Raw genomic sequence first — 144,179 nt, 5'->3', positions numbered from 1 at the left:
CTTCAGACCAATGAGAGACCCAGGGGGGGGGGGACAGATAAATAAGAAGATGAAGAATGCCTGAGGAACTTTGCTAGAAGCTAACACTATAATAACGTTGTTAGAGCTTTTGTTAGCTAATTTTACCAACTTCTGCCGTGACACCTGACTGAATACTGGCTACACCGAATAGTCATGCCCTTGAAAGTGACGACAGTTGTGAAGGGAACATTCCTATGGATGGTTTATTTTTCTCTGGCAGTTTCATGTTTCTTTGTTTTTTTTTTTTTAATTTAAAGAGGACAATTTTATTGGGGTTTAATAGAAAAACTCCGGGGTAGACAAGGTGTAGATCTCAGCTGGTGCCCAGAGAAGGAGAATAGAGAAGAAAACAAAAGAAAGAAAAGAAAAGAAAACAAAGCAAAACACGCCTTTTGAGTTAAGGAGGTCAGCCAAAGGGCAGACGAACAGCCACGTGGGCCAGGGACTTTGGAGGAAGAGCGGGCAAACTCAAAGTACCAGAAAAAGCATCCTTAGGCACTGGCCAGCATCTGAAAGGAAAAGACAGAAAACAGAAGGAATAAAGACTGTGCTTTTCACACGGAGTGGTGGGAAGACTCAGCCAGACCTCCTGAAAGCTCGTCGTGACTGCGAGGGGTGGGAACTCGGGGGGGGGGGGGGCAAAAGTACAGTAGCTCATTAAAGGGTTAATCATCCTACCTATCCCTTCAGCGTGGCTTCAGATGAACCTGCCTTCCTGAGGGGTGGCCATGGGCCAGATGGCTGACCGGTCCCACTGGCTTAACTCTTGTGTGTCCGGGGCAGCTTGAAGTGGTTCACCATACTTTATATTCTTTCTGCCATCCGGATCCAAGATTAACTGTAGGCATGACTGCACATGATAATAATGTCTTATTTCTCATAAAATCTTGAGTCAAGAGAGTTGCCTTTCTAAAAAGATTTATTATTTTTATTTTATGTGTCTGAGTGTTTTGCCTGTGTTGTGCCCTTGGAGCCCAGAAGAGAGAATCAGATTCCATTGCAGTGGGGTTGCAAATGGCTATGAATCACAGTATAGGTGCGGGGAACTGAACCTGGGTCCTCTGCAAGAACAGCCAGTGCTCTTGACCACTGAACCATCTCTTCTCCCCAGAGGAAAGCTAAAATTCTTTTTCTTAAAAGAATTGTAACCCCACTGAGATGAAACCATTCAAACTTACTAATAGTTATTTTATTTTGAGCCAGTGCTCAAAATTGTTCCACAAAGATCCAATCTATCTGTCTATCTTTCTCTCTCTATATATATGTATATATTTATATTTTAATTGCCTCAATTATTCTGCCTCATATTACCATAATAATTTTTATAACCATCTCTTGGTTATAAAAAGACATCATATTCTTCTGTCAAGCTAATGCATGCTTTTAATGTTCATATAAACAGTAAACTGACTTCTCTATTTAGAAGTTTAAATTTTTATTGTACATAAGAACAATTAAAATGCTTTTTGTACATTATGCTAACAGCTTTTACAATGATCAGTAATTATTGCAATATTATATCTTACAATGAATCAGTGTACATAGACTTCAAATAAATAATAGAATTCCTACATATAAAACACAATGAAATTTTTACTCCAAATTAAAAGAATATATTCCTGCACTTCAAAGCCAGTATTCAAACATTAACATATTTGAATGGCAATGCTTTGTTTTGAATGTTCATTTTATGATAATTAGACATGCTATAGATGATTGCAGCATACCCTACCATGAATCATTGAGCTTAAGGAGGGCCAGACAATGTAGAAGAAGACACTGGGCTTTGAAGCTTCCAAAGATGGGACAGCATTCAGCAGCCTTAGCTGCTTTAGCCTGACCCAGCACATAGCACCTCTGTTGCCTGGTTCAGGTACCTCCTCTCCAGATCTCCTAACAGAGTTCTCTGAACCATTCATTTCTGAGCCCTTAGTTTACAACAGACAGCATTGTCTCCCTTTTGTACCTGACTTGTGAACTAAGGGCTCAGAACCAAACATTATCAACATGTACACGAGATGGAAATACTAACATACTAAAAATTAAATATGAAGACATGAACCCATTCCTTGTTGATTACTCTCACTTAGATTTTAAGGTCATCACAAAAGTCTTTGACGTTGAAGGCTCTTTGGGGAAATTTCTAGTTCATAGATTACCTACCACCCATCAAGTTAAAGACAAGCTATCGCATCCAGCAGGAGACTAAAAGCTTAAAGTGTGAAGGAGAAAAGGCTTTTTTCTCTAACCTGGTAAACCTGCTTTTTCGTCTTCCACATTTGCATCCTCCCTGGCAGATGTCAGCCTGCTCTGGCGACTGTCACCTGCCCCCTTCTGTTCTTCCTCCTTTACTGTGTGTGATCATAGTCGATCACATCCTTTCCCTCCCCAAACCCCAGCAGACATTTGTCAGAACCTGGTCTAAAGGAAAGGTCTGTGTTCCGTGTTCTGTACGTGAAACCCTCTGCACCTCTTATGAACTATCTTGAACTTTCTTTGGACTCTTATCAGTCGAAATTGTCGATAATGTGTGTAAATGAAACTACAATCTTCTGTTCAGCTTGAAAAATCTGTTTTTCTTCCCATATGTTTAATGTTCAGAGATCATTTAATGTCTACATAATTTTCCAGAACGGGATGTAGGGAGAGTCACAGCTATAAGGGTGCTTCAACCTAAACTATTTTTGAGGTTCCTTTAATCATCACTATACTGCCATTTCCTAGAGAGAAAAAAAAGTATCTGCTTTGTAATTCTGTAAGCTTTGTCAAACAACTCTGAAGTCCTTAGGAAAATTATTTACTGGTTCAAAACATAATGTTTGTAATTATTTTTATTATTATTATCGTTATTATCGTTACCCCTCATCAAACCTAGGGCCTTCTGCACACTAGGCAAATTCTCTTACTGCAGAGTTTCAGCGTCAGCCCAGAAGCCAGGACTTTAATTGGTGCCTCTGCTGCTGGCATCTCTTCAAAGACAGCAGCACTTCAGGGACGACCCTCTTCTCGATGGCAGCGGCTAAACTCCTTCGCGGAGACACCGCTGACTGGCTCGGTGGAAACTTCTAAGGAGCCTGTGGGATTGCCGGGAGGAGTGGAGGTGGCGCTCTCCCTCCCTGAGGAGGCCACACAGTAATATGGAACAGAAAGTTCTTTAGATAAAGGGACCCAATAGAATCCTCACAACTGCAAAACCAGCAGCAAAATCTCACCTCGAAAATAAAGAAGTAAGGTGTAAATCAAGACGGGATGGGGAATTCAGAAAAACATCTATTTCCAAAAGGAATACTTGATACTCTGACTTTCTGTTAGCCTCACACCAGATACTGCAGTGCGTGCACTTGCTCAGTTGGACAGCTCAGAAGTTATATGTAAATTAGCATGAGCACGTCAAGAAGCAGCGAACGGGTGTAGCGTATATTGAAATCTAAGACAGAGCCTCGTGATTGTAGCTCAGGCTAATCTGAATGCTCTAAACACATGCTTGGCTCACCAAATGCGCTCTTTTAATTTTATTTTACATTATTTCTTCATTTTGTGGAGGTGAGCCATACCACAGCTCATTTGTGGAGGCGAGAGTTGGGACACTTAGGGAAGTCAGTTCCCTCCTGCCATCACGTGGGTTCTAGAGTTGAAAATTCAGATTGCCAGACTTGGCCGCAAATGCCACTCTCGCTGAACCATCTTGCCAGCCCCAAATATTTTAACTCTCATCAACTGAAAGTAGAAACAGAGGGATCAATGAGGCCCATTGTCCAGTCAGTCTAAACTACTTAGGAAGCTCCAACACAGTGAGAGCCCCTGCCTCATAAAATAACGTGGCAAACCCTGAGGCACCATACCTGAGGCTGGCCTCTGGTTTCTATGTGTGCGCACGCATGTGCACGGGCAAGTGTGTGCAAACACACGCACACCTGAACACATACAAACACAGAAATACACATGCACTCACATACAGAAAGCACCGACTGAGCCTTTTTAGAAACATTATTGAGGGATAATCCCCTTAAGACAAAATCTACCTTTCTAAAGTGCATGTTTCAGTGAATCCACCGTTTGCATCTGTCATCCCTAGATAATGGAAGTAACATTTTCATCACCCTCCAAAGCAGTTGAGACCGCTCAGCAGTCATTCTTCCTGCCACACCCAAGCCATAACGCTGCAATGGCCACCTCCATGCATCTGTCTAATTGGGAAATTTGACGGAAAAGGAATCAGGGCAAATATAAAATTTTCAAAATATAAAAAAAAAAAAAAACCTCTTGTGGTCTTTTGTTTCCGGCTCATTCCAGTTAGTGTATTTTCAAGTTGGTCTGCAATGCATGGCTTTTACACTTAGGCCTACGGCCCATTTTAAGTTCACTTTTGCCAGTGTTAAGAGGTAAGAGGCATTGTCTTCATTGTTTCATGTGAGGAACAGTAGTGTCTTTCTTCCCTTCCGAAGTCCTGCCCCTGGACTCCTTACTGTGTTCCCTAAGTTTATATTGAATGTAGGATCCACATCTATAACTTTGCTGATGTTTTCTATGTCTGCCATCTTTGTTCCCCCTTGACCTCCACTACAGCCTTCTTCGTGGGTAAATGTGTATTTTATACTCTGCCATTTTAATCCTCTTGTATGCTTTACTGTATAGTCTTTAGCTTCTCATTGGTTGCTATAGTAACCAAAATTAACATCTGCAAACAACCTGCTCTGATTGAACGCAAACTTGATTTTATCTGTATACAAAAACTCAAGTCCATCCCCCCCCTCCTCCTTTCCGACTTTATTGTAACAAAATTTACATCTTTATACATTCTTAATCCCCAACACACATTTTAGCTACTGACTTACACAAATGACTTTTAAATCAGGCAGAACTTAAACCTTACGTGGCATTATACCGTCCTTTGTTCTGCCTACCTGTGTGAGCTTCACTGTGCTCTTTCTTAGCTCGTGTGGAACAGGGCAGCTGTCCAAGGCCCTGTCATCTCAGTCTGATAATCATGACGCAACATCTGCTTACTTGAAAATGCCGTAATTTCCCACCTTAAGAAAAGTGACCTTCATTTGTCAACGAATTTCACTTTTACTGAAAAATTAGGACGATTTCAAGGAGCACTGCTTAGTGGCCAGGCCATTCTGCCGTTTGCCGCGTGTGGAGAAACTCACTACTAATGAGGCTGTGGGGGGGGGGGGGCGCACACCTGAAAAGCCCATAAGTCTGATCCAGAACTGCTGTGGAGCTGAGCATCTCATCAAGACCTTATCTAAAAAAATAAAATAAAACAAAACAATAAAATTAAGCCTGTTACGAAAATCTAACCCAGGATTCACAAGTTCAAAAGCCCCAGATGAAAAGATACCAGAGAACGGTGGGGACAATAGCAGACTGAACACCTCATCTAGCTACTGTTCAGCCACAGGGAGGGCCCACCTGGAAGTTGTAGCAATTTGAATGGGGGCTCACAGTTTGATGTGGCCACATCCTAATTCCTATAACCCATGCATCTAATCTTAATTCAGAAAAGGCACTTGACATCTCGAGAGGATATCGTGCTAAATCACCTAAGAAGATGCTAAATCTAATAACAAGTGGTCTTGCTAGAGCAAGCCAGGGGGAAAATGCCACCAAGAGGAGTTGGTGTGAAGACGGAGATGGAGACCGGAGGGATGCAACCACAAGCCAAGGAGTGGAAAGTTAGGAAAAAGTAAAGGCGAGAATAAATTCCTCTCCCAGGCATGCCTCGAGTTGGAACTCTGGCCACAGAACTGTGACCGGTACTTTTCCGCTGTTTTCCGCGCCAAGCTTGCCGTGTTGTCTGCGTAAGCAGTGGTAGGAACCTGCCATGGAAGTGCATCTAGGGACACTAGGACTTCCGCTCTCAAGGAGACAGAAATCCAGAACTTCCCACACACAGTAGTTTGTGTTTCAAAGCACCGAGTTGGCCAAATACCCCAGTTCTCGCCCTCAGCTCTGGAACTCTGGTCCCGATTTGCCGCTCCGCTCTAGGTTTTCCCAAATCTGTGCCTCGCTCAGCCGCTCACAGTGTCAGCTTCCTGCAGGTCACAAATCGACTCTGTTCTTCCTGGAACTCTCACAATAGACACGACAGGCTCAATAGGCTCCTAATTCCGGTGAAGGAAGTAAAACTACACTGGGTGTAGTTTTGACATGAAGCAGGGTAAACATTTTAGGTCCCCTGTTCTGGAAACTTGGGGATACAAACACTCTGTTCTGAGCTGACATCACAGCATTCGGTCTGATTACACATACACACCCATTCAGGTTTGGCCAGTAAAATCAGCCTTCAAACCAGCTGTTCCATGGGGAAACTCAGTCACTAGCCCTACCCAGTGGTCTCCGCATTCCCAGAGCACCTGGAGTAATTGCTGAAATTCCTCCATCCCAACGTCTTCAATTCTCCATTGCCTCATTAGCACTTCCATATTCCAGTCTTTTGCCTAATTTCTAAGTACTTTGTAAGAGGCAAGAAAACCTAAGCTTCCTACATCTTGGCCAGGACTGGCCAGCAGAAGCCCTGGGCTTCAAGCCCATTTACCCCTGGACAGCTGTGTGGCCTCGGCCGACCCTGTTCACCTCGCTAGGCCTCAATTTCCTGCAGCTGATCTCTGAATTTCCTTTCAGCTTCAAAAATTATTTTGACGGTGTAATTTAATTATGCAATAAAATCTCAAATGTCTTCCAGCTTCCCGTGAGTTTGCACACGTGGAGAAAGCAGACACACGCTTTCATTTGTTCACTGATACCAGGTGTGTGTCGTGTGCCAGGCAGGCCATCAAAAGCTGGAGGTACGGACTGGCCTAGAAGTCACACGCTCAACAAAGAGCGTGCAGTCACTTGGGTGTTTGTGACACAGTTTCCAGCAAAACCAAGGTCGTGTAACTCACATGGGAAGAGTTGGAGAAGGGTCCGTTAAGGAAATGAGGCTTAAATTGAGTTTTGTAGGGCAAAGAAGAGAAATATTAGCCCACGCAGAAAATAAATTAATACCTGGAAAGTGTATGGAACTCAGAGAATGGCCAGAACTTACTAGCTAAATGAGTCAAAGTCGCCAGCCACCTTTGGTTGCTCTCTGAGACTTCAGGCAGCAGTGACTGAAGCTCTGCCCCTTCCTTCCGCCTCCCTCTGGGCTTTTCAGCTCCTTCGACCAGATGATTCTCAGCTCCGTGTTGAAAGGTGCCTTGCAGAACACCACCTTATCGAGACTAGAGACCTGGGCGCTAGCTGGGTGTGAACACTGAGACCCGTCCTTACTCTCTTCCACTGTGCGTGCGTCCCACTTCCCAGCCACCTGCCCTGGGACCTTCAAGTTCATGGATCCATGCCAAGACAGTACTTCGAGCAGAGGACACACACGGATGTGGAGTATGTACGTTGTGTAAAAATGTTAGTGATGAGAGGACCATACTCCTGAAAGCAAGGCGACTTTAACTCATTGCTTAAAAATTAAAATAGAAAGGTTATGAAAGTGGAAGTGGGATGAGTTGGGATGAGGAAGGGTATCAGTGAGAGTGAGGGGACAACAGCCTGTGATGGGAAGAGGGGAACAGGATTAAAATGTTATATATATATATATATATATATAAAACCCATCACTGTGTATAATTAATATATACTAATAAAAAGCTTTACAATGGCCTAAAAGAAAAGCTAAAAGGTAAATAATACACACATATCTATTGTTTTCTATCTTTCTCTGTCTCTCTGTCTCTGCCTGTCTGTCTTCTCTCTCTCCCTCTGTGTGTGTGTGTGTGTGTGTGTGTGTGTGAGAGAGAGAGAGAGAGAGAGAGAGAGAGAGAGAGAGATTCGCTTTCTGACTGAACCTGAATGAATTCTAGGGCAATTCAAGGCTTTCCCCAGGACGTGAGGTTTTCAGGCTACCTTAATTTCTACCCAGATTATTATCAGCACGCCATTTCACATGCTTCTGTGCCAGGAAAAATAAAAGGCCAGAGCCAACCATTTCTAAGAATTTCCCAAGGACTCCTAGCTGGCAGTTTATATTAAACAATGTCACATTCCATGAGCAAAGCAAGTTGCTTATCCCATGGGAGTGTCGTTTTATCAACCCCTCCTGCTGTGGTGAAAAGCCCCTGATCACTACCACCTTCAGGGCTCTGTTTCTTCATCCCTAAAATGGAGCTGTGGTGATAATGATGCCGTGGCCCTGAACAAAGACGATGCAGGCAGAAAACTTGCACAATATTTAAAACACTCAACTGAAAAAGACAAAAAAAAGGAGTCATGGCTTTTCATGACAGAAAGAGAAAGGCAGTCATGTAGACAAGGATCTGGGATGTAAAAAAAAAAAGCCAGACACGGGCCCTTTTCCACATTCCAGTGTTTTGGATAAATAAGTGTTGTCAGGCCTTTGTTTTAGGAGGGAAACTGAAGGAAAGTGAAGTGGCGTTAGAGACACTAACGCCACTGCTTTAGAGACAGGGTCCTCTGCTTTCAGAAGCCCAGTGAGAATCTAAGAACTTCAGAAAGAGAAAGTACCAATCTGTCCTTTTAAAAATCAGTTGCAATTTTAAAAGATCCCAATGAAGCATACTTCTGTCTAAAATTCTAATATCTTACGACACATGTGCTAAATACTGGCTCATAAAGTAATACTGACTTATAGTGATGGAATTCTCGCCGGTGCAAACAAATTAACAGCCAAGGGTTACAAGGTATATGACACAAAGGTGACAATTTGATTATCACAAATTATCATAATGTGCCCCGTAACGATGGAATAAATATTATGTCACAATAAGAAGAAATAAAACATACTGCTCTCATATATAAATCAAACTTCAAAACCAAAAACTGAATTTGCAAAGCCCAGAGCTCTTGCTGTTCAGGGAAGTTGCGACTGCAAAGCGTAAAGCCATCTTCCGAATCCAAAGCCAGTGACCTCACGCAGCATTTGTCTTCACAAAGGAGTCTCAGTGAACGTTGTCTCCTGAGACAGAGGAAAATAGAGTCATTCTTCCCAACAAATTGTACAGTCTAGTGCTGTCCCGGAGCCCAGATGGAGGGGAAAGACACAGCAAGAGGGATATTGGCCACCCTACAGCTCAGAAGGAGAAGCAGAGACAAGAGAGCCCCATGGAAAGAGACAAAACCTCACAGGGAGTGAGCAGCTCAGGCTGCAGGCTACCATGGCTGCAGCCATGATGGAGGACGTTCTCCATCTCGATATCAAGAAGGCAGAGACTGTGTGGAGAGAGTTCCTTGTTGGTGACTTTGGGCTCTGAGGACTGACACTCTTCGTGCGTGGTTCACAGACAATCTCGTTACCCTTGCTGACTGACTCCCGGGCCCATTTCTGTCTCTAGGTTTCCTTTGGGTTTTCTCAAGTCTGGGTCTGGAATGGGCCTTCAAGTTTGTGGTTTTCCTCTTTAACAGTGACGGGGACACTTTGAAGAGGTACAGGCCAATGACAGAATGCAGAGGACCTCCTGTTCATCCCCTCAGCCAGCGAGAAGCTAGAGCAAGCAGTGTGCTTCTCTCTCTCTCTCTCTCTCTCTCTCTCTCTCTCTCTCTCTCTCTCTCTCTCTCGGACTCACTCTTCTGGCCTCTAGGATGAGGAAGTATCCTAAAGTTGACTTTATTGCCTCATTTTGAGTCCTGATTTGTTTTTGCTCTTTTGGTTTTGTTTGTGTTTTGCGATAACATCTTGCTGCACCTGCTAGATTGGCGGCAACCCCTGATCCTCCCGCTCCAGCCTTTTAAGAGCGGGGATCACACTTTCAGCTGGGAGAGCTTCTGCCCCTTGCCTTCTCTGCTCTTCTGCTTACCTTGAGAGCTCTTCAGATTTCATGGAACACCAGAGAAATATCAGGACTTGAGGAAGTGGTAAATTCCGCAGATGGTGTTGATAAAGCGGCTCCCTAAACCCAGCTGTCTATAGGACTGCAAGAGCCCTGATGACATCAAATGCTCCTTGTGCTCAGAGCCAGCAGGGGCCTGGGAGACCCATGAGCACAGACAGCCTTCTCTGAGATGAAGCAAAGGGGCCAGGGCAAGTCAAGGGTCAGTCAAGGGTCTTCGTCAGGGTGGTTCAGCTGCAGGTGGCTAAGCCTGGTTCCTGGTCTCCTGACTAGAGGTCCGAACAATTTCCATAATCCACTTATCCAAAGACTCTTGCAATCATAATATTTCATTGTCTAGATATACTTCATAAAAGGACTGCTATGCTCTCCCTTAAGCCAGATTGAGCAAAGGAAATTGTCACATATATGTAGACATATACATATACATACATACATATGTGCACGCGCGCACATACACACATCCTTAAAGTGTTGGGTTTGCAGCGAGTTTTGTCTAATCCTCTAAAACCAGACATAGGGTTGCTTTTGATGGCATCAAACCACGCCCCATTTACTTATTTAAGTCAGTGGCAACTTTTAACCCCCAGAGAAGCTCATATCACAATCACATCCATTAAAATTGTGCAGAGGGATTTGGGGGCCTTAGAACTATGGTTAATTTATAACCAATTCTTACCATAAAGGAAGCAGAAAATTATGGACTTTCCACTAAAACAAAGGATTGAAAAGTTTATTTGGCTCATGTCATTTTTTTTTCTTTGCCTTAGGAAGCAAGAGGGTTCCGTTAGCTCTAGAACTGAATGTTTGATCCATCTTGCATAAACCAGTTAGTTCATCTTTTCTTTAAAATGTCACTACAATGATAAGCTTGTTGGAATAGTCTAGAAGACTAGCTACGAGAAGTGTACAGAGAATCCCAGCTGCTAAGACCACTGTAACAGTGCTGATCAGCTTCTGCTCCACTCAGGGAGAGCAGGCGTGCAGCACCGTGTCGCTCACTGTGGTGAATTAGACACTGCTCGGTCTCCTTAACTCCTTAGGGAAAAAGGGGCGTCACGTCTGCGTCAGCTCTGGTGGGAGAAGCAGTAGGATCCCCTCTCCCGTGATCTTACCCACGGCGGTCCAAGGCCAGCGGCTGCACAGGAAGTGTGCCCCGTGGTCTGCCCCAGGAGAGTCTGTCTCTCTCCACTTGTCCTAGGAATGCGGCTTGGATGTGCAGGTGGGTGGATCGGTGGCTGGAGGTGAAACTAACGGCAGGTCAGTGGTCCAAGCTACCAGCAACATTCTCTCCGTACCATCTACTGCCGGCATATTTGATTCTCAAAACTGAACGGAAAGTTAGGACACTTCCCTATCAGTGGGAATAGGAGATTCTTGAGTTCTTTAGACTTCTACAAGCCTTTACACAGTCTTCTCACAGATATAGTTACATTTTATACAAAATTTTTCACTTGTGAGGGTGAACATTTTTGGCCGTCTGTAGTCACAGAAGAAATAGAGGCAACAAAATTCTCATACCTGGCTTTGTGCGTTTCACTTCACATTGATCTTTTTTTTTTCCTTCTAGCACACAGAGAAAGGCGGGCTATACAACTACAGTGTATTCTTCAAATTAAAGCTTGTATGTAAATGTTTGTGGCTACACTACTCGCACTAGCTTAAAGACAGAAGCAACCCAAACGCCGTCCACAAATGGATGGGCAGACAATATTGCGGCATATCCGTGTAAGGAAGCCAAAGGAACTGGGGACTCTGAGAGATGCTACAACATGGATTAGCTCAAAATTTTTACATGAAGTAAAAGAAGCTAGACACCGAAGGCCATGTGTCTGAGTCCACACTCATAAATTATCCGGAGCAGGTAAAGCCGTAAGCAGAGAGAACAGACTAGTTATTCCCAGGGCCTGTGAGGGAGACGGACGCAGGAGGGAGTGATTAATGAGAAGAGGGATAGCACGGTTTGGGATTATAAAATATCCTGGAACTAGATAGAGGCAATCAGTGGTTGCCCAGTGCTCTGAAAGAGTCAGTTGCATACTTTGCAGTGGTTAAAGTTAGTGAACTTTAGATCGCTAGGGTCCACAGGCACCAACACATGCATGCATACACCACACACATTCACACTGTGGCAGAATGGAGGAAGGGCGGGGACCCAGGGCTTCCACGGCAGCAGACCTGGCTTCCCAGCACCTGGCCTTCTTTATCTCCCTAACCACACTACATTCCACTCTTCCCTAAGCCTGCACTCAAGGGACTGTCAGATCAGCTCTGACGGGTCATTTGGGACACTTCTGAGCAGATCCAGAGAGGTCACATTGCCCCATGCATTGCTCCGGGAAAGTGAGCCTGGAAGGTGCACATCCCTCTCTACTTTGCTGAGTGGGTCATGTGGGGTTTTTCAGTAGCGCAGATGGACCCTGTCTGGAAAGCATGTTAAGGGTACCAGTTGCTTCTTCAGAAAGGTAGACGTGAGCTAAGCCCTGTCGGCTCGGCACATGTTATCAACACTGAAGGACGGAAGGGGCTCAACAATCTGTGATGGAAGCTTCCAGATGTTCCCTGAAAAGGAAGAGGAAGAACACCAAAGGGACAGCTGGGTTCTCAACGGGAGAGTCTCCCACCTTTATCTCTGGGACCTACATTAATCAGATCTAACCCTGGAAACCCTTTGTGAGACACGGCCAGCCCAGGGGAAGGGGATTGAAGCTAACAGAAAGCAAATGTCTACTTTGGCAATGTCCGTGGCTGACGTCAGCTTGTTTTCCTCTCCACTGGTAATGGAAAAGAACTCAGAAGACAGCCCAGTGGAAATGCTCAATGCGAAATGTTCGGTCTGACTTTGATCATCTGCGCGCGCTCTGATAAGCAACACATGGCAGACCCGTCGTTGTGGCCGGAGTAAATCAGCAATCCAGATGTCGTTCCCACAAAAGCTTACCTGCTAGGATAGAGCACGCCAGAGGACTATGATGAGAAAAAAGAGCAACACCAGCAAAGTCAAAGAGCACGCCGGAAGATACAGACCGTGGAAGACTTCATGTGTAGGCCCATGGTCCACTCTTCAGCACCCAGATGAAATGGCCTGAATACCTGTCCTCCTTGTTATGGGACATCTACCTCTAATCCCAGGGTTGACATGGGAGGGGACAGGCTGCAGCATGGTTCTTTGTTTCCTGTTCCACCAGCTTCATAGCTGTGATCCTACCTCACCGAACCACACTTTAGCCCATTCTGCATTCTTCCAGGTCCCTAGCTAAGAAACCGTCACAGAAATTTCCCAGTTCCAGAATTCCCACTGGTGGCCGTCTGCTCTGTGTTTGTGGTTGGGTATGCGCGGCACAGAGTTCATCATTTTGGTCATGGTGACTGTACAATCTCACATGACATTGAAATTGCTAATACTCACTGTGGTGAAACCCTCACCTGTGTACGCTTCCACAGCTTTGAGCACGCCAGCCATTAGCCGTAATTCCTCCAGGTTCGCTTCTGTCTTCTATTCCCCTGGTAACCACTCTCGCTCTCTCTAAGTGTTTCATGCCTGGCTTATTTCTCTTGGCACATGCCCTTTGGGTTCATCCATGTTCTAGCACCTATCAGAATTTCATTCTGTTTTGAAAGCTAGAGCAGATCCCGTGGCGGGTCACACAGCACTTTACTTAGCCACTCATCTGCTGACAGGCCTTGGGGTTGTTTGCACACTTGCAATGATGTTGCTGCTGCTGCTAGGAGCTGCCTTTGTGCAGCCATGAGTTCAAGGCCTTGCTTTCAACTCATTTCTGTGAGTGGAACTGTAGCTTCATAGAGCAATTCTGTTTAAATTTGGAAGATCCCCTGCCTTGGTTAATGTTCCATTGTTGGGAAGAGAAATCATGACCAAGACAACTCTTACCAAAGAAAGCATTTGACTGGGACTTGCTTCCAGTTTCAGAGGCTGAGTTTGTGATCGTCATGGTAGGAAGCAGACAGGCTTGTCAATGGAGCAGTAGCTGAGAGCTTTATGGACTGATCCATAGATAGCAGGTGCCACAGTGACACACGTCCTCCAACAAGGCCACACCTCCGAATCCTTCTCAAATAGTTCCATTGAAGACCAAGAATTTAAACAGGTAAGTCTATGGGGACCATTCTCATTCAAACCCATAGCTGCCATACTGTTTTTATAGCAGCTGCAACCTTTTACATTCTCATACATAATAAAAGATTTCAGAGTTTCTACATCCTAGCCAATATTTATTTTGTGGCTTTCTATTTGTTTGATTGATTTTTGCAATAGCCACATTGGTGTGTGTGGAATACAGTCTCATTGTGGTTTTGACTTGCATACCCTAAAGATGAGAGACACTGAGCATTCTCTTTTGCTGTGTTTATCATCCACTTGTATATCATCTTTGGAAAAACTGTCTACTCAAGCCTTGCCTGCTTTAGAACTGTTTTTTATTTCAGGTGTTATTGAGTTGCTCCTGCAACTCAATATATATTCTAGCTAGTAACTCCTAGGAGATACCTGATTTACAAGCATTTTTTTTTATACCATGAGTTTCTCTTTACTCTCTTGATAGTAATCTTATGCAAAAATACTAAAAATTTGATGAAGCACAAGTTGCCTATCTTTTTTGTTGTTATTTATGCTTGTGGAGTCATCCAAAAAGGTCATTGCTGGATCTAATAGGTATCTTCTCCAGCCCCATATTGCCTTCATAGAGTTTGGTCATTTTTACTCAGGTTAAGTCTTTGGTTCATTTTGAGTCATTTTGAGCTCATTTCTGCCTGCCATGAGAGTCTAGTTCTTTTGCATGTGGATGTCCAGTATCTTCCATACTAAGTTTCTCAGAGGGAGACTTATCCTCTTGGATGCTCTGGGCAGTTCTGTGAAAAACATTTGGTCATATGCATAAGGATTTCTTTCTGGGCTCTCTGATTATTTCCACCGATCATGAGTGTGTGGACAGAAGGTGGATGATGGACACATGCCAGGATAAGACCACACTGTCCTGACTACAGTGGCTTTATAGTGAGCTCCCAACAGCTTCATTCTTGTGTTTCAAGATTATCCTGACTCTTGGGGGCTCTTTTTGAAATTCTCTAATTTGTGACGGATTTTCTATTTCTACAAACACGACTAGAGTTTTGATAAGGGTTTCTTTGAATCAAAGATCTCCAAGGGTCATGCCTTAACCCATCTAAGCTAAAACAGTTGTGAACTTTCAGGAACGTCCCATCTCCAGATCTAGAGGCAGAACTGATTCAGCCATTGAACTTCCCTTGCTGGAGAATGCCTCTTTTCTCTTTACCTTTTGTCCCTATATTCATTTGTCTCATGAAGACAAGCCAATGAAAAAGAGCAATGGGACATCACGCTTCTCTCTTTAGGTTTAGGTACTTGGCAATAAAATAAGATAAAAATAAAATAAACCTCCATCCAGAGGAGAAAACTTTTTTCCTACAATCTCGTTGTTCCAAGTGAAATTGACTATTCTTCCAATTACCAGCAATGGTGAGGGAGAATGCTTTTACCTCGGTTACTGAACTAATTAGACAAGTGATGGGGTTACCACAACTGAATTCAATGAATCGGATCTATCATTGAGCTTACAATGGGCAGGTTTCCTGAGATGTTCAGAGAAAGAAAGGGTTAAATTGTGGCTGTTGGTCAAAGCGTTTAGGGATGGGCCATGTGTAGCCAACTAGTCATACCCCTAAATTTCTACCCAGTACCTCTGTAAGTGGGTCAGGGCTTGTACACAATAAAACATTTAGTGCCTTTGCTAGAATAAGACCAAGTAGCGAGGGTAAAATGCTAAGAGAGAATAACACTGTGTAGTCGGAGTGAATCGTCTTAGCGATAGCCGTGGAGTTTATAAAAATGCTAAGGACTTTCTAAAAAGATGGACCAAGCTCTGGGGCACTCAGTTCAAACCGAGCAGCAAGAGGTTTCTGCTTCTTCCAAATGGAGACAGCCGAGAACTTACACAGCACGTTCAGCTTCTTACAGCTGCATTCCAATCTGCTTTCTCACGTGATAATGTTTAAGACTAAGACACCTGGGCCTGGGGGCGCACACCCTAATCCCAGCACTCAGGAGGCTGAGGCAGAAGGATCATAAGCTGGAAAACAACAAGACTACAAAGTGAGTTTGCAGCCAACCTGAGCTCCACCAAGAGACTGCGTCTCAAACACAGATACACACACATAACGTATGCCTAAAAGAACGAGTCTTCTCCTTTTCAATCTTGTTTTCATTTCCGCTTTTATGTGCATTTTATGGGGACATCCAGCCTCTTCTAGTACATTCTAGCTTTAACGAGTCCTTAATCCATATGAAAAGAGGAAGCAATCACAGTTCTTTGTTTCCAAAAGGATCTATCAGCCATTGTGCTGGCCCTTCCTAGAAGAATCAACTGTACCGAAATAATCTCCAGAGAGTATTTGGCAGAGTATGTTCCGCTTTCTGCAGCAGCTGATGCGCCAAAGCTTTGAATGAAATCCAAGATAATTTTTTTTTTTGAAGTTTGATGATATTTATGCAGTCTGTGTGGCATCCAGGTTGAGAGAGAACGCCAAGGTTTTGGATGGGGAAATTTTTTCAGTCCTGTAGACCAGGTAACCAAATCAGACAGCTCTGTGGGCTGTTGTGAGCTCGCTCCTAGGGGAAGGGTGCTGTTTTCCAGCATAGCAAAGAAACAAAGAGAAATCTCATAACTCCTCAAAGGTTAAAAGTGGCTTAGATCACACAGATGTTACAAGCACAGGATGGGGTGGGGGGACTGTTAGGGAGGGGGAGGGTGTTAGGGATCGGGTAGTATGAGAGATCCAGAAGCTGCATAGGACCTGGCCAGTGTGAACCTGGCCTAAGGAGGGAAAGCAGGAGTCTAAGCATGCTATTAATTAACTACTTTGAAAATTTAACTTTATTGATCTAAAATACCTCTACTGAGTCAAAATATAGCCACGCCAGTGTTTTTATTATTAACAACAACATCAAAAATCTAACTTAAATGTATCAGAACCACCACAGTGGCCCAGAAGTTGGTTATGTCTTAAAGAGAGTAGCATGGTTCAAAAGCTACCTTGCTTTATCGTAATCATCATCATCATCATCATTTTGTGTGCATGAATGTTTTGTCTACATGTGTGTCTATGTAGCATATGCATGCCTGGTACCCTCAGAATTCAGAAGAAGGCATTGGATCCCCTTGAACTGGAGTTACAAACAGGTGGGAGCCACTGTGCGTGTTCTGGGTACCAAACCAGGGTCCTCTGGAATAGCATCCAGTGTCCTTAACTGACTGAGCCATCTCTCCAGCCCTGAAAATTACTTCACTATCAAGTTGCTATTTAGGAAGTCAAAATGAAAAAAATCTCAGAATACTTGTTTATGTCCTGGGAACTCTAGTAAATTTCTTTCAGGTGTTTATTGTACTTGTTGAAAAACATTCACCCTAAAAAAGGCCAAAAATTTCAATCTGGAAAGTAAAAAAACACACACACACACACACAAACTTGTAATGTGCTCATACAAATTAGGCTGCCTAGACTTCAGGCCTTTGCACAGTTGGGCCTGCGTGTGCTGCAAGCAAGTTAATATCTCTGAGACAGCAGTCGTTGTGACGTCTACGATGCATGCATCCTCCTGAAAATTAGAGGTCTGTTTCTCTAATAACTCCAAAGAGCAAAGTCACTGAGGAGCCATTCCAGGCAGCCCGTGCATGGCTTGTGTTTCCTCACAGTCATTCGCTGGCTTCCTGGGGACGCCTGATTTATTGCTGCTGCCAAGAGAACACCTCAGTTTCCATGAGGATGAGGGATGGCTGAGCCACCCACTCCCGGCTGGCCAAGCTTCCAGCCACATGGCATCTGTGAAAACATGAGTGATAAAGTTTCGGTTTCCAGTTTCCAGCTCTGTTTCTCCCTTTTGGTTTTTCCGATCCGCGGAGTGCTGTGGTTCTTCCGCCCCTCACGTTGTAAAGATGTAACTTCAAGAACAGAAAAAAAAATTATTTTAAAATAATAGTCTAGAAAATTAATATGCCTCTAAATACACCCCAAGTGGACTTAGGAAAACTAACAAAATCTTAAATAACTAAAAAGCCTCAAAAAAATAAACATCTTTTATCCAGGTGGGTTAAGGCATACATACCAAAAAAAAATCCATATTCAAAGATTTGGCCAGGCATTGCTGTAGCTGGGTGTACATTAATCAACTATTTTTGAATCAATGGTAAAGTGCTTGCCAGAACTGTGATGCAGATGGAAGTAGAGGGGGACTGGGTTGAAGAAAAAAAGGAGAAAAGCTTCCAAAAAATTAATTTGATTAATTCTAAATAAAGCCTTAGTGGTTTATTTGGAAGACATCGTATCTAGTCATGATAGCTATCAAACTCCTAGAAACTCGGATTTTTATTTATTTTTATTACTTACTTATGTGTTTACTTTGGTTTGTCAGGACAGAGTTTCTCTCTGTATCCCTGGCTGCCCTGAAACTTGCTCTGTAGACCAGATCCACCTGCCTCTGCCTCCCCAGTGCTGGGATTAAAGGTGTGCCCACACCACTGCCTGGCTTCAGGGTATTAATTTGTCAGAAAAATTTTCAGGATTGAATATATGTTTGGGAATACCAAGGCACTATCTTAGTTTGGAGACATTGGGGAGATTCTAGTTTGGGGTCGTGAATATGAACACTCGGAATCTTCACAAGTGCTTCCAAGATTTCCATGTGCCTGTAGTTGACATTTAGCATACTACAGAGAACCCCACCCCTTGTCAATTTGGTTGAGCTCCCCTCCCCAAGTAACAGATACTGGGGTAAAGATGTGGATCCAAGTAGCTTGTTTGAGAGGCAATCCCAGGAAATGCTGGCCGGCCGGCATGTAAGGAAGTGGCCCAGGGAAGAAGAAGCCCATGCAGAGCATAAGAATGAGCAAACTGTCACTGGGGGCAACGGGAGCTCAGTATAACAGCAAGGCTGTAGAGAAGGAGGAGAGAACACCAGGGACCAAGGGAGTGGGTAATGTTTTCCAATCTCATCCATCACTGGTGGGGGACCACTCTCGGAGCATTGGTATCTCAGTACTTCACAGCCTGCACTCCTGGAGGAAGCCCTTGTGGCCAGAGAATTCCTCACCCTGGGAAGGTGAGTTGGAGCAGCAGCCACTAGTATGTTCCAGGAACTGTAGAAATTAGCTTGATACAGGAAATAACCAGGCTAGCTAAAGAATAAAACAATTATATTTTATTTATTATAAGGGAAAATCTCACAAAACAGGAACAGGAACTTCAGGTTCAGCTGTGTGGTGCGAGTACCACACAGAGAGAGTGTGCACCTGGGCCCTGCTCCAGAAAGTCATGCCTTAACTAGGTTCCACCTCTTAAAGATGATTGGTTAACAAAGCTTCCCCATCACCTCCCCCTTTTGTCTAAACAAGAGTGATACAAACCCAATACAACTATATACAATAGGAACAGATATCAAGTATAAAATTACAACCAACATAATATTAAGCAAGGAACAAATGACAAATGTTTTTATAATCATTCTATTCTAATGAGTCTCAGTTAAGTCAGAAGAAAAAAATAACTATGACTATTTAATCTTTCACTCTATCGTAGGCCTGCAAAGGATGATAATATCATTTGAGTAGGCAGGAAGTGCAATCAAGCAGCTTCCAAAGCAAGCAGTATATGATGGAGACAATTGGCTACCTGAGCAATCACTCAAAGTCTCACTTGCAATGTTGAAGCAACCAAATTTGGCTAAGGCCTAGTATAACTGACAGACCATTTTTAGAGGCAGGGAAATTTTTTTAGAGCCATTTTAGCTTGCCTTGGCAAGGTTTGACAGTCTTTTTCTTGTATCCTGCTTGTCTTGTTTGGACATTGTGCATTGTCAGTGGTCAATGCATGGACAGTTCCTTGCCCAAAGGCCAGTTTTGCCAAGAAGAAAACATGCTCCAAGTGGAGTGTCTTTGGTGTTCAACATGTTTTGGGAATAGATTGGTGCTGCCAGGAGCAATCATGTCTCATGTCAACAGAACCCTAAGTTACTTAAATGCCATATTCTACAGATCATTGAAGTGGTTGAAGATTACCTATTTAGGCAGAATACAATCTTTATGCATCTAAAAGACCTAATTAATCTCACAGTATGCATAACAAACTTGAACAATTATTGACCTGTAATATTTAATATCTGTATAACTTAAAGACTAAAATTTTATGTCAGATTATTAAATAATCTATAAACAAATGTGCCACAAATTAAGACAATGACCACCCATTTTCTCTCAGGCTTCAGAAAGTCATGCTTTAACTAGGTTCTACCTCTTAAAGATGATTGGTTAACAAAACTTTCCCCATCAAGGAACATTGTACAGAAGACAAGAGAGGCAAACAAGACCCACAGCTTAAGGATGACTAATTGTTGGTTAACTTAGGAGTAGGTTGTTGTAAAGTAAAGCCAGTGTTTTCCTACAGTCTTACACACACACACACACACACACACACACACACACCATAGCATTCTTCTTTTTTTTGACATGAGTGGCCTACCTTGAGGCTCTTTCCAGAAGCCAGAAGATGCCAGAACCATCCTCCTTTTAGACTATCTCTTTACTTTTTAAAAGTGTTCTGCCTTAGGTAATTTGTTGTAGCAGCATAGACTAAGATAATACTTATATTCACTCTGGGATTAAATAAGGGACCAACAAATATATTGTGGGAAATCAATAAAGATGACATCAGCAATGAAGGAGGTAAAAAGCAGATAGAAGCACTAGGTCACAATCTAGCTGGACTGGATTAAAGCAGTAGAAGCACTAGATCACAATCTAGCTAGGCTAGATTAAAGCAATTTTGCACGATCAACAAGTTACCAAGACCAGAGGACAACAAAGTACTAAATGTAAAGAATGAACATGTCCTGGGGTAGGAGAGCTGTAAAGAAGGTAGGATCTTCCCTTCCCTTGGTCTTCTCATGTGACGACTGTCATGGGCTTTCTACCTTGATGCCCTGATGTGGGCATGCAGCTCTGAACTGATCTTGAGTTTATATGTTGTCATGACACCACAGCCAAGATTGCTCCTAGATGGTTGAATGGTTTGGTTATTTGGATAATGTAACATTTTTCCTTTCTGTTGTACAAAGTCACTCAGAGGAGTTAGTGGTGAGAAGAGCAAATACAGACCTGACAGAGTCCATGCTTTTCCAGATGGATGCTGAGTACCCTTCAAAACACAAGTGTCTTCCCATCCTGCCTTTAATCAGGCAGTTGTATTTGGCAGTACCAGGAGCTGGACGAGTTTTATTTTGATGATACCAAGAGACTGCCATAAAACCTTCTCTCGATGCCCAAGGTCACTGCCATTCATATGTGGTGCATATATGCAGGTCAAAAGACAGTATAGGGCAGTTTGTTCTCTCTTTCCACCCTGTGGGTTCAGGGATTGAACTAAGATCATCAAGGATGAAGGTAAGTACTTTTTCCTGCTGTGTACTCTTTTGCCTACCCTAAATTTCTATTCTTTATAAGTTCCTCAGCCTGGAGTTTTTGTTACAGCAGCATATCAACGGGGTTCACACATTTCAGGGTAGGAGTATATGGATTAGACTTATTAAACAAAAGGAACAGAGATATGAGAGAAATAAAAGTCAGAAGCACAGAATGACACCAGGAGGGAAATTTGGCTGCTCTTCCAGAGGTCCTGAGTTCAATTCCCAGCAACCACATGGTGGCTCACAACCATCTGTAATGAGACCTGGTGCCTTCCTTGCCAGCAGTACATTGTATGCTTAATAAATAAATCTTTAAAATAAATAAATAATAATGAATTTGCTCATGTTTATTTTTTACATGCTTATATACTTCACTCTAAAAGGAGAGACGGGAGACGAAATTAACATGATATAAGGAATAAACAGAGCACCCTCAGTCAAGCAGTCTATTGTTTGGACAGGGCATGTAATGACCACACCCTTAGACCAAGTAACCTGTGATGATGGAAGTTACAAAATAATCCCACACTAGTTCAGAATTACACATAATAAAAGGTTATTTGTTTAGGGGAAACTCACAGATCACTGTCCTAGACCACAGTCATCTGCACAAACGGGGAAAAGGAATAGAGTCTAGCAGCCGGAAATGAGAGCTGGAAACAAGAGAGGAAGCACAGGTTTTACAGCTGGTATCTTAAAGGCTATTGGCTGAAGGAGCAGAACTAGCTCCCACAGCAAACCTATAGGCAGCCACTCCCTGGAACCTCCTGCCAATCAAGGAGCAGGAATAGACTTGAATTCTCCAACCTTCGGTCAAGGTGAAATGTATCCACCTCTATTCTCAAAATGCTAATTAACCACACCCTAGGTCAATATCTCTTGTTTGTAGCCACACCTGTAGTCAACATAAGTTCAAAATCTCTGACCTTTAGTCTAAGTGGAACAAGACTCACAGCTGTGGGCCCTGGCACAGCATCATGTGGGCTGAGATTTGTACTCACAGACAAGCTTTGGACTTCACCTCTTGAATGAAATGTAATGCCACTGTATCTTCCTCCTAGGAAAAAAAATCAAATGATACAGCATTTATAAAAGGAGCACAAACCCTGTATGACCTCAGACTCATTATTATATCAGTACCAAGATCCTGAGTTTTATATATCTGCACCAAGACTCTTAGTACAGATCCTGAGTTCAGGAAGGACATGGCAGGTTGATAAAATAGGCCACTTGCCTTTCAGACTTGAAACTGCCTGTACCAGCCTGGTGTCCTTGCAGATTAATCTGACTTCCTTCCCTGTATTTGGTTTGTAAAATTTGCACCCATGGGGAAGGATTCACTTTACATGTGGAAAGAAACCAAAGGGAAGAATCATCTAAATCTTGTTTTGTTGCCTTGCTGCCTGCCAAGAGGGCAGGTGTAGGGTCTCCTGGGGTCCAGAAGAATACCCTGAGACTCTAGAAGAGGAGGTGCAGAAACAGAGGAGAATATAGGCCCCAACATATCCCATCTGGGGAATAAATATGTGGGTCAAACCAAGAGTGCTATTCCCTCACAAATCAAAGGAAAACCCAGCGGGACAAGGTCTGGAGCAGCTTGGATGCTGGCCAAGGAAAAGGGGAGGAGTCTAGGTTCTCTACAAGCAATTCACAGAAGTGAGCAGATTTATTGTCTATTGAGAAGATGTGGTGGCAGTGCTGTCTCTGTCCCGTAAGATCTTCCCGCTCCTTCCTCCCTGCATGCTTTATAGACAGTGTCATCTTCTCACACACATGCCTCAGAATACCAAATAAAATAACTCATGTTTGAATTCAGATGAATCAAACAGCCTGAGGTCGCACAAGAGAAATTGCAGATAACGTTTTATCCCCACAAGGTGCACAGTGGGTACTATGTGTTCTCTTCTGTTGACCTCGAGTTGTTTGATTCTATAAGAAGGAGGCTGCTGGCCTTGACTAAACAGTAGGAGCAGAGATGTCACGTTAGTTTTATTTCATACTTGACCAGTGGGAAGCCCCAAGGGTCGAGCACCTCATCTAATGGTAAAAGAACCCAAGAGCCCCCAGGAACCCTCCCCACCCTGTTTAGCTTCATTTCCCATCCACTTTGACAGATGAGGAAAGTAAAGCACGCAGGTGGTACTGACCACCAGGAGGTCTCTGTCCCTGGAGAGCAGAGGATATGGAAAGGTAGTCTTCTAGATGGTTCTTGACCCGAGAACTTCATCCAAACCCGTTGAAGTACCAAGATGGTTTGCAGCTGGAAGTTGAGAGCACCTTGGCTCTGACTTCTGGATTCTGGGAAGGCATTTCTAATAACCCACTTGTCCACATCCTCTGCCCTCATAAACATCTCCATCTTATCTGCCCATTACTCACAGGTGCCAATAGCTGATGTCCCCCAAGTCATTCCAACACTCAGGATATAATTCCCATGGATGACCATGAGTTTGCTGTGTTCTGATTGGGTCAGGCTAGAGGGCCTTTAACAACATTCCAACCAACTAGAAGCTGATACTGGAAGGGCAGTTTTGTGGAACACAGGAAGGAGGAGAGGACAGTGAACGGGCAGAAGTAGCAAATGTTTACTGCACTAACTGATGGCCATGGTACTTCTCACCTCACACCCATCAACCCCTGGGAAGGCACTTCAGACCTCAAAATGGAAGTTAGCAACAGACAAGAAACCTCCCTCATTCACATTAAGTAGCTTTCTGGACACCTACAGTGTGCGTTATCTCATTGATATATTTTTCTTATGCAGACTCTGACTTCACAGTCAGTTTTGGAATAGTCCACTCCATCTGAGAGAAGTGGCAGTGGGCTTTAAAAAAAAAACAGATTTTGTTTTCTGCTATTTCTCATTGACAGCTCACCCACAGGTTCCCACTGTGACATGGTCCTCCATGTTCTGACACAAGCCAGCACCTTGTTATTTGGACTTTCAGTTTCTAAAAGTCTGGGATGGATAAGCCTCTTTTCTCTGTACAGTGCTCCTCTTCAGGTATTTTGGTATAGTGAGAGAAAGCAGAACAGTTGACTGACAGATCTGCCGTTGGCTTGCTTGCTTTGATTCAGACAGAAGGGCCCTTCTATGACTCGGTTTAAGGGTTCTGCCCAGACTATCACTCCCTGTGACATATATATCCCACAGGACCCTTCCACCCAGAGTCTGGCCTCTATACCTGTTTCTTGATGACACCCCCAAAGACCCAGGTACCCTAAATTCCCTGCCCACTAACCTAGAGAACATTTTCAGAACCTTGCAGTAATCTTACCTCTTTCTATTCCCCTGGGAGCAGAGGGCTCATATCCCCTAACCCAAAGGAAGGTCAAGGGATGCTGTCCACAGAAGTGGCTAGCATTTGTATAGCAGGCTGATGTAGTCAGCTAAGAGGGATGTGCTCTGGGCTGGGTTAAAGCAAGCTAAATTTCATCCATCAGAAACGAGGCAGTTGAAAACTCTTATGTTTGACTTTTTCAGCTGATTAGTAAAGTGTATTTGTCAAGAGAAGGGAACATGAGGTTTTACTTGACCGCTCATTTGATCTGTAATTATTTATAGGCTTTGGATGTTTAGACATAGGATACTGCGACTCCAACTGCACTCATGACGCAGCTCTGCGGTTGTTGGAGGGAGCTCAGACTTCAATGCCAGAGGCAGGAGGGCAACCAGCCCGTGCCAGGTCATTCCACGCCTGTCAGCGTGCTGTACCTGCCTAGCATTCTGCTGTCTCCCCGAACCTCTCACCTTGAGAGCAGCTGCTTTTCTCCAACACTCTGGCTTCAATCACAATTGATTCCTGGGAGTTATCAAAATACGATATAGGACTCCGCTAATACAAACCCTTCTTTTCCACTCATTGTCTCGATCTAGGCTCTGGTAAAGGATGATATCAACTCATCATGAGCCAGCTTCCAGAGTGCTTGTGTGATCCGGGGAGGGGGAGCGGCTCTCTGTACTCACAGCCCTGATTAGGGGCGCTCTGGGGATTGTAACCTACACAGCTGCAGGACTGGGGGTATTGTTCTGACTGCTTCCAGTCCAGGACCTAAGCCCTAGTCAGTCTGGGATTTCCCTGTAAACCATCACTGCCTAATCAGAGGTCTAAGCGCTCCATCTCTGGGGATGCCCGCAGTCAGAGGGAGCAGTCAGAGGGAGGAGGATTTAAATGGGAAACATGAAACAATGTAGAATACTTCATGCTCCGGCAAGGGCCCTTCCAACCCAATCATGAAACAATGTATAAGAACACATCTTGCTCCCGCAAGGGCCCTTCCAACCTAAGCTCAGCTGAGACCTCCGGCCTCTCTTCACCTTCCACCAAAATACCAAGTGTATTCCAGGTCTCTGCTGGAGGCATAAGCTGGTCTAGAGCTATCAGTTAACACACACACACACACACACACACACACACACACACACACGCACACACACTTTAGATAGGAGGCATGTAGAGATCACAGAAAAAGTCACTCATATTCATTGTTACTATTAATTGGTAGTTAGATATCAGGTGATTTTTCTTCTTTCTGGTTATTTCTATTTCCTACCCTTAGGTCTATCTAGAGCAATATATAACAACATATATGTATGTTTTATGTGTGTATATATGTGTATTAATATCATTTAAGATGTTACATACATTTCTGCTGTGGAATATTTGTTCAGTGATGCAAAGATGTGTTGCCTTCTTTTATGTTGCATTTGTTTAATGCTGTAAAGCTGTGTTTCTTTGCCTGTCTAAAACACCTGATTGGTCTAATAAAGACCTGAACAGCCAATAGCTAGGCAGGAGAGCGACGGGCAGGGCGGCCAGGCAGAGAGAATAAATAGGAGAAATCTACGCTGGGGAGACAAGGAGGCACGAGCAAAGGAGAAGGACACCAGGGGCCTGTTACCCAGCCACACAACCAGTCATCGAGTAAGAAGGGGAGAAAGACAGAATAAAGAAAGGTAAACAGCCCAGAGGCAAAGCATAGAAGAAGAGAAATGGGTTAATTTAAATTAATTTAGGAAAGCTGGCTAGAACTAAGCCAAGCTAAAGCCAGACATTCATAAGTAACAACAAATCTTCATTTATTTGGGAGCTGGGTGCGGGCACTCAAAGAGAAAAAAAAAAAAAAACCAGCTGCCCACAAACACACACACACATATATATATACACATATATATTATATGTATGTATATATATACACATATATGTATATAAGTTTTGGGGATTATAGATATCCTAATTACAGTTTCCCCTCCTTCTGCGCCTCCCAGTTCCTCTCCACCTCCCTCCCATCCACATTTGCCCCCTTTCTGTCTCTCATTAGAAAACAAACAAACTTCTAATGGAAAATAATAAAATAAAATAAAACTGATCCATGAGAATAGGACAAAACAAAACAAACAAAAACAGAGGAAAAGACCCAAGAAAAGGATCACAAAACGGATACAGACTCAGAGAGCCACTCATTTGCATACTCGTTAATTCCCTAAGTTGTAAGCCATAAGATAAACACAAAGGACATGTAAAGAAAAAAGAGAAAAATAAATTAAAAATAATAAATTAAATTAAGATTGAGATTTAAAAAAAAAAAGGCCCTGGCATGACATTATAAAACAAGAAACCTCCAAAGATGCCACTGAGTTTGTTTTCTGTTGGCACCTACTACTTCCTGGGCATGCAGCCTACCATTCAGAAGTCTGTTTCCTCAGTGAGATTCCCTGGGAGAAAACTAAATTTTCATCTGCAAGCTAGCTTTTTAGGGATGGAGCATGTGTCTACTTCTCCTTTCAGCTCTAGGACCCCATGTGGTGCAGACCCACGGAGGCCCTGCACATGCTGCTCCAGTCTCTGGGAGTTCACATGTGCATCTATCCCACTGATTTAGAGACCTTGTTTCCTTGGTGTCCTCCATCCCCTTTTGCTCTTCCACTCTCTCCACCTCCTCTTCTGCAGGGTTCCCTGTGCCCCGAGGGGAGGGATTTGATGGAAACATCCCCTATAGGGCTGAGTGTTCCAAGGTCTCTGACTACATATTGTCTGGCTGTGGGTCCCTATATTTGTTCCCATCTGCTGCAGGAGAAAGCTTCTCTGATGATGGCTAAGCAAGGCACTGAACAACAGAATGTCATTAGGAGTCATTGTATTGCTATGATCTTTTAGTAGAATAGTAGTATTTGGTTTTGCCCTAGGTCCCCGGGCTATCCATTCTCAGGTTCTTGGTCACCCAAGAAGTGTCTGGTATGTATATTTCCAATTTTTCAACAATATATTTTACTTATGTAAATAGAATTCAACAAGAACATGTGTGTACATGCATAAACACACACACACACACAGAGAGAGAGAGAGAGAGAGAGAGAGAGAGAGAGAGAGAGAGAGAGAGAGAGAGAGAGAGACTATAAAAGAAGTTTAAATCCTAACACTGAACATAGCATTCTTCCACCAACATTGGATTAAGGTCTGTGCATCATCTCTACCCCTGATATGACATCATCAAAATCTCTCGAGTCTCAAGTGGTTGAGAACAACAGAATTATACTCAAATTCATCCCAGACCCACCACTGTAATTATGTGATAATATTCCCTTCAAAAAGATCAGCAACAGACTACTCTTTTGCTTTTGTGGAAACCGTGTTGGCCTCAGTGTCGTTCCATCCTGTGGGGCTCCTTGAGGAGTCCTGGAAGCGTTGTGAGCGTGAGCCAGCGGATCTCTCCACAGAGGAGCCCTCACGCCAGGTCTCACACTCGAGTTGGCAGTGGACTTGAAAGTCGAACCTCATTTCTCCTTCCATTCGAGCTTTCAGGGTATCTTCACAGAGCTCACAAAGAACTTTTTCCCTTCTTGTTTGAAGGAACTTGGTAATTTCTTGGCCAAAATTAATACATTTGCAGTGGAGATTTATTATCGCATAATCTTTCAGCCTTAATTTGCTGAATACGTATAGGGAGAAAAAGTCAAGGTCCAAGTAAAACTAATACTTTGTACCAAAGGACATCTTGAAATCTTGTAGTATAGAATCTATAGGATTTCCTCATCTGGCATTCACTTCGGGGAGAGGGAAAAGGGGCAGGAGAGATGGCTCAGTGGGCAAAGTGCTTGTTCCGAAAGAATGATGCCCGAGTACAGCTCTTAGGACCTAAAGCCCCAGCATCAGCCAGTGGTGACAGGCAGATTCTGGGACCCACTTAAAGCCAGTAATTGTAGCAAACATGCATACCCCAGCGGTCATTTGTCAATATCCAGTCAGTGAGTTCTAGGTTCAACGAGAAACCGTGACTCAAATAAAATAAAATAAGGTTGGGGACAATGAAAGAGGACACTGACACAGACCTCTGGTTTCCATGAGTGCAAATACACATGCATAGGGAAGTGTGCACGAGAGAGAGAGAGAGAGAGAGAGAGAGAGAGAGAGAGAGAGAGAGAGAGAGAGAGAAGAGAGGGACGACAGAGAGAATTAAAAAAGAGTTTTTGGAAAGGATGAGCTCCATGTTGGAAGAATCTGGATATAAGAAGGTGTATTTGGCAATCGACACATCTGGATACAAGCCCCAGACTCGTGTCTTTGTCCACATCAGACTTTTCAGACAGCATTTAATCCTTCTGTGACCTGATTCCCTCACTTATAAGATGGGGATTCTATAATGGGGTGTTTTATAGTTCTCTTATTTTGTGCTTTTCCATTTCCCTGTGCTGTGTCTAGAAACATTTAGAATACAGTTCTCAATAAACACTAGCCTTTAGAACTCTAGCCGGGTGACAGCAACTTCCTGTCATACCACCAGGAACACGGGTCAGATTTACTTTCCTGCCTGGGATAAACCTAAAAACTGAGAAAATGCACGAAAGCAAGCTCCTTGAGAGAGCAAGCCCAGGCTGACAGACAGCAATCCTGAGAGATGAGAAACCAATGAAGTGGGAGGACCAGAACTTCTCGTTATGGAGGGAAGAGCGCAGAGCCCAGGCACAAGGCTGGGTCTCCCTCAATCCAGCAGACAAAAGTCAAAGTCTGGGAGATCGAAGGGGCTAGAGTTCCAGAACCAAAAACCAGAGGAGTGAGTGCTAAAGCAGCCCTCCCCTAGCTGTGGTTCACCCAAGAAAGCCCAAGAGAATCAGACCATTTACCAAGCAACTTACTGGATTGCTTAGTAACAGGGTAAATGGATAGCTAGATTTATGAGAAATTGAAAGAGAACACATGGTTTATATCTATGACGAGTGAGAGTAGCTCTATCAGTAAATATTTTAGAGCTATTCAGAGGATAATAAGGGGATATCGACAACTTTATGCCAATAAATTCAACAACCAAGATGTGATAAATCTGAGATAAATCACCAACACTACATAGGAAGAAATTTAGATAATCCTATACCGGATATATTTTTTCTTTAAATTTTTTTTTAATTTTACATACAAACCCCAGTTCCTTCTTCCACCCTCCCCACCTCACCCCTTCCCACCCCCATCCACTCCTCAGAGGGGGTAAGGCTCCTCTCTTGGGGAGCCAACAAAGTTGAGGCAGGACCAAGCTCCTCGCCCTATCAAGGGTGAGCAAGATATTCCACCATAGGGAATGAGCTCCAAAAACCCGATTCATATACCCAGGATGCGTCCCGTTACCACTGTCAGAGCCCCCACCCCCAACAGATCAAGTCCCATAGCTGTCACCCACACTCAGAGGGCCTAGTTTGGCCCCATGCAGGTTCCCCAGCTGTCAGTCCAGAGTCCGTGAGCTCCCACTAGCTCAGGTCAGCTGTCTCTGTGGTTTTCCTCATCAATATCTTGACCCCCCCCCTTACTCATATGATCCCTCTTCCCTGTCTTCAGCTGGACTCCAGGAGCTCAGCCCAGTGCTTGGCTGTGGGTCACTGCATCTACTTCCATCAGTTACTGGATGTAGGTTCTATGGTGACAGTTAGGATAGCCACTAATCTTATTAAAGGGGAAAGCCCTTCAGGCATCCTCTCCGCTATTACTAGGAGTCTTAGCTGGGGTTGTCCTTGTGGATCCCTTGGAAATTTCCTAGCGCCAGGCTTCTTCCTAATCTCAGAATGGCTCTCTTTATCAAGATAATCTCTTTCATTGTCCCCCCTTCTGTCCCTATCCCAACTCTGCCTTCTAGATCCCTCATGTTCCTGTCCCCTATCCCCTCCCGTCTAGCCCCTTCCAGTTTACCCAGGAGATCTTAACTATTTTTATTTGTAGTTTGAAAATATTCTCATAGGAAAACCCTAGGGCTAGATGCCTTCTATGAAGAGTTTACCTAAAAATAATTCAATGATATGCAAATTCTTCATGAAACTCCAAGAAGAGGAGATGTTTCTCAGTTGGTTTATGAGATCATCATTTCTGTATTACTAAAACCAGCCATAAAAGAATAATTAACTGTAACTATCTTTCATAAATATAGAGGTAAAAAAAAATCCCAAACAAAACTTCAGGAAATCTAAACTATATGGAGAAAAAATAATACAAGATGACCAAGTGGGTTTCTTTTAATCTGGGAATGAAGATTGGTTTGACATTCAAAGCCATCAATATAATTCATATTTTTATAAATAAAGGGGAAATATAGGATTGTCTCAGCAGCAGATTAAAAAAAAAAAACAAGCTCAACAAAATCCAACATGAACATCCATTCTGAACCAAAAAGGCTCTCAAACTAGAAACATGGGGAAAGTTCTAAAATGTATTTACGAAAGTTCAAAGCTGATATCAGACTTCCTGGTAAAATACTGTCTTCCCTCCAAGACCAGAAACAAAATAGAGATACTTAGTCTCAGGTTTGTAGTCAACTTTTGTACTGAATTAGCCAATTAAAGAAATCCCCACCATCCAGATGTAAAATGAAATTCATAAAACTCGTAATTCGCTGATGGTTCAGTCATGACGTGCTATGTGGAAAACTTCCCTAGGAGGAAGTTACCATTGTGTGATGCCTAGTATGAGGAGGACTGACTATGCCAAATGTTGACAAGAATATGGAGCAACTGGAATACTTAAGGTCATGAATAATGGTATACTACCGTGCAAATGAATTCTTGGGGTTTTCACCATTTAGTCACTGTGTGATCTGAAAGAAAATGTCCACCAAAAAACTAAGTTGTATCATATCCACACAATGGAAAACTATTCGGCAATCTAGTAGACTCACTATTGGTATGCATAATGCATTTAGTCTCAAATCACTATGCTGAGTATAAGAAGCCACAGCCCAGTATCAACTTTATAATTCTGTTAATATAAAATTCTAGAGAGGGCAAAGAAGGTCACAGTAACAGAAAACAAATAAGGATTTTCCTGAGAGGGTGGGTGTGAGGAAAGGATTACACAGGATGAGGAAACTTGTGGTGTCTTATAGGCATGTCCATTGTCTTGACTTTTGATGGTAGTCTCATGTACCCAAATGAGTCAAATTATGTGGTTTAGATGAGTCCAGTTCATTTTTAACTATATCTCAGCAAAGCAGTTTTCTTTAGGATCCAAGTCTATCCATAGGTGGACTCAGCCCAGGTACTCAACAAGAGCTAAATAGTTAAAATGTGGTGTGTATAATCAACATTGAACTGTGAAAAAGAATCAGATGCAATTCTATCATTATCCGGAGAAGTAGGCAGAATTGGAGTACATTATGGAGTACAAATCTCATTGTGACTATTTATTCATCAAGTGATAGACATCTAGGCTAATTTTCTTTTTCTTGTGAATAGAGGAAAATGGATGAGCAAGTTTCCCTGTAGTAGAATATAGACTTCCTTGGTATATGCACAGAAGTGGTATAGTAAAATTTACAATAAGAGAGATAAAAATATGACTACAATATTTAAAAGTATTACATTAAATTAATATTTTGCAAATATAACAAGTCTGTCTCAGAAATATACCTATGCAATTTATTAATTATATTTTTTGAGTTTTGGGGGGGGGTTACTTTTCTTTTGAGACAGGGTCTCACTACATAGTCCTGGCTGTCCTGAAACTATGTAGACTAGGCTGGCCTCAAACTCACAGAGATCTGCCTGCATCTGCCTTCCAAATGCTAGTATTAAAGAACTGTAAAACAAGCCTAGCCTGCTATATAATGTTTAATAGCAAAAGAAAAAAGGTTTAAAAATGCCAATTAAAACAAATCATACTGTTAATAATCGTGTATCAAATCAAAAGATTGCTCATTTGTAAAGAGAAAAGTGGGAAAGAGAAAGAATGGGGATAGCTCTCTGTGGTAGTTTGAAATAAAATGGCCCCACAGGAAGTGGCACTATTAGGAGAAGTGGCCTTACTAGGGAAGTGTGTCACTGTGGGGGCGGGCTTTGAGGTCTCTGTTTTCTCAAGCTTCACTCAGTGTGACAGTCAGTCGACTTCCTCTTGCCTCTGAGTCAAGATGTAGGGCTGTCAGCTCTAGCACCACATCTGCCTGCATGCCACCATCCTCCCCATCCGGATGATAGTGGACTGAACCTCTGAAACTGTAAGCCAGCCATCACCTCAGCTAAGTGTTTTAATTTATAACAGTTGCCATGGTCATGGCGTCTCTTCACAACAAAAAAGAAAAACCCTAATAAGGTGCTCTCTTTGCATGTGTACTATGCTGTGGGAAGTCCTTCAGCCAATAGCCTTTAAGATATTGGCCCACTTTGGGTGTGGTCTCATGTACTATAAATGCAGATAAAAGGCTTGCGTGGGCCTCTTGGCTGCTGGATTTGGTTCCAATTCCCAGAGCACAAAGAGGACTGTAGATGGCTACTCTTTCTGTGAGTTTATCCCCAGATAAATAAACCTTTGTTATACTCCATTTTGGGCTATTGTGGAAGTCTTTTGTGAGTTTGGAAAGGTATCTCGGAAGCCTGGCCTTGAGCCAACATTGACTTTTCCTTCTGATGTAGAGTAACTGGAGAAGTCCAGGCTCCTGGACACTGGGAATCTGTATTGGGTGTTTATTTAAAGCCACCAGTTTATGTCAGATGCTAGCTTTGACCTCTGTTATTCAAATTCAAATTTTATTTTTTTTCCATGCGTGTGGGTGAGAAGATTCATCTGCATTCATATTTGCTAAGGTATGCATAAGAATGTTCCGGAAGGATAGATGAATCAGAAGACAGCTAGAGAAATGACAGGTGAGAATGAGGACAGAATCTTAACACCAGCTGAAGAGACAGATTGAAGTCTTTCATAACATTTCAGAGTTTTTGAAGCCTCTGCCCAAGTGCTCAGAAGATAGAGAATCTCTGCTGATATTGCTGAGATGATGCTCATCCGGGAATTTGGAGCTGAGACTGTCACACAACCTCAGAGCTTCTCCAACCACTGTCAACACAGTAAGCATGATAAACCTTACAGCTACTCTCTTTCTGAAGATATTTCCGCTAATTTTAGGGATCTGCTGAATCTCTTTATTTCAGTTCAATTTTCCAACATACCCTGCTGAACTTAGCATCTCATAGTAACTTTATGATAAGGATGTATATCATCAATAATTTTATGTTGTAGATGAAAAAGTATTGTTCCTATATTCCTATCCAGATAGCGAACGAGTATTCAAAAAACTCATACATCTGTTTCTTTCCCTCCCTCTCTTACTTCCTCCCTCCTTCCCCCCATCATCCTTATTTTCCTTTCTTACAGCACAAGCCTTTAACAGTGCTTGTCAAAAGACCCAGGCAGACAAATAAAAGAAATTTTAAAAATGCTATTTAAATAATCATAATTGTTTCACTCATATGAAAAATGAGTAATTAACTGTGCTTGAAGTCCTTAGATGAGAAAAGAAAGAATATTAAGAGTATTACACACACATAAAGGGAATATTAAATCTCATTTCAGCTCAAAGTAATCTGTACATTCTATCTGGAAAACATTTGCCCATGGTTGTGTGCCTCACTGGGAACATCTGAGCCCTCAAGAACTATAGACAATAGTAGAAGAGCTTTCCCAAATGTGACTTTAAATATGTATTTATATGCACATATATTCATATGTTACTTAATGATCCAGGGCATAGATCCATTTTTGTCTGAAGTTTAATTTCCTCTTAGTTGCCTTGATCTGTCTAATTGATTTCAAGCAACTGTAGCCCATACACATCCCCAAACTCAAAGGATTTGGCAGAGAGTAAATAGAACTTGCACTTTCTTCTCCATCCATTCAATTGAAGCTGTTAGTTGCTATTTGGCCCTTTGTTCATCTGGATCATAAATCTTTCTTATTGGAAAGCCACGTGTGACCTAGAAACATTCGAGCCATAATTATGTCCTGACGATCAGCAATCAAAAGTGAAAAACAGATTTCCTGGCTATTGTGGTGCTAAGTAGCTTTGGGGGAGCTTTTTATTTGCAAAGAAAGGTGAGAGGGACTCCTGGACTAATCAACTCTGTGATGACAGATGTGTTTTTGTTTGCTGTGTGAACCTAGTGGGGGTTGCGACATTTCACCTGAGATACTCAGAAACTAAGTTCTGTGAAGGTCCATCCTGACATTTTCTTAGAATGGTTTATTCTTCTTACATGGCCTGTTCCCTGGCTTTTCCAGCAAAGAAAGGTAATTAGCTTTCCCAGACTTATTTGTGAATGCCTTGTTCCTAAAATCTTCCAGTGTTTGTAGCTCATTTCCAGGACCAGTCTCCTGGGTGTGTGGTATACATGGGTCACACAAGAGCTCCGGGACCCAATTCCATGACAAATCCTGCTCAGTTGATGTAATCAGTCGCTGGAGTCTGGGGCTGGAGTGATGGCTTGTAGTGGTTCTCAATCTTCCTCACCCTTTAATACAGTTCTGAATGTTTTGCTGACCCCTGTCACAAAATTATTGCTGTTACTGCTTCATAACTGTCTTTGACTAGTTATGGATCATAATATAAATGCCTTATATGCAGAATATCTTATATGTGACCCCTGTGAAAGGGTCGTTCAACCCCCAAAGGTGTTGGGGCCTACAGGCTGAGAACCACAAAAGGTTCAGAGCACTCTCTGTTCTTGGATAAGTCCTGGGTTCAGTTCCCAACACCCACATGGCAACTAGGATCCACCTATAACTCCAATTTCCAAGGGATCCATTGCCTTCTTATGGCCTCCAAGGGCACTTGGTGTGCATGTGGTACACATGCATACGTGGAGGCACTCACACAAACACATAAAATAAAAACAAATGATTTTTTTAAAGAAACCATTAGAGTTTAAATGAAAGAGCACATAAGCCTCATCGAGGATAATAATGGGGACATTTCTGAGCACTCCATATGAGAACACTAAGAATTTTATGGGCATTGATTAACCTCGAACTAAACACTATAAGGTAAGTATTAAGATAAAGTCCATTCACTAGATGACGAAATTGCAAAGCAAAGTGGATAATGTGATTACCTGGAAACACTATTAGTGGCGGAGCCAAAATTAGTTGGCAGACAGTTCAGCGTAAGGCCTGTAATTCTAAGACACTTAGACTCACGTACAGAAAGCCCCGAATTACCTGATTTCTGCAATGCAACTCCTACCCTGCCCCCAAAACTTAGAAAGCTGAACTTGGTTTGTGCCTCTGTTTCTCTCACTTGCCCCACAGGTTTCCGACTCTAAATAGTCGATATGCTTTGGGTGTTTTAGTTAGCAAAATTTATAGGGTGCCCCATTTCGCCGATCTATGAAGCGTGCCACGTGCATCCTGTCGGGGTCCTGAAGGATCACCCGCAACTCCTCTAGGAGTCTCCACATTGCCTCTGAAGCCTTTGGGGGAGTGGGGTTTCCGGTTGATTTCCTCATTCGAACATTTGCAAGCCCAAGAGACACTCTCACTTTTTCTCTCTTATTTAAGGTAGTCTCAGTTCCCCGAGCTGCTCTAAAAAGGCATTTTTGCCCCCATAAAACTCACTCCAGAGAGTTCTAATTAGTTTGCCTTCTGTCAGGGATGGGAAACTGACTTCTGAAGACCCATATTTTTAGGTAGAGATGGTAAATAAAACCTGGCAGTCAGCGTCTATGGACAAAACACCAAGTAGGCAGAAAGGAATTCCCATCTTGTAAGACAAGGTAATAGCTTGAGGCCAAAGCATGTAAGTGCTTAGCCATTTCTTCAAAGAGCTTTTCAAGAAAAGGCAATGTTGCATAGCTACCCCACAAGAAGAGACTTGATAGGAGATGCTGGAATGGACTATTGATTTAGAAGGGCAAGGAGAGTATATCCAGGAAAAGACGCACCTACTATGTGCCGGGGGTTATGCTAGGTACATGGTGCCCTTCCCTTGAGGCACTGTGACCTGTGGGGACACCAGCTGCCCTTACAAACAGTACAGAGGGAGGACACCCAGTGATTTTACCGTGAACCTATAGCTCTAGTTTAGAGGAATGTCTTGTTACAACCCTTAATCAAGTGGGACCAGAAAAGTCTGGATCAGTCTGGGTTGTCTCCTGGAGATCCCATGACAGCTGCCCTGAGATGGCCATGTCTAGCTTCCATTCCTAGGCTTGCTCTTTGCTTAGGCAGCCATTGCAGCATCACTCTTTCCTGAGAGTCCAACTAAGCATGATGCTGGGATGTGCAAACATGCCCCCCTTCTGGTCACGGCCATACATCCTCCATAGACGCAGTCGCCATAACTGTTAAGAAAAACCTCTCCATCAGCGCAAAGAACTCCAATCAAACCAGATTAATTAAGGCAAATCAAATGCCCATGTTTTATAGATGACACACTCCCGGGTGGCTGGGAGAGCATGGTGAGGGAAAGACAGAGAGACCACACACACAAAACCAAAACCACCACGTGTTCCTTGTCCAGACGCGACCCTAAATACCCTGTGGCAGGCTGGGAGTTGGAGTCCAAGCGTGAAGCGTTTGGTAGGCTGGGAGTGACACTTCCAGCTCAACATTACATTCCAGACTCTTTGGATATAGGGGTGTCAGAGGACTGGGGTCTCACTTTTGACCAAACAATAACAACTTATGAGTGAGTGGCTTTGTGCCGAACTCTGTGTCTCCCAGCAACGTCGGATGCAGCTTAGTACAGGAAACCTCAGATGCTCAGTCCAAAGTATCAACAGTGCAGGGGAAACTTATGTGCACTTTTATCTCCTGGGTGAGACACCATATTGTCAAAGTGACCGTCTGTATTGATGCAGAGTAAAGAAACCATCAGATGTTTCCCTGACTCGCAGAGTTCAGCCCAGTTCCACATACGGACAGCAGGGACTGGGTTTTGGCTTTTAAGACAAAGCAGGAGCTGTCAGTCTTTTCCAGCTTTAAAAGATTGCTCTCACCCCCACTCCAAGTCTAGCAGGGCTGCTACATTAAGACTGCCTAGCAATTCTCTCCTTGGTTGTTAGCCGTGCTGTGAGAACCATAAGCTCCGACTGGTCCATGCATTCTTGGCCGCATCCTCACAAGATAAGAACGTTCACAACTAGAATGTCCAGTGTGCAAGAAACCTTGGGACCTTTCTCACTCACCTGGAAATCTTCAAGCTGTGAAGTCGATACAATGGTTAGGGAAGCGCTATAGGGAAGAACTCAACCCCCCGCAACTCCACCCCACTGTCATAGTTCCCTCCCACGCCACCACATCAACAGAATCTCCCTCCACCCTATTATTACCTGTCCAGGATTTCTGCTAAGTGGTGGTGGTGCACTCCTTTAATCCCAGCATTCGGGAGGCAGAAGCAGGCGGATCTCTGTGAGTTCAAGGCCAGCCTGGTCTACAAGAGTTAGTTCCACCAGAACAGGCGCCAAAGCTACAGAGTGAAACCCTGTCTTGAAAAACCCAAATAAATAAATAAATAAATAAATAAATAAATAAATAAATAAATAAAGTATTAATTTAAGACAAAAAGGTGAGTGGGTAGTGATGGGAGGTGATACAGGAATACCCCGAGAATCTGCCAGCAGCTTATAGGGCAACTAGTCTAGAGGATGAAAAGGAGAAGAAACAATAACAGGAACCCTTTCTCAGCAAAGTTCTGACTCCAGAAAGTTGATCTCTGGCCTAGACACACACACACTATATATATACAGTTGCAATAATAAACTTTAAAAAGGTTTGCAGGTTAAGGGAGTTTGAAAACTCTTGATCTGGGACCTCAGGCAGTGGCACTAAAAGTCAGCCAAACTCTGTACCCGGTGGGCCTGGACACCACTACAAAGAACAAAAATGTGAAGGAGAGATGGGAAAGACAGACAAGTGGAGTGGTGTGCTCTATTGAGAGAGACGGAAACTGGAGATGGTGAAAATCGGTGTTGACTCTGAGCCAAGGCCCCTTGTTGGCATTGGGAAACATGGCAGATGTACTTTTGCTTCTGTATTATTCTATATTTAATAAAACTGACTTTATCCCAGACCTCCTTTCCTGCCCTAGGGCAGTGTCTTGGGCCCCAAAGCCTGCATCCACAGTGACGAACTTCCTCCAACGAGGCCACACCCGCTCCTCCAAAGATACAACTCCTGGTAGTGCCACTGCCCTTGGAGACCTCTCTCTCAAACCACCATAATTTCTGAGCACACCAGGTTGCCAAAATTCACAGCCCGGTCAGTATCCCTAGAGCTCTGACCTGATATGAAAAGTGTTTATAGTCACTAATGGCACTTTTGTGAGCTCAGGGACAACTCATGCTCCACAAGACAGGTCCTTAAGAGGCCAGAACACCCTGCACCCCTTGCTCTACTCCAGTGCATGACAGAATTGCCTACAGTGTCTAGAAGCATTGTTATTACTTAGAATGGCTTTTCTTAAGGAGCCTCTAAGCAAGCGGGAAAACTGGACGATAAAGGGAAATGCACGTCGTTACAGAGAATCTTCCCAAAGCTTTTCTTGCTGGTTTGGAGAGAAGCTTTCCAAGAACAAAGTTTTGGTTCCCAGCAGTCCTCAGAGTTATCTGACTATGGAACATTCTACTGAATTTTTTCTCGATGGATACACTTTGGGAAATATTCTAAAAAATACTTCCAGGGTAGCATCAGCCAAGACTGAATGACTCAGAAGAAGAAAGGCAGAAACTGTCTCTTTTCCATGAGGCCTGGACCCTGGCTAGCAGAAAGCCTCCCTACATACAACCAGCTCCTTGGTGTTGGAGAAATGGACTCTCATCAAGAATGAGCAGATCCCCAGCATGATATCGGAGCCAGGATAAGCAGAGGGGAGACTTGCTCTCAGAAGCATCATGTCTCCTTCCCCGGGAAACGGAGAGCGATCAGTCCCTTCAGAATCATGGCCTAGATACAGGAGTTGAGAGGGGAAAGACAGATAGCACATGGTGTCTGGGGCAGAGATAGGGTCAATGTTCATGTACATTCAACAGCTGAGTCTGTTTAGGACTTTTTCCTCAGAACATCTGATGGCCCACGCAGAGCCTATGATGAAGAAGGCAAATATTTTCCTACAACTAAAAATATAAGTCATACAGTGAAGTGGAAAGTTTTCAAGCCCATTTCTTCATAATGTGGGTGGATTTCTTCTTAATACTTTTCCCATAAAACTGCACAGTGTTTCTCCTCAGACGTCAACAGTAGCCCAAGGGCAGCTGATGGAAACCGTGGCAACCAGACCGTGAGTTGGAATGTTTCTTCACCAAACATCATGTCTAGAGCCGAGCTAAGCCCAATATGTGTTTATTCCCAGGGTGGTGGTTACCCCTGTTTCTTACAGCAAAGGCTGTAAGTTGTATTTGAGTATCTTGGGCTTCATAAATTGTGGTAAATAGAGATCTTTTCTTTTTCTTTCTCCAGTGTAATTGAGCAACTGAGATCATTGCTCTCGATCACAGAAGAATAACAGAGTCAGCTGTTGCCATGTGTTTCCAGGGCCTGTGGCAGGTTTGTGGGTCCCTTTCACAACAGCTCCAGCTTTAAGATCAAAGTGTCCTTGAGTGCCTATTACAGTCATCTTTCTTTCCCTTTGTCTTTCTGGACTAAAACCATAAGCTTTAGTGAATGTCAGGTTTAAAAGCCCAAACTCTCTGAATAGATAAAAGAAAAGGTTCCAGGAATTTGGTCAGCTGAGTGTGAAGGGCCTAAGCCCCTATGAAGTTCTCAGATGGAGAGATAAGCAAAAACCTGTGAGCATCCTCTTGGTGGGTTATCTGAACAAATATGGCTGCAACTGCACCCGGGCCCTGTGCAGTGTGGTCCCCTCACCCAGGCCAGTAACGCTGCACCTCCTATTGTTAAGAGATGTGTTCTGGCTAGGAGTGGTGGCGCACGCCTTTAATTCCAGCACTCGGGAGGCAGAGGCAGGCACATCTCTGAATTCAAGCCCAGTCTGGCATGCACAAAGCCCAGAACTCAAGTTTTCAAAAAGACCATAGGAGAGATGGACGGGATTTGGCTGAGAAAGCCCAAGTAGGATGGAAGGGCAAGTAAAGATCTATCTTAGAAGGATAACAGAGAAAAACAAGGAAAAGGCCACTACTGGGAGACAGAAGGTCACGGGTGAACCTGTCTTCCTACCCTGAGTGAGGAGAGCACAGCAGCCAGGAGGCCACCTTACCCTACAGGCTGTGTAGGACCGTGTAAGGTGACTTTGAAAGATAGTGGGTTGAATGTTTAGTCCTTTAGGGTTCAGCTTTCCATCTCGGATGCCTAGTTTTCTGTCTGTTGGGTTAAAAAAGAAAACAGTCCATAGGCCTGTAAGACACTCACTCTCTTAGAACAAAACAAGTATACCTCCTTTTCCTTTGTCTAGAGTGGACAGCCAAGTAGGAACTGGACTGTGTTGTGGCCATGGCAAAGAAGATGGAGGAAGGGTGGGGAGGACATTCAACCCTGACCTGTCCAGAAAGACGAGACCACACACTAAGATCCTATAAGTCTCAGCCAAGATGCCAGCAGAACCCTCAAAGAGAGAGCCAGGCTAGTCAAATATCAGAAACTTGGATTATGCATCCCAAATGATGAGCACACAGACTCGAGATGCCCATCCTATACTCACTTGGGTATCAAGCAAAGGGCACACAGATGTGTAATGTCCATCCCGTACTCACTTGGGTACCAAAAGATGGGTACACAGACTTGTGATTCTCATACCATACTCACTTGGGTACCGTCTTGAGGAAGAGTTAGGGAAAGAAGAGATTTAAAATACTATGAAATTATTCTCTCAGACACTGGATCAAACATAAGTTTCAACCGTGGGTGTAAACTGGATTAGGGTTGGTCCTGTCCCCAAAATGACAAGATTGAGAAGGTGCTATAAGCATGTCACTAGTTCTGTGTCAATACAGATACTTTCTTTACTCATCTGGGTAGAGAGAGGCCATGGCAGGTTTATCAGAACACTGACTTCTAATACCCTAAGGTCTATACACCCTCCTTCTGTGATGATTCTCCTGGGTGTCTCACATAAAGTGTGCCTGGCTGGCCTTTCTATCCCCATTGGACAAACAATAAATGGAGGGGCCTGAGTCAAAAGCTAGGAGGTGATTTGATGTCTCTAAGCCAGTTCTCTGTGTACCCAACAAGTGAATGTCGCAGGTCTGTTTCCACCAAGGGCTGCGAAGCCAGCTTGTCCCCGGCCATGGGTGCTGCTCTCTAGACACACCCCACTCCTCCCAAGAGAAGTGCTGGACTGGGACGGCCATCATACCTAGCCCGTCTGCCTCTGTGCTGGTCTTCACCACAAGCATCCGCGAAGCCTGCTGAAGCTCCGGGCCCCATTTTTCATATCATTCATGCTAAGGACGCTTACTTGGCAGTTTTCTCCATCCTAACACTTCCCCGTGGCTGCAGCGATGTGATGCAGCTCAAATCAACCCTGGAAAAGACGCGTACTGACTGGATCTGTAACGACATTCATTGATCTTTCTTGCTATTTCCTGGAAAGCCATTTTCGAACGCTTATTGAAGCCAAACGACCGTAGACCCAGGCACACCATTGTCCAGAAAGGCGTTTGTCATTTCCTAAACTAATTACAAGCCAAATTCAGGTTCACAGGAAACCCCCGAGGTCAGACAGTGTTTCCAAGGTTCCAAGATATGAGCTAGGCTCCCTTTAAGGTGTGCTGGAAATCCAGAATGGAAGTGATGGTTTCTAAACAAGTTCCCCTTGGCCTGTGGGCCCCAGCTGCTCCAGTCTCAGCCTTCAGATCTTACTCCACGTCAGGCTGAGCCTGGTCCTGATTAAAGTTACTGTGAGAGCCATATGGCAGCCAGAGAGGGGGAGGCTGGATAACAAGCCCCTCCAGGTTTGTGCTGGTAAGAGAGCCCACGAGCTGCCTGGGAGTTCTCCAAGTTGGGCTCCCCATAAAACCCAAGCTTGTGTGCTGCCTGTGTTCATATATTCAAGTTAATTGAATTTTTAATTACTAAAAGTGAGAGCAGCCAGGGAAGGAATTTACCAGGCAGAGTATTAAACTGTGACTAAGGTCCAGACTCTGCTGTCATCTGTAGTAATAGGAAGACGGGGGAAGGGGCTGTGACCATTCCCTATCTTGCTAGACTTTTACATCTGCAGAGTGGAAGGGATCGCACCTTCGGCTTTTGGCTTCCATTAGATTAGACCAAATTGTGTGCTTGGAAATACTGACATTTTATGTCAAAACTGGCTGTGTGAGGAGGAATGGTGCCCTGGGCCGGAGCAGAGCAGAAATTATAGCAGTCGCATGACTCATGTATGATGGGGGATCTCAAAACGGTCTCATTACTAAATGAAGCGGTACATGGATCTTTGTTCCCAGTGCTTGTGAGTTTATTATGACCAAAACAGAAGTGGAGATTCCTTCCCTTGGCATTCTTAGCTTTTCTCCCTGTCTTATAGCCACGCAAAGTATTTCAAAATAGGGAAACAACATACAGCCCGATGGTCCTGGTATGTTTTACTGAGGCAGATGTTTGATTTTTTAGAATATATTTATTTTTTTTTTACTTACGCATTCCTATATCTGTGTTTATGTATCTGTCCATGGAGTTACCTACAGAGGTCAAAGACGGTGTTAGATTCCCCAGGAGCTGAAGCTGCAGGTAGCTCTGAGCCCCGCAGTGGGAGTGCTGGGAACTGAACTCCAATCCTCGGCAAGAGCAGCAAGCACTCTTAACTGCAGAGCCGTCTCTCCTGCCCCCATCTGTTTTCTTGTTAATTGGCATGATTACTGAAATTTATGAGTACTGTCTGATGTTTTAATGCACATATATTGTATAATGATCAAATCAAATAAATAAGCGCATCACTTCAAATATTTATCATTCCCCTGTGGTGAAACATTCAAAACACTCCCTTTGGGCTGTTGAAGGCTACTCAGCCTACCAAGTGTCTGCTCTCTTTCTCATTTAAAAAAAAAATTATTAGGTCCTTAAGCACAATTCTTATCACTTTTCAAAAAATGTTTTCAGTGCATCTTGTAGGAAAACCTATCTGCCCTCTTGATCTGCACACTAAAGTGTCCCTCTCTTCCTATGTTCCCAATGTTCCCATTGCAGGAAAACACTTGCTGCTGGCAGATTCACCATCACGAATGGCTTAACGTGTCCCCACAGGACTGGAGCAGGTCTTGAGGGGCTGAGGGTAATTCTCATGGGATTTTGTCTTAGTTAGGGTTTTTTGTTGCTGTGAATAGACACCGTGATCATGGCTACTTTTATAAAGAAAAACACTTAATTGGGGCTGGCTTATAGGTTCAGAGCTTTAGTTCTGTTGTCGTCATGGAGAGAGGGATGGTTGCATGCAGTCAAACATGGTGCTGGAGAGGGGCTGTGAGCTCTACATCCGGCAAGAAGAGAGGGGCAGTGGGCCTGGACTGAGTTTCTGAAACCTCAAAGCCTCCCTGTAACACTTTTCCTCCAACAAGACCATGCCTTCTAATAGTGCCACTCCCTATGGGCCTGTGGTGGCCATTTTCATCCAAACCTCCATACACCTAACCTCTGTTCAGGGTTGCCTGAGAACAAAATGCCCCTAAATCTGTGACATCTGCATTTGTCATCCTCATGAAGGGATTGTGGTACCCCACATTTGACCTGAGGTTTTACGGTTGGCATGCACTTCTCTCCGAAGCTACTCCAAGAGGCATGGGAAGCTTCAAGAATCATGGCCGACCAGACTCTAAACCTTCTCTTTTTAACCCAAGCTTCTCTACCAGGACGCTTCTCCCAGTCAAGGCAAAACCACCCAGACTCAGTCTCCAGCTGGTGTCACGTCAGGGTCTGAGGAGGGCAGTATGTTTCTGTGTTTTCCAAGAATGGATCAAATCCCATCCTGCTTCGAATGGGTCCTGGAAAAGTGGGGCTAAGTTGGGAAGGAACCATCCCTGGGAAGAGGCAATATCTCCATCCCAATGCACCCTATTCTCTTAAGTTACCTGGAACCCCACATTCCCTGGGGAGCCCAGGAGGTCTGCTGTTCTTAGAGCCCTGAAAGAGGGGAAGCAATGAAGTCATGCCCAGCTGTCTTCTCTCAACAAAGCTCAGAGAGTGTTCTGTTTAACATCACACTGTCCCTGTTCCTCTGCGTTTGCTGTGCCTCCCTCAGGGCTCTGGGACTTCAGAGCACAAAGGTCTCTAGTCAAGCAGAGCCCTGGGACTGGGGCTGACACTGCAGGCAGGACTATGAGACACTGGGGTGTCACGGAGCAGGCAGGGCCCCAGCATCTGCTGATTGGGACTACACGTGCACACGTAAGAGAAACAAATGGAACACAAGACACCGAGGCAGTGGCCTGGAGTTTCTGACAATGGAAAGCAGGCCTCTCACCTATGGGAAATTTTGGAGAAAGGCCACGGAGGGTGCAAGGAGAGCCCACGTGGACAGCTTGCTATAAAGGACTTGCCCAACAGACTGAATTCATGCCCTGTCTCCACGCATGCCATTTTACATGCTTTAGGGAAAAAAACTAAGGTGCAGCCTCACAAACACCTGTTTGCAAATCAGGCACACGCCCTTTATCTGAGCATTTGGGAGGCAGAAGCAGATGGGTCTCTGTGAGTTTGAGTCTAGCCTGGTCTTCATAGTGAGTTCCTGGTCAGCCAGGACTACTCTTTCCTGGAAGGAAGGAAGGAAGGAAGGAAGGAAGGAAGGAAGGAAGGGAGGGAGGAAGAAAAGGGAAGAAAACGAAAAGATGAAAAAAAAATTGGTCAATGTAAGTCAGACTGAGTTTGTTTTACTGTCTTAAAGCTTAAGAAAATACAACAAAATTCTGCTTTCCCCTCCCTAAACTATGTCTATCTTGTTTGAAAACAGCAGTGAGTAGACTTGTTTTATGTGAGTGGCAGTCATCCTCGTTCACTTAAAGTCTGACCAGGAAGGCCAAGATTGGTCCTGGTCTTTATTCTATCTTTTTTATGTGTGTGGGTGTTTTCCCTGCATGTATGGAAGTGTACTGACTGCACACCTGGTATTCATAGAAGCCAGAAGAAATCCCCTGATCCCCTGGAACTGGAGTTACAGGCAGTTAGTTGTAAGACACCGTGCATGCTGAGACTGGAACCCCAGACTCTCTGCAAGAGAAGTCAGTGCCCCTAACAGCTGAGCCCTCTCTCCAACCCCTCTTTTTTCTAATGTTAAAAATCAAAACAGAGGCCTGCTGGCAGTCCAGTGGCTGACTTTGTGCATGGATCCTGCTGGTGACCCAGCAGCTGGCATCGTGCACAGATCTTGGGTCTGTGCAGAGGTAGGGTTCCCGTGACTATACTGCCATCGGTGGATATTTAGAAATTAGTGAATATATTTAAATGTCTTTAATTGTCTGGGAAAGGGGATCTTAACCGAGAGGAGGCTTAGCTGGGCCCCTGGAGGCAAAATCTGAGCACTCCTTGGTTTTCAGGGGCTACAGAGTGCTAACGTTAAGGCTGATTTTAGCTCTCCAACATAAAGTCAAAAAGACAGGCATTTCAGAACCCAGCCAAGGAGCGCCCAGCAGAGCTGCCCCAGCAATCAGCAGGCTTCCTTTATCTGTCAGTAACTGTCTTTCCCATGCAAGATGTTCCCTTTCAATAAGAATGGTGAAGATATTTTACTCAAACAAGACAGCCTCTGGCTGCTGAATTCCTGCTCAATTTTATTTACGGCTCCCTTGAAAGGTCAAGCATGCTGTTTTTAGAGCAGCCAGTAATGGCATCTGTACGTCAGATGGACAGTTCAGCTCAGTGGTCAGGGTGGGACCCGGAACACCCCCAGGAGTAAGGTGGCCGAGGACTGGTGGGGTCCGTGCCCGCAGCCGTGTCACCAGACACAGGAACTGGCGATCATCCCCGTTTCTCACGCACGCCACCCTTCAGTCTGGAGACAATAGAGATAAGTTACTGATAACATGTTGTTTCTGGGATGAGAAAGTCAGTTCTTGGGTTTGATTCTGTTTCCAACAAGACTTAATGAGCAGACACAAATCAAGCGGGGACCCCCCCCTCCCCGGGCTGAGCTGAGCTGGTTTGCAGGCAACGCAGTGCATCCAGAGCTTGGAGAACACATTCCCGACCTCCCTTAAGATGGTGATAAGGCTCAATCTAAAGTCCTTCCATTGTTTCCTGATACTGCGCTAAAATGTTAGTGAGTTATTGGCCTCTAAAGCAATTGCTTAAATTACCTCACTTGAATTCAAATGCTGGTTTGTTACTCTTTTCCTAAAGACCACCCCCCCCCCAAAAGGAAGAAAGCCAAGCATAAAGAAGCCCAGTTTGAGAAAAATGGCTTCATGGGGATGTGGGCACAGGGGTGCATTGGCGTGGGGGTGTCTTTTAGAAAAGACTTTTCTAGAACTTTGAGGACACCATTTAAACTGGTCCAGAAGCCTCCTCCTCTCCCCGGGGTTCTCACTAGGTCCTTGGGCCCTGTGCAGTTCCAGGGGAAACGGGTTCCCAGCGTGGTCCCGAGGTCTGTCTCAATAACAAACACTACCACAGCTCTCCCTCTGCGGCTGCAGCTTCTCTTCAACAAGGAACCTGATTCCCAATTTCCGTCAGCTGTGTTCCTAAGCAGCTCGGGGAAGGCAACTTTGATTTGGTTTGCTGGGATTTGTTTGTTTTCAGTAAGACTTCTTTAATATAAGGTTTTTAGTAATACTTTGAGAACTTATACAAGCAAACAATGTATTTTGATTATATTTACCCCAACTCCTGCCCCTAACTCCTCCCAGATCTAGTCTCCATTGTAACAGCAGGCTTCTTGTTGGTTCCCGGCTAGCTTAGACCTGAAATAATCACACAGAAGTCATATTATTTAAATCACTGCTTGGCCCATTAGCTCTAGCTTCTTATTGGCTAACCCTTACATATTAATTTAACCCATTTCTATTAATCTGTATATCACCACGAGGTTGTGGCCTACCAGCAAAGTTTCAGCACGTCTATCTCCCGTGGGCTCCATGGCATCTCTGACTCCGCCCTTCCTTCTCCCTCTCTGACTCCGCCCTTCCTTCTCCCAGCATTCAGTGCAGCTTTCCCCGCCTACCCAAGTTCTGCCTTGCTGTAGGTCCAAAGCAGTTTCTTTATTCATTAATGGTAATCACACCAGCATACAGAGGGGACTCCCACATCACTCTATTTTCTCCCCACATCCCAAGTGTGTGTCTTCTAACCATCTATGGAGTCTAGTTTGCGCTGCTCACATACTCACGGGTGGGAGGCCATCCACTTGATGGCGATCAATCTAGCAGAGCCACACCCCTAAGGAAAACTGATTTCCCCTCCCCTGGAAGCTATCAGATATTGACAGCTCTTCAGGGGTCTGGGCTCACAAGCCCCCCATGCTCCATGTTGGCTGGCTTGACCCTGTGCTTATTTTTCCATAGGGAACTACAGCTTCTGTCAGCCAAGCTCTGCCCCTGACAGAAAATTCTGAACTGAAAACCATGGAACACTAAGAAAACTCAATTACAGTAAGGGCCATGGAATTGAACAGAGGGTGTCAGAAGAACGAATATGGTGGCTGAGAGATATTTTTGTAAATGTTCACCATCCTTAACCATCAGGGAACACAATGACTTTTAGGTTTCGCCTTACCTCAGTCAGAAGGGCTTAGCACCTTAGCACGACAAAAGATAAGTGTTGTGGAGGCTGTGGGACAGGGGTGGGGGTGGGAGTGGGAGGGGATGGGGGTGGGGATAGAGATGGGAGTGTGGTGGGGAATGGGGAGGGGGGGGTGGGGTGGGTGTGGGGTGTGGCGCACCCTCTCACTCTCTTGTGAGAGCGCAATCTTAGAGCGCCGCTGTGGAAATCAGAGTGATAGTCCCTCAGGAAACCGGAAGTAGGTCTCCTTCATGACCCAGCTCGACTGGTGGCATAGTCCCAAAGGACTCCACATCCTACTACAGACACGCGCTCAGTCATGCTCACTGCTACCCTAGTCACAGCGGCTGTGACATGGAGACAGCCTAGATGTCCATCAGCTGATGAGCGGATAACGAAACCATCCCTATGCTCAGTGGGGTTCTACTCAGCTATAAAGAGAAAGGGGATTTTCAGGTAAAGGAACGGCACCAGACAACTTGATGGTAACCTAGATGCAGACAGATGTCACGTGTTCTCACTCATACAGGAAGGCAAGAAAAGTAGCCCTAAAGCCAAGAGACTGCGTGCGCCCCTCTCTGTCCGTGTACCTGTCTGAGTTCTCGGGCACCATGTATGTGCAGATGTCTTTGGAGGACGGAAGAGGGCGTCAGATCCCCTGGAGCAATAGTGAGCCATGGCGTGTGTGCTGAGAATCAGCTCAGGGCTTCTGCCTGAGCAGTAAGAGCAAAAATTGATGTCCCAAATATTCCATGGCATTGCATCTCCCAGTAAGAACTCTAGATCGACACAATGAGGTGTTATATTGAATTTCAAAATAAAAAAAAAATTTACCCCACCCTTCCCCCTAGAGCTTCTAAATTTGGTTTTGAGCCTTAAGGGAATCCTTTATCATAAATCCTTTATCAGGTGTTATGGCATAGTTGATCACAGTTAATTTTCTGACATGCAATTTTATATTGAACATTCACTCTCAATATAAGCTATTGTCCACATTTATAGTGAGCTATTAATCCAATAATGAAGTTGCAGATAAACTCTGAGGGCTTTCTACTTCTTTCTCGGTTTGAACCATCGCCTACAGCAAGTGTGTGCCTCTCATTTCCTAAGCAACATTGCCATCTAGTGGCGCCTCTCATATATTTCCCAGGGAAATTCTGGGTCACAGGCCTGGAGCTCCCCTAGGAAATCCAGCCCCTAGAATTCCCTCCCATCGTGGCCTCAGCTAGTCCAGGAGAGAGAGGTCCTGCTGTGAACAATTACAACTTTGGTTTTCAAACTTCCCTGTCATTTTATGGTACCTCGTCACCATTGGCTAGTCAAAGGAGAAAAGCCAAACTTGAACAAAGGAATGTTAAAAAGAAATGTCATTTCCATCAAACATTTCTTAGAGCGCTATTAACCCAGCCAAGCTCACGAATGTTGTCTCGCTCGGGTTGGGATTACCTGTGGCTCTTTCTCTAGAATCTACCTTGCACCACTGAGACATTTTGGGTGGTGGGAAACTACACTGGGCTTTGAAAGAAAGAGGGGAAATCCTTCATTTTCGTAAGGGAATGAGGCGAGTTCATTTCGGACAGTTTGGGGATCACTGGTATCTTTTGAAGTAGAAGGTCAAGCTTTTCTGTGGGGGTCTGAGGAAATTCCAGTCACGTTCAGATATCGCTTTGCCTCCTCTAGACTTTTCTTCTAGAGTCATCGCAAGCCTGGGTCACCCAGGTAACTTTCAGCTCCCTTTAGCACGGTGACCATGACTGTTCAGACACACCCACAGGGCCTCATGCCCTAGTTATACTCCAGCTTTCAGTTATGCACGCTGAACACAGATCTCTACAATGTAAGCCAGTGAGGAAATCTGTCTTCTCAACAACAACAAAATCATCCAGACACTAAAAACAAGAAAGTGCTGACCTCTGCGGAAGAGAAATAAAATTAGCATTCTTTTTTATCCTCTTTTAGCGATGATCTAAATGTATAGCTTATAATTAGCTATGTGTTTTAGATATACATGCAGAAAAAGATTAAATATACCCAACTTTCAGTGCTGTGCATATTTCTGTGTTGAGATAAATAGTCGAATGCACTCAGAGGTTTGTAGGTTAGTGCAGCGTTTTCTGTTTAGAAAGTTCTATGAAAATACATTGGGTCTGTGCCATTCTGATTGTGGGGTTATCAAAGCCTGGTCTTAGGCCTATATTTGCAAACCTGCTTGTGTGTACTGGCTAGTTTTATGTCAACTTAACACAAGCTAGAGTCATCTGAAAGGAGGGAACCTCAATTGAGAAAATGTCCCCATAAGATCCAGCTGTAAGGCATTTTCTCTGTTAGTGATGGCTGGGGGATCTTGGGTGGTGCTGTCCCTGTGTTGGTGGTCCTGGGTTCTATAAGAAAGCGGGCCAGTGGAGCAAGCCAGTAAGCCACACTCCTCTACAACCTCTGCCTCAGTTCCTGCCTCCAGGTTCCTGCCCTATTTGAGTTCCTGTCTGACTTCCTTTGATGATGAACAGTGATGTGGAAGTGTAAGCCAGAGAAACCCTATCCGTCCCAAGTTGCTTTGGTCATGGTGTCCATCACAGCAATGATAACCTAGGTCAGGCTAATACAAATAACCCAGAGACTCTTAATAAGCTCGGGAGGGAAGCCCAAGAAGGCGTCTCTGATGTGACTGGCAGGTATTTTTGTCAAAAGTTTGAAAAATACTAGTTAATATTTTCATTGAACTCAATGAGCTAAGAAAAACCAGAGGTCAGATTTATTGTACATACAATTTTTAAATGTGTTGCTTTTTTAATACTCTAAAAATTTAAAGTTTGAAATTACTTGAAAGCTCAGTAAAATTAATGCATTATATAAGTCAGGTTGTATTTAAATCTTTTATGTAAAATTCCATTTGTTGTCTTCAATTCACTTGAACTTACATTGGAGATTAGGGGCTGATATTTGGGGGAAATAAATTTTTATCAAAGAGATAAGATCAACTGAAACCCAGGGAAAGGGACAAATTCAAAGAGAACCAGGAAGATATTAGAAATGAAGATGTAAAGATAGGGAATTTAAAGGAAACATACATGCTGGATAAAATCTGGCATCAGCATAATAAACCAGAAATTTTATTTCATAATAGTTTCATAACACAGTTTTTAAATAGTTAATATATACTATATTATATATACATAATTTATTATACCTAATATTATTATACATATATTATATACATGTACTTATATAATAGAAAGCAAAGATAAGTATGTATAAAGAACACAATTAAAAGATTGCCTATTTGGGTCTTTTATTCAATAACTGGTTGTATTAGTACATATTTCACTATTATAATAAAATACTTGAGGCAAAATATTTTTTCAAAGGCTTTATTGTGGCTCAGGGTCCTGAAGGTGCAAGGTCTAAGGGACACATGGAGTGATGACCTCCTTGCTAATAGAGTCCACGGACAGCACGGACCACCACACAGCAGAGACTAGCGAGTCCATGTGTGAGCGTGTCTCTTCTGCAGCCACCAGGACTGAACCACACCCCACCTAGTGACTCTACCACCTCATACTAACCACTTCCCAAAACCCCAACTTCTAAGCATCAGAGAACTAAGATTTCATCCCCAGAATGCCTGAGGTGGGAGTTAAATTTCAACAGGCGCACAACCGGCCCGTATCACCATAGCGCTCACTAACCAGTGAGTTGGCCAGTGTGCTTAGTCGATGGTATGGCCCTGATTCGTTATTCACTCGTAGAAGCTAATGCGATGGCTTTCAGTAATCAACAACATATTTAATTCTGAAAAAGAAAAAAATGCATCCTAAAGACACACATGTCCTGGAACAGGGCTTCTATAATGCCACCCTGCAAGACCTCCCCTCAAAGCCCTCGCCAACAACTCGGGTGCCCACCAGCACACCAGGAAAAGCGTCTCGAAAGCTAACGAAGGAGCCTTGCTTCCAACTAACGTTGGAGACTCACAGGGCTGGACCAATACTATCTTATCACAGGGTGCCAGGACTTGTTCCCTGAACCAAAGAGACAGAAGTATCAATGGGACTGTAAGGCCTTGGGCCCCAATGTCCTAACATAGGATGTGAGTTCCTAAGGAACCTGATACACAGTATGACACCCGAGATCTTCTGGCCATGGCTCAGTTACTAAGTCATCTTTCTAGTACATTTTACAACATATTTTAATACATCATTTCAATACTAAAAGTCTAAAAGTATGATAACGCAATTTGTAATTAAATCTGCGATATACCCACTTGCCACTCTCCTATGTCGCTCACCCAGTAGAAGGGCAAATAGATGCCCAGCTTTGATGGGTGACTGTTGGTGACACTATGGAAAGTGTGTTCATGCTGACCCCTGCTGGGCTGTTTTTCAAGTGTAAAATTGTCCAGTCCCGTTTCATTTGCAATGAGAAAGCTATTTGTATTTTTTTTTCAAGGCTTCTGCTCATTCCTGTATTAAGGCTAACATACCATTCTAAATCTCACTTATTCATATGGTTCCTGGGCTCACAGTTCCATGATCCAATGCAGTTTGTAAATTTTCTAGCTTCTTTAATACCCAATAACATCTTACCCTTAACTACATGTATGAAAGTTTTCAAAGCAACACCACTAAGAAATCTCCTACCAGTTCTAGCCTTACAGAATGAAGCTGGCAGCGCTAACCCCACGACAGGACGTGCGGTGTTCCTGAAAGCCGATTAGAATGACGGGCAAATGCCCTCTAACTTAAGGATACAATGGGTGGAGCCAACAGCTGTGCTGGAGGGAAACATTCAAAGCGATGTCCTGTGATGCGGCTGCCTTCTCACACTGGCTTCCTTAACAATGCCAGGATTATAAATTCCTTCTGCCCGCCCCCCCCCCCCGCAATGTGTGTGTGTGTGTGTGTGTGTGTGTGTGTGTGTGTGTGTGATGTGTTCCCTATGTGTATGCATATGGATATTGGTGCACGTATGCACCATGTTGTATGTGGAGGCTAGGAACTGTTGTCAAGTGTCTTCCTCAATTTGCCCCTGCCTTATTTTTGAGATAACTTCTCCCTACCCCTCCCCCCAACCTGGGCTCACCTGGTCTGCTCTAGCAAGGGGCCTGTCTCTACCTTGCCAGCATGCTCAGCCTTACGGTACTAGAATCCAAACTCAAGATTTTTACAGTTGAACAGCAAGCACCTGTCTGCCTGGGGTATTCTCCCCAGCTGCCCCACAGCTTTGTCCTGTATAGAGATATGTGCCTGATAATAGTTTGAATCCTTCAATTGACCTGTAGCATTTCTTTACTGTATTTACTGGGCCTTTCTCTCTGTGTATTTTTTTTTTCTTTTTCTTTGTTGAGACAAAGCCATCCTAGGTGGCTTAGGCTGCCCTAGAATTCACTAAATAGCCCAAGCTGGCCTGAAACTTTCAGCAATCCTCCTGCATTGACCTTCCAAGTCCTGAGGTTACAGCTGTGTGGCACAAGCCTGGCTTTCTTATTTCGTGTGTATTCACATCTGTTCTTTATGACAAGAAAATCACCCAGGAATACAGCTAGATGAGACATTAAACTCCGTAGAGCCAGCCCTTTCTCTACATATGCATCCTTGGCACTGTGGGGGCAAATCCGTGGTGTGTGTGTGTGTGTGTGTGTGTGTGTGTGAGAGAGAGAGAGAGAGAGAGAGAGAGAGAGAGATATTTTTCCCTTCAAACAAACCAAGAACTAGTGCTGTGTACCAAAATAAGAGAAGAAAAGGAGACGGGGTCTTACTCTAAAGCAAAAGACATTGAAACAAGACTGTAGAGTGCACCGAACAAAAGGTTCCTTCTATACGAAGCCACAGGTGCACCTAGCTATTGTGGGGAAACACTGGAATAAGGTAAATGAAAACAGTTAAGCGGGGTCCAGGGCATCCTGAACAGGCGAGAGGGGCTGTGGTAAGACAAAACAGAGCAGGTTGGCTTCCCCGTGGGCAGCGGCTCTCTCGGGGTCAACCCGGGGCAGGCTACAGCCAGTATTTACTTGATGAATGTGTGATCGCGGTTCACTTTTGTGGGTTAGTGGAGATGGGAGGAGCCTGAGAATCTGGAGGGAAGGCATGTCAGAATACAGCGCGCTACTGCAGTTTTATCACGAGACGCTGAGCGATAACACAGACACTCACATTGCCCCAGAGTGCCAAACAGGAGCACCAGAGGCCACGAGGACAGGCCAGCCTCCGCTGGGTTCGCGGATGCCTTCCAAAGAGACTTTTGACTTTCTCTGCATGGCTACAGCTCAGATTAGAAGCCTGAGAAATGGCAGGTATCTCAATAGAATTGAGAGCAAACAACTGGACTGCTTTTTCCAAGTTAGATGGCACATGTGGCTTTGGGGGAAAGACAAAAAAAAAAACCTTAAGATACAGGGGTCTTCTCAATGCTTAGTAAGATTTTAAGAAAGAACTTTGGTCACATAACACAAGTGACTATTGTACTGCCTAAGTTGAATAAGCCTGGCTTTTAACGGAAATGTAATAAAAAATGGCCCACCACTTCAGAAAGTCACCTCTAAGTGCCAAGATGCCTCCTGGTACTGAGGTGTCGTCATAGCCAGTAATGTCACAGATGGATGCTGGGAAAACTTGGCACTTAGAGCTTTACTTTTTATCTTTAAGGATGGCCCTTGCCCATTGTTTACTGAAAACTTTTATTTAAAGCTGTTTATAGTCGGTATATTATGTCCTTTATTACAACCATATGGCCATACAGATTGCACTAACTTTTACCTTTATTCCAGGCTATCCAGAGTAAAGCATTGAGGAGCCTATTTGGATTAAGAGAACTCTCATTTCCATCCAATCTGCTCCTTCTGTAATGAAACTGAGGCTCAGAGAGGTCAAGGGACTTGCTCAAGGCTGCACAGCAAGCTAATGGTCAGGAGGCAATCACACACCACCATGGCACATAGTGTTCCTTTCAGAACAAGTCCTGGCATCAGCGAGATCATGGCCAAAAAAGTAAAGCCACAAAGAGGAAGAAATTCACACCTCAGAATGAGTTGCGGATCATAAGATTCGGGGAACAAAGACCAGGGGTGGGGGGATCTATTCCCACCCATAGCCACAAGATGCTCAGAGAGGTTTGCTTTTGTTCATCCCCACCAAAAAGCCTCAGATGCTGCTTTGCACTTGGACCTCAGAGTGACAAGCCAGTGGCCTGTGCAAAAGGGAAATCAAAAAAGTAAGGAACCCGTGTTTACCTGGAGAGAGTAATCGCCCGTTCCTACCTTGACTAGATGCTCTCAAACACAGAGCAGTGAAGCAGTCAAAAGAGATACACTCGACTTAAAAATCAGTAGATCAAGCCCCTCACTTGGGGCCCTGAATGAGCGTACCCTGGTCAGAGGGCTTTCAGGGGGGGTCTTCATTTACAACTAGAGAAGAAAGCGGGAGGTAAGCTTGATATTTCACACACGCATGAAAGCGTTGACAGTCCCAGGGACGAGACGAATAGCAGACGGTGAACACTGATCTCATGTTGATGTCTAGACACAGGTCTGCTCTATAGGAAGCCCTCTCACGTGGACCAGTTCCGGGGCATCTCGTATCACTCAACATTAATCTATCTGTAATAAGTTGCCGGTATATATGCAGTTTGATTCATCGGTTGGTGAAGCTTGGTTGTTAATTGATTGTTAGTCGCCAGCTGGTTAAGTTTGTTGTTTGATTACATATCTTGCAAGAAAACGTGTAAAGGGGATAATATGGGAGAGTTAGTTCTCAGACCCTTGATGCTAAAGCTTCCAGATCTGAGCTGATTAAATGGCACCCGTATACAAAACGAGAAAGAAAAGGAAGGAAGGAAGGAAGGAAGGAAGGAGGGAGGGAGGGAGGGAGGGAGGGAGGGAGGGAGGAAGAAAGGAAGGAAGGAAAATAGAAAACCCAGTAGCTTTGCCATTCGGCCAAAGTACAGAGAGAGAAGCAAGGTAATTGCTCTATCTTTTAAAATGAATATCTTCTTATTGTCTACATTTTCCCTAAAGTGAGTGTTATGGGGATGAATTTCCCAACCTGAGACTATGGATATCTTGGAACCCTTGAGAGGGGATCAGAACACTGAAACTGGTTTCAGGGAGCTAAAAGCTGATGCTAGCAACGAGGGGATTTTTGGCTGCTCTGTAAATGAAATCGCTCGTCCTTCCTTTGGGATTCAGCTGGACAGTGACTTCTGCTGTCACTGCTAGCGTGGGCTCTGAAAGGGAGGGAAGTCCTTAACTTTGTAATGGACTTTGTTCTAATGATCCTATATGCCTATATAATTGTTTTATGAAATTAGTGGAATTCGCTCCTACGAAACGAAAGGACCTGCTAAGGACCTAGAGTGACAAAGGCGCTGAGCCAAAGCATTAAACTCTCTGTGCGGCGTGACGCACAGAATTGCTTTTTCATTTCATGTTAGGTGAGGTCGGAGGCAGACAAGGCAGGTGGCTGGAGGCACTGAGGAGGTTGGCTGTTCCAATGGACTGTGGCAAACGAACGTGGCTGGTGGTTTTAATATCCTAGGGAGAAAAACAAACAGCTCGTTACCATGGTCACATTTGCACATCCTTCAGAGCTGCCCAAATGAAAAGGGCCATAGCAGTTAAATCTCTCCAAGGAGGTGCTTCTTCTGTAACCCATGAGACCAGCCCAGGCACCATCAGCGAGAGGGCCCAGAAATGAAGGAATAGCCTGAATTGGAGAAGAGAGATCCCCCCCCCGCCACGAATAATCACAGTGCTCCAAAATGCAGCACAATATAGAGGTATTAAGAAGCAGAAGGCTTGCTCCGCCTTGACTGTCACACTTACTTGGCAATGTGCATCTTATTGGAGAAGGACTCCGGCTTCGAGACATCTGAAAACATGAAAGGGGAACGTGAATTAAACAAGACAGAGCTCAGAGGGCAGATCCCTGGGACATGGGTGAGTCTTAAAAGCAGCCAGGGAGTTTCTCTGAGGCACTGCACCACATGAGTCTTCCTAGGCTTTTTAAGAAAATGCACATCTAATTTGGTTTAAATTATATTGGTGATTGGAAGTTGGGTTCGATGGTTTAAGAGAGAAAACTTTTTAACATGATTAAAAATTTGGCTTAATGGGAGAGAATCTTTTTAACACAATTAACCAACCAAAGCTAAAATTATGACATAAACTCAAAGACTCTTTATAAAAGTTCTCATGTGTCCAAATCCTGCCCTATGAAGGAAGGTCTGAGCATCCACAAAAGAATGCTTTTCAAATCTTACCATTACCTTCCCTAAGCAGAAACTACCACTGTGACCTCACACCTGGTACCAGCTACAAGCCGGTTTCCTGTTCGTGTCAGGTAAATACATACTGTCCAAGGTGGAATCTGTTCTGTGGGGATCGTAGCCTTAATTAAGCCTAAAAGGCAGACCAAACAAACTATTCACATTTCCTCTTGGAGGTGCCTAGCTTTGTTGAAGGAAGAGAGAGAGATGGGCTGAGAAAGAAAGGAGGTTGGCTCAGTTTCACCTTTGAGAATATATGTTAACGTCCTCAGCTACAGTTGGGTCCATGTTGCTCTCCCTGAGCAGAGAATGGTAAAGAAAAGGGGGTTCAGACATGTCTCAGGACTCAGTGCAGAAGACACTCCCCTGGCATAAAATTTCTACTGAGAATCCAGAGTTCAAGTCTTCAGGGCTGGCGAAGCATCTACTAAGACCAGCCTGTCGACTGCTCTCTCCTGTGATACACCGTTTCCTCTTGGTGTCCCATTATGGTGCTGTCAAGATCCCCCTTTTTCTTTATCGAGCCACTAAATGCATGGTCCTCTTTTTGACCTTCTTCATACACTTATTTATTTATGTAATTAAGTCTTATAAAACCCCCCAATAGCAAAAGGACCGTGTCCACGGTGGGTCTTTCCCACTTCCCTGGCATTTCTTACGTGGTTTGCTTCCTCTGTAACATCAGACTGTTCTTTTTTTTTAAAATATTTATTTATTTATTATGTATACAATATTCTGTCTGCGTGTATGCCTGCAGGCCAGAAGAGGGCACCAGACCCCATTACAGATGGTTGTGAGCCACCATGTGGTTGCTGGGAATTGAACTCAAGACCTTTGGAAGAGCAGGCAATGCTCTTAACCTCTGAGCCATCTCTCCAGCCCCTACATCAGACTGTTCTAAAAGACCAATTCAAATGCCAGCTTTTATGCTGTTTCCCCACCGCCTCCAGGTTTTTACACCACAGACTATATTACACCACATCACCCATGGTCCTCTCAACTTGATCTGCATCATGACCGTCCGACTAAGTCGTTCACGTGACACTGATCTTCCTAGATGGTGACCCATTCGTGGAGAAGACCGCATTTGGTTATTTTTGTGTCCCTCTCACATCTGGCCTTCGAGTTATGCTTGAGAAGGGACCTACAGGAGGGATAACAGATGCTTGCTAAACTCTGAGGTGATGGTGGGTCTGTTCTGCTTGGTTCTGCAGAGGAAGCCCTGCCACTGCATTGCCAGAGACATTTGGGAGATGTGAGGTATTGCCACCTGTAGTTCTCCTTTGTTACTCTCTCCTGGAGAACAAGGTCAAGCTCACACAGAAAGGATCTCCATTTAAAGGAACGGTGGGTCGGTAGCCTGTCTATCTTGGTCCAGCCCCACAGTCAACAGATGCTGACTAAATCTTATTTGGTGACTAATAATGTTGAGTCATTGTGATGTTTTTTTAAGGATGCAAATAGTGAGAGTTTCCAGAAATATTTTTATGTTATTTTTTAATTTAAATAGATTAGTAATCTTTCTAAGGATTAATATGCAAAGAAGCTAATTTTATCTTTTCTACTTGGAATTTGGAGACAAATTGATACTCTAACTGCCTATTGGAAAGTATTTCAAGCTGGACGCTAAGTAATCCCTCCAACTCATGTGCTGGTTTGTATAAAAACCAGGGGCCTGTGTTCAAATCTGTGACTCAAGTGCCGCACATCCATCTGTCTGTTCTCTCACAGCCTGCTCAAGGGTGAAAAGAATAAAACGCTTAAATGAGTAAAGTCCTTTATTCCTTGAAAGACCTAAACAGGAAAACTGGAAAGACAAGTGCTTCTATTTTTCTCTAGGCTGCTACGTTGCTTAGCCATAGTTATGTAAAAGAGAAAAATCCCTTAGGGGTTGGTTCAGGGCAATCACCTCTCTTTCTACCTATGGATTCGCAAACACCCCTTGCACAGGAAAGTATCACTGTAGGTTGTCTGCACCAACGATTTGACAGGAATGTACCGTGCTTAATCCAATGCGGTTACGAGGGTAGACGGGGCTTAAACTCCTGCTGCGGCAGCGAGCTACAGGTCGCACAGAACTCCACTGAGGAAAGAGAAAGAGGCAGAGAAAGAGTAATGAGTTTATGAAAGCAGATATGGCTCGCCCCAGGCTTTCTGACAGGATGGCGCTTTCCCTCGTCACCAGTGGGACGTCCCTAGTATTTCCTGCGACACAACTTCTCCCGCAAAATCCCATTATAATGAACTTGAGGGTATCCACATTCTGTAAGCTGTTAGACATCACATTTGGCTTTGGGATTCAAGGCTGGCTGTTGGTTCACTGTAAGTATCTACCATGTAAATGAAGCTCTGGGGTCATATAGCCACAGAATAAGTCAGTCTCGCTGAACTCAGTGAGAGGCCTCTGCTGGCCAGCTACTGAGTCCAGATGAAGAAAATTCTACTCCAAGCGCATGGGAGATGTACTGTTTTAATTGTGTGTCAGTGAAAAAGGGTAAATGTGTGCTTGCGGGAGAGGAGATCAATAGGCAAAAGCTATTTGTCAGGATCGTAAAAACTGCAATCGAGGAAAAAAAAAAAACCTGTGACCGAGTCACCTCCTTCCCTTCCAGATTGCACTTCGTTAGTAAAATTTTCCTAACAGAGGGTTGTAAGGGCAAGAATCCTGTGTTATAAAAATGTTCACTGGAGAGCATATGTGTTGTCAGATGGGCAAAATCCAATTTTGATAAACTCAACTTTTGAAACACAAAACATTTTTATGGAGATAGTTTTCACTACAATGGGATTTTAACTTGTAAAATAACACCAACATTCTAAGCTTTTTTAAATAAGCTTCTCTATTCTGCTATGTGCAGCCTCAAAGCCCCACCGCTTTCACCCAGTTCAGAAAACAGGGATTAAAACCACCACCTTGGCTTTGCTCTGGACCAAGGAACCCCCTTCAGAATTCACCTAGTTCTCTCTAGGAAAGGATGAGGTGAATAATACATCACGGTCTATGCATACCCAAGGTCCCTGTGGCCACGAATCCCAGCACACAAACTCCCTACTCTCTCTCTCTCTCTCTCTCTCTCTCTCTCTCTCTCTCTCACACACACACACACACACACACACACACACACACAAGACTCCATTTGGGAGGTTTTCAATTTTTTAAGATGTTCAAAACATCTCTAACTAAGAACTATAAGAAACACCCCTTCAAAGCAAATAGCTCCTTTCTCCCCGCCCCCTCTACCCCATTTTCTTCCATCCTTCTCTTCCCTGTACATCATACCAAGGAGAGAAAATCAGGATACATGTATAATTTCCCCCAAATGAAGAATTAGGAATGTCAGAATAGCTCTAAGATGGAATAGATAAATGAGCCATGGCTAACTCTGTCTTTAGACAGAAGAGCAGCAATGAAGTCACTGCCAGGGAACTGCAAAGAATTGTGGGACAGTCCAAAAACCAGGCCACTGTTTTTTCCCTTCTCCTTTGTATGAAATCTTATCAAACTCTATCAACTTCTTTTATAGAATCTTTGGGTTTATAAATGTTCTCGAACTTGTGAATCAAACACTGGGGATGAACTGTCACTATGCAAGGCCACCGTACAAAAGCCCCTCTCTTGGTGACAGCTTCTCCCTTCATGATGACACAGTCATTCTCCATGAGAGCAGGCCACACGTGATAAAAGACCAAGGGGGCAGTGAAATCCGAGTCATAGCTGCGGCGGTACCTGTGGAAAGGCACAAGAGAACACAGAAGGTAAGAAACTGATTTTCCATGGTAGGGATCAAACCCAGAGATTTGCGCGTGCTAGACATACATTCTACCGCTGGGGCAGGGCCACCAGCTGGAAGTTAAGCATTTTGTAGCAAAGCTAGGGGAAACTCAACTGAAGAGTTCAGTTTTGACTAGGCTTAGATTTGAAAAGGGCCCAGATCCTCATTCTGTGGTTAAGGAGATGGACACGTCGTTAGAATAAAAACCAGAAACAGTTAGCCTCTGGCACAGACTTGCTATGAACACACGTCAACAAACTTCATCCCGTCTCTAGTCTTCTCAGAATCCTAAGAGCTCTAAGTCTAGAAAATGCTAGAGGCATAGACAAAGTCCTCTGAGGCTTTCTACAATATCTCTCATGCTATCTCTGTGAACAAAACAATAAATCTAGGCAAATGTTTACATCGACAGATTGAAATGTGACTCACTGGGCACATCTAAAGAGGAACCATCAGCAGATCAATTAGTATCAGAATGAAGATGCTGGGGGCTCTCTCACAATTTTTTCTGTTTATGGATATTTTGTGGTATGAATGTCTGGGCTCTATGTCCACGCAGTGCCTGAGGAGGTCAGATCCTCTGAAGCTGGAGTTACAGACAGTTGTGGGATGCTGAGAATTTAACCCTGTCCTTTGTTCTTCCTCTGGAAGAACAGCCAAGTGCTCTTGACCACTGAGCCATCTCTGCAGTCCTCTTTCTCGATCTGATGACAAGTCAATATATTTGTCAGTGACTTGGGTAAAATGTAGAAAAACTTGCTCAAAGGCAGGTAGAAAAAACCCAAAACCTAGATGACGGCACCCCATAAAATAGCTCAATAGGCTGGAACAGTAAGCCAGGGGTAAGAAGACAACGCACTGTGAGCACATGAGAGCATGCAAGGTGGAGTGTGGAAAGTGTGTTAGCACAAACAGAGGAAACGCGGGTTTAGGCAAAGCACAAACAGCAAACAGTAAGAGCAAGCTTAGTTTTACTTGAAATGGGCAAATGCCATTTTCATAATAAAAAACGTCTGTAATTTAGTTACATTGATAGACAGGGATAAATAGGGATGAAATAGTGCTAGTCCCTCGTTGTTGACCACTTCAATCTAGGTTCCTTTATCCAATTTTTTTGATTCTTCCTTTCAAAGGAAAACTCAACAGATCCAGTTGAGCCCAGGCCAAGGATCAGAGCTATTTGTCAAGGAGTCCCCAGCCCACATCATGGGAAAAACTATGATGCCGTGAGGCCAAGGAAAGGATTTCAGGAATGCTTCCCGGGAAAGGATGCCAGGTACTAAGTGCTCTAATGTGTTCTGTGACTTTCTAAAACACTCTGCCCCCTTATATTCAAGTGGCATTGCTTCAGGACCCAGCAGATACCAGGGTCACCAGATGTTCATATGCCTTATATAAAATGGTCTCAAAGGCTGAGTATGTGGTGTAAACGTGTAATTCCAACACTTGAGAGGCTAAGGCAGAAGGATTGAGTTTAGAGCCATTCTTATGTAATTAATGAGCTCCAGGCTAGCTTGAGCTGTGTAGTAAGACTGACTATAAATAGATAGATGATAGATAGATAGATAGATAGATAGATAGATACATACATACATACATACATACATACATACATACATACATACATACAGATAGATGATAGATAGATAGATAGATAGATAGATAGATAGATAGATAGATAGATAGATACATACATACATACATACATACATACAGATAGATGATAGACAGATAATGTTACATTTTCATATAACCTATGGAACTTACCCTGCATACTTTAAGTCACATCTAGATTGTTTAGCCATACCTAACACAATGTTAATGAGGTATGACAATTATTAGTCTATACTGTTTAAGAGATGATAAGGAAAAATAGTTTATATATGTTCAGGTTTTTTCCCCTCATATTTTAAACCCCTGGCTGGTTCACTCAACAGATAGAGACCTCTAGACACGGAGGGACAACAATAGAATCACATTCAATTATAGTTAGGAACTCTAATCTCAACTGCTCAGCCTTCTAGGTTTCCTCTGGTTAAAAGCATGTGATGGAGAGACCCAACAGTTACCCACAAACCACAGTGGGTGAACATCTAATGCTAATTCCCATATTCCAAAGAAAGAAAATAAAGATGGAAGGTGGTAAGAATCTCTGCAGAGAAAAGGACCCAACTGCAGGGCAATGTTCACACATCCAGCTCTTCTGGAGTGGATACACACTGGGAACAGTGAGCTGAAAGACACTAGAACATGAATCAAGACATAGAATCAAGAGCATGGATGAAACTAACCAGAAAACCCATTCTTGTGGTGAGACCAAGATGCGTGGTTTCCCTCATCAGTAAGCGTTCAGGAAAGCTGGGCAGCCTGAACTATGGCTAAAACAAAGACCCAGAATTCATATTCCTAAGCACTCACGACATGCCTGGCACCATCCTCAACACTCCATCTGAGTGATCTTAGCTAGCCTTCTACAGGCCTGGGAATGAAGCATTACAGACCCCACTCCTTGAAAGAGAAGAGACTTGAAGAACAGAAAAATAAAGGACCATTCCCAAGATCAGGTAGAGTCAGGATTTAGATCTAGGCAGCTTGAGGCCAGAGCTGGCCTTCCTAACCACTAGCTTGGCCACTCCTCAGGTAATCTCCAGCTATAGATAAGATCTTGCCAAATCTCAGGGAATGTTTCAGGTTATTTCAGCTTCTTCTGATTAGAAGAATATTTGCCGTGTGAAAATTGGTAGAATCTAATGGTTCTAGAAGGGAGTCCAGCACACCAGTGTGCATGGAGTATGCCTGCTGTTCATGAACCACAAGCCTCCCAAGCGCCATGCTGCAACCACTGCAGAAAAGAGTGCACACCTTGGTGAAGATGTGTGCACCCCTAACAGATGCCTGAACTGCTTCTGAGTTGATGGTGCACCGGTGTCTCTGAGCATCAACCTTTGACCTCCTCAAGAGTGTCTGCCTGCACACATATGCACACACATGCATATACCGTACACAATAATAGTAATAATAATATTTTTTTGTTTTGGTTTTTCGAGACAGTGTTTCTCTGTAGCTTTGGAGCCTTTCCTGGAACTAGCTCTTGTAGACCAGGCTGGCCTCGAACTCACAGAGATCCACCTGCCTCTGCCTCCCAAGGGCTGGGATTAAAGGCGTGTGCCACCACTGCCTTGTATTTTTTTTTTTTAATTTCCAATGATCCAGCAAGGCTCCAGGCAACTCCTTAGGTCTCCCGAAAGCTAATATATTCAGTGAAGAATGAGCCCAAGGAGGATCCAGATAATGGTACAAAGAAACTCATAGCACAGGAGTGGCTACTGATCTCTCTACCCATGGTTCTTTCCCGTGCATCTTCCCAGGGAGCAGAGACAGTGAGCATTGTTTAGCACCTGCTCCTGTGTCTCTTACTTGCAATCATTAAAGACTTCTCCGTCGGCCCCAAATGCGATATCTAGCGGTGGATCCAAGGACTGCATTGCAAAGGCAATACAGCATATCTCCTGGATGAAGTCACTGAGGACGCAGAAGTCAACTTCAGGAGGGAATGAGATCTTGGGGTTGACGTTCATGGCACGGATCACATCCTGAAAAACAAATGATGGCATCGATTGGCGGTGACATCCAGAGGATTCTCAGCATCATGTGACTGATGGGAGATGGGAAAGAGCGTGTGAATGAAATACGTGGATCCAAAGGGGGGCAGGTGTACCAGGAGGAGAAGGATGCGGTTGCTCACTAGGGAAAAAAAGAGAGAAGACACAGCAGAAACAAACCGACAGCAAGAAGAATCCCTCTTTAAAAAACTGAAGGAAAAAATTTTTTAAAAAAACTGAAGGAAGAGGCCCATCATGCTTATTAGTTCATATGTGGGGGGTACATGTTATTATGCATGTGAGCACATATGATTGTGGAGTTCATAGGTTAATGATGGATGTCTTTCTCTGTTGCTCTCAGTCTTGTTTTTTGAGACAGGGTCTCTCACTGAACCTGATTTAGATAGGCTGTCAGGCCAGCCAATGAGTCCCAGATATCGATCTGTCTCTGACCCCTCATGCTGTGATTATAGACATGTGCCACCTCATCCAGATTTTATGTGTGTGCCTTCCATGGTGGCATTTTACCAACTGAAGCATCTTCCCTCCTGACTGTTCTTCCATGGGTAAATGTGAGAGATACCAGCCAAAAACTCTGGCTATTCCTCCACTACACCATAATGGAAGTAAAATGGCTTGCTTTTTGCGCTAGACAAATGGCCCGCCTCCTTTCGTTGGCCCCTCCCAGCAGCTGTGTGGGATAAGGAAGGATCTCTGAGGCTCCCTGTCAGAGATTAGAAAGTCAGAGCACTGAGAGCTTAAAGGACTGTGGAAGGCAACACAGTAGTCACGTGACAAAGTCTAGGCCAAATCAGTACTCATTCCTCAGAGTCCTTGCTCTTAAGAACTAAAATATTTCAACTCCCAATCTCAAAGACCCACCTAAAGGCTGGCAGTGCAAAGCTCTGAACATTTCCCCGTAAGATGCCTGAGTAAGGAACTAAAGAGATGGCTCAGTGTGTAGAGCATTTACCACAAGCATGAGGCCCTGTATTCAAATCCCAGAACTCTCAGAAATTCGGGGAAGCTGTCTTAGCACTAAAGAGGCAGAGACAGGAGGTTCCCTGAACAACCTGGCTAGCTAAAGTACCTAAATTGGCAAGCTCAACAAGAGACCTTGCTTTAGCAATTAGAAAGTGATCAAGGCAGATACGCAGAGTCAACCTCTGACTTCCACAGATGTGTATATACCCCACAGATACACACACACACACACACACACACTCCACTTGCATACAAATACAGAAGGAAAGCAGTCAATAAGAACTGGTTTTACAGGGTAAGTTGAATGTTGTGCTCCTCCACCCCATAGACAAAATACCAAAGATACGGTTGGATTCCTAAGCGGTCAGTATTCGGTATGTCATCATCAGTCGGTCAGGATTTCTGTACGTTATCATCAGTCACATGCTAGTCCTCAAAAGAGACCCAACACTTACGTTAACACTGCTCTGAGCGTCATAGAGATCGAGATGGCAAATGATATAGTCCAAGACTGCACACTCGAAGTCGTTTGACCCCACGTGCGACGGTGTGAGCATCTTCCTCACCCGGATCTTGAAATGCCTGAACGCCATTTTAGCTACATGAAACGCCTCCTGCACACGAAAACACAGCAAGTTTATCTGATGAGGAGGTGGAAAGGTCCAAAGAAAGGAATCAGGGGGAATTCGGAATGCAACATCAAACAGGTGTCTGGATAACCAAACACGGCTGGTTAAACATGGTTTTGACCCGTGAGATAATATGACCTTCAATGTTAAAACATTTGTAGAAATATACATGATAACACACTAATTAACTACTTAATTAATTAACTAACTAACTACTTAAGACAAGTAAGCATTGTGTTGGTAACTCTGGGGGCCAAAAAGCAGCATGAGGCAGACCCAGAGACCTAAGTCCTGTGCTGTGGGCACACAGTAACGTCATGGTACCAGCCAACATGTTAAGAGAAAACACCCTGTCCCAATTTCCCAACAACCCTTTATCCCATACCTCTTACCCCATATCCCATATGCGGTAACACTGACAGTAACAATAACACTGACTTGTTTTCTCAGGCTTTAGCCAAATCCCTTTAACCAAATCACAAAGTAGCTTTAACCAAATCACTCTTAGTTACATAAACTAGGGCCTGGCAAGATTCTCTTAGGAAGAACCAAATGGTAAATGCTTTAGGCCTCACTGGCTACAATTTCTGGCACAGATTAATTTTTATCACACCTCTTTAAAAGGATAAACCTGTTCTTCCTTCTTAGCAGCTGGGCAGTGTTTCAGAAACGAGCCGGAAGTGGCCCGTGCACATAGCTTGCTGACCTTTGACGTAAATGATAGACCCAGGATTTCTGATATGTCTGCTCTCACACTAACAAGATGGGCTGGTGTAGGCTCATATCACAAAAGGTACATTATTGGTCGATTTGACGTGAACCCATTTGAGACAGCCCTGTGTTGAGTGATGGACACTGCAATAAATGTCTGCTCAACTTAAGTGCTAATAGTATATTTGATAATTCACAGTTGTAAAAAAATGAATAGCTCCCAAATATAGTTAATGAAAGGATGGGAGGGGAAGGAAGGGTGGACTGGAATCCCCTCTCCCCAGTGACCTCAGGATGTACCAGCCTTTTAAGATTGCACCGTTCATTTAGTGATGGATCTCCCATTGCCCCAAAAACCCGAAGTCCAACTGCAGATGTCGCATTTACCACTGTGGCGATGTAAATGATCCGCTGCACCGTCTCCGCCCTGTCGATGCAACGCCGCAGCAAGCACTGTGCGTCCAGACGGGCCTGGGAATAGGCATCGCTGAATCGGGACAGGAGAGCCGCTTTGCGAGCCACGCTGGACATTTTGGACCGGTTTGGGGACGGGCTTCTGACCTTGGCCATTATGGTGCAGGGGCTGTTGGACCTGCTGCGGCTGCGGCTGCGACTGCGGCCTCTGCTAGGGCTACAGCGGATAGGGCTAGGAGACCGGCTCCTCACTGACCTGCAGGTGAACAAGAATCAGCTGGGCAAGACTGTGACTCACTCTTCCCTCGTTCCTGGACTTCTTGAGCTCTTAGTCTTCTCCGCATACACTTCACAAATGACACAATAATACCCTACAGCCTCTCACATGTGGGCAGGCAGAGGGTCTGTGGGGACGTCCTCCCCACTAGGAGTAGGCATTCTTGTCTACAAGGGCCCCAGACATGGGAAAGAATACTCCATATTTCCCCAGCAAATTAGTAATCACAAAGCCCTTTTATCATGAGAACCCCAAGTTCTATGCTCAGTCACCCAGTGTCTCCAACTTTGACTGCTCAGCATTTCACAAAGGGGGAACCGGAAGTCCTCGAGGACCATCTGGAGGACCGGAGTTAGCATACAAGTCGGATGCTGGAGTTTCTTAAACTGACCTTGAAGTACTAACACAGCATCCAAGTACTTCCCAGGACCTTGTGATTGAAACTCGGCTGCTATCAAGAGCAAAGTAAACTATTAGAGGTCACACCGGTCAGCGCCATGGCAATGAGGCCGCAATGAGAAGTCTTATAGAAGGAGCTATGCAAGTACGAGGGTGAAGCAGCCATCCAGTCAGCCTACTCTGTGAGTGGGGACTGTCACCGTCCTTACTGGTGTTGCCCGTTCCCATGGGGCAAATACTTCCACTACTCGCACTGGCTGATCAGCTCCAGTCAATATGGGCACTGCACAGAGGAGAGCCTCTGCAAACGAAGGACTCATGGAGGCAAATGGGGACAGGCACGGAGCCAATGCTTCAATAACCTCACTCAAGAGGTGCCAGAGGGGAGAGGGGACTAGAGCAAGTGAGAAACTGCAGTGTTGGCGCCACAGCTGCTTTGTCCTCACGTACCCTACTCATCTCCCCATTGGGTTGAACAGCAGGGATTTTCATGAACAACCTATGCACGCCCATCAACAGAGGGAGAGAGAAGAGAGGTGTGGTGCTTCTTCACACCTCGTATTCCACCACTCAAGACACTGAGGCAGGAGGATGGCAAATCTCATGGCAGTTCTGATTACATAGTGAAAGGCAGGCCACTCTTGGCTACAAAACGGGACTGTGGCTCAAGGGGAAATTGCAGTGCGGTAAAATGAACAAACGTCTCTAGCCACTGGACACAGGACACCTGGGCTTCTGGGGAAAGAGTGTCAGGTTATGGAACATTCTTTCAACGCATACTATCCATGGAAGAAATAGCTCACACAAGCCTGGTTTCAAAGCCAAGACACCACCTTTATAAGTTCTCAGGCATTTTTCCTGGATAGAAGGTGCAAGTTCAGGGGCTGGAGAGATGGCTCAGCGGTTAAGAGCACTGACTGTTCTTCCAGAGGTCCTGAGTTCAATTCCCAGCAACCACATGGTGGCTCACAACCACCTATAATGAGATCTGGTGCCCTCTTCTGGCCAGGATAAGAAAGAAAGGAAGAAAAGAAAGAAAGGAAGGAAGGAAGGAAGGAAGGAAGGAAGGAAGGAAGTAAGTAAGAAAGAAAGAAAGAAAGAAAGAAAGAAAGAAAGAAAGAAAGAAAGAAAGAAAATAACCTTTTTACAAACCGGAGCTTCCCAGGACATTGGGGTTTTGATTTCACTCTCTCATCCTCTCCCTACTGTCCAGGCTTTAGCTACTAAGAAAAAACCTGAAAGGCAAATGAAAGGATCTGGGAGAGTTTGTCAGACCTTCCCTGGAGACCGGATTTTTCAGCAGACAACACAGCTATCTCATCCTTCAGATTTTGGAGATGTTTCTCATAGTCGAACATCACCTCTTGGCCCCGTGCTTCTAAACCCCGTAAGTCTGAGGCCCGTGCTTCTGAGCCCCGTGCTTCTGAGCCCCGTGCTTCTGAGGCCCGTGCTTCTGAGGCCCGTCCTTCTGAGCCTCGTGCTTCTGAGCCTCGTGCTTCTGAGGCCCGTCCTTCTGAGCCTCGTGCTTCTGAGCCCCGTTTGCTTGAAGCTTGACGTTCAGATCTTGAAGCCTCCGAGCGCCGACTCTCTGAGTTTCTGTGACGAGCATCTTCCTGGGCTTGAAGTGATTTAAGTCTAACGACAAAGGAAATGGGAATGAGAAAGAAAGGAAATAGGATGGGGAAAAAATGAACCAATGTTTTAGGAGGGAGGGAAGAGATTAGAAAAGAAAGAAAAAGGGGAGGGGAAAGGAGAAAGAAAAAAAGAAAACAAGGCCACTCTCATGCCATTGCTGCATGGGGAGATTCTGAAGGAAACAGATGTGAACCCATACAATAAGTAAGGAACAAAATCACAGAGATTCACCCCACTTCTACAGCTTCCAAGGTGGGGGGGGGGGCTCCCTGAAGAAAGGCTATGTACGTGGGTCCTCTGGGAACAGCAGTGTTTTACAATTGAACTCAACTTCCTGGCACTAAACTCCAAAAGCATTTACCCTTCAAAACTTGGTCCAACCCTGGTATAATCCCTACACTCAGGAGCTCATTTCTTAAATGGAGTATGAAGGAAGACTGCACAAGGCCAGCTGGAGATGTGGACTTCTAAGAAAATAATGCGGCATTAAAATAAAAGTGTTAGAAATAAAATCAGCTTCCTCATTGCGATCCGAAGAGGTGTGAGCACTGTAACATAGAAGCAAGAGCCCGAGAACCTGCGTTGATGAAGACGACACAGTGGAGGAGGAAGAGGAGAAGACGGGGATGTAATAGAGCCAGAGCACTGACGGACTTAAAGGCGCACTAGAAACAACAGAAGGCAACTGGGTAACATCAGCCATGAGTTCAAGGTGGAGGACCAACCAGGGCATAAGAGATCAAAAGGAGGCAGGGGAAGAAAGACGTGGAAAACAGCATCTCAAGAAGCCTCAGGAGTGTTCTAGAAGAAATTAACACTAGAACATATATAGAAATTCAATTAAGCTAAAATATACGTGAAAAGTATCAAAAGATGTGTGTCTTGATGTGTGTATATATGTACATATAAAATACACTTCCCACTTGCTCCTTTGGGGGTGGGGAGGAGGAAGGCTTCAAAATTAAGAGAAGATAAAGGACGTGTAGCTCGTTGCTTCCCTCTGGAAACAATCACTAGGATGTAGTCCAAAGTCTAAATTAAGATTTGCCAAAAATTTATTCCAATGTCTTTTAATCCAGAATTAAAAGTTAATATCCACGTACATGCTCAACATGAAGGAAATTCTAGAACAATTTAAGATGATGAACCTATTTAAAACGAACTTCTGCATTACTTTTATCTCGATGATAATGTATGTATGTATGTATGTATGTATATATGTATGTATAATGAAAAGGTGGAGTCCAAAACCGTATAGACCTCAATCTGCTCTTGGCTGTTTCAATCTATTAACTGGAAGAAATAAACTGGTAACGTTAAGTGCCATAGTATGAGGAGAGGGGCTTTAGGCTCCTGGATACTATGCTACATTTTAGAAATTTCCTGTAGTCAGCAAGAAATTCTTGTAGTGAGAAAAAGAAGCTAAGTATTCATAAAACGCCACCGCCCTTCCTCATTCATGGTGAGTTCTCGCATTTGTAGTAAATGACTGAAAAGCTAAACTCGGTGGCTCGGCAGCAGCTGCAGGGTTCTATGGGTTCTTGTTTTCTTACTGCTTTTTTAGCTGATTTATCTCCTCCTCTGCAGCCATGAGGGATATGGTTGGTCTGTTCCTGGTTCCTTCAAGACTCTTTCCAGTGTCAGCCAGACTGTAAGAGAAATCAGTAACTAAAACCAGATTTTCCCAAATTGGCAGACTTTCCAACTCAAGGCATAGATTTTCTAGGAAACTCCTTGCCTGAGTTACAAATTTGCCATTAAAAAAAAAAAAAAACATCAGATTCTCAGCCCTCAGACCATGTTGTAGACTTTACGATGGAGTCAAACAGAAACACGCCAGCATCCTCCATTCTGCTTAGTCAAACGCAGGGAGATTAAGATTACAGAGCTAGTCCCTAAAAGACTGTGATAACTATCAACATTAGATGGTAAAGGATAAAACTCAATTCCTACTTAGTCCTCTTACATCGCCTACCATTTCCATCCGGTCCCTAAGTAGCCTCTCTATGGAAGCTCTCCATTTTCCACTATGGACCAATTCTTATTCTCAGTTTTCACTGTGTGATGTAACTTATTTTTCTAGTACTTTTTCAATGGAAAAATAGTCATTCATCCATTGTGGTGGTGAACTATGGTTACCAATTTGATTCTATTAAGAATCTTGACAAAATAAGTGTTTGGAGGTATGTCTACGGGGATGTTTTCAGGGAAGATTAACTGGAGAGAGGAAGAATAACCTTTAGTAGAGTCAGAAGCATCCCATGGGCTGACTAGTGGGGAGTGGGAAGAGGTAGCCACTGAAGGCTAGCATTCTCCTGTCTCTACTTCCTGCTCCACAAAGACATGAGCAAGCAGCTTCCAAATGCCTCCAATGCCTTGTCTCTCCGGCACACTTTCCTCTCTGTGATAAACCATGAGCCAATATAAACATTTTTCTCCTAAGATTCACCTAGTCTGGTATGCTGGATAGTTTTATGTCAGCTTTGACACGAGCCACAGTCATTTGGCAAGACAGAACTTGAGTTGAGAAAATGTCCTCACTAGCCTGTGATGTATTTTGCTCACTGACTGCTCTCTGAGGGCCCAGCTCACTGTGGGCAATGCCATCCTTAGGCAGGAAGCCCTAGGCGCTATAGGAAGCAGGCTGAGCAAGCTATAAGGAGCAAGCCGGTAAGCAGCCCTCTTCCATGACCACTGCGCATCAGTTCCTGTCTTCAGGTAACCTGCCACGAGTTCCTGCCTGCCTTCCCCGGATCAGGTACTACAAGCTGTATGATTAAATAAACCCCTATCTCCCAGGCTGATTTGGGTCATGATGCTTTATCACAGCAACAGAAACCCTAGTCACTGACCAAAATTGCTCATGCGACTGGCGTGTGGAAATAATAGGGAAGAGTTTGAAACTGCAGGCTGGAGAAAGCCCTAGAAGGCTGCAATTGGAGCTTAATGGATCTCCGGGAGGAGTTTTGAAGCCCAGAATGAAGATATGAACCATGTAGAAGCAGGAACAGTACCAGCTCAGATTTAGACCATCAGAACTTCACGGGGAAGGGTAGTAGAAGACTTTCATGTCATTCTGGCCAAGAACCTGGCTGCGTTTCTGTCCACACCCTGAGGCTGAACTTAAAAACAGTGCATCATTTGTCTGGCAAAAGGAATTTCAGGGCAGCATACTATCCAGGTTGTGCTGTGGCGATTGCTCACCGCACTTCCCAGGTTTACAGTGAGAGAGAACGATGAAGCATAAAGACGGGAAAAGCGTGTGGGGTGCTGAAGAACCACGTGACCTGTCTAAGGCTACAAACAGAAGTGTGCGGTTTAGTGGGGAAAGAAACGTGGACCCAGTTCAAGTTGAAGATCAGGCAGGAAGAGGTTAAAGACATTAGCTCCATTAATGAGAAACTTTGGATGCTGCACAGGGACGACACAAAAGTTGCCTAAAGGACAAGATCCCAACCAACAAGAGTTCCTGGGTGTGTTCATGCAAATTCACTTGACAGGAGAATGCCTGAGAAAACGTGGCCTGGGTTTTCCTGGGTTCAGCCGAGAAGTCCCACAGGTTGTTGCGCTATGGTCCAAACGGGCTAGGTTATATCTCAAGATGGCGGGACAACTTTGGATGATGCATATGGTACCGGTTTTGCACATGCGTGCTGTAAGAATGAAGCGCTATGGAGGTGAGAAACCAAGGATCCAGAAAACCAGTGAGAGCAGGTGATGTGTACCAAGGTTGGTTAGCCTGCATGCAGCTGCAGACTGCACTGCGCACGAAACCATGAAAGGTCAGCTTATGTTGCAGTGAAGACCCCAGAAAGAAGAGACTAGCCGTAAAGCCAGTGGAGCCTAGATAATTCCACAAGAACCCCGATGCCACACTTGGAGCCTCAGGATCTGGTTTTTGCTAGGTCTGTCTTGCTTTGCTCTGCTCTTTCTGTGCTTCAGTTTATACCTGTAAGGAATGGGCATGTTTACTGTGTCGCTATACATTCAAAGTATAGAACTGACTTTTGAGATTAGACGGGTTAATGGAGTCCCTTGAATCTCAGAGAAGACTTTGAGCTTGCACTTCTGAACAATTCTAGAACTCTTAAGGTGTTGGGAATTCCTAGAGATGAACTAAATCCATTGTGCACTTTGGGATCAGCATGAGGCTATTCGAGCCAGTGCACAATACTATGATTTAAAGCCCTGTACTTGGATGTCAGGCTGGTTAGAGTGGGGTTAGTGACGGCTGCTTTTCCAAATTCTTTTTATAGCGTCTGCGCTCGTGCAAGCCACAGTGCATGTGTGGAGGTCAAAGGACAACTTGTGAGAGTCATTTCTGCCCTTCCAGACATGGAACTTAGGTCATCAGGCTTGACAGGAAACACCCTTTAACCACTGAGCCATCTTGCCAGCCTTGTGGCAGTTAATTCTGATGATAGAGCAAGAAGCATCTAAGGTGTCAGTGAGGCACTCCTTTAGGATCTTGTCCACGAAGATCCTTCCATAGAAGATGAGCAGAGAGAGGAAGGCATTCCCTAACATGGACAGGACCATCAGATGCTTCCGGGGAAACTAGGAAAAGGAAGAAAGCCAGCACAACAGCAGTATCCCCTTTATCTTCTTCAATCCCCCCGTATGTGAGCAAGCAGCTTCCTGCAGCCACAGGCAGGAGCTGCTCCTGCTGCCATGGTGAACTATAGTGTCTCCTTTACATTGCTTTTCAGTAGATATTTGGTCACAGCATGAAGAAAAGTAGTGCGTGTGTGTGTGTGTGTGTGTGTGTGTGTGTGATATAGATATATATGGTTTTATGTCATTGATTTCCACCACTTACTAAGGACAATTGTCCAAATGACTTGGTCGAAAATTAGTATCCAGGACTCTCTTAACTTGGATTAAGCCACATCATCTTTCTCTGACCAGAGAATTCAAATTCAGCCAGTGAAGGTCAGATGGACATTGGATGGAGACCAGCGGTTCTCAATGGAACTGTCCTGGTACAGGGGGACATCACAGGCTCACAAAGGGTCCATAACATCTGTGACTTGCCTCCCATGAAATATCTAGGCTGTTTCCCTACACAGTAGTCCTGAGGCTAGAGTATGAGTCTTTTAGTGAAAAAATAAAGGGGGTAAAACATCGGGATCTTGTTGTGGTTTGAATCTTCAATGTGTGCCCAGAGCTCAAGTGGGGTAGGCTTGATGCCTGGCTGGAAATGCTATCGGGGGCACTGGGACCTGCTGGGAAGATACAAGGAGCATGCCTTCAAGAGGACACCGAGGTCCCTTCTCTCTTCGCTGCCCAGCCAGTATCAAGTTAGGTGTTTCTCTTTACTGTGCACTCCCTGTCGTGATATGCTGCCTCATCACAGTCCCCAAGTGAAGGGTCCCAGAGGCCACGATCTCTGAAGCCATGAGCCCAAATAACTGTTTCTCCTCTTAAGTTATATGTCTCGGGTCTTTTGTCACAGGCTTGGAATCCGACCAACACGGGTCTTCGCCGAGAGAATAAAGCAGACAGGGAAATAACGGGATGAAGAATCCGTACCAACCCCACAGAACCCAGGCAATCGGTCACTACTTACACGTGAGCCCACCTCCACCTTCCACATGCCACCAGACACGGCGTCAGGTTCAGCATGCCCTCTTCCGCTGAGTGCCATTGACATCTGTCTCATATTCATACCATAAACTACAAACTGTGCTGCTCCTCTTTACCCTCAGCGCTTAGAGCCCATCACACAGATCTTTGTGAAAGATGAAATACGAAATGAATGAATAAACTGTCTAGTCTAAAAGAGTGCTGGATTAGAAACGGCTTAATACAGCTGTTGCAGGTTGAAGGGAAAGTAGCTTGTTCTTAAAAAATTGAATCTATTACAGATTTTTAAGGTTAATGTGGAAAGATGATTTCTTCAATTCTCTCTTGATGAAAGTGCTGAAGAAAATCAACAGTAATAAAAAAAATGAACCAAGAGGAAAAGTACAGACAGATGAAGTACTCCCCCTCCTTGCACACAGTATAAACATATATGTACAAATGCACACACACAGTTCTAATTCCACACATTTGGATGACACGAGGAATAGATAGGAGGCAGAGATATACCTTCTTAACCTAGAAGCTGTTTTAGTCAGGTGAATATACTTTATTTAAATGATTTGTGATGAATTGGTTTGATTCTTTGAGCAAATTTCTGGTATAGGAAACACACACTTCATCATTTGGGAGATCTTCAATAAAACAGAGTATGAGCCAAAGAGGTGTTAAACATAACTAAGTAAAATAGGAACATGGCAGTCAGTATCTCCGTGTGAGCTTCTGGAAGGAAAGGAAGTCACTCGGAAGTAATAAAGTAAACGGAACACGTGACATGGAAGGATGGGTTGGTGTTTGGGACACTATTCTTACAAATTTCTGTCCTGGAAGCATTTTTCATATATTTAAATATGTGTGTGTGTGTGTATGCATGCATTCACCAATGTCGTGGTTTGAATAAGAGTGGCCCCCATAGGCTCATATATCTGCATCCTTAGCTGTCAGGGAGTGGCACTACTTAGAAGGATCAGGAAGTGTGGCATTTGGAGTAGATATGACCTTCATGTAGAATGTCATGGGTACGGGCTTCGAGGTTTGAAAAGCCAAAACCAGCCCGTGTCTTTCTCTTCCCGCTGCTTGCAGATCTGGATAATAGAACCCCCAGCTGCTTCTCAGCACCACATCTGCCTGCACGCTACCATGCTTCCCACCATGGTAACAATGGACTAAATCTCTGGAACTGTAAGCCAGCCCTAGTTAAATGCTTTCGATGATAAGAGTTGCAGTTATCATGGTCCCTTCACAGCACCAGAACACTGGCTAAGAATCAAGATCCCTGGTCCTTATCACCCCTTTAGAGTGGTTGTGAGACCCATGTAACAAACAAACAAGTAGGAAATCCTGTCCTGTGCTAGCGGACATCAAAATGCAACAAATCCTCAAAGCTTTCCCTTATAACTAGAGAAACCAGAAGGTCCTCAACATCTGAAGCAGTTGCCAGGAAACTGAACCAGACAAGACCCAACTCAGAACCCAGCAGCATAAGACGCTAGTGCCCAGAGGGAACGAAGGCCAGCAAAGACCACAGGACAGTGCAAGACCCAAGTGACTCACCTTTGGGGATGCCTAAGCATAGATCAAGAAAATCCCACAAGAGACAAACCAGCTCAGAAGGGAAATGGCTCTTGGAATTTAGTAGACACTTTACACAAAGAGGATTTCTATAAAGGACATAAGCCCATCTCACCAGAAGTGCTGAACAGAAGGATCAGCTAACACGAAACACATTCGAGTCCTTCAGAGGAACTCAGCTTTTGTGGGTGTGCATTTGTCTACTGCAGTTGTGTGACTGCTGCCTAGGTGTGTGTGGAGGTGCAAGCACACACAGTGTGTCAAAGTGTTGACAGAATGACCTAACAAGACTTCCATCTTTACGTTTCTGTTTCTATGCATTTGAGAAGGAAATTTGCAGTTTTTACTCTCGAGAAAATGGCAAGATTCTCCATGTAGGGAAAAAAAAAAAAAAAAAAGGAAATTCCACCAGAGAACAAGATAGAGTCACAAACTATTCCATCCCTGCCTATCCACGGTAGGAATGAAGTGGATGCTAGGGATGAGGGGGTTGTGTGTGTGTGTATTGGTGTTATTTGTTGGTTTTTAAATTAAGCTTGTCAAATGGTACCCCATATAAATTGCTCCATATAAATTGCCTACCTTCAGACCGAAAACTGGAAATTTCTTTGTAGTGATTCCAGAAGCTTAATCTGACTCTTTTCTGTTGCCTGACCTTGCCTAACTTTTAAATATATATACATATATATATCGCATACCATATTACATATGTGTATATATATATATATAATAGCTAGTTATTCAAAAACCTGGATTAAGTTTACAATTCTCCCAATAAAATATAGATGCTCCCCGAAGAGATAATAGACATGGCCAGGTGGTGGTGGCGCACACCTTTAATCCTAGCACTCGGGAGGCAGAGGCAGGCGGATCTCTGTGAGTTCGAGGCCAGCCTGGTCTACAAGAGCTAGTTCCAGGACAGGCTCCAAAACCACAGAGAAACCCTGTCTCGAAAAACCAAAAACCAAAACAAAAAAGATAATAGACATGGTGGTCTTGACAGGATCTAGAAGGTAAGTCATATGTGTAGTGGCTTTTGCCTCTATGCCATTAATTCTATCTCTTGGGAAGCAGAGGTAGGTAGATCTCTTTGAGTTCCAGGTCAGTCATAGTCTATGTCTTACAAAAAAACAAAAACAAACAACTGGGTCATAAGGCTCTGGGCATGCCTATGAGGGATTATGTGAATTGGGGTAACGGATGTCTGAAGCAGAAGCCTGCCTACCAGACTGAACAACAAGGGAGGGGAGCTGAGCCTAGCATGCATCGCCCTCTGCCCCTTGACTGGATGTGAGGAGAGCAGCTGCCCTGTGATACAGCTGCCATGATGAAATTTATTTCTCCAAAATAAACTCCGTGTCCCTTAAACTCGGATCCTCTGTCTCAGCACCGAGAAAAGTAGCTGATACAGGCGTCCCTGCTCTACCTGCTCTGTTTCTTTTTCTTAGTCTTCCTCTTCATCCCACCTTTCCCTTCTCCTGCAACCTTCTCCTTCTACATAGTCTCTGGACTAACAGGCTGTTATCTACTGATATTTATCTAAAACATGAGCTGTTGAGTGAGCAACAGAGATGGAGGTGAAGAACCAAGGATCATAGAATGCAGATGCCCAGGCCCCAACTCAGTCATAAGTTCCTACACACATTCTACTCCCTCCCTCCCTCTCCTCCTTCCTCCCTTACACACACACACACACACATGCACACACACACACTTATTTGCAAATCCCTACATTTTACATGACCCATTATTCTCTTTTCAAACTTAAAAAGTAATTAATTCTAGAATAATTCTTTTTGAAAAAAAGATAACTTGCATTCCTCTTACTCGTCTTGAACCTGGTTTTGTTGACTGTCGGGGCTGGAGTCAAAGTCTAATTGCTCTTGGTCCTGATCCTGAAAACTAGCTTCTCTCGTTTTGTCTCTAAAATACGTGTCCTGGAAAGAAAAAAAAAAAAGTAGTGTGGACATGGACAATAGCATGGACGCATGACAAAAACACTACACTTAGCAAAAGAAGCTGCATTCATTTGTGTGAACTTCTCCAGCAGGAAAACCCTCAGCAGCTGCTCTGGAGGTGACACAAGGCAGGCTTGGAGGGAGGTGGCCGTTTGTGGATCAGTGTAGGGATGAGTTTTGTGTGTTTGTTCCCGGTTCAAAACTCATCTACTGTGGGCTTCACTATATATACATTACAACTTGATTTTAAGTGTAGATGTTAAAACATCATCCTACATCACCTCTGCTCCCAGAATATAAAGACCCCCTAACCCAGAATAATACCCACAGACAGTAAACTTGTAGCCAGTGTCTGTCCTCAAAAAGTACTAATGACGACTGCCACGTCTAGGTAAAGAGAAATCTTACCAGGTGCCAGGCTTGCTACAAACCTGTTTGTTTTTGTATACCTACCATGCTTTAGAAACCAGGATGGCAACATTAAGTTGGCAAACTTATTGTCCTCCTGTGGCCAGTACGTAAAAGGAAACATCAAAGTCTACAACTCCCCAGGGTTTCTGTCCAGTTTGGTTCTCACCTAAGCAGAAACTGTTCAACTACTGGTTCCTGCTGAGAACAGCCCACTCTAACTACGTTTCTCTGTAGCTTTGGGGAACTCCGTCCATTTTTATAAGTCTATGCAAAGCCATTTAAACATCTGGAAGTAAAATTACTGGCTGCCGTTGTATATAATATGGCTACACTGTGTTCCTCAAGAGTATGTGGATTGAAAGTTTGGGCCCTGGTGTTTCCAGGTGACAGGTAGGGTGTGATGGGAGAAGCCATCAGAACATGGAAAAACCGGGAGTTCTCACGAGACCCGGGCTAGTTCTCAAGAGAGTTATTATGAATGAGCAAGCCTGGCCCCTCCCCGTGTCCTGGCTCCCAGGGATGTACTCACTCCCTTCAGGACATATGCCCACCAACATATTGCTGTCTCCTGCAGGAGTTTGTTGTGGCAACAGAAAACATGACGGGACTGCTGTCTTAATTTTGGTATGCGTCATGCTTGCGCTCTGGATTCCAACTACCTAGAAAGTTCCACTGCCCGTGGAAGTCACCAGTGCCAGGCCTACGTAAGAACACTGTTTGCTCACTTTTCCAAACTTGAAAGTTCCAGTTTTATGCTGCTGCATCATCCTTGTGCATCCTTACCTGCATGATGGCAGCCTTGTTGTCCGTAAGTTTTCCCACGTTTGCAGAGCTGAAAGATGTCTCCAGTAAAGGCAAAAGGCGACTCTTGATCGTTGCCACACCCTCATTATGTCCTCCTAAGAGAATGGACGTGGCAGATCAGCCAGAGGACGTGGACACACACACACATTCACACAAACAGAAAAGGAGAGGGTTTGAAGGGTGGGGAGGCAGAAATTGCTCTCACCTTCTTGGGCTGTCAATGTGAGGATCCCGAAGAGTTGTGCCTGCACTTTGGCCACTTGTTCAATGAGTCCGATGCAGTAATTTAGGTTTTCGTCGCAGGAGTTTGTCTGTAAAGTCAAACAGAAGACATCTGTACAGTTCCTTGTTTCTGGAACTGGCTGCAGATAGACATGACTATGTAATCCAGGGGCTACCAGGCTCTCTGCCCAAGATCTATTCCTCTGAACACACAGCTGGCATTTGGCGACTCTGTGATTGAACTCAGTTCTATACACCATGACTGGGCCTGGCAGGAAAAGAATCTCTTGAGCAATCCTGTTTCTAGATTTCCAGATCTAGCAGGTAAATGCAGAGGAAGCATTCCCTCCTGTGGAGGAGGGGAAGTGTGAACCCACAAGACCCCCAAAGCTATTGACTTGATTAATGAGAAGTGCCTGAGGAAGTTGTTTGTGGGTGTTTAACCCTCTGAGGTTTGAGGAATTACTTTCATAACAATGATTCGACTCAGAATCCTGAAAGTTAAAAAAAAAAATTCCCTTATGAACCGAAGAGACTCTTTACACCCCAATGCACATTGTCACCTCATTCATCTGCTTTATCATACTGTACATAACATTCAGTTCTTGGTATTATATGTGCCAAGTCTACAACTCCTTTAACAGCAGGACGGTATTATGCTGGGTGCAGGATGCTATGGGGGAGCAAGACAAAAGGAGGCCCGTGGCCACTAGCAGATGACGGCAGGGAGTTAAGGGGCATCAAGTCCACTGAACAGCTGCTGTCTTGAAAAATCGGGGAAGGGTTCTAAAGTCTGAGAAGAAATGAAGTCAACTAGGTAGTTTGTGGGAAAGAGATGGCCCTACTGGACGTGGAACCCTTTCAGTGATGAGAATGGAACTCTAGAAGGTCATGTGGGCCTCTTGATTTTTATTCTGTTTTGGTCTCTATTTAATGTTCATAGCTAGACCTTGAAGTGATTCCAACACTGAAAGAAGGGGTGGGTGTATGAACAAACAATAAACCCATGATTGTAAATTACATAGATGTTGGTTACCCAACCTTGCTGTCTGGGCCTATTTCCTGTCTCAAACTGTGGGAATACAAAGTGTTCGGAGAAAGAATCTAAACAAACTACCCAGCCCTTAGAGAAACAAAAGGCAGCTGTGAGGTGCTGTGTAAGAGCCAGGGCCCAGGAATCAGGAAGCTCTGGATTCAAATCCCACTCTCCACCAGCAAGATCAATTCTTTTATGAAAGACATGTAAATGAGATACTGTGTCCTCGGATTTAGGAAGGAGTTGACTTTGTGTGCTAACTCAGCATAGATCCTCTATTAGAAGTGTGTCTGTGGTTTCCCACCACCTGCTTCGATGCCTTGTCTGCTGCCCAAAGGAGCATTTGTGTACACAACACAAATATTCACGGGGATATCCCAAGACAAGTCACAACATGCCCAGCTCCCCACACAAAGCACTGCTTAAGATGGCTTGAGTTACAATAGGATCACATTATTCAATTAGCCCTATCATCTGAGAAGCAGAGAAAAGATGGGAATCAAATGTACCCTGTGCAGAGCAGTCTTCAGATTCATTTATTCGTAAGTCCCAGACTTCCTATGCCCCCCATGCCAAAGTTACTTTTAAATGAAACGTGCTGCCTGCTGTGGGTGAGCTCAGCAGCTGGGGGAGAGGGTGGAGAATGAGGAAGAAACAGTCTATAAATGATCACCCCAGACTATATCAAGTGTTCTGTGCGGGAAGTAAGCTAGAGGCTAAACAAAACAGGCCCTGGGGAGGAGGAAAAGAGAGCCGGGGAGGGGAGAAGAAGGGGAAAGAAGGGAAGGAGAAGGGACAATCCTATACATCGGCTACCTTTCCTACGGGAGACACACCAGCTCAGGAAAGGAAAGTCAGGCCATTTGAAGAAAGGACGGTTGAGTTGGGCTTCTCACAACCTCAGCATGGGAGACGTGTGTGCTTCACACCACAACACTACCAAAAACAGGTAGAATCCAGACTGCTAAAGAGAGACAGGAATGGGGGTGTGGCTTTTGATGGGAGAGTGGAAACCTACAGAGGTGAGATCACAGTAATGATACAGGATGGGCAGAGGGCTCAGGGACCATCTTGTGTCTCAAGTGGACTGAGGAAGAAAAGATAACTAGTAAAGAGCAAAATGATGGCAAAAAAGAAAGAAAGGGAGGGAGGGAGGGAGGGAGGGAGGGAGGGAGGGAGGAAGAAGGAAGGAAGGAAGGAAGGAAGGAAGGAAGGAAGGAAGGAAGGAAGGAAGGAAGAAAGGAAGGAAGGAGGACCCAGAAGGCAAAGAGGAGGGCAGCTCCAAGAAAGTAAGAACAGATCTCTATGATACCGCAGTGTGTTTACACGCTCAGCCACTCTTTAGCTGCCTGACAATCAGGCTGGCGTCACAAAACTATGGTTATATGACATTTCTGTTTCTAACAGCCATGTACAAGACAGTGGTTTGATAGCATCATCCAGCTTGGGTAAGTACACACTATGATACTCACACAACCCCAGAATTTCCCAGGGATGCCTTTCTCAACAGAGACACCCATTATCAAATGATACACAGCCATGCTTCTGGCGAAAGGATGATGGACAAGACATCTTAAATATGTCATTTAAGAGCAGTACAAGTTTGCTTCCATCCCCTGTAGCTCTTCCAGATGGCATGCTCGGACACCAGCCGTGCTCTCTCAAGGGGAACTGAATCAGAGATGAAAAGGTGCCCTGTGACTTTTCAAGAGAAAAGTATCCTTCCCATTGAGACCCTGAGAGCCACGAGTTTGCTTGTTCCTGCAGCTTGAACTGGTAGTAAAGAGATAAGGAAAAGCAGAAAGTCCTTTCTAAGTTTACTGCTTAGATTGTACCATGAAGAACGTGTTAGTTTGTTGACCGAGGAGTGGTTACGGTGGTCAGGGAGTCTGTTGGAACACACCATGGCAACACTGACAGACCTCTCTTTCAACCACAAATGCTATTCTAAACCAAACAGAAGACATGCCTCAGTAAGATCTCCTTTTCGTATGTTGATGTTGAACACCATGTTTTCAACTATTGGTGAACACATCCTTAATGGAAGAGAATAACAATAGAGCTCTTGCCATCAGTCTCATATATTAAATAACTGATCTTTCCGGGGGCTGGGGATCCACTGATAGGATCCTTGCCTGTCGTGCACAAATCCCTGATTCTAGTCCTATTCAGTTTCACATGTAAACTGGGCATGATGGCTCACACATGTAATCCCAGTACATGAGAGGTGAAAGCTGGAAGATGAGGAATTCAAGTTCATCTCTAGCTATGTAACCAAGTTTGAAGCCAGCCTGGGCTACAGGAAATCCTTTTTGTTAAAGAACAAAAAACAAAGTTTCTAAATTGTGATGTCCTACTATCTATCATCTTACTTTAAAAGCAATTGCATGTCTGTAATCTCAGCACTCAGGAGGCTGAGGCAGAGGGATTTCAAGTTAGAGGCTAGCCCTGCCTATATATAGCAAGACTCTGACTCAAAGTATATGGCATCTATCCCATCTTGAGGATAGACTATAAAGGATAGCATATTTACCATTTGCTGCTATAATTATCGAACACACGCCTTTAGAATCAAACTAAGGTCATCTAACTCAAGTTAACTCCCTAGTCCACAGGACTTGGAGGGGAAATGGAGTATCCCAGAGGGAGGAGGGATCCAGTCCAGGGCTGACCCATTGAAGGTGGTGTAACATAAGGTGTTACAACTCCAAGAAGTAATTGTCATCAGAATTCAGCTTATAAAGGGATCCTTGCCTTTTACAGAACTGACCAATACAACTATAAAGTTGTCGCCCCGAAAATTTCTGGCATTTAAACAGTACCCTCTCACAGGAGCCTTAGGGGACATTCTTGGTGTCTTTCATCTTGTCGGCTAAATATGCCAGGTTCATTTATTCATAAATTCTCTTGCTTCAAGTATCACTTAACCCCAAACCCTCTTTCTAGAGATTGCACTTTGCCCATCACAAGACAACTAGAGCAACCAGTGAGGAGTCCAATCCCAAGTGGTCCTCTTCCTGTATTGTGCTTTCAGAGTCTCCCTCTGGGCCCTCAAGCAAAGGCTGAACTCCCCCCTCCCCATGGCTCTTTGATGCCTGCCCCAACTCTCCAACTGCTCAGCCTCTTCTTCCCAGCCCCCACCAGTTCCCTCGGGCTTCCCTACTCCTTGCACAAGGTCTTTCTCTTCTACAGAGGGAGGCTTGTCTTTAAGGCACGACTCCATTAGGGATGGCAAGACAGCTCAGTGGTTAGGAGCACTGACTGCTCTCTGAGGACCCTGGTTCAGTTCTCAGCACTCATAGGGCGGGATCAGCACAACCATCAGTAACTGGCTTCAGAGGACCTGGTGCCCTCTTCTGTTCTCTGCCAGGACTGCACAAGCGGTGCACAGGCCAAACATACACAGAAAACAAACTTTTTAAATTAAAAATGTGTAGCTCCCCCTCCCAGCACCAAGCATAGACAGGCACACAACATGCTCTTTTAAAGATGCCTTGCAAAAATTCTTGTCAGGCCCCCTGATTTGTTGGCCAGTAACCATTTGCTGGCTGAGTTCAGTTTTTGCCTTGGCTCCTAGCTGAACAAAGATAGTGAGCACCTTCTGAAAGTCACGTGTTCAGACCAAGCTGTCCTTTAAAGGTTCCTGAGAGGCTCACGTTAAGCTCAGTAGCACCCGCTTGGCAAAGAGAGGCAGAGCTGTTGGCTGTCTCAGCTGTAGGCTTTAGTGCTTGTTTCTCTAGGGAACTGTTGGGAAACTTGTAAACACTGTTACATTGCGTGTGGGTAGGAGCTGCAAACATGTCACAGCACACGCGTGGAAGTCAGAAGACAACTCGTGGGAGTCGGGCTTCTCCTTCCATCATGTGGGTCCTGCGGATCCAACTCAGGACAAGGCGTGGCAGCAGGTGACCCTACCTAAAGAAACATCTCATCGGCCCTAAAAAAGATGGTGTCCAAATCAACAGGGAGTAGTTTCTTTCACGACCCAGAAGACTGCTAGGTGCTTTAAGATTAAACATAAACCAACACACACACACACATATATAATATATATATAATAATATAATATATATATATCATAATATTGGCTTTTCAAGACAGGGTTTCTCTGTGCAACAGCTCTGGCTGTCCTGGAACTCACTCTGTAGACCTGACTAGCTGCAAACTCACAGAGATCCACCTGCCTCTGCCTCTCAAGTGCTAGGATTAAAAAGGCTTTAGGGCATAGACTGATATTTCTAAAGACCATCAGCTGTGTTTGGAAACTGAGGCAGCGCTACCTGCGGGTAGTATAGCGCTCACACATACTCTGCACAAGCTTCAGCAGGAGATGAATCAACCTCTAATACAGATTTCATCACCCTACCCCACACACACAGTCTAAAACATAGCAATTGGTTTTGTTTTGTGTTTTCAGACCATAGTTGACTGTAGGTAACTGAAATTGAGGACGATGAACACATGGATAAGAAGAAGCCAAGGCACTGTACACGGTGAAGTCCGTCTTAAAGGGCAGCTACCAGGCTGTGGGTGCAAGTGCAGCACCGCCTAAACTAAGGTGGAGAGGAGGATGAAAGGGGGGAAGCCACATGAGGGAAATAAAAGGAAAGCTAAATGGGTATTAGCCAAAAAAAAGTCATTAATTGGAAGAAAATTGAAATTATGTATTGTGTTTAGGATTAATATAAACCATTTATTTTCTTTTAAAGTAAATTTCCCCCAGGGGGGCTTTAATTGTAAAGGATTATTCATGACGTTTTTAAAATTTCTAATTCTAACTAAACCAAATTAGTCATCAAAATCAGGCTTCCAAAGCAAATACAATTTACAGGGTTGTTGTTTTTTTTTTTTCATAAATGTAGTTTCCTACAGCTAGTATTTTAACTAGAGTTTGCTGCAGTGAATATTCATCTTAAGGTTTAATTCAAAATTTCTTGCTACTAACAAAACCACTTTGGGGATTACAAGTACCTGCTTAGCAAGTGACCCAAATCCAAACTACACATAACAAGATATGGGATGGATTCAGGTATAAATTCAAAAAACCAAGCTGGTCTAGATTTTAAAAATCTGAGATCCACAAAGCAACGTTACATATTATTGTAATAATAAGAACTATTATTACTAGTCAATTATTATTTAATAATAATTAAAACCCCAACTATGGAGCAGATTGAGGTGCTGAAACCCAGAGAGGCTGGCAAACATTACTTGGCTAATTGTAGCCACATTCAGACCTAGAAGTCAGGCCAATGTCTGTCGTCCCAGCTCACACCTCTCCCTGCTGACTGCTCTGTGCTCTAGGAAAAGCCCAGAGCTGCCTGCCTATTCAAGGTACTTTCATGGAATGTGAGGCAAATTCAGCATGCCGCTGTTGGAGCCAGGGTGGTGTGGGATTAGTGAAAATTGGAGTGTGCTTCTGGGTGGCAGAATGCTGGTGACACTGCCTTGGCAACACCTCCTGGAAGTCGCCCTGGTACCTTTCTGCCATGTTGCCAGCACGCAAAGGGCGCAACTTTTACAAATGTCCCCTTTACTAAAATAATAGTTCCCGGGTGTAGGTTTAGAAACGTTCGCTCTATTAGGCTACTGGACGTCCTGAAAACTGAGAACCTCACAGAAAGGAAACCCCGCAGGGAGTGGAAAAGGGTACAGTAGAAAATAAAATTCCAAAGCCGGCAGAGAGAATGGGCGGGGGGCGGGGGAGCGAGAGGGGAGCTGGCAGCCCGACTTGTTCCTTCTGTTGCTAGGGCCTCCGGCGTCCACGGTTACCGAACACTGGCCAACGCTCTGCGGCCGCCTGGAGTCATCCCGCCCCAGGTGAAGGGTTCCCATAGACGTAGGACTTCCTTCTTGGATCTAAGTAGGAGTCTGAGATGCCTGTTAGGGTATCAAGAGCGGCGACTTTGTGAAGTGACCTCCTGGACGTCAGCCCCGATCGAGGCTGTGCGGGGAAACTAGGCAGTGAGAGCCCTGGGGTCTCCCGCCCGGACTCACGTTGTAGTCCTGCACCCAGAAGGAGACTCTATCCTGCAGCCCTCGAAAAGAGTCGCTTTTGGCCAGCTTCTTCACGTTCTCCGCCATCGCGCGCTTTTCCGCGCCTCCGACTCCGGGAGATCGAGTAGTAGAAGGGACGAGGGGGTGGCCTGGGTAGGACGGTGGGGTGTTGTGGCCGCCGCAAGGGTGTTATTTTCTGCGCAGGCTCAGAACGCAGCTGGAGTGTCCATCCTCCCCCTCGGGTCGGACCTGGCAGGGTTCGGGAAACCGAGGGGGGAGGCGCTCTGAGCCGCAGGCGCCGCGCCTCATCCACTGGCCAGCCCGCTGTTCAAGCTTCCCAGCCGCCGCCCGCGGGCCAGGCCATAAATACCCGGTCGATTATTAAACAAACCTTGACGTGGCTGCGGGCTGCCAGGGACCCGCGGCTAGCGTCGGAGCAACGCCCCCCCCCCCCCCCCCCCCAGCTCACGCCCAGCCCGGGGACTTCGGAGAGCTGCCAAGACCGCAGCGAGGGCAACAGTGTGCGACCCGCTGGGGGATGTCCAGACCCCTGGGGGCTGCTGCCCGACCCTGCGCTGGGCCTAGACCTGCCAGGAGGATAGGGGACCTCAGGACACCTAGCCGGAAGCTACACCCGATTCTGGGTGACAGTGTGTGCCCAGGAAAGCAAGTTAACTCCGTGGGAATTTTTAGTAGACTTCCTTGGCTCTTCGTTTACTTTTTCACCTCTCGAGCATTTAATTCTCCGTTTGCCTGTGTGAAACTGTGACTAAAATGTCCGTTTTTATTACGTATATCTTTGGCTTTGTCCCTCGACCCACTCGGTGGGGCTAAGTCCATAGATTTGTACTCCATACAATGACACACGCAGCTACACAGTGAGATCTTTGCCCTAACTGTCAAGTCTTCCTCAGCATGAACAAGTGCAATCCCTTTGCCGACCTGTGTTCTGTGTGGACACTCGGGTCCCTCGGTGTACCATGCCACTCTTTTGGGGTGAGGTTGGTGGTGTCAGGATCTGTAGTTCTGTTCAAAGAAAACCTAGCTTTTGCTCCGCTTGCACGAAATTGCTTTGAAAACGGAGTTTTCCGCGCAGTGGTAAGATTTCCCAGTCGGTGAGGTGTTTGTCATGCAAGCGCGAGGACCTGGGTTTGGATCTCCAGTACACACGTTTAAAACAACGAGGGAGGGGGTCTCTGAGAGAGGCGACTCCTGGGACTGCCGGCCAATCGGTCTGTCTAATCACTGAACTCTGGGTTCAGGGAGAGACCCTGGCTCAAAAAATAAGGTGAAGACATCGAAACAACATCTACACACACACACACACACAGAGAGAGAGAGAGAGAGAGAGAGAGAGAGAGAGAGAGAGAGAGAGAGAGGAGAGAATTTACTGGTGGTATGACATATGACAAGACACTTTGTCCTAAGTGCCAAGGCACTTCCTTGTCCATTTAGTCGGCATCTCCTTACCCGAGTGGTTTTGTTCTTATATCAGGAACTTAATTGTGCCCCTTATGCTTTCTTCCACGTAAATAAAAAAAAAATTTCGCTGAAGGAAGAATCAACTGGTTCCGATGGAAGCTGAAGGTAGGTTCCTCCTCTAGGAAGCAAGAAAGTCAAGGTTTCATGTGAAGTGTCAATACAGTACCAGTATGCCAGTATGCGGTCTCTCTGGGCAGACCAGAATTATTTCCCCTCATGCCCAGTTTGCTTAAGGTACAAACAAACAAACAAAAAACCTACAAGGATTGTAATCTACCGAAATTTTATTACTATGAAACCTAAATAAATATTTAATAAATTTAAATTTAATAAACAATAAATTTAAATACAGAATAAAAAAGAAAAATAAGAGAAAAATTGTATTGACCCAAATACCCCTCTAATTCCAACCAAGGTTTCTGATATTCTTACTTCATCATAGAAGAGATCCCTGTCATCAACTTTTTCAGCACCACTAGCTCCATGAAATGGCAAATACACTATACTGTGGCCATGACCATGGTGGGAGGGAGTGTTCAGCACACAGACACTGCAGAGAGGAGCAAAGAATGTTCAGCCTTGACAGATAGCCTTCATCCTCTCAGAAGAATGGTGTGGTACGGCAGGAAGGTGGTGCCTAGGATGGGTGATATGGAAATGGAGCTTTCTCACATTTAACATCATTTACTGGGTTTTGATGATGACCCAGCCATCCACCATAAGTATAAGCTGGAGTCAGACTGGTTTCCTGCTCTCTGAGATCTCACAATCTGCAAGAGACAGACAATGGTAGCTCAGTGTGTAAAACACTAATTAGATAACTATACAACCAGGGACACAGTGATTCCCCGTCTTTGTGGAAGAAAGTGACCTTTAGAACCAGCTCTGTAAGGATGGAGGAGCCTACCAGACACAGGAGAGGGAATGCAGAGAAATGAAAGCTACCAGGGTAAGAAATGCAGAGTCCACTGTGACTACAGAGTCAGAGACAAGCTGAGCATAGTCGTGGGTTTGGCTCTGATGAGCCTTTTATAACAAGAGATTGTTTATTTCATGGGCGGTGGGAAGGCAGGCAGGGCTACAAACAGAATTGTAATTGGATCTCTTCTTATACACCATGTGGCAGGTTTTATAGGAGGGGGGATGGGACTAAGGACGAGCACGTAGGAAACACAAATGACGGTAGTGTTGGCCTCATCTGGAGTATGAGAGATACTTGTAATTGTTTTATTCAGCGAAAAAGACCAGTATTCAGTCATCAGAGCTATTTGGATTTATTGTGTATTTCATTCCTAACATGATCAGGACTTGGAGTAACATGTAATGACATACTGCACCCAGTTTGTAAGGAGCACACAGTCTACTTAGGGGAGAACTATGTTAACAGCAAAATAACTTAAATAGAAAGGGGGTGTCATGGTGAACTGGTATAATGTCAGAACAAAACTGCTGGGAGAATTAGGGACATTGCCAAGCACGTAGCATCCTCCAAATGTTTCAGGGGGAAAAAAGGCTTCAGAATAATAGCATTAGACACGCTCACATTTTGCTTCTGGTTGAATGAATGAATTGGTTCTCTTTTTCAAACGACAAATGGGGGGGGAGAGCGACAGCTCCGATATTAACATCTTTTGGCTGCTCTTGTAGAGGACCTGAGCTCAGCTCCCTGTACCCATTTGGTGGTTCATAATTGCCACTCCAGTCTCAGGGTCTAACACCCTATTCTGCCCCCCCCCCCCAGCACCAGGCATGCAGGGAGTGCATGCACATCTGTATCTGCAGGCAAAATAGACAAACACATAAAATATCAGCTCTTAAAAACAGCCACAACAAGACAAATTGGCCACAAGAATAAGTGGGTGTCCTGTTAGCAATGAGGAATCCAAGGAAAGCAGATCTTCAGATAGCCAAGGGGCATCTGACTTCAGGAAAATGTATTATCAAAGCACCTATGTGAAGCTAGGTAGGAAAAGCAAAGTGGGCTTCTTATCTTAAAACTCGGAACATCGGGCAGCTCTGGAAGACTTTTAGTAAGCTTCATTATTGTGTGTGATTGAGACATAGGCCTTCAACACTGCAGACTAAAACCCTACACAAGATTAGAAACAGAGGACTCATACTATTGACTGTAGCCTCCAAAGGCTCCAAAGAGATATTTGATGGGTTCTTGGGGACACAAAGGAGAACATCTTTCGGTGAAAAAGGAAAAGACCTTCTGAGCACAGTAAAAGGAGAAGCACGGGAACCCAGGACCAGTCAAAAGCCCTGCTGTCAAAGTTGATTCATGGGACGAGAGCCGAACTATTACGAAGATACTACTAATTCCCAATCCTGTGCGTTGTATTTATAGTCTTCCTGCCTAAAATGCAGGCATGCTATGGAGATGGAGCCAGTTGGTATAAGCAGTTGGGGAAGAAGGGATGAGCAGGCAAATGACCACACAGGCGCAGCTTTTACCCCAAGTTAGACATGAGAAGGAAAAAAGGTTAAAAGATATTTGTTAGGTGACAGCGTCTATTTAAACTCCACAGTCATCAGTAGACATCAGCGAATGGACTGGCTACAAAAGCAAAATGACTAAGGTCCCGGGGAAAAGAAGCTGAGTGGAGCATTCCCCTTGGGGCGGGGGTGGGGGGTGAGGGGTTAGGGTGGGGCATGGTACTTTCTAGAAGCTATTCACGACCTGAGGAACAGTTCTTGGAAGTTAGACGCTGCTCAATCTTTTGTTTTCCTTTCGACTTAAGGGATTGTTAGAGCAGAGAACAACAAGTGTGCACCTGTTCCCTGCACCTCCGAATGTCTTCCAGGTGCTCACTGTGTGTCAAATAGGTCCCTAAGGACCTAATTATGGTCATCACGTCTCCAACATTGTATTGGCAGACAACCTGCCTCTAATGCCTCAAAGAAAGAGTGCCAGACTTGACCACAGTCTTCCCGGAGTCTTCCTAGTTTGAATTAACTGCCTAACTTCTGTCCCCTTGGTCTGCACCCAAACCTCGCCCACGAGTACTCTCACTGACACCTCTTGCCCTCTCAAGCCGTCACAACATGGTACAGCATTCCACAATGGAAAGTGTGTGGAAGGGAAAGACATGTTTTGGACTTTGAGGGCGTCCTTTCCAAGGAATTTGAGGACGCCCCAGAGTGCATACCATCCCTGCCACACCCATCCAACCCTGGCCGCTCACTGTCGCGAGGGACCCGCCTCCGCGGATCTGAGCCAACCCAGGACTCCTTGACCCACTCCGGATTTCTCTCGGGGGCGTGGCAGGGGCGCGGTGGGGCGTGGCCATCGGGGGTGTGAGTTCCACCCCCGTGCCAGAGCGCAAGCGCGGGCTGCAGCGGGTCAAGATGGCGGCAGCGGCGGCGGCGGCAGCGGCGACTGAGCAGGTCTGTGAGCCTGCTGAGGCCGAGGGCTTGGGGAGTGGGATGGCCGCGTCGTCCCCACGGAGGGCGGGGACGAGGGCCCGAGGGCCGGGCTGGGGCGGCGAGGCGGGGTGGTAGGGCGGGACGGGGCGGGGCGGGGCGGCGGGAGCTGTCCGCAGCCAAGATGCTGGCCAAGGCCAGGCGGGAACCTGGACAGCAGCTCCGGGCCGGTGAGGGCAGCTGTCCCTCGGCCGGAGTGACAGTCACTGGCCTGCGCAGCCTGCGCCTGGACGTCTCTCTCCGCACCCAGCAACCGTGCGGATAAAAATAACGTCTACTGAGGCCGGGAGACTGCAGCCAAGTCGTGGTCAGCTGTTGCCTGGTGTGGATCGGGGCCAGGTCTTGTTTCTGCCATGCCCGATGTGCACACAGCCCAGATTTCCCCTCTCACTTTGGTTTCTCGGAGATTCAGTCACCGACATTAAACTGACCCGTGCCCAGTGGGTTTAGGATTACTTTTAAGAAATGCATTATCAAATATTTCCTGGTCCTCTTTGGAAGCCTAGAATAGTTTAGAAGGTGTCCCCTCAAAGAGCAAGATGGACTTTAGCATGTGCATACGTGTATGTGTGTGAGATGTAGTTGCCAGAGTCACATTATAGTAAAAATGATTTTTGTAGTCACTTCTTTATCCGTTGTTTCCCTTTTAAAATAACCAGTCAGATAGCTTCTCTTTAAAAGTCCCATTCTTCAACATCATTGATTTTTTTTTTTTTTAAAAAAGTGAGTCGAGTTGCCAATACTTAATTGGCTTTGGGGAATTTTTTCTTAGGTGGCTAACATTTTAGAGACCTGTTAGGTATATGTTCCCGGAGGACTCATCTAAGGGGTAGAAAAAAATAGACATGCAATCTTTTCTGGTGCCTAAAAGTCAAACGGCCAAACATCGAACAAGTCAGCTGTTTGCCAGGTTAGAGCAGAGTCACAACAGAATGCCAAGGGGCAAGCGAAGCTGAAAGGGGACAACGTGAACTGCTGGGACTGGAGCCATCCCCGGCTTTTCCTAGTTTACACCGTAGCTAAATCGGCCTCAGAGGTGACCGAGGCTGTTGTTCTGCGCATGTGTCTTGATGCTCTGAGGGTCTGTGCTGATCATTAAAAGGCTACAGTCATCTGCTCATGTGGCAGGGCTGTCTGGTGGGAGCTAAGGAGAAACACGCCTTGGGCTTAATGCGCCCTGCTGTCCTCGACTTTATATTTGAACAGAAAGACTTGTTTCTGTGCTCGGGGTCCCACCTATTCTGTTTGGAAGTCACGGTAGACGCCTTTGTGTCAGTCACCAGGTCCTGGCAGTTCTGCCACTTAAAGCTTCATCCCCAGAGCCAAGGAAATGCGCTGGCATCTTCTCCGGCTCCTCTCTTCCAGCCCTTCTCATCTGGGACATAATTTCATGTCCATGCAAATGTCTTCAGTAGGGGCTGGCAAGATGGCTTGGTGGATAAAGGTGCTGGCCACGGGGCCTGGCAACTTAAGTTCCCCAGTTCAATCCTCAGAACCCACATGGTGAAATAAGAGGACCAGTTCCCAAAAGTTGTCCTCTGATCTAAACACACACACACACACACTAAATAAAAGAATAAAGAAATGCAAAAGAGGAGGAAGAGGAAGATTGGAGGAGTGGAAGGGGGAGAAGGAAGATGAGGAGGGAGGGGGAAGAGGAGTCCACCAGCGGCAGCAGCGGTGGCAGCAGCAGCGCAGGGGTGGCAGCGGCAGCGGCGGCAGCAGCGCAGCGCCTCAGCAGTTCCGCAGCGCCCCAGGATCAAGCCCACCTTCTGCACAGTGGTGCTTGTGTTGTTTACCGCATCTCTCACTTCGTTTCCCCGCATTCATGTATCTATCCCTCCTCGGTTTAGTCCCTCATTCCCTCAGACCTCCTCTCCTACATTATCTGCAAGACCTTGCTTACCTCTGTCAAGTGTTATTTAACCTCGAGTGTGCAGAAATATGCACTTTTGTGCTCAGCAACAGCCAGTGAGTCCCGAACACTCGAGTCTCCACCCTGCCAAGAGCAGTCTCAGCCTGCCTCTTCTTCCCACCTCTCTTCTCCCAATGTTGCCGATCTGACCCATCTGCTCCTCCCATTTTCCTAACAACTCCAAAGTGTCCCAACTGCCCCATTTGAACTCTGAAGCACATATTGTCTATACTACTGATTTTGGCACCTGGACGTACAGAGTCTGTGTCATATAACACACAATGCAGGTCTGTAATACCTAAGATAAGGGTCATGTCTTCCTATCCCATGCTCCTACTTCTCGTCATAGTGTTTAAGCATACAATTCTTAGTATGTGCCTCCTGCAATGTGAACTGCCTCAGAACTCTGAAAAAATATGGAAACTGGGCAGCGCCCATTTCTGCTGCTTCTTCTGTGTGTGTATCACATGATTGCTTAATGTCACTTAGCTGTGCTCAAGCTCAGAAGTTCTCAAGTTTTCTGATCCTAGATTATATTTGTGCTCTTAAATACCTGTTGATATTTACCATATTAGAAATCAAAACTGAGAAATTGTGAAAGCATAGGAATGCCCAAGCAAACATTTCATTAACTCTTAGAACAATCACACTATCATAAATGGTCACGTAGCCTCTGGAAACATGATTATTCATTCAAAAGAGTGGCAGAGTAAAAAACATTATTATTACTTTTAAAATGTGTCTGACATTTCAGACCTTGAAGAGAGTTTAGTGAGCACCCCTAAACAAACATACTCACGCAACTGCTCCCGAACATTTTGAAAACTGCTGGTCTATAATGTAGGCTTTAATTGGTTGAGTTATAAGTAGCAATCTGTGTCAATCATTCCAAATTATTTTCACATAAATGAAAAAAATGTAAGTAAAAATTCATTAAGTCTTGGTAAAAATAAGAGTACCCGCTGCAGTATGTGCACATGCCATCTCTGCCCGAAACGGGCTGTGCCCACGTTGTCAGGAGGATGACAGAAAGCAGAGGGAGCGCGGCCTGTGTGGCAGCAGCCTTGACATCGACAGTCCGACCTGGCTTGCAGTGTATTCGTGGAACATCTGTCAACAGCCAGTTCAGCTTTCTTTAATTGTGAGTTTGAATTTAGTAAATACAGCAGCAGAGAATGCAGCTGTTGTGTTCTCTCTTGTTTTGTTTTTTTAGCAGCAAAGTTCCAATGGGCCAGTGAAGAAATCCATGCGGGAGAAGGCTGTGGAGCGAAGGAGTGTCAACAAAGAGCACAACAGCAACTTTAAAGCTGGCTATATTCCTATCGATGAAGATCGTCTCCATAAAACAGGGTTGAGAGGGAGAAAGGGCAACTTAGCCATCTGTGTGATTATCCTCCTCTTTATCCTGGCTGTCATCAATCTACTAGTGAGGATGTGGGGCAGAGTATTGCCTCTTAAGTTACCTTGGGGCAGGAAAATCTCTATGAGTTCAAGGCCAGCTTGGTCTACACAGTGAGTTCTAGGACAGCCAGGGCTAAAGAGTGAAATGCTGTTGCAGGAGAGAGAGAGAGAGACAGAGAGAGAGAGAGAGAGAGAGAGAGAGAGAGAGAGAGAGAGAGAGAGAGAGAGGAGAAAGAAAAGAGAGAAGGAGTAGGCGGAGAGGGGGAGAAAGAAGGAAAGAAGGGATGGAGGGAGGGAAAGAGAGGGAGAGAGAGGAAGAACAGAAAGAAGGAAAAAAGAAAAGAAAATTCTCTAGAAAAATTGAAACCATTCTGGGTTCAGTGTGATATATTTTAAGAGAGAGGGCAGCAGAAGCAGAGAAACAGACAGACAGATCATGCTATCACTATATCCAGTTTTAAGAAAACTGCAAATAAAGAAAAGATTCAAAACTTCCTAGAGAGGAGAAAAGCGTGTTGTGTAGGATGAATCAAAAGCAAATTGGCTCTGGACCTCTTGTGAGCATTAGAAACAGCAAGGTAATAAAGTCTTTGCCTTAAGAGCTCAGAGCTCAGGTCAGAAACATGTCTAACCAGATCATCCCACAAATGTGAGGAATTATACAGACAGTGTCTTACCATACACATGCGCCAAACAGCCACTGGGCTGCCAATAGAAAGCTCTAAAGCAAGTATTTCCAAGGTGGAGATACAGGAAGCTGGGCATCTCACATGGGAGAAAGCAGGAGAGGAAAGGAAAGTTCCCAGTTCCATCACATGGGCAGCCTAGAGACTGGCTGTTCTTGACGGAATGAAAAGGCCAGATCCAGCAAAATAAACTAGAAGAGAAAAACAGAACTGACGTCATCTGAGCAGCGCAGTAAACGCGTCTCTCTTTCAGATTACCCTTGTCATCTGGGCTGTGATTCGCATCGGGCCAAATGGCTGTGACAGCATGGAGTTCCACGAAAGCGGTCTGCTGCGGTTCAAACAAGTGTCTGACATGGGTGTCATCCGCCCGCTTTATAAGAGCACGGTGGGAGGAAGGAGGAATGAAAATCTGGTCATCACTGGCAACAACCAGCCAGTAAGTTTCCCCACTAAGGAAGTGTGTGGATGGGAGAGAGGCGTAGACAGCATCCCTCATGAAAACCTACAGTTGAGTACTGGAAGATACTATCTTCTTGTTAAAATGATGTATTCTATGTACAAGCAAATCCACATTTATAAATACCCAATGGCCAATAACATTTAGCTGTATAATTTCACTAGAGTTAGATTCTTACTATTCTAGAGGGTTTTCCCCATAGGAAGCACTGACTGGCGTGATTAGTGTAAGAGCATGTAGGTCCATGTGACACAGCCGTTGTAGAGACACCTTCCCAGGTCTGAGGTCCAGGGTGTTTCCTCACCTCCGCACTGGCCATCTGGAGCCCCAGCCCTGTTCCTATGACCTGTGTTTTTGTACAGTGGGTCTTATAACAGCAAAGGAAGGCACGCTTTTTAATTTTATCCTTCATTTTAAAGTTAGTTATATATTAGCCAGTCTTATGGACAGGTGCAGTTAAAAGAGTTTAAAGTCTGGCTCTTACTGTCATTTTTGTTTTGTAGTGTTCTAAAAATAATAGTCTTCATGAACTTTGTTTGTGCATTCTTTGAGAAGATACTCACAATAAAGCATTTTTCTGAAGATTGTTTTTCAGCAAGGGACGACCAAACTGAGTGTAGAAAAGAACAAAACGTCTATCACCAGTGACATTGGAATGCAGTTTTTTGACCCAAGGACACAAAATGTCTTATTCAGCACGGACTATGAGAATCATGAGTTCCAGCTGCCAAGCGGAGTGAAAAGTCTGAATGTTCAGAAAGCATCTACCGAAAGGGTATGGCTATTCTTTGAGCATTGCTAGTGGGGAATTTGTCTGCAGCTACTCTTTGGGGGAGGGTTTAGGCTGCCTGTAAACACAGACTCCAGACATCCAAGGGCTGCTTCTAGCCCTACCCTTAGCCTGCAGGAGCACTAGTAAGTCCTCTCTTTACGTTAACTCCCACAATTATAAAACTGCCCTTTATAGCCCATCTAAAACTTTTACTTCTCTGTGACAATAATTCTCACTCTAACTGACAAACTCTTTTCAGCATGTGTTTTCATCTTTAGATTACCAGCAATGCTACCAGTGATTTAAATATTAAAGTTGACGGGCGTGCAATTGTGCGTGGCAATGAAGGCGTGTTCATCATGGGCAAAACCATTGAATTTCACATGGGGGGCAATGTGGAGTTAAAGGCTGTGAGTATTGTTTGTGTATGAATTTAAGAAATTATTTTGGAATAGTTCATAATTACATGTAGAATAATATATAATTGTAGCATGAATAATAAAAACCCAGAGTCAAATTTTGGAGTTTAACTTGAAGGTCAGAAAAGCAAAACAGCCATCCACTGGCTCTTACCTCTACCTCAGTCCGAAGGGTGACCCTGCCTCCAGGAATCTTAAAATCGTCTGAAGTAGTTGTACATACTAATTTCTAGTATTGAAAAGATATTTAGCTTTGTAAGTCAGTTGATATCAATAGCTAGATTTAAAGTATATAAGCTAATCATTAGCAATAATTTTGTCAAACTACCTTTTACGTTTTATTTTTAATGAACATATAATATACATATTTATGGGGTATATTGTATGTTTTATTCATGTACACATGATCAGACTGGGGAATTAACATACACATCATCTCAGGTATCTGCCACCTCTCAGATTAGGAGCATTCAGAATGGTCCCTCCTGTTTTTACCTCTACAAACATGTTAATTTAGTCACCCTATGTTACAATGTATTGTGAACACTGTTACAGTTTCAAGAAAGTACACTAAAATGACCACAAGATGGAAGCATGGAAACAAAGTTTGAAACGGATCCTTTACAACTTGGAACTTTATTTCAGAATCATCTATGCAGATGTGCCAAAGCAAAATAAACTCAGAACTATGAAATGGTCTGTTCCAAGCATTTCAGACAAAAGCTGCCATTCGGTCTGTATATAGAAGGACCCCTTCCCGCTGTTTAACTGCCACTCCCATTGATCTCAGCCCCTCCCTAAAGGGACGACTTATGGACGGCACTCTCTAAGAACACGCCAGTTACCTAGGATAGGTCTGGCACACGGCAGCATTTAGTAACTATTCGTTAATGCGAGGGAAGGGAAGAAGGGAGCCAGGAGAGAAGTAGAAACTTACTGGTCCCTAAAAGAAAGGGTCTTGGGAGGCTGAGATGGCTCAATTTGTGAAGTGCTTCCAAACCATCCCGTGGACCTGTGTTCAGAACCCAAATAAGATGGCAGTGGCATGTGCCCATAATCCTATTCTCAGAATGTAGAGGCCGCTGGATCAGACAGCCTAGCCTACTTGCCGAGTTCCAGCTTCAGTAAGGGAAAGACCTCACCACATAAAGTATGAGAGCTGTTTACAAAGATACATACATGTTCAACCTCTGACCTCCATATGCACAGAGAGAGAGAGAGAGAGAGAGAGAGAGAGAGAGAGAGAGAGAGAGAGAGAGTCTTAAGAGCCTACAGTATAAAATGACTCTGTAGCTACGAGTTAAAAGAAGCCTTCAGTTTCTTTGGAAGTCTGGTTAATAAATTACATAGTTTTAATCTTTAATTGAATTTCTATTAACTAAAATTAGTTTCCTATAAGAGAACTCACCCCCATATCAACATTAGTAACTAAAAAAAAATCTCTGGAGTCAGAAAGTGAAAGTTACCCAAGATTGTCCCCATCAGTCACACTGCGGGGGACGTGATTTGGACTAGTGTTGGCATATTTGTTGACTCACAATCACTCTTGAATCCTCGGTGTGGTTTGTCTTTGAGATGGCCACGGTTGTTCTGATCGTGACTTTACCCTCCCACTGCCTCCCTTCCCTTTGATACTTCACAAGTTTTGTCTAGTTTGAAAACTTTCTTCTGTGTCCATTTTGTGGAGGTAGCTGAACCATATTCCCGTCCTCCTAGGAAAATAGCATCATCCTCAATGGAAGCGTGATGGTCAGCCCAACGCGCATGCCCAGTTCCTCCAGCGGGGACGCGTCGGGGAGCGGCGACTGGGTGCGCTACAAGCTCTGCATGTGTGCAGACGGCACGCTCTTCAAGGTGCAAGTGACAGGCCACAACATGGGCTGCCAGGTGGCAGACAACCCTTGTGGGAACACTCATTAGGTGATCCACCCCAGGGGCAGTGTGTTTGGATCTCAACTTGATCTGTTCTTCGTAAGAATGCATGTGAACCATGTTTGTGCAGAGTTTGCGATGACCTGTGATTATTGACTGGGGAGCGCCCTGTGTGTATTACATACTCTCCATATTTAAGGGACTTTGGAGTGCCTAAATTCTAATACGCTTTATTAGGTTGCACTGATACAAAAGTGACAGTTCTCTAAAAGAATTATGAGAAATTAATAAAATCAAAAGTAATCTTGGAAGTATTTTAACATCTTTTGACTAAAGGACAAAGGACTGAAGAGGTAAGATTGTAAGTAAGCCTTTGGTTATTTTTATCAGGGGGGAGAGATGTTTGGAGGGCACAACGTCACTGTCTGTGCTCTGTCTTTTTGGCTTTTAAGGGGGAAGGCACAGGTTTTTGCATTAACCCAAAGCCACATTTTCACAAACAAGTCACTGAAGAACCTTCCATATATGAGCTGGTAAGAAACTGTGTCTCCTTAGCTTTGCACTACAGAAAACACTCTGTCGTGGAATGTCTACTTGAAATAATGATACGTGTAAGTACCCGCACTGTGTAAACATCACCCGATCCCAGTTCTCACTTGTATGTGGGGACAGTAGCTGTCATTGCTGGGCTGTCCTGGGCATTGTGTGTGTGATCTCCAGGTCTCACTGCACCTCTCTCAGTAAGTGCTTCAGTTCCAGCTTCACCCATAAAGAAAGCGAAAGTCAGAGAAGTTGTGGAACCTGCCCCACACCACATAGGAAAGGATGGACTCGGGATTGGAAGTCAAGTACAGTTCTGAACTAGATGAACTTGATTCCAAATGTGTTCCTGCCTTTTACACTCTACACTGAATTTTCAATTATTTGAAACTCTCAGAAGATGGAAAAAGCCTAATTCCTATTTACCTAATAGGTAAAAATCAAACATGTGTGCTATTCTAGTTAAAATACTAACCTATTAGCAAAACATGACCAATCACTGTCAGATTTTTAATTATCTTGAGCCAATTCCAAGTTGTGTTTCAATGGACAGATCTGCTTGGTCTGCCTGCCATATGGGAGCACCTGAATGAGTTACAGAGAGGTCAGCATACTTTTCCTTAAGCCCCAGGAGAGCTTAGTGGAATGCAGGAAGGCTGGGCATCAACAGGCCCTTCTGCCCCAATGCATTTCCTCCGCTGTCCCACACCAGCATCATCCTTAGAGACTCGTGTGCAGCGGGAGATGGTGCAGGTGCTTTATCTCTGCTCCTCATCTCTCTGTCTCGTTTTAGCTGTGTACAGCCCTCAAGGCAGTTGGTTCTTAATGTGGTTTATACTTGGTCTGCAAGGAATTTCTGGTATTACCGAGAGACATGGGATGAGGACCCAGAATACACAGCTGTAAAGTAGACAGCAGGGAGATACGATGGACCTAGCTCCACAGGCTGCCACTCGCATTCTGTCACGTCACTTAGAATGGCATGGATAAGAAAATCAATATAGAAAACTGTGTGTGTTCAATATTGTCACACTTTTGTCAAGTGGAAAAACTGAATACCTTATAGGTTGTGAACTCAGGCTGGGGTAGGAACTGACTTGAGACCTGACACTGAGTGCGGGTTTTAAATGTAAAGAAAGAGAGTGGTTTATACCTCTGCAAATAGTCAAGTATTGTTTAATAACTAAAAAAATGCTCAGAAAAATCATGTTTGGAATTCTCATTTTCATGCTCAGTGTATTTTTAAATTGTGCATTTGTTATGTATTCTCTTTAAATTTGTTTTGAGAATTTCTTTAAATAAATATTTTTACTAAAACCACACAACACTATATACTAAGTATTATTTACTAAATACAATTCATGAAAAATGTATTTTTGCATTTCCTTGAGAAGCACTTGTATTTCGATACGTCTCCATTGAGCACTTGCTGTGAGAGGGCCGGCATCCTGGTGTTCTGTGGAATACACTGCAGGTGCACCCACCGGCGCACTCACCGGGAAGCTCTGCCAAGGAGCCAAGCAAGATCAAGTCCTTTTAGTGCACAAGCGAAGCCACGCTGCTCACGCTGGCCGCCAGGCGGCGCTGCCTGCTCATCTGTTCATTTCTTCTGTTTGACTACACGGAGAGCACTTGCGGCTGCGGCCTCGCATGAAGCAGATGCAAGAAGAAAACGGACAAACATTTATTTAAGTAAGGACAATGTTTTAGAGGTGGTTATCAACGCGAAGAGGCAGAAGAAAGAAACATAAGGTTCTTTAGAGACTGTCCAGTGAACAGAGAGGAAAATACACAACCCAAAGCAGGACCTGGCGGCTATCTTCTGCGATTCTTTAACATATACTGTATTGGCAATCTTTTTGCATTGTAACAGAAGCAAAATAAAGCTCGTGTGATTGTTTCGATGATGGAAGAGTTTCTACCTGGTTTTGATGAGTGTTTTTAAGGGGTTAGAATAGTGGTGTTAAACTTGTAGAGGAGACCACTGAAAGGGCTGGTCACTGGGGTCTTTTGAAAGATGTAAGAGGTCCAAAGGTTACAAGCCCCGCCACACCAAAATAACCCTATACTGTGTTTCAGATTGATGACCTCTGTTTATAGTACAGTTCTGTGAACTTTGCTGTCAGTTTCTTAATGACTTTATTAAGGAGCTTCTACTTCAGCACAACACAGGTTCTGAATCTCTGCGGCCTGTTTATGTGGCCGCTCTGGAGTCAGAAACCTGCGCATTTCCAGTTTAGACAGTCTCATCTTCTATGCCTTCCGAGAGGCTTCCCCCCAGTGGACCAAGGCGAGAGCCAGGAGATGAAAGGGTGGGGCTGGCAGCAGAGCTGGGGAACATGGGCGGAGCCTCAAGGGACAGATCTGAGATCCCCACATGACTGGATCAGCTGGAGACAGAGCAGTTAGAGGCCGCCCGAGGATCCTGAGGTAGGCCTGGGGCAGAGTCCTGTCCTCCTCAGGTCTCGTTCCCCGGAGAGCCTCACTATTTGATTCCCTTTTCCCACTTCCTTACAGAAGAGTCCATCTCTTCTCTAGTTTGTCCTGTCGCCTTCTCTGTCTCTCTCTGGTGTGCGCATGCCCCAGTCATTTCCTCATACTTCAACTTGAATCAGCCTAGATAAAGACTTACAGTCTCAATTACAGAGTCAATTACCTGTACTTTCCCCGCAGTTCTCACTGTTTCCTTTTGGGACAGGGGTTGCTTTTGATTTTGTTTTTGCCTCACGCATAGACACTTGCATGTATTATAAATAATGTTCCTTAACATTAATCCTTTTGCTTTCTTGCTTTCTTTCTTTCTTTCTTTCTTTCTGTTTTTGTTTTTGTTTTTTTGAGACAGAGTTTTTCTCTGTAATAGTCCAGGCTGTCCTGGAACTCGCTCTGTAGACCAGGCTGGCCTTGAACTCACAGAGATCTGCCTGCCCCTGCCTCCTGAGAGATGGGATTAAAGGCATGCACCACCATCACCCATTGGAAATAAAATTATTCTAGTCTATTCATACATCAATCTCTTTACCTTGAAAAGGGCCAGACTATAAAAATCTTTCACTTTCATTCCCTCTAAAAAAAAAAAGGTGTTTTTCAACCCCATCATTTTCTTCGCTATTACAAAGGAATGTGTATATTTATGATAAATTTATTTTTTGCTAATATTACTTTAGGTTAGCACCCAATTGTGTGCATAATGGTGGCAGCTTTAATGTTGAAACACATATCACTGTGACTAGAAAAGTGAGCTTGGTTTCTGGTATTGCATAAAGGGTATATTATAAATTACTCCTTACTCTAGGGCACCTTTGCAGTTTTTGTGCCTAAATTTAGATGCCCTCTGAGCTATGGGAGAATTGACCTCCTGTGAAATAGACGTTTAGAAGTCACAGCGAAAATGCCCTTCCTTCTGTGCACTCAGCATGCAAAGAGCGCAGCCCGGTGACGGGCTCCAGAACACTAAGCCTGCGAACATGGGTGGGGGAGATTCTTGCCCTCCTTTTGCTTTTCGTATGAAAGGCACAAAGCAGAGCGCTAACACTGTGTGAAGGCATTGATACCGTCCGATGGGATGGTACCGAGTGCGTTCATTCCATATTCACTGGAAGCAAAGACAAAATATTGGCTAACTCAAGAAAAGGGGGTTCGGACCATAGGAATTAAGATGAGACTTAAAAGTGCAAAGATTCAGACCGCAGAGGGCATTGGCACTGATCATGGGTTAGAGGAGGATAGGAAAGTCATTGAGTGTGAGGCAGACACATAGCCCCTGCCTGGGCCACATCTTGAAGTTACCCCACACAAATCTGTCAGATGTAGGGCACCAGGCTAGCTAGATTATGGGAAGTTCTGAATGAATGCCAACCTTGGGGATTCTGACTATAGGCAATTAAAGGAACATTTCAAAATTTCAAAGAAAAAAATCACAAGGGAAATAGCATTTTTCCAGAGGAAAGATAATCCTCTGGAGTTATCTACAATGTGTGTGTGTGTGTGTGTGTGTGTGTGTGTGTGTGTGTGTGTGGCAGGAATTGGGGGTCGGGGGACCCTGGGGCAGGAAGCTCAGCAAAGTTATTCCAGGATTTCTGATGAGACCAGAAAGGAATGGGTGATATGTTGCCGAGAAAGGGTTGTTATTTGTACTCTGGTTTTGTCTTCAAAGAGTTTAGCTTAAAACAAATCTCCAGAATCCATTTGCCTCACCCGTTGCAGCCACTTTTCTAGGTATATTCACCCTGTGCAATTTGTTTCAGAACGTACAGATGTTCCTCAAGACTGACATGTAAAAGGCTTGACATTCCAATATTTTATGACATCTTCCCGGCTTGGGCGAGGGGACATCTTTTTCTTACCATTTTTATTTATTTTGTGTATATTTAAAAGGATTTCAAAATGATGTAAAAAGTAGTAAAAGCCGTAAAGATAAAGCTTCTGGTTCTAGTCAGGAAGGACACGAGCGTCCGTCCCGCGAGTTGCACTTTCCGCTCCTATGAGGTTTGCTCTGTGGTGTAGCTGTGTTGCCCTTCATGTCATAAACCACATGACGATGTTGGAGATAAACAGAAGAGACTTTGCCCCATGCTGGTGACAAGCGACAGAGCAGAGAGGTTGGACTCACTCACTAGGAAGTGGACCACAGGCGGGAGGATCCTGGGAAGGCAGTGGAGAGGTGAGGCTTTGGTAAATGTCTATTCTGTGAATACCAGTGGGGGATCTTTCCATAAAATGTATATTCATCTCATTTTATTTTATAGTTACAGCTTTGGGGAGAGCCACCTTTCAGAGGCCAGTTTCTAAGAAATCAAATATTCGCTTCTGTTGATAATTAAGAATGCTTCCTAAGTCTTGAGATAGAAATTAAGTTTTCTACTTTTTATTTGCTGTTTTTCCGTGTTACTTTGAATGAATCAATTTACTTACCTTTTCCCCAGGCATTATGAAAGACTTCTACTTCAGAATTACTGTCGTAGTTATAGGTCTTTGCTTTCGGGAAACAGCGACAAGCCCATCAAGAAAAAGCAGGTACCAGTGGGATGGGCATCTTCTGGCAAACTGGTCTTCAACAAGACGCACATCACAGATGACAGAGACCGCGGATATGAGCTCCCGTTTCTTTCGAGACCTCTTCCAGTCTCACACGAGAAAAGAATGGCAAATAAAACATCTGGACCTGAGTAACCGTAGCATATCGGAAATGACCCTCAGCCCCCTCGCTCCTTTGCATGCTTTGGAAACACTAAACCTCAGCAACAACGCCATGCGCTCCCTCTGGCTGGATCTGCCCTTGGCTCTCCCCTCGCAGCGAAACGGAGCCCACAGCAGACTGCCCCATCTAAAGGTGCTGATACTTCAAAGAAATCAACTCAGTGGCACTCCTAAAGGTGAGCACTTTTAACGAAAGGATGAGACAGAAAGACAGTATGTGGGGGAGCTGGTGTTGTATGTCAACAAGAGTTCTGTATTTCGTTCAGTTACAAGGGAGCAGCTGAAAAAGCACAGCAGTCTGACCGAGCAAATACAATAAAGCCGTTTCCTAGTGGCGCTGCCGGCCAGAGTGGAATCTACAGTTAGTGCGGCTTAATCTTCCACTTGTCTCGCTTCCGCTGACGGGTTATGACTTTGTCAAGAAACCCTGGGACTCCCCTAAGTGCTCATAATAATCTCTAACGTATTTAGGTTTGTTTGTTTTTGAGGCAGGGTCTCACTGTGTAGCCCAGGTTGACCTGGAATTTCCTATGTAGACCAGACTGGTCTCAAACAAATAGAAATCAGCCTACCTCTGCCCTCCAAGTGCTGGAATCAAACATGAATGCCACCCTGCCTGGCTAAGCTGTCTATCTTGTTTGCTATATACATTTACTAATATGTGAAAGCCCTGAGAAATAGTGGATACAAGGTATTTTTAATATATAATTCAAATTAAACATGTTATCATATTGACAATTTTTTTCTTCTTAGAATCCATTTTGCATTTTTAATTGTCATCCACATGTAGACCAGGAATACCATATCACAATATTCTATATTTGTATGTAAAACTTCCTACTATGAAACCAAAATCAGAATTCCTTGCTGAAGCTTAAGTTGGGTCCTGGAGATGCACCTTCAGTTTTCTGGAACAGGGGAATACATTTCTGATTCTGAGCCGCAAGGAGGGTGTTCCCAGGGGTACATACAACATCTTGGGCTGGCCCTCCTCTGCCCTTTCTAAGTCTTGCTCCACAGCTGGGGAAGAATTTTTAGAATCAAGGCATCATAGTGTGTGTGTGTGTGTGTGTGTGTGTGTGTGTGTATGTGTGCATGCATGTGTGTGTATGTGTCCCTGACCCTGGACATCGGGGTGTGCTAGTGTGTGTGTGTGTGTGTGTGTGTGTGTGTGTGTCTGTCTGTCTGTCTATCTGTCTGTCTATCTCCCTGACCCCCTGCTACTCAGAGACTAGTCTTTCTCAGTCTCTCAGATTGGTGGAAATCCCTTCCCCTTTCTGCTTCTTCATCGCCCTTTGAGAAAGGCCTAGGGATTAGCTCCTCTGAGATTCAGGACTCCCAAACTCCTCCGCTTCATTTTTGCTGGGCACAGTAGCACAGAGCCTGCTTTGCTTTGAGAATGGAGACTACAGGGAGCCACAGGATTAGCAACGGAGACCACTATCCTAGAATGAATTGAAATGCAACCTCCCTCCTGAGGACAGATGTGTTCTCCAGAGGGCTTGCACTTACGGCTGATACCAGCCAATTTTACTTCAAGGTCAAAGGCCCAGTATAGACGTGGGCTTCTTCCTCTCTGAGGTTAAACTTCTGCCTTCCAGATTGTAAGGGGGAATGGTAAAGACATAGAGAAAACAGCAGGAAAACGAAATGAGCCACTCCTGCGTCTGGAATTCTGTTAGAACTCTAGCCAATGGCGCTGTCAAGAGAGGAAGGATGCACTGCACACATAGAAAGTCCACGGAATGTGTGGATCTGATTGGATATAGCACAGCCTTTTACCCAGACCATTTGTGATTTGAACTCACTTCCTGTAGCCAACATACTCTTGAAGTTTGTCTAGGTCAGACCCCTCTAACACCCCTTGTCATTCTGCGAGGCTGACCGTGGCTAGGTGCACAACCTAGGACCCCATCTTGGAGGGGAGGAGCTGGTGAGATGTGCTGCTTGGTCCTCACTCTACTTCTGGCCTCTTGACTCTGCTGCTCAAGTCTGTCTAGATAAAGCAGGTGCTCCCTGGTCTACAATCACCACAAACCCAACGCAAGTCACAAACACTGTAAATCAGAGGTGCATTTAAATGTACCTGCTGGAGTTTGAATATTAAATAATTCCCCCAAAGGCTCATGTGTCTGAACACTTGGTCCTCAGTTGATGACACCCCTTGGGGAGGTGATGTGTTGTAATAAGGCCACTTGTTTGTTTCCCAGCTGCCTGGCAGCTCAGACCTGAAATAATCACACAGAAACTATATTATTTAAATCACTGTTTGGCCCATTAGCTCTAGCTTCTTATTGGCTAACTCTTATATCTTAATTTAACCCACTTCCATTAACCAAGTTGAGAACAACAGTATTCTTAGAAACAAAGAATTAATTCGCTTCTCTCCACATCTCAAGTTGCCTTTGAAAACGTTAAGTAGTGATGCCATGGAGGGGACCGATAACCCACTACAATCCACGGCAGGGCTGTGCATATCTGTCTAGATGTGCTCTACTCATCCAGAACGAGAATAAATTAGAAACACCCCAAAAGGCAACTCTCAAGCCACTGACCACGCAGCACACAGAGCTTCCTAGCCTATGACTTGTGTCTTTAAACAGTGACTGTTTATAGGACTCTCAGAAATGTGTCCCATTTTTATAATGCTGGAACACCACGCTGACTAATCCACTGTCAGGCATGCTCCTGTGTTGAGTCAGCTGTGACGTCAGCAACAAGCTTCGCGTGGAGGAAACACCCTGCTCCGGTGCTGGGCAACACAAGCGAGAAGCCAGACATGAATGCAACCTTAGTGATAGTTCCACCTTCCACCCATAACTTTGGAATGGTAATAACTTAAAATCAGTATATTTTGGGTCTTTTTATTACTGTAAGATAATGTCTGAGATAAACAACTTAAAAAGGAAAGTTTTGTTTTAATTCACAGTCCTGAAGGTTCCAGTCCATGTCAGCTGGTGCTGTTGCTTTGGGCCTCTTTTGAGCGGTACATCATGGCAGGAACACACGGTAGAAATGTCTGACTTCACCGTAACAGCCAGTGAGAGAGAGAGAGCAAGAACCCAAAGTACAAGCGTTCCCACCAGGGGCATGTCCCCAGTGGCCGCAGACCTCCTGGTAGGCACCACCTCTTGGAGGGTTCACTCCTTTCAGTAGCTCCAAGCTAGGGACTAAGCCTGTAATGCATGCCATCCTGGGGACATGTGCCAGGCCATAGCAACCAGTATTTTAGGAGTTTAAAGCAATGGAGTCAGCCTCTACGACCTTCGTCAAGAAGGATTTTTTCAGTAGCTGGGAATGTCCTGGGACAAAGACCCCACGCTGGCTCCAGGGAGATGATTGACAGGTCAGACTGGCATCCCTCATGCTAACCCGCCAAGTTTCAGAAACTAGAGAGATGCATTAGAGATGACGTGGAAGAATAGCTGACATTTGAAATGAGAAGAATTAGGAAAGACAGAAAACCCCATGTCTTATAAAACAAGAGCTTTTTGTATTCTTTTACCCACAGGGATTGCTGTCGGATTATAGAAATACAAATAACCATTGTTCTCAAAATACTCAATCTAAAGAAACAAAATGACATTAAGCCAAGAGAGCAGGACTTTGAGTGACTTACACCTTGGTCACAATAAGGGATGACATACTAAATCAAACGTCTCACCCTGGACCATTTTAGACCCTACTCCAGTTCTTAATACTCTGAACCTGAAGCCATGACTCCAGAATGGCATTGTTGCTGTGTTCTCTGATGACCACGCGTGAGAAGGCACGCAGAAGTTCATAGTTCAAAGACAGCGCTTACTAAGATGGTGGCTAGACACCCTCTCCTGCCCTTTTTACTTAGGGACTCTGATATGATTTCCAGGAAATAATAAGACTGTGTCTGGCCTCTTAAGTACTGGGTGATTAGATTTCACTCCCTCACAGCCCGTGCCATCATTAGAATAAAGTTCCAAAGCTAATTCCATTCCCACAAAGTCACTTCTGACTTTTCCTCTCAGCCCTGAATTGCTTGAAACATGGAATCTAACTGCCATGAGATGGCCCAGTGGCTCCCAGCACCTCACAGCTTCTGCTCACTCGATCATCAGTGGCTCAAATAAGAAACACATTTCCCCCCATTTAGCTGTGCAGCCTGGATATGTAAATGAGTTACTCGAATGACCTCACTCCATCTTGGGAGACCTTAAATGGTCAAGGTCATTTGTAAGGACCACACCAGTACCTTAATGAAACAAAATCTTAATCCTCTAAAATTGGAAGAACTTCATGACACTCAGTCCCATATCGAGAAGAAATTTACCCTTTGGGGGTATTCTGGGATTGACTTTATGAGGGAAGCTGAATAAAACATCTTACATTACTCTGTTTCCTTAATAACTCACCTTCAATAACTCGCTTAACATGAAAAGTCATATCTCTGGGAATAATGAGTATTCAGGATCAGCAAATGAGTATACACACAAATGCTATCTGAAGCCTAGAACACAGAGTGACGTCGTACATAATACCTTAGCCCAGTTAGCCACTTTTGGTGCTGTTAGATGGCCCTGCAACTCTAACTGTGGGGCCCACCACAGTTTTCTTCTGTCCTTGTCACTTCTTTGATTTCAGGTAAATTAGAATATTAAAAACTATTTTCTGACTGAATGGTGATGGCGCATGCCTTTAATCCCAGCACTCAGGAGGCAGAGGCAGGCAGATCTCCGTGAGTTCGAGACTAGCCTGGTCTACAGAGTGAGCTCAAGGACAGCCAGGGCTGCACTAGAAACCCTGTCTCAAAAAACAAACAAAAAAATCTTGTACAGAAATATTTGACAGAGAAAAAGACAGCAATGCAGGCTGTATATGGGCAAATGCTCATTTCAAAAAACAAAAGCTATTCTAGCATCTTCAAATGTCCAGAGGATTGGTCAAATGTGCCGTGGCTCTGTTCACAGCTGTGTGCATCTTTATAGTGTGAGAGGCCCCTACCCTTCCTTGTTCTAAGCAACCTTGGTTCTGTGCCCTGATTCTAAGCCACTCTGACCTGTAAGAAAACCGTCCCCACCATCCAGCTATGACCTAGCGATCATTGTGGAAGTTCCTCCAGAACCTTCAGATAACCTGTCTTTCCTGTTCATCTCATCATCCCCTCAACCTAGGGAAACACTGGTTTCTCTCCTGGCGTTGTAAGCTCGCCTGAACTTCCTGTACATGTATATGAACAGAACCATACAATATAGACAGACCTTGACTTATGATGATTCAAACTTAATGACCCTTTGGTTTTACAGCGGTGACAAAACAATACACATTCAGTAGAAACTGTTCTTTGCATTCTGTTTTTGTTCCCTGGGGCCTTTGCTACATACTGTGGTGTTCTGTATGGTACTAGGTGGTGGCAGAGTCATGGCTCCCATTCAGCCTCTGAACCGTGTAGGTAGTCAGTGACTCCGTGTACTGCATTGTTACGCTAGGCTACTTGGTGGGTTCGTTATATTAAAGGCATTTTGATGTGATATTTTCAGCCTCTGATGGATTTATTAAAATATAAGATCTTTGTTTATCAGGAAGCATCTGCTTGCACTTTTTCCTTTATTTCAGCATCTCTATTTCAGTGTAATTATTTGGATGTTTACTCACATCATCATATATATTAAATTTTTGTTCTTTTTCACTGCTGAGTATAAATTCATCATTCACCTGCTGACAGATAGGCTAGTATGGAGGAGAAGCTTGATGTGCTGCAATGAAGGTGGATGGAAAAAGATAAACCACTAGATAAGCACTAACCAAAAGAAAGGCAAAGTGTGTGTGTGTGTGTGTGTGTGTGTGATGCATATGTTGACTCTCCAAGTGCTTTCCTTTATCACTTTCCCCTTAATATGTTTTTGTGTGTAGTGTACATGTGATATGCACGAGTATGTGAATGCATGCTTGTATTATGTGTGAACACACACGTGTGTGAACACATATGCACATATATGTGTATGTGCACATGAAGGCCCAAGTTTGGCACCGAGTATTGTTCTAGTTTCCTACTGCTGCTTTGATAAAATACCCTGAGCAAAAGCAACGAGGGGGGGGGGGAAGGGTTTATTTGGCTTAAACTTTCAAGTCATCTTCACTATTGAAGGAAGTCTGAGTAGGAAGTAAGGGTAGAAATCTGGATGCAGGACTCATGGAGGAATCCTGTTTGCTGGCTTGCGTACAGGCTTATATATAGTGATATTTTATTCGTGGTATAATAAATAAAGTTTGCCTGAAGATCAAAGTGCAAAGCTAGCCACACTAGTCAGCCACACTAGTCAGCCACACAGGCCGGGCGGTGGAGGCACACACCTTTAATCCCAGAAGCCACACTAGTTAGCCATAGAGACCAGGGGTGGTGCGCGCCTTTAATCCCAGCACTAGAGGAATACAAAGTGGGATGAGACAGGAACTCACTCTCTTTCAGTCTGAAGATTCCATAGAGGTAAGAGCTCTCTAGTGGTTGACTGCTTTGCTTTTCTGATCTTCAGCTTGAACTCCAATATCTGTCTCTGAGTTTTTATTATTCATGCTACATCTGGCACCCGATATTTGTGGTACAAATTCATGAAACAACCATTTGCCTGTGGCTTTATAGACATTGGCAGAGGCTGAAGCTACATGCGGCCAAAGTCACCGCCCTACATGCTGGATTTTCCTTACTTCTCTCCTGGTGGGCTTTTGCTTCGTTCTCAGGCTGAGAACTCCGTTTTCAGGCTGCTGCCAAACTAGGTAGCTGCCTTGAACTCCAGTCAGGCTTTTATTGCTCTACACGGCAGCAATAAGCTTCACATCTTCATTGTTATTGGTGGCTGATTTGGTGAGAAAATTTTGAATTCTTAAAAGGAAGAGTTCCTTAAAAGGGAGAGCTTTTTACCACATTAAAAAATGGTAAACACAATTGTGATAGAGAAAGTTAGGTCTCTGTATGATTACATAATGCATGATTCAAAAAAATGGAACAACTAAATGAAGGAATGATCAATTTAACCAGGATTGACTTTCTGTTAATTATCATTTTGATAATCCTTGCTGGGTTTTTTTTTTTTTTTTTTTGGATAATTCTTGGATTATCTCTTAAAAAGTTGTTTGGTTTGACTGCCAAGATATAGGCCTTAGAAAAACTTAATAAAACAGATTATAGAGATATTCAGATCTAGACAGAGGAATTTAATGGAGAACCAATTTCAGAATTGTATTATAAGGTTAGAGAGGAACAGCCTAAGGTTTTCAAACAATCAACTTTAATATACCCAGTAACCTTAAAGGAATTGCCAAATGATAGAGGGTTTGTAAGAAATAATTGGGCTCAGCCGGGCGATGGTGGCATGGTGGCGCACGCCTTTAATCCCAGTACTCGGGAGGCAGAGGCAGGCGGATCTCTGTGAGTTCAAGACCAGCCTGGTCTACAGAGCTAGTGCCAGGACAGGCTCCAAAGCCACAGAGAAACCCTGTCTCGAAAAAACAAAAAAAAAAAAATTGGGCTCCTGTGCCAATGCTAGATTTAAAGAAATCTGGAAAATGAAGAGTGGTCACAGATTTAAGAACTGTTAATAAGATGATTCAGTCAATGGGCTCTCTACAGTCTGGAATTCCTTTGCCTTCTCTATTGTCTATAACATGGCCTCTTATCACTATTGATTTAAAAGACTGTTTCTTTACTATCCCTTTATAAGAAAAAGACAGAGAGAAACTTGCCTTCACAGTACCTACTTATAATAATTCTCACCCTGTTAAAAGATATCAATGGAAGATTCTCCCACAGATGTTAAATAGCTCCACCCTGTGCCAATATTTTGTATGGCAGCTGTTGGAAATGATACGTAAACAATTTCTTCAATCTATAGTTTATCATTACATGGAAGACACAATTTTATAGCTGATTCAAATGTAAATAATTTAGAGAGAATGTTTGAAGAAGTAAAGAAAATTTTACCTTGTTTGGTATTACAAATTGCTCCTGAAAAAATACACAGAGGAGATTCTATTAATTATTTAGGCTATAAGATACATTTACAAAAAGTTTAAACTTCAAAAAGAGATAATTAGAGCCAGGCAGTGGTGGCATACACTTTTAATCTCAGCACTCAGGAGGTAGAGGCAGGTGGATTTCTGTGAGTTCAAGGCCAGCTTGGTCTACAAGAGCTAGTTCTAGGACAGGTTCCAAAGCTACAGAGAAACCCTGTCTTGAAAAAAAAAGTGCAAATTAGGAGAGATCAATTGCAGATGCTTAATGACTTTCAAAGTTTGCTAGGAGACATTTTGAATCTATGATTAACTATTGGGATAAAGCCTCATAAACTGATTGATTTACACAAACCCCTAGATGGTGACAAGGACTTAAACAGTCCCAGGAAATTATCAGGAGAAGGAGAGGCTGAAGCTGAAAGAGAATTGACCTTGATAGAAGACAAATTACAGAAGGCACACATTGATCTTGTTGATCCAAATCTTAACTGCGTTCTGGGCATATTACCCCCCAAACATTCCCTTACAGAAATTTTAATGCAGACGGAAGATATTATTTTAGAATGGATATTTTAGCACATAAACCAAGTAAAAATTAAAAACTTATATGGAAAAGATCTCCGAGTTAATTCTAAGAGGAAAATTGAGACTTCATCAATTAGCAGGAATAGACCCAGCAGAAATTATAGTGCATTTTAATAAGGATGAAATTGACAAATTATGGACAGAAAGCGAACACTGGCAAAAAGCTTGTAGCAATTCTTTTGTGAGAAATTAACAAAAGAATCCCCAAAAGAAGAGAATTCAACTTACAAAGAGAACTGGATTCTTTGTCAAATTGTACAGGACATACCAATAACTAGAGCCCCTATGTTCTATACTGATGCAAATAAATCAGGAAAGGCAGGTTGCAAATCAGAAAACTTAAATAAAGTGAATCAAAGCCCTTATTATTCTGTCAAAAAGTCAGAATTATATGCTATTCTCATGGTACTAATGGATTTTAAAGAACCACTCAACATACTTACCAATTCGCAATGTGCAGAAAGAGTTGCTTTGCACTGAATTTATACCAGATGATACAGAATTGACTTTATTATTTATTCAGTTACAAGATATAATCAGGAATAGGAATCATCCCATGTATATAATACACATCCAATCCCATACAGGTCCGCCAGGGCCTCTAGCACAAGGTAACGCAGAAATTGGTGAATTGTTGATTGGAAATTTCATAAAAAAATATAATGTCAATGGAAAAGGTTTAAGAAAGACTATTTTATTATGTGACAACAAACCAAGGAAATTATAGGGAAATGTCCTACTTATTCTTTATACAACCAAACACCACTACCTGCAGGAAGTAACCCAAAGGGTACTCAAAGGAATAAATCTGGCAGATGGATGTGTTCTATTTTGTAGAATTTGGAAAACAAAAATATGTACACCACACCATTGATATCTATTCATGTATTAAATTGGCAACTGCTTTGAGTTTGGAAAAGGCTGATTTGGTAATTACACGTTTACTTGCAGTTATGGCCATCTTGGGTATTCCTGTACAAATAAAGACAGACAATTCTCTGGCATATGTCTCTAGGAAAATGAAACAGTTCTGTTTATTATAGCATTATAGCTTATTATAGGTATATCACACAATCCTATAGGCCAGACAATTAGAGAAAGACCAAATCAAACTCTAAAGGTATGTTAAGTAAACAAAAAAGGATGATAAATACCCCCATAAATAGACTGAATACTGCTTTATTAACTTCGAATTTTCTAAATGATAATAAGAAAGGAACAACTGCAGAAAAACATTGGATAGTATTAAAAAAACTATGAAATTAAATTAGCCAGTAAACTTTAAAGATGTACTGACCTCAGAATGAAACCAGGACATGTGTTATACTGGGGAAGGGGTTTTGCTTTTGTTTCTATAAGAGAAGGAAAGCTATGGAAACCATCAAAATTGATAAAGATTTGATTTTAACAACAGACACCTCTTAATTAGGAGAAATTATATAGTTCATCAAACAGCATGTCATTTAATCTAAACTAACCTGTAAAACTAACAAATACTTTTCATTTGATAATATATAACTAGCCAAAAAGAGAATCTCCCAAAAATTTAGAGTTGGGGAAGGGTTTGTTTTTGTGTTTTCAGGAGAATAAAGGCATCCAGCTAAGGAATCCAAAGACAACTGGACAAGAGAAACATCTGAAGAAAAAGGATAAATCATCCAGAAAAAAAAATGTCCCAAGAAAAAGAATTGGCCTATTGGTATATCACATTTCCAACAGGAAAAAAATTCATAAATCTTCCCAAATGTTTGTTTCTGCTGTTCTCTACAGACATATAATGCAAATGGTCCTTTTGTAGTCCCTGTCCTACTAAAAATTAAAGCTGGCTTTGGAGTTGGAGTGTGGCTCCCTCCTTCTCAAAACCCAAGCATGCTTAGTAAAGTAAAATCCAAAATCTCTGTCCCATGTCAGAAGAGCCATCTGATGTGGAACAGAAGCAAAACAAAATTAAAGGACTAATCTCACAATTCTTTGGTTCTATTTTGAGTCTTTGAAGCTTTTCTTTAACCTCTTTGAGATCTGCTGCACGTGATATTTGTTTAGGTTTTCTGCAGTGAATGAAGACCATGCCTAACAGGATCATTTGAGGTCTCCAAAAGGAGGATGGGGCCCTACGGTGACGATTCCTCCAGGACTCTGATAACACCACGAAGGTGAGAAACACCACCTAAAGATCAGCTTTGGACTACAAACTTCTCAGAACAGTTTCAAGGTCATTAGCTGAGATGACGCAGCCTAACACACCACTCTAGGCAGGATTTGAGATAAATCCTGCACGTTCCCACTATGCAGAGATTTGAAAACAAATAATAAAGCTCCCTCTCTCGGGACTCTGCAACTCAATTTTTTCTTTTCAGAATCTTCTAAAGATGTCATCACCCCCAGACAATAGGAAGTAAATTTAAGAATATGACACCCACATTTCCAAGAGGTGGGGTTTATGGGTTTTGGTCATCCAATGGATCATGACTATTTGTCATTGTTTAGGGGGTTGAGATGGTTACAAGTTGTTATTGGTTACAGTCAGGAGGAAAGTTGAGCAAAGGAGATTGGAATCAAAGTTCTTGTTTTAGAAAGAAAAAATTGGGATATAAATATGATAGGATAAAAGGGTAGAATATTGAATCTACTCTGAAAAAAGGGAAGCTATAGAGCTGATAAGATAAAAAGGTAGATTATTGAATCCACTTTTTAAAAGGCAACTACTAATTTTAAATATCTTACAATACACTGAATTTTTATATATTGTACACAAATTTTGTATATTGATACAAATTTGAGATTAATTTTGTTAGAACATACTGTACATACATTTCTAATCGTGTTCAAGGTATCTATACATCTCACTTAACAATGCAATGCAAATTTTTAGTCATTGAAAGCTACTATTAGCAACTATTTAGAATAATAAGGAAATGCAGGTTAGTAATTAGTCACCTATTGCAATCAAACTTGTAGCCATTATTAGTATGTTTTCAAGGTCAAAAGAGATACATTTTAAGTAGACAGGTCATCTTCAAACACTTCAGAGATCTAAGAATATGGCACTTAAGATGTTTTAATAACATAGGTTCTTTTTTTTTTTATGACAATAAAATATGTCTGCTCCTGGTAGCACCAGTCTACTTCTGAGAAGATAATGGGCATCAAAGAAAGACACATAGAGTTTTCCTTCTTTGTGGCAAAAGTAAACCACTGGGCAAGAAAATGCCCTTGCCTCAACTGCTGATACTATGCTGTCTTAATTGGACAAGCAGGACACAAAAGAGAGTGACTGCCAAACCTTGTCAAGACAAGGAAAGAAAATCCTTCAAAAACCCTGTATCATAGAAAATTCTAAGCCTTTAGGCTGAAGATGGAGGCCCCAACATCAGAGGAACTTTGGGGAACTGGCCAAGCAGCCAGTTGTTTCCTTCATTTCTCACAATTTTTGGAAGTGTCTTCCTTGCACTTCCTGCTTACTCTGTTAATATATATTTCCTTCTTGGGTCTCTGAGATAGTCAAAGACTAGATAGTTACAGTTATAGTTTTCCTAGTTGTAAGACTCAGAAAAGAAATTCACTAAAGAAGTGTAAAGGGCATAAGGTTGAGAGATATCAAAAGATAGTAATGCAAATTATGACTGAAAGTAAATTAGGTACAAGACTTTGAACTTGCCAAGATAAGAGAGATAATTATGTATTTTCTCTGAGTTTGCCAAGTGCAAATGGACTAGATATTGTTGATGTACTTTTTGCCTGTATATATTGTATGTAGTTATTGCACTTATTGTATATAGTTTTTCTTGTATTAGTTATAGTCCTCTTTTTTATTTTAGGTTAAAAACGGAAATTATAGTAGTATTTTATGTGTTTTTTAATAAACAAAGTTTACCTGAAGATCAGAGTGCAAAACTAGCCACACTAGTCAGCCATAGTAGTAGTGGCAGGCAGTAGTGGCACACACCTTTAATCCCAGTTACCACAATAATTAGCCATAGATGTCAGACAGTTGTGGTACATGCCTTTAATACCAGCACTAGAGAGAAATATAAGGTGGGATGAGACAGAAACTTACTCTCCTTCAGTCTGAAGATTTTGTGAAGGTAAACCCTCTCTAGTGGTTAGCTGTTTTGCTTTTCTGATTTTCAGCTTGAACCCCAATATCTGTCTCTGGGTTTTTGTTTTTCTTGCTACACTTATGCTTAGCTAGATTCCTTTCACATCCCCAAATCACCTGCCCAAGAAATGCTGCTGCCCAGAGTGGGCTGAGACATCAATCAAGACAATTTCTCACAGACATATCCACAAACCAACCTGATAGACAATTACTCAGTTGAGTCTTTTCTAGTGTGTAACATGTGAACAATTCATGCTAAGTATGACAAGTGACTTATTTGGCTGATCTCCACCTTACTTTAAGGCAGAATTACTCAATAAACCTGGGTTTGCTGTTGTGGCTAATGTAGGTACCAGCTTACTTTAGCTAATGTCCATTACCTCCCATCTGCTAAGTTTACAGGTGGATACCATACCCTCCAGACTTCTTTTATATGAGGTCCACACTGTGGTCTTCATGTTTGTATGACAAATACTGTACCCATTGAGCCATCTCTCCAGCTCCCACCTTATTTTTTGAGTCAAGGTCACTCTTAAGTTAAAGCTCACTTTTGGCTAGATTGGCTAGACAGCAAACTCCTGGGACCCACCTGTCTCTGCCCCTAAGCAGTAGGATTACAGAAACACACCACATGATCAGCTTTTATGAGAAGGCTGGAGATCTGAACTCAGGTCCTCGGGCTTCCACAGCAAGCACTTTATTCACTGAGTCCTCCCCCAGCCCACAGAAGTTATATTCATTCCAGACAAAGAATTTGAAACAAGAAAAATTATTAGGATAAAGAGGAGTCCTATGTAATGATAAAGGGACTGGTTCTTTTAAAAATAATGATAACCTATAATAATCCTAAACATAAATACACTTAAAATGAAACATAAGAAAACTTGAAAAAAAAAACTGATAGTTCAACATCCCTCCTCAATAATAGATCAAGGAGACAAGCAATCATTAAGGATCTCGGTGAAGTGATAGCTTAATCAAAAATCTTGATTCAATTGGCATATATAAAATGATTCATCCAGGACTAGAGTGATGTCTCATAGGTTAATAGCACTTGTTACCTGTACAGAGAACCGAAGTTCAGTTCCCAGAACCTGCAAGGTAGCTTATAACTATCTGTAACTCCAGTCTCAGGGGGCCTAACACCTTCTGACTAAACACCTTCCAAAAGCATCAGGTAGGCATATGCAGGCAAACCATTCATACACATAAGATAAGAAAATAAGACATAACTTGGTACTAGGAACTGGGTTGTTGCTCTGATAGGACTGACCATGCTGTTTGTTCTAGGTTTAAAGAAGACTTTGGGACTTTGAACTAGAAAAGCAATTGCACACTTCTAGGTGGGCTATTGGGCCCTCCTAGAAGAAGCATGGAAGAGAGGGGCTGAGGGGAATTTGAACTATGGAGGCCCAGCTCAAGTTTCAGAGGAGAATAATATTAGTAAATGGCCTAGAGACCATTGTTACAATATTTTGGCAAAGATGGTGGCTATGTTTTGCCCTTATCCTGAAAACCTGCCTGAGGCTAAATTGAAGCATTTTGGCTTAATGTCCTTTGATGTGGGATTTGTATGCTATGGATATGTTTTATTATTATTAGTTAATAAAGAAGCTTATTTGGCCTATCGCAGGGCAGAATATAGCAAAGTGGGAAATCCAAGTAGAGATGGAGGAGAAAAGAAGGCAGAGTCAGGGAGACGCCATGTAGCTTCCCAAGAAGCAAGAGGTCACAAACCATGAGCTTCATGGTAAAATAAAATTATAGAAATTGGTTAATTTAAGATGCAAGAGCTAGCTAGAAATACACCTGAGCCATCAGCCAAGTAGTGTTGCAATTAATATAGTTTCTGTGTGATTATTCGGGTCTGGGCAATCAGGAAGCAAAAGCAGAGTCTCTGTTTATGGTCCTTGGAGGAGATTTCCAAACAGCCTAGTATTGACTGTGTCCTATGATGACCAGTGGCCACACATGTGTAGATTTACATTGAAAAGGAGCAAGAAGGGCAAGGAGAAATGCAGAATGTACAGTCTGAGGAGAAAAGGAGCACCAGGAAATGTAATGGAGCTAAATCCAGTGTCCACGGAGACTAAAAAGTTTAAAGAAAAGCCTAATGCTAAATGGAATAAAGGGAGTGATGACCTCTGGGCAAGAACCCACCCAACTAAGCCTCAAACTTGTGAACAGAAATAAAAGAAAGCCTTAAGCAGTGAAGGGAACCATCCACAATAGAAAACTGGAAAACATGCAATTGGACAAGGGAACCAAGTTTCCGCTCCAAGCAGCAGAACTTGATAGCTTCAGCCTTATGGTTCTGGCCTTACAGTCAAGGATACAAGAAAATAGATGTTTGAGATGCCAGAGCCTTGGAAGACCTGCAGAGGAGAGCTGCTAACAGGAAGTGGAACCAGTCCGAGAAAAAGAAGTGTGTTGCAGTCAACAAAGCTGAAAGAAGTTGGAGATCTGAAGAGTGCTTTGACATCAGACATGGAGATGCAGTTTGGAATTTGCTCAGCTGATTTTCAGTCTTGCTTTGGTCCAGCATTTCCTTCCTATGCTCCCTTTTCTCCCCCGTCAGTTGGTAAAGTGTATCTTGTGTCGTTGCATGTTGAAAGTATGTGATTTGCTTTATTTATTTTTATTTTATAGGAGGTTATAGTTAAGTGATTGCATGAATCACAGAAGAGACTTTGAACTTTAGACTTTTAAACAGTGTTGAGACTGTGATAGACTATGGGGATTTTGAAGCTTGACAGAATGCAGTTTTGCATTATGATATAGCTACAGTCTTATACGGACCAGGGAATGGAATAATTTGGTGTTTGAATAAGAATGGCCCCCATAGGCTCACAAATTTTAATACTTGGTCACCAGGGAGCAACACTATTTGAAAGGATTAGAAGGTGTAGACTTGTTGGAGGAAGTATGTCACTGGGAGTGGGCTTTGAGGTCCCAAAAGCTCGTGCCAGGCCCAGTCTGTCTCTGAATGCAGATCCAGATGTGAAATTCTCAACTACTTCTCCAGCACTATGCCGGCATGCCTGCGGCTATGCCTCCCACCATGATGACAATGGGCTGAACCTCTGAGACTGTAAGCAAGACCCCAACTAAATGCTTTCTTTTGTAAGAGTTGCCTTGGTCATAATGTCTCTTCACAGCAATAGGACAGTAACTAAACCACCCAGTGCATTCTTGGAGAACCACACCCTCTTATCCCCTTTTTATAGGCAAGTTCCTTCAGTATCTGTTCCTCTGTTTTATTGTTGTGTCTACTGTTGGGGCACAGTTACAGGGTAAGCTATCTGGACTTTGATCCAGTTCTATCCTGTCACTGGGCAAGCCTTGCATTGGTATTTTCTTTGTAAATGGTGAGAAGTCCCAGGACTTTGTGAACATTAAAAATGAAAGACTTGTGAAATGCCTAAAGCATAAACCATGGATGATTATGCAGGAGCTTTGCATAGTTGTTTCTCTGCCCTTCAAAGCTAGGGTGTACTCTCCCTCCACCAAGCTCCTAGAAACTTACTCAGTTCAGTTGAGCATTGAGTTATTTTAGGAAGCATGAATTCACGTTTCTAAATAAGCCAGACAAGTATGAGGGAGAGGCAGAGAATCTGTAGTGCTTTTCCCGACGCTGTCTTCCCCACCCAGAGCCCTATGTTTGCACATTTAAACACGGGAGAAGAGTTTCTGCACAAAGAAATGTATTTTTTTTTTAGCGGTTGTGTTCATCTCTAGAGGTTGTTGACAACTGGCCTTTCCCTCCTCCAAGCCCTCGTTTGGATGTCTCCTGGTGCTAGAACAGAGAAAGAGTTGAGGGGGGACTTGGGAAGAGATGGGAGAAGTACACTGGAGTTCCAGAACCATGGGGCAGCACACACAGATATATGGGAGTATTTTACACACACATGTGCTAACTGAACATCAGTTTTGTTTCACTCTCATTGCTTTTTAAATAAAATTTTCTTGACCAATTTTTAATATCTATCTATCTATCCCTCATGTGTGTATCTGTGTGTCAGACACACACACACACACACACACACACACACACACAGAGTGTGTGCATTCATAGAAATAACAGCTTCCTACAAACTCATGCTCCGTCTAAAGCAGGCAGCCTCCATTCAGCTCTAGCCAAATGTCATACACCAGATAAAACTTTGAATCTTTCCAGAGAAGCTTGAAACACAGACTTTTGTATTGAATCCTTAGTGTTGGATCAATGCTTTTGCGTCTCTGTGTAGGCCAAACACTACATCCCAAAGTTCAGCTTATTCTGCACAGAAAAGATTTGAACATTTGCCAGTCAGGAGGACGAATAGTCCACTGTACAGTGGGGTGCTATGGATGATGGACAGCTCTGCCTGACATGCAAGTTTTATTGTCTGTGTGTCTTATTGTGCCACCACTCTGAGCTTCTGGGGTAAGGATTTGCCATCAGTACCATGTGCCTCCATCATAATCTTTTGATTGATTCATTTCTTTAAAGTTCTCTTGCTTAATCTGTGCGACTCATGCACATAGGACGATCTGCATGGTACAGCCATTTCAGTTATGTGACCTGCTCTCTTCAGAATCAGTCTTGTCGTCGATACCTTGCAGACAGTAAGCAAGGGATAAACTTGGCTCTGGAACTCAATAAGCTTGATCTGCTACCCAGAAATTAGAGATTCAGGCCCACGTTTGAGAACAAGGCTGAAGAACGTGTGAAATTGCAAGCACCTCCCTGGGAGACCCATCTGGGAATTAAGTTTGCAAGTCTGCTGTGACTGGCACCTTGTTCTCAGTCTTCCTTCTCAGTGCCAACGGGACCTTTTGTGAACTTCCCAAAGCAAAGTGAAACACAAAGGCAGAGACTAAAACTCCATCTGATTCTTGTGCTGAAAAGCAAAGTCTACCTGTGATCTTTTTTACCTTTGAAATATCTGAGGATACCTAGAAAATAGTTATAATATCAACGGCAAACAGTTACAAGAATGCAAATGGCTAAAAATAAAGATGTGCACGTGTGATGTAGAAGTAGAATTAGAACCCTCCAACTGAACAAAGGGGACAGGTGGGGAGGGATGGGAGGCGGATACACTCAACATACAATCCACACCTGCACAAACGTATTCTTTTGCAATACGGGACCATGTAGAATGAATATACACAAAGAGAACCCTAAAAAAAAAAAAGAAGCTTTAAAAACTGAATAAGGAACTTTCAAAGTAGAAGAATTCATTTATGTAATGATAAACTTCAGGGTAGGTTTCTCCAGTGTTATCATAGGGAGATCTTTCGGTTTCTCTCACGGTTAATCAAAGCAACAGATATCTGCTCATCACCTTACTCAATCATGGTTAGGATTCTAAAAATTGATTCTTTAATTTAAGAAGAGCACACACTAGACTAGAACTACAGCTCACCAGGAAAAGAAAGGTGGTTGCAGACAAGACGGATGATCTGGGTTCAAATCCTGCCTCCCCCCATGGTGGAAGGAGAGAATAGTTCCCGACAGTTACCCTCTACCCTCCACACATGTACGGTGCCATCCACATACAAATACACAAACGAGAAATGTTAAATGAGTGTGTGATAAAAATAGCACATGCTCATTTGAAAGAATGAGCCAATATATATAAAGTTAAAGAGTTTTCTCCATATCCTTCTCCCCCTCCCTCAGCCATCCTACACTAAACCGTGATGACTGTTAATATCACTCACTACCTTATTTCTGCCCACACCAAATACATACCTACCTATGTTTATATGTGTATCTCCTCAAGTACATACCTACCTATGTTTATGTGTGCATCAAGTAATACCTACCTATGTTTATATGTGTATCTCCCTCAACTACATACCTACCTTTGTTTATACCCCTCAAGCACACACCTACCTATGTTTATGTGTGTATACCGCTCAAGTAAATACCTACCAATGTTTGCGTGCATTCCCTCAAGTAATACCTACCTATGTTTATGCGTGTACCCCCCTCAAGTACATACCTACCTGTGTTTATATGTGTATCCCCTCAAGTACACACCTACCTGTGCTTATGTGTGTCCCCTCAAGAACATTGTCATTATAATCTGTACTATTTTGACTTGAGTTTTTTCCTTCCTGCTCACTAAGCTCACACGCTAATTGGACTCATCTCTCTTAAGACCACTTATTTTTCTTATTCTTAATACACTCTGACAACTTCCCACCCAAGAGCCATTAATATCTCCGACTTCCCACCACACACTCCGCGGCAGCGAATAGCACCGGTTTAGGTTTGAATTTGCTTTTCCTTTTCTCAGGACTGTGGAAGCTGAAGTCGCTGCAGAGTCTGGATCTGTCATTCAACAGGATAGTTCACGTTGGGCCGTCTGATTTTCACAGCTGCCTGCAGCTGGAGAGCATCTATTTAAAGAGCAACAAGATAAGCACGATTCACCCTGAAGCCTTCCAGGGCCTCAAAAAATTACAGGTTCTAAAATCTTTCTTGTTACTGTCTTGTGACCAGCTAGATGAGAGGGCTGTTTCCTTGTAAGGGAGTCTCCCTGTGCAGGGCTATAGGCTGTGAATCAAAGCATGTGGGTCTATTTAAGAGCTCCTAAAACAACCGAAATCTGTTGCTCAAAAATCAAAGACCACAACCGTGGGCACAAATGTAGCAAGAATTCTCAGCAGCAAGAACTCACATTATAGGGCTGTAGATGTGGCTGGGTGGATAAAGGGCCTGCTTAGAATTCCACAAGCCCTAGGTTCGATCCCAAGCCTACACATATATTCTGGGGGCCACGTGTTATCCTAGTGGGGCATGTACGTCTCTTTTCAGAGTAGTGAGTCTTGCAAATTGTCTCCTTGATAGGGCTGAAGCCGAGGAACCCCTGAGCCCCCTTCTCCATGTCCTTCCCTTCGATGAAGACAGTGCAATGGCTCCTCTCAGTGGCCTTCAGACTTACCAGAGGGACCACCAATGAAGCTGAGAGACTCTTCAGTCTCCATCTTCAAAACACCTCCATCTCACACGAGCGCGCGCACACACACACACACACACACATTCTTCTCTAGGTCACTGCTCTTCACTTTAAACAAAGTTGAACACACATGCAATTCTAAATGCTCCAGTGGCCAGACTTTAAAAATGAAACTGAGGGGCTGGAGAGATGGACCAGTGGTTAGCGCATGCACTACTCCTCAAGAAGACAGGAGTTCAATCCCCAGCACCCACATCAGGTGACTCACAAACTCCTGTATCTCCAACTCCAGGCCAGAGCTCTATAGGCACCCACACTCACCTGCACTCACTCTCACTAAAAATCCTAAAACACAAATCCTCTTTAAAAGGGGGGATGAAGAGTTTCCCCTTAATAATGCACATTATTGAACCCAATATAATAGCTTTTATAGGTATAATTAGTATAAAATTATTAAGGTGGTATTTTGCATTCCATTTTTTCAAAAAAAAAAACACTTTCAACCTCTATCTAGCATGCACTTCCTGTCTCAGTATTTCAATGTCCAGTGGCCGCACGGGGCTAACATATCAGGCAGCCTGGCCAGAGACTGGGGATGTTTCTCCAGCATTTCACAAGTGCTGTTAAAAACAAGCCTCCACCTCTCCCCTTCACCCACAACGGCTCCCTGAACCCTCCTGGTGGAAGGGAGACTAAGGAAGCAGTAATGGGGTGGGGGGCAGAGTGCTTGGAATTCAGCCTCGAGGGAGGAAAAGAAGGGGAATTAATTATTAGACCCCTTGATGTTTTACCTGAAGCAAATCTGAAGGCACTTGTTCTCCTTAGCATCATGGTTTTACCTTGACATCCAGGAGACACTGCTGCAGTCAGTGATAAACCTGTCATGTTAAAGTCTGTTTTGTGAGGTTTTGGAGTTTGGGGCTGTGAATGTCCCCAAACTTGTTATTGTTTCTTACCACCTGGGCTTTTGACAGTTCTTGTACCTCCAGTTCCATGTTTAATGATGGTCCCTGTAATACCAGATGAGTGGTTAACTGGAAATTTAAGCATGGCATCAGAGATATAGAGAAGTTGGTAAAGCAGACAGGAGAAAGAGGAAGAGGGGAGTGTGTGGAGTTTTGGGCACAGGAGAATTGAGTACGGTGATGAAACTTTTATTTTTCTGGAACTGGAGAAAGAGTGGCTGATCTTGGCGCCCTCTGGAACTTAAGGGAGCAGGGCCCTGTTTGAGTTACTGTATATGAGGGGATATCTTGAGCTGCAAGAGTAAAAAGTTTAAAATGTGACAGGTGAATCCAATGAGGAAGTCCCTTGAGCTTGGCAGCTGTAGGAGTTACAAGAATTACTTTAAAGGGGCCCTGCCATTTAGGTAAAAGGGGTGAGGGGCGTTGGTCTGGGAGAGAGAATGGTACCTGCTCCCCTATTTTAATCTGTGGTGGACATGAATTAGCACATGGTTGAGGTAATGAGTAGTCGGTAACATCCCATAATAGGGCGAGAAGATGGGATAACAACAGAGTAAGCAGGTGATCAGGAAGGGAAGAGGTTTTAGGCGAGAGGCCGAGGGTTAAGACTGGCCAGCCATATGTGAGTTCAGAGGATGAGATGGAGGGGGGGTTTGGGGGAGAGCCCTGAGCCTAAGAAGGGCCAGAGGCAGAAGTTTTGCCCAGTCAAGGTGAAGCTCCTGTGACATCTTAACAAGAACGATTTTTAAGGAACAGTTAGTTCGTTCTCTCTTTGCTGAAGACTGAGGATGGTACGGGATATGAAAATGCCAGGGAATGTTAAGAGCCTTAGATAAAGTTTGAGGAACTGGGAACTAAACTCCGGGCCATTATCCAACTGAAGAGAGGTTGGGATTCCAAACCGGGAGATAATTTCTTGGAAAAGAGCATCAGAAACTGTCTGGGCCCTCTTTTCATGGTGGGTTTTGTGTCCCAGACTTGGGGGTTCATCTGAGAGGCTGGTAGAGGAAAAGACACATTGGAGCTGGGAGATTGGGAGGCTAGAAGGAGAAGGAGGGGAGCTGTTGATGAGTCTGGGGTAATGTGAATGGAAGGAACAAATGAAATAGAAATTCCTACTTTTGCTAAAATATCTCTTCCCATAAGAGGTACCAAGTAGGTTGGCATGACTAAAAATGAATGAGTGAGATAAATACCCCTAAAACACAGTTAAGTGGTGGGGTCTGCTGAGGGAGATAAGGCTGTCTACCTGCCCTGACAATAGGGAAACTAGAAGGAGATGTAGGCCCCAGAATTCCCTCAGTACCGAGTATGTGCCTCCGGTGTCCAAGAGAAAGATGGGCCATCCTGATACCATGATGTTCACCCATGGCTCCCTGTTACAGATGATAGTTGTGGTCGGGTCAAAGGAGCCCAGGCAGCCTCACTTGTCCATGGCCAGACCTAGAAGATCAACTGGGGAATTTTCTGGATTTGATGTCTCCATGCCACAATGTACATGAGGACAATCAACTGCTCAGTGTCCTTCCCTACGGCATCTTGGACAAGGTCTCGCAGGACAAAGATGAGGATTAGGGCATGCTCAGGCCCAGTGACCAGTTCTACCACATTTGAAACACAGGCCTGGTAGTTCTTGAGCCCCTGGGGCCATGGGAGCAGCACAGATGGCACTGGTTGGTTGGTCTGTCACCTCGGCTGGTCGCAGGGCTGTGGCTAGCACGTGACAGTGATTGCGGGCTTTGTCATTCCTTGCATGGTACACCTTAAAAGCCAACTCTAAGACTTCTGCCTGTGGGGTCTAGGGGCCTTTCTCCAAATGTCTAAGTTTAGCCTTAATGTCAGGGTAGTACTGAGAAAAAAAAATGAGTCATGAGTAACTGCCTTCCATGGTTTCTGGATCTAAGTTATTGTATTGTAATAGAGCTTTAGTGAGGCATTCCAAAAATGCAGAAGGATTTTCCTTCGTATCTTGAATGTCCTCTGAGAGCTTAGTATAGTTTACTGGCTTGAGGGCAGCCTTCCAGAGACCTGCCAGGAGGCAAGTCAAAAACCAGTCCCTAGCTAAAATCCCACCTGGAGTGTTATAGTACCCGTGAGGTTTCTGCCCCCGGAGGGTGTGTTGCATGTGTTTGGTGAATATTGTCTGCCAGTAGTCTGGCCTGCTCCCAAACTTGCCTGCGCTCTTCAGGAAGTAGGTTATTAGATAGGATCATATAGATATCATGAAAGGTGAGACTATAAGACTGGGTAATATATTGGAATTGCTTTATGAAAGTGGTAGAATTAGACATATAGATCCCCAGTTTTTGTTCTATATGGGAGAATTCTGAGAGGGAGAAAGGACCGTGTACCCTAATCAATCTATCTACACCGGCCACCTCTCGCAATGGGAGAACTGCAGCCAACTTGGCTTGGTCAGGATTGAGTTCCATAGCAGCACATAAGTGTGTGAGAGGAGGGGTAAAAGTGGGTGCCAGAGCTGGGTGGCTGCTGAGGCCAGGCATCTGGGAGGAAGGATGGTCCAGCAAGGCTGAGGAGTAGTTAGTGGGGGAAGAGAGAGAGCTGAGTAGGGCAAAGGAGCAGAAGGATCTGTCTGTCTGCTGAGATCGGGAAGGTGTGGACTTCTTAGTGGGGTCCAGAGGAGTAGATGAAGGAATGGGGGTAGGAGGTAAAGAAACAGGGGTAGGGGCTAGAGGAATGGGGGTAGGAATTGAAGGAACAGGGGTAGCTGCCTGCTGAGGTAAAAAAGGCAGGGGTTTGTTAGCTGGGTCCAGAGTGGAAGTGGAGGGTTCTTCCAGTACAGATGGCATAGCCAGGAACAAGTGAGCAGGTAAACAACTTGCAAGGACGGAGGGCTTAGGCTTAGAGATTAGATAGTAAAAGGCTTAGATATAAGGAAATTCCTTCCACTTGCCTGTGTACTGACAGTAGTTAGAAAACTCGTAAAATATTAGGATCAAAGGAGCAGTTAGTCGGCCACTTTAGATTGTTATCTAAATTGTAACGAGGCCAATTTTTTTAACAAAGATGGACAAGTGTGGGAATCTGTAAGTAGGGCATTAAGGCCTGGGGTTTTGGGGCCTCTAAAAGGCATCCTGGTGGGGGGGGGTGGATTGATGACTTGGATGACTTGCTACCCATAGTTGAAACTGTGAAAACCCCCAAAATTGGTGACACCACAAGGCCCATAGGAAGACGTCTCTCCTCTATAGGTAGGGGTATAAATTGGCAGTGAACACCGTAGGGCCTGTAGGAACGCGTCCTCTTCATACAGGTGGGGTGCTAAAGCCTGACTGGATCTGGCCAGAGTGATTCGGAAGCCAGAGAGGCCAGAGGTTGCTTCGAGTGACATTTCATGGCAGGGGGGGGGGGCAGGAGAACAAAGGAAAAAGAAAAATAAGAAAAATCTGAGGAACCCTGGGCCCCCAGTCATGGAAGGGCTGACCCCAGGTAGTCCAAACATGATTTTAGCAAGGGAAGCAATCTAGAGATGAATGTCAGTGAAGAGCTCAATCATAGCCATAAAGACCATGGTTGGGGGCTGTCCCCCCATTTCTAGGAACACCAGATTTCCGGGAGCTCAACAGTCAATTCCTTGGGTTCAGAGAAACGATTAAGTTGACCAGATGGGGGAAACTCAACAATTGAAGCTGGTGGTGTGCGTAGAAACTACACTCAGACAGATGGAGCACATGGTTGTTGTAAAAAAAAAAAAATACCCGGTTCCCAGGAGAGGGGCTTGGAGCAGGAGAGCCTCGCGAGTCTCATGGCACCAATGAAATTATCTGGCGTGAGTGAGAAGGAAATGTGGAACATGCAACAAACCCGCTTAGGAGTTTATTAGAGGGGGTGTGCACTGGCCTGGGGACATCAGTGTGGAGAGAGAGGGGGGGGGAAGAGGGCACATCCAGCTTTTAAAAGCTGCCTAGCGCATGCGCACAGGGGGTTAACATGGCTACATCATATGCAGATGACCGGCTCACATATGTGCGCAAGGGCTTAGCTGAATCATATGTAGATGATGTAATCCATGCCACACGTGGGCCATTAGGCACTTCTGCCTGAGGGCTTGTCTGTACATGCATGGTCCCTAGAACCCGGAAGTGTCAGCCTTATTGTGGCTGAAATTACTGCACATACCATGCCTGACTCAGTGCTAAGCTGAGGGCATTTTAAGCACCTATGAATAAACAGTGGTGTGCACAATGGGCAATGCTCCCCAGGGACCGAGTCAGTGGTCTATTGCTATATCATGACTTACCATAGCTATGTAGCTTAAAACCACACATCTATGGCCTCACAATGTCTGTGGGGCAGGGATTCCAGCATGCCTTAGCTGGGGCCTCTACCTCATGGTCACTCAAGAGACTGCACTGCTGCCATGACTGGATCTCACCTGAAAGCCCCACTGTAGAGAACAGACACCCTCAGCGGGGCAGGCAGGACTTGCTTCCTGATTGGGCTGTTGGACCTGAGCTCTTTACCACTGTTGGTTTAAGCTTGCCCTCAGGTTGCTGCCCTGAAGCCTTCTCCACCAGGCTAGTCATGATGTGGCATCTTGCTCGAGAGGTAGCAGTCCCTCTGGCATTCTCTGCTCTGCATAAGAAAAGTGTTCTGTTTTATGGAATGTCATCAGAAAGCGGCAATCCCATTGCTGCAGCTGACATAGTTACTTATAGAAACCAAATCGCCTGCCTGTCCTGCCTGCACTGGAGGGAAGCGATTATTTAAGGGCATGAATACCAGAAGGTAGGATCGTGGGGGGCCACTCTGGAGTCTGTCTGCCATGTAACTAGAGCAAAAGAGTCCACTTCACATGACGGTGCTCTCCACTTTGCTGGCGAGAGATCGGCAGATTGTGAAGGAGCCTTAACCAGTGTGCACTGGTTACGGGTACATCTGTGTGTGGAATTTGTCACGCGTGTTGCTCTCCTGTGCATTTTATTGTACTTGAGGAGTCTTTGAAGTTTGAGGTTTAAAAAAATAGCAAAGGAAAGCTATAAATCAGCTCTGAGCATGTTCGGAATACAGCCATAGTTCCCGACTCACCAGAACTGGGAAAACTCAGAGGTCCCTGCTCAGCGTCCCTTCTGTGTGGTTGGCAATAACTCCAAACACTGGCTGTGACCATGATGAAGATGTTTGGCATCGCGGTGGTTGGCTTTTTCCCTCCGGAAGATGGATTTCACATTCACACTGCTGTTTCTCTTCCCGTGGGGGCACCTTCCCGGAAGCCAGATCGATTTTTTTTAAGCATAAATCAATCAGCATACTTAAACAGGATGAAGTAAGTTTCATTGACAGTCCAGATGAGCTTTTCTTTTCTTAATCTTCTCTCCTTCTTCTTAGATACAATGATTTGTGCAGCAACACTCTGCCTGTCTTCCAGCCATCCCGGAATATATGCACTTTTCAAATGCCATAGAATGGGGTTTCTTTTGATAAGTAACAATTCTGTTTTCATCTTTTCTCAGAAAGTATTCTTCCTGAATTATTCCATCCATTTTCTTTTCTCCAGACTGACTTTTAGTCCTATGATTTGTAACTTATAAAGTGCTAGGATGTAAAAATACACCAGAAAGAAAATATCTACTCGAAAAATGTGACAATAACTCAGTGTGACGCTGAAACCAGGCACCAGTGGGGGAAAGGTTCTGTCCCTGGACCACACCAAGCCCAAGTAAAATGCTTTCCCTCCTCATCCAGGCCTCCTGCTTGCTGGTTCCAGGAGCCTTTTTTGAGAGTCAGGACTGCATAGAGGCTCTACACAGGAAAACAACAGTCATTCAGTTCATGAAAAACTCGATTCTATTTCTAGTGATTCTGTGGTGAAGTTTTTTTTTTTTTTTTTTTGGTTGTTAGACTTACCTCATTTTAGGGATTTGTATAACATAATATGTTTATTTAGAAATTGGCCTTGATCAAGGGGCTAAGCGAAGGAGGTTGTCATGAGTTCGAGGCCAGCCTGGATCACATAGTGAAAATTTGACCGTTCTTGGAGGACTGGAGAGAAAATGTTGTCCTTCCTAGTTTTTTCCCATGTCCTCTTTAGTTAAAACAAGGTTGGCATTTTCTGTTTTCCGGTTTCCAGTTCTGTTGTTAACACCTATGTTCTCCAAATGTCTCCTTCACACTAATGTGGTAGCTCAGAAAGGGTGTGTTTTGAAGTGAAGACACACAGCCAGGAGGCCAGAAAGCATTGCAACTCTGTCATTTAATAATTCTTCAGCATCTCCATTTACAGTTGTCACTATTGTCTGGAACAGAGTCCTATGTAGCTTGGGATGGTCTCAAACTCGGTATTCTGTCTGACTGGTCTCTTCTGTCCTCCTGTCTCTGCCTCCTAAGCGCTGGGACTGCAGAGCACCACCACATTTGATTTACGGTTTCCATTATTTCCTGAGTGCCCATTCTGATCCAGACCCTGTACCAAGGACATTCTGTATGGGCTACACTGTGTGAAGGGGAGCTGCGGAAGATGCTGGGGGAATCTGAGAAAACATATATAGAGGCTCAGGTGGGCAACGCTGTAGCCAGAGCCGTACCTAACATAACTTCCCCTGCTGGATCGTGCACTGCCGTGCCCAGCTCTAGCACACCCTGGCCTGCCACTTGAGCCACCGAGCGATTTCTATCCCCTGGTTCTCCATGCGTTTCTTTTTTAGGTGGGGAGGGGGTGTGGATGTTCAAGACAGGGTTTTGCGGTAGTTCTGACTGTCCTGGAACTTGCTCTGTAGACCAGGCTGGCCTCAAATTTACAGAGATCCGCCTGCCTCTGCTTCCTGGGTGTGTTGGGAACCATGCTTTGACAAGTGGACCACTTTACCAGGGTAGGGGATTGGGGATGAGAAAAGTTAGCAAAGGGTACCAAGACGCAAGTGAAAATAATAAAACAGAAAACATAGGATAGTGCCAGGAGGGAGTTCCAGTAAATACTGAAATTCCCATGTTTGATTTTCCATACACTTTCTACCAATACCACAGGGGGAAGAAGACAAAAAAGACTGCTTTAACATGATGCAAAGGACAACCAGAACAGTTATTTGCTTCAATACTTTGTGACATCAAGTCAATAGCGTTCTGTTGTTTAGGCAGTGAACCCATCCAGGACCAAGTCTCCTGAAGGCAGCTGCTCCCTAGATCAAACCTCCTATCTCAAAGAAAGAGCAGAATTTATGCTTGAATATTCTGACCATTGGTCAGGGTGGAGTGGATTTACCTGTATGGGCCATCTTAATGTAAAAGACCAACTAACCACACCCTAGGTCAGGGTGTGTAGCCACACTTGTAGTCAACAACTTTGAACAACCTCAAACTCTCTGACCTGCAGACAAGGTGGAAATAGGCTCACATTTTTGGGCCTCCACACGGGTGCTGGGATTGACAGTGAGCACTCCCCCTGCCCAGCTTTACATTTCTAAGTATGCAGGAGAGGCGAGTCATCTTTCAGATTCTGAACAGCCACAAATGCACAAAGAACCGTGTGCTACTCTCGGAGATTTAGCCACACACAATTCTGTGTTTTGTGGTCTCATGGTTCACATCCTTTGCTATTTCCAAGATGATGATATTTTGAGAAATTCTTGACCTGGATCCTATTCTGAGCGATGATGATAGCACGTGAGTCTAGGGTTTACAGTAGGTTATATGGTAAATAAAGAAGAAATGCTTGGGCGTCGGAAAGGCTTTCGCAAGTTGCATCTAATCCATGGACGATGCTGGGCGGTGGTCTCACAGAAAGCATCTAACCCATGAACAATACTGGGCAGTGGTCTCACAGAAAGCATCTAACCCATGGACAATACTGGGCGGTGGTCTCATGGAAAGCATCTAACCCATGGACAATACTGGGTGGTGGTCTCACGGAAAGCATCTAACCCATGGACGATGCTGGGTGGTGGTCTCACATAAAGCAAACAGTTGCCGAGATGCAGAGGCTTTGTGGGCAGGGCAGGGATTTAAACCCAGTGTTCGCTGACTTTCATGCCAGGCTTGAACTTGCATTGCTTTTATAGAGCTAGAAATATCTCTGTGTTAACTCCTTGTAGCTTCCCCCCCCCCCACTGTCTTTGTACACAGCCTGACCCACATTTGCTTCTGTTGGAGCAGGTGGTAGACCTCAGAAGCAACGCCCTGACCGCCCTGGCACCCATGGTGACCATTGCTCTGGAATTACCCCACCTGGAACTTGACTTGGCTGATAACCAGTGGCGGTGTAGCGACAACAGTGCCAGCCTTCAGAATGTCACCTCTGCAGCCTGGAGGGAGATGTGGGATGCCATCTGCAACACGGCTGTGGGTGAGTGAGTGGCGTCGTTTGGCCTGGAAAAGCATACAAGAAGGCAACCTCCTTAAAAGTAGCGACAGTCTCTCAAAAGACGGGGATGCTGGTCCCCACCCCATTCAGCCTTGGGCTGCGGCAAAAAGGACAGTCCTAACACTTAACCCTCTTCCTTGGCTTCTGACAGTTTCTTTTCGCGTGTTCAAAGAAACATAGAAGTGAAACAGTTCTTTAGCTAGAGAAGAATTTTGGCTGGAAGCCCCCCAAAATGTCACAAAGTTCACCCCAATTATTAATGATTGATTAAAGAAGGGGTTTTTAGAAGTTTTACTAACTTCTAAAATGTGACCCTCTGAGTTCAGAAGACAAGCACGCGGATTTCAAAAGTAAAGTTTCATTTGATGCGATCCTCGCCCCCCCCCCCCCACCCAACAGATGACACCAGTGAGGCAGGACAATCTGGGCAGGTTTTAATCCCCCTGCTATCCTCACTAGCCTGAAAACGAGATTCAGGACCAAACGGTCTGGAATCTGACTGCTTTGGGCTTGCCATTAAAGCGGTGCCATGGCCATGGCTACTGAGTGTAGAAGATTATCCACGAAGAGCAGAAGGAAGTCATAAGCCAGGGCTGGCATTCTGAGTGTATAAGGCAGAAGAAGAAAGTGGGGGTTTTCCTGCTTAGCAAAACTGGAGAATGGTGAGGAACTAGTATTCCAACCTACAAGCAGATACCATAGAGGGTTGATAGAATGTTCTAGCAAATGCAAAGTAGCTGAGGGTTTGGAGGAAGGAGAAGCCGTGTGTCAGCTCTCCCATCTGGTTGCTTTACCTGTGGGTAGTCGTCGGGCAGGACATAACCAACCTCTGGACCTATGAGAAACAGGCCCATGTCTCACAGAGCTACTGTGGGCAATGAACAGGAATGAACACGTGAATGAATACATGAAAATTAAATTACCTGTTACCTGATACATGCTTAAAAACCTAGCTAGCTAAAGTTTGAGGGTTCACAGACTCTCTGAAACCTGATGTCTTATTCCAACATCTGATCAGTGTGTTTTTCCATTTCCCTCTTGCAGAAAATGAGAAACCATATTTGGAGACCCCCCAGATCAGAATTTCCAGGGAAACACACCTTCCTGCTACTTCGAGTGACACAAAAAGCCTCGTGCAGAGCAAAGCAGAGAAGCCCCAGGAAAGAGTGGATGTTCACTTTTCCACTCTGGAGCAGGCAGCCCAGGTGGGCTACGATGACCTCAAGGAGATACAGCCACAGCCCCCCACAGGACTCAGAGACTCTCGGGATGATAATGATGTCACTGACAGAAAGGACGATGATTCTCCAAACCTCGTCCTGGCCATCTGCCTGTCCGTGTGCATCACGTTCGTGGTGGCTTTCTGCCTGGGTGCCTTCATGAGGCCTGAGATTGACAGACTGTGCTTAAAATGCTGCCAGAACAAAAAGTCTGGCTCAGGAGATGCCTATTCAAATGAGGGCTTCTATGATGAAGTTGAAATTTCCCTGCCTGAACAGCACCAAGGGACAGAACCATGCCAAGCATCCCACCAGCTAAAGCTTTATGAGAGCGAGAACCCTTCCTGGGCTATTGTCATGCCAGAAAGGGTACCGGGGAGCAGCAGAATGGATCTCAGTCATCAACCGAACCCGGTGCAACTCGAGGACAACATTGGGGCACGAAGCAGAGATGGCAATGTGCTTCCATGTGCTCTCCATGGACTTCCAAACCCTGGTACTCAAGAGCTGATTTCAGCGGCGCAGGATCACTATGAAGAATTACATTATGACACAGTGGACCAGGAATCTTCTCTCTACGAGGGTGTGACAGATAGGTCTTCCATTTCTAGCTCTCTGGAAGTTATCCCCGGCTCCACCGATGGTGATTGGGACGAATTGTGCCTGTCACAGTCAAGAGATGTTGTGGCTCCCATCTCCAAAATTCTAGCACCTACAAATACACGGGGCTCTGGGGAGAGTAAGGAAAGGGGGTGCCCTGAATCTTTGGGAGCTATGGACTCACCGATGGAGTCTTCCAAGGGAAGGCAGGCGAGCAATTTCGTTAGGGGGATGGCCACATGGGAGCCAAGCTTCCAGAAAGCCAATGCTGAGGAAAGGGTTTCCAATGTCTATGATGAGGTCCTACACCATAACCCAAGAGATGTAGACCCACCCTCCCTTGTGCCGAGATGGGCCAGTGACCCTCATGCCACACCTGCCCCCGAGGAGCCTGAGCCGGGAGATGCCCCTTTTGACTCTCCTTATGACTTGGTGGCCAATTACGATTCTGACTCTGACGAGGGCTCCTTGTTTACCCTTAGTTCTGAGGATTCTGAGAACCCAAGGAGTTTGTCTGAAGGACAGGCATCTGTGGAGAATGTGGGGGCCAGTCAGCCCCTGCCTAGCAGGAACTTGGGAGACTATCAGGATGATGTGACATCAGCAGAAAGTGATGGGGACATCAGCCCACAGAGGATCCTGGAGATGTGTGAAATCCAGGACGCTCTCTTTGGAAACCTCTTCATTTCTGCTCCAGACTCGTTTGTGTGAGATGGACCTGGGAAGAGATTCGAACTCCATTCTCCCTGAGAATATAGCAACTTTGACCCAACCCCTGGGTCAGAAGCTATCACACCAGGAGACCCTGGACACCTTTGTATGTGATGGTGACATAGGACCCCAGTTGGAGGCAGTAGACTGGCCTTAGAGACCCGGAATTCCCAAACGTGGGTCCTTTACCATCATCACTGCAGTCTGCTGGAGATCCCTCAGCTCCCGAGGAGCCTGCCACCAAAGAGAAGTAACCATTGGTAAACAGCCCCCTTTTATGACCTGGGGATAAAGCTCTGTTGGTGGAGTGTAGAATCCTGGACTCACCATGCACGAAGTCCTGGATTCAATCCCCTGCACTGTACAAACTGGGCACAGTGGCCCGCACTGTCCTCCCAGCTCTCAGGAGGTAGAGACAGGAAACACCAGGGTTTTTCAGGATGGGTGACAGAGTGTTCTGGCAAATGCGAGCCCTATTGCTCCAACAATCAGCTTGAGACAGCTGCCAGATCCTCATGACGAGGCCTAGTCCCCCACTCAGACTCTGGCTCATATCCCCCAACTGCAGTTGCCCAGATCCACATGGATCATCCTGGAACCTGAAAGTCATCATTTTCCTTCACAGGTGTGCTTTCCCAAAGTCACTTTTTGAGTCACCATTATCACGGTGTCAACCCAGTAAATTCATTCACAGTTGTCTTACTCTTGGCGTCTTTTATTTCCTGCATCTGCGCAGATGTTAAACAGGAGCGCCATCTGAGCTCCTGGCTGTCTGTGTGGGGAGACAGTTGGCAGGCAGTCTGGACTGGGGCCAGACAATTTTCATTAAATTGGGGTTTGCATAGAAAACGAAAAGAGATGAAGTTTGGAGGGAGGACACCAAGAGTCTCCCCGTCTACCTCATGGCATCACTGCTGGTCCTCAGGGTTCTAGCTCCTCAGTCGCTCTCACAGAGGCCCAGGACCTGACTCTCCAGTCTTCTCGGTCCGCTCACCTTCCTCTGTGAGAGTTCTCAGGTGTTGGGGCTTCTGAAGGCCACCTACCTGTCTGCTAGCCTTACTTATTTCTACAAGTCTGGCTCTGAAATCTTTTCAAGATTTTATGGTCGCTTCCAGTTGCCTATGCAGTTTTAAGGTAAATGTATCCACACTGTAGCTTATTCTGTCCCCTCATCCCTGTCACTTACCAGATCTGGTCCTCACTGCTCACACAAGGGTTCCTCCATTCAGATATCTAAGGATTATTCTTTTGACATTTATCTCTATGTTCCCCGTATGTAACTTCTTTGTCATTAGGTACAGCCAGTTGAAGGCCCTAGAGATCCGTCAAGTCTATTCCACCTTCCCTGTCCATTCTGTCACAATTTTATCCCTTACTTGGTCATTCCCACGAGGTTGGTCACAACAGCACACATCACACACCAAACTGCCTCCTCCAAATCCTGTATTAGCCACGAGTCTCCAAGGAAACAGAACCAATACGGTGCCTAGAGACAGAAGGAACGGTTTTACTGTGGGAAACTGACACCCATGAGGATAGAGGCACGGACGTCCCACCATCTGTTCTGTCCAAGCTGGTGCCCATGCAAGGTAGCAATACAGTCCCATCCAAACAATGCAAGTTAAGAGAATGTGCATCTGATGTTGCAAATCCCAGTCTGAGCCCAAAGCCTTAAGAACCAGGAGCACTGATGTCCGAGTGAAGTGGGAAGATGGTGGCCCCTAAGTATGATAGAGACTTTCTAGTCTCATGTGGGCTTAACTCAGTGGTCAGGGTCCCAGTCACTGAAACCTCTACAGAACCAGTGATATTCCAGGTTCTTGGTGGTGCAAACGCAAAGGGTCAGTTTCACAAATGATGAAGAGTAAGTTCAAGTCAACAAGGAGCTTTATTATAGCAAGAAAACATGTAAAGAAAGTGAAGGGTCTTTGACCAGGAGTTAGAAGATTCATGACTAAAGAAGTCCGTAAGTCCTTGAAATGACTGAGCTGAGAAGTAAGGAGACGTGGACTGGTCAGCCCAGCTTGCCCAGTCATAGAACCCCACAGGGTGTCCTTATGTTTCTCCACCCTGGTGACTGGGCTGAGATTCTGGCACCAGTCTTCAAGGACTAGTGAAGTATCTCTTCACGCCGAGCTTCTAGACAGCTGTATTCGTTAGGTTGCTCTGCTACAGAAGAAAGAATAAATAAATACCTAAATGACGTAGGACATGAACCAAACCAATGTCTTCTGGCCAAAACATGTCTGGCATTTTCAGCCAGGACAGAATAGCCATAGAACCAAGGTTATTTGACTCCTGGCCAGGAAAGAACAGGTTGATTTTGGAGGTCTCCACCCTTAACTACCTGTCAAGTTTCTGTCTCCTCATCAGAAGAACACGAAAGTTCCAGCCCAAGAAGTGAGAGACACTCCCTCCTTCCTCTGCCTTTTTGCTCTTCTGGGGTGCTGTGTAGACTGGATGGTGCTGTGCACACAGTAAGAGCCGAGCTCTTCACTGGATCTACTGACTCAACCACTGAGCTCTTCCTGAGACCACACCTGGGCACAGCTGGAGGTGAAGCCTTGCCAGTTGTCAGGCCATCCCTTTGCCCTCAGAACATAAAACCCGTCACCACACTCCCCATCCTGCATCACTGGTGAGGGTGACTGAGGCGCAGATGTGACCGATCGTGTGGCTTCCCCGCCCGCCTGTTTCTGTAAAACTCCAGCTAATTCTGTTTCCAGACCTTTGTCCACGTCATATCTGCCCACATCCTCCTTCCAACATGTCCAGATAAGCCTGCGTTAGCTGACCGGTATCCACACAGATCTCAGCTTTTGTGTTGCCTCCTTGGGGAACTCTCAGACCCTGGACGAAGTTGGATTTCCCTCCTCCTACTCTCATTATACATCGCTAACTTCTACATATAAGATGCTTATTGTGCGTACAGTTAAATAACTGTACGATCAGACGCTTAATGTCTGCCGCTTTTATACTAAAAGTTCCATGAGAAGAACAACAACGACAAAAACTCCACCACAACTCTGTCTCCCTGAGAATTCACATTTAGTAGGTTCTCAATATATGTGTTTCTTGAAGAAATAATGAAAGAGCAATTTTGTAACACAGGACAGGGAATTCCATGATCAGGTTCTGCTTCTCACGCAGCTTGCTTGCTGTTACCTCCTGCCTGCTTCTAACCACCCAAACCAAGCCATACAAGTTGCTCATGGTTACAAACACCAACTTATGTCATTCTCTGCTCTTGGCTGAGCTGCAGCCTACTTTTTGTGTTGTTTGTCTGGTGTTTCAACCCCTGGCATCTGTCTATTCTTCATCCAAGCCTTGGTTCAAAGCGTACCTCCTCCATAAGCCTCTCCCCCTCATCTCACTGAGGTAGAAATGACCACTCTGTTCCCCACTTGGCCATGTAGTATAATTCGCGTCTTGTGGAAGCAACAAGGCATGGCTGGAACCTACGAGGCTCTTTTATTAGTCAATCTCCAACTGCTGGTGGATTTTGGATTCACTGAGTGTCCAGTGCGGTTTCCAACTTCTTGTGTCCCAGAACCAAAAACGTGAACCTAGAGACACATGGGTAATAGCAGAAGTGGAGATAGCTTACCGAGAAACAATGTCCTTCCAAGAGCAGAAAGGGGCCAGAGCCGGGAGAACATGGACAAAAACTGTACAAATCTCCGGGATTTTTTAACGGCCCAGGCTTTGGGGTCATTCACACAGCGTGAGCCTTTCTGTTCATGCTCCATTTGTTACATATTGGCCTTTGTGGCAAAGAGGCTCTGGTCTCTGTGCCAACCGTGTCTTTAATATGCTAATGTCGACCTCACTCTCCATGCGACTCTCTCCTGCCTCACAATAGTTGGGCAGAATTCAGCTTCAACATGGAATCAATGGAGCCGGCCATCACCTCAGAGCCCGCAGTTATGCATGAGGAGGAAAGCCTGCTTTCCAGCCCAGAAGCACATGGAAAATTGTCTTCGGGGCTTTGGCTCTTTAGCCATTCACTTGGTTTCTTTCCGACTTCCAAAAGGAGCCCTCGTAGTATGGCAGAAACAACGCAAGGCAGCACAATTTAGCGGCCCAATTTCCCAGCAAGGCCCCTGTCTTTTGTGAAAACACATTTAACCCCCTCCCAGAGTGCCTGCTGTCAACTTGGACAGAGCTGGTTGACGGAGGATTGGAAGCCTACAGTTCCAGATTTTGAAACTCACAAATCTCTGCCTGAGTTCTGTGGAGCCCTTTCTCTCGGCTTTCCCTCTTGATTCTCTCCAAGATTATGTCTCTAGTTGTGTTATTCCACAGAGGACCTTCAAAACATCTTCATTTTATTCAGACTGCCCTTTTGCATGCCTGTAGCAGAACCACAAATTTGCCTCAGCCAGGTCCTAGCAGATCTAAGTTCAAGAAACACTTTCAAGAGAAGTTTCTTGTATGATTGATTTACCTTCCTAAACTATGAAATAATTAAGTCTTGGCCCAGGGCTGAACCCCCAAACATGAGACATTGCAATTTTACTCTCTTTGAAGGTGGAGTAGGATCATAAATGATCTGTCTTTCATGACCTCCTCCCAGGATCCTTCAGTTCAGTGAAGTCCCTTGGGGATCTGACAGCATTTTTTCCTCATCTTCTAGAAAGGTACCAGGTGTGAGGTCTGGGGCTCCATCTTTCTTCTTTGGGGCAAAGTCACAGGAGTAACCCGGGTAACCAGAAATAGCTGCTGGAAACACAGAGCCGCAAGTAAATGCAGACCAGCAGACACTCGCGTTCAGACATTTCCGGTCTACTTCAAATTAAAGCCCACCCCTCCCTGGCCTGCGGGCTGTCCTTGAAGCACTTCCCCTTGCAAAGGAGACAAAGACAGCAGGGTTAGAAGTTCCCCCGTGGCTAGAGGTTCCACGAAGGTCAGTAGTGCCGACACTAGACCCAGCTGCCAAGCAGAGACAAGTGGCCGACTGAGAGAGGTGAGGGGCCTGTCTGCTAGTGTACAGGGAGAAAGGGCCCATCGCCGCACTTTCTGAGAATCTCGTATTTCCTAGACGGTCGGTAAAGACCTACGGCTAGCTGTCTCTAGCTTTTGCACAATCTTTGTCCAGACTTTATTTCCAGATTCCTACTTTAATGTTTCCCTAGTAACTGCAAATTCCAGGTGATACTGGCGGTGAAGGGGTGGCTGTGTCTTAAGGCTTCTCAGACGCTCATAATAGCTTAACAAATGGCAAGCTCTCTTTCGTCACCACGGTAGCCCAGGACATCCCAGTCACAGACACGAAACTGGCTCAGCCTTTGACTTTTCCACCTGCCTCTGTGTGTGTATGTGTGTGAGCGTGTGTGTGAGTGTGCTCATGCATGTGAGTGTGTTTGTGCGTGTATTCATAAGATTAAATGTGAATATGGAATGAGATCTGGTGCCCTCTTCTGGCCTACAGACACACACACAGACAGAATATTGTATACATAATAAATAAATAAATAAATAAATAAATAAATATTTTAAAAAAGGATTAAATGTGAATAGCATCTTTATTTATTTGAATAAATAAATACAGCCCAGATGTAAGTCTTGGGGCTTAAAAAGAAAATTCTCATTATTTTTCTTTAGCTATCATCACTACTGACTAGCTTTTTACAGCTCAACGTAATCTTAACCATAATTTTGGTTTTGTTTTTAGATGTTCTAAGGTTCATAAACAGACCAATAGGCTCCCCCTTATGCTATTTTCTGTGTCTTTTTTCTGTTATTCCTAAAGTATTGTTGCTTATTCACAATAAATATTCCAGTGCAATCTAGAATGTTCCTCAAGAATGGAAATCACTCTCAGCTCTGCTTTCTTTTAGTGGAGAATAATAGCTTGATTTTTTTTTTCTGCTGTGAAATTTGCATCCCTGAAAAGCCTTGCATTCTGTAAATCACACGCTACAAGCCAAGGGCAGATCAAGCTGAGGAGATTTATGGAGAGGTGAGCCGAAGCAGAGCATGAAGCAAGAGTCACTGGCCTCTGGGAAACCACCTGGGACTACCCTGGCAGGCAGCTAGAGGCAGGGAGAGGCAGCTAGAGGCAGGGAGAGGCATGGAGAAGCAGGGAGAGGCAGCTAGAGGCAGGGAGAGGCAGCCTGAGGCAGCTAGAGGCAGGGAGAGGCAGCACCCATAGATTTACAATGCACATCAACTGGAGCTGGGAGACAGCTCAGTCGGTAAAGTGCTTTCTGCACAAGGCAGCCTACAATTCCATTGTTGGACAGGAAGAGATGGGAGGATCCCTGGGGCTTGCTGGTAAGTCAGTCTAGATGAAATGGTGAGCTCCAGGTTCAGTGAGAGACTGTCTCAAAAAGTAAGACGGAAAACAATTGAGAGTGATACCAGGTGTCAGCCTCTGGCCTAACACACACACACACACACACACACACACACACACACACGCACACACGCACATTCATATAAGTGGGATGCTTGGACAATATATACTGAAGGACTTAATATAGGGGCACCCTAAGCACAGAACCCAAAAGTGGCCTGGCATGGCTACTCCTCTGCAGGCTTCCCTGAGCTCTTGTGTAGGTAAGTGTTCCTGAACTAATTAATACTATAGAAACACATGTTGTAAAGCTATCAGCCTCCCTTCTCTACACACACACACACACACACACACACACACACACACACACACCTGCTCCTCTTGCTCCAGAACCTGAACTGACCACTTCGGGAACACTGCAGGGACTGAGACTACTAGGTCACACCTGGGCTGGGTGTCTTGGAAAGTTCTGGATGAAGCCAGCTGCTGTGTGAGGGGTCCAGAGACCCTAAGACAACCAAGCTATCAAAAATGCAAATGAGTTCAGTGGAAGAATCATAAAGACATCATGCCTCACTGAAATTGATCTAGACAGTCTAACCTGGGTACCAACATTTAAATATGACAATGGTTTCTGCCATGGCCACAGATGATTATAAAAGTGAGGTAAAGTTTATAAAAAAGAATAAGGTATCCAGGTGGTGGTGGTGTACACCTTTAATCCCAACGCTCAGGAGGCAGTCGGAGCTCTGTGAGTTCAATTTGAGGCCAGCTTGGT

The 144,179-nt window shown here is 44.4% G+C and overlaps 3 protein-coding genes across 7 annotated transcripts; 2 read left to right on the top strand and 1 right to left on the bottom strand.

The window, feature by feature from the left end:
- Positions 1 to 53,146: 53,146 nt before the first annotated feature.
- On the bottom strand, positions 53,147 to 87,850 carry Spata18 (spermatogenesis associated 18). Of its 3 annotated transcripts, none has more exons than XR_007593251.1 (13): positions 87,502 to 87,850; positions 80,452 to 80,557; positions 80,226 to 80,341; positions 78,901 to 79,010; positions 71,472 to 71,567; positions 69,559 to 69,918; positions 67,581 to 67,863; positions 66,309 to 66,467; positions 64,685 to 64,860; positions 61,098 to 61,221; positions 59,404 to 59,577; positions 57,052 to 57,097; positions 53,147 to 56,760 (listed from the first exon to the last, which is right to left on the bottom strand). XR_007593251.1 is itself a non-coding variant. In XM_050150255.1 (13 exons), exons 1-13 carry the CDS (start codon positions 87,586 to 87,588, stop codon positions 56,753 to 56,755), a joined length of 1,755 nt encoding a protein of 584 aa, XP_050006212.1. In that variant the 5' UTR covers positions 87,589 to 87,849; the 3' UTR covers positions 53,147 to 56,752. The 3 variants fall into 3 exon arrangements, 2 of the variants coding, with proteins under 2 accessions (XP_050006212.1, XP_050006213.1); XM_050150255.1 differs by having other exon boundaries at positions 59,494 to 59,577; positions 87,502 to 87,849; XM_050150256.1 differs by lacking the exon at positions 71,472 to 71,567 and having other exon boundaries at positions 59,494 to 59,577; positions 87,502 to 87,848.
- Positions 87,851 to 92,283: 4,433 nt separating this feature from the next.
- Sgcb (sarcoglycan beta) lies at positions 92,284 to 102,381 on the top strand. 3 transcript variants are annotated; one of them, XM_050150213.1, is made up of 6 exons: positions 92,284 to 92,373; positions 95,538 to 95,708; positions 96,665 to 96,850; positions 97,455 to 97,646; positions 97,922 to 98,053; positions 99,779 to 102,381. In XM_050150213.1, the coding sequence occupies exons 1-6, from the start codon at positions 92,335 to 92,337 to the stop codon at positions 99,980 to 99,982; spliced, it is 924 nt and encodes a 307-aa protein (XP_050006170.1). In that variant the 5' UTR covers positions 92,284 to 92,334; the 3' UTR covers positions 99,983 to 102,381. The 3 variants fall into 3 exon arrangements, with proteins under 3 accessions (XP_050006170.1, XP_050006168.1, XP_050006169.1); XM_050150211.1 differs by having other exon boundaries at positions 95,538 to 95,750; XM_050150212.1 differs by having other exon boundaries at positions 92,330 to 92,373; positions 95,541 to 95,750.
- Positions 102,382 to 105,401: 3,020 nt separating this feature from the next.
- Lrrc66 (leucine rich repeat containing 66) lies at positions 105,402 to 137,357 on the top strand. The gene is given in 6 exon segments (XM_050149650.1): positions 105,402 to 105,846; positions 124,628 to 124,797; positions 134,365 to 134,554; positions 135,617 to 137,099; positions 137,101 to 137,253; positions 137,255 to 137,357. Coding segments are annotated over 6 exon segments (2,544 nt in total).
- The last annotated feature ends 6,822 nt before the right edge of the window (positions 137,358 to 144,179 follow it).

The sequence above is a fragment of the Alexandromys fortis genome, unplaced genomic scaffold, assembly GCF_014885135.2.
Source record: "Alexandromys fortis isolate MF-2015 unplaced genomic scaffold, M_Fortis_MF-2015_v1.1 scaffold_0, whole genome shotgun sequence".
NCBI lineage: Eukaryota > Metazoa > Chordata > Mammalia > Rodentia > Cricetidae > Alexandromys > Alexandromys fortis.
This window is presented reverse-complemented; position numbering and strand designations above follow the sequence as displayed.

Excerpts from the sequence above, each read along its gene's own strand:
- Sgcb (XM_050150211.1), top strand. The coding sequence starts at position 92,335 with ATGGCGGCAGCGGCGGCGGCGGCAGCGGCGACTGAGCAG. Across the intron at positions 95,751-96,664 it reads TGGCTGTCATCAATCTACTA|ATTACCCTTGTCATCTGGGC; the intron begins GTGAGGATGTGG and ends TCTCTCTTTCAG. Across the intron at positions 98,054-99,778 it reads GCAATGTGGAGTTAAAGGCT|GAAAATAGCATCATCCTCAA; the intron begins GTGAGTATTGTT and ends CCGTCCTCCTAG.
- Spata18 (XM_050150255.1), bottom strand. The coding sequence starts at position 87,588 with ATGGCGGAGAACGTGAAGAAGCTGGCCAAAAGCGACTCTTTTCGAGGG. Across the intron at positions 80,558-87,501 it reads TCTGGGTGCAGGACTACAAC|ACAAACTCCTGCGACGAAAA; the intron begins GTGAGTCCGGGC and ends TTGACTTTACAG. Across the intron at positions 67,864-69,558 it reads AAATCCGGTCTCCAGGGAAG|GTCAGTGAGGAGCCGGTCTC; the intron begins GTCTGACAAACT and ends GTTCACCTGCAG.